The sequence below is a fragment of the Phytophthora cinnamomi genome, assembly GCF_018691715.1.
Source record: "Phytophthora cinnamomi strain GKB4 chromosome Unknown Contig10, whole genome shotgun sequence".
Lineage (NCBI taxonomy): Eukaryota > Oomycota > Peronosporomycetes > Peronosporales > Peronosporaceae > Phytophthora > Phytophthora cinnamomi.
In genome coordinates, this window is record NW_027150943.1 from 469,417 (window position 1) to 574,998 (window position 105,582).

A 105,582-nucleotide genomic window follows, 5' to 3' on the forward strand; every position below is an offset into this window, starting at 1 on the left:
CGTGCCAGATGTCACGTCGCTGTTTCGGCAAAATCTCAAGATGGACCTTTCTATGGACGATTGTGTTCTGACAGAACTTCCACTACCTGCGACAGTCGCCGATCTACAGTACTTCGTGTGCGCCACGAATTGGCTACACGACTCACTTCCTGACTACTCGAGAATTACTGCCCCGCTACAACACAAACAGAATGCGGAGCGCAACCGAATTGGTCGCGCAGTCGCAATGCGTTGAATGTGCCTACTACTTGGACTGCTGATGAAGAAGCCGCGTGCCAAGCTGTTGTGTCATTGGTGAAGTCCTCCGCGTTGATGGTTTTTCCCTATCTGGATGCCCAGTTGCTGCACTTCACGGACACTTCTGCTACAGGCTACTCGATCATTGTCACGCAGGTCCGACACTGGGATGTGTCCCGGCCTGTCGACGAACAGAACCATGAGATGATCGTGTGCAAGGGCGGTATGTTCAAACACTCCGAGTTAAACTGGACCGTAGTGGAGAAGGAGGCTTACCGATTGTTAAAGCCTGCCACGATCTCGACTATCTCCTACTACGACCTCGTGGGCTCCGCCTCTTCTGCGATCATGCAAACCTGGCTTACATTTTTGCGCCCAATGTTGAGCTAAAAAAACACGTTCGGGATCGCTTACAACGTTGGGCGATGCAACTATGTGGTCTTCACTTCATTGTCGAACACATTCCTGGCGACAAGAACATTTGAGCGGATATTGTTTCCCGGTGGCACGCCCGCGATATCGTGGCTGTGGCCGCTGTTCAGACACGCAGTTACCACATTGTCCCCGTGGAGGACCTATCTCCGCTCCGCCCCCTAGCAGACGACCAATTTGTTTTTCCCAAGCGCGCTGATATCCACGCTGCCCAACTTGCTGCCTCCCGTGAGCGCTCGCGGCTGCAGCACGCTTCGGAGGAGGAAGAGGATGGTGTGGTGACAGTGGACAGCCGCCTTTGGGTCCCCACTAGTGCCAAAGATCTGCTCGCCCGAATTACGGTCGTCGCCCATTGCGGCTTGCAAGGCCATCTGCGCCAGGATGCTATGGCGTTGGTGCTGAAGGAACGATTTTACGTCGTGAATGTGGACGATAATGTGGACAAGTTCGGTCGGCAGTGTCTACTCTGTAAACACTTCAAGGGCCCACGTCAAATTCCGCGACCATATGGCCCTCTGCTGACGTCGACGCAGAGGAATGAGGTGGTGCATTGGGATTTCCTGTCCCTTGGTGAAAGTTATGGTGACTCGAAGTACTTGTTGGTAGTGAAGGATGGTTTGTCTCACTTCTGCGAGTTGTCTCCATGTGCCACACCAACCGCCTACGTTGCTGCAGAGTCGCTGACACTCTGGTATGCGCGGTATGGTTTGCCACAGACTCTCCTTTCCGACCAAGTGACCCATTTCCGGAACGAAATGGTGAAACATCTTGCAGCGCGGCTGCAGCTGGAGCTACATTTCACACCTGTATACTCACCTTGGCTGAATGGAACGGTGGAAAGGTTAAACAAGGATGTCCTGCAAGTCCTCCGGGCATTGCTGAAGGAATATGGCCTGGACCAACATGAGTGGTCTTACCTGTTGCCTGCTATTCAAGCCAACCTATACCACACTCCAGTCCCATCTCTCGCTGGACACGCCCCCGTGGAGGTGTTCACGGGACTGCCAGCGTCCTCAGCACTGGACGCTATCGCAGTGCATGCTGGCAGTGAACGAGCTGAACGCATTGTCGACCTTCGCGATATTGGCGGTTTTGTGGATCAGCTTCGCTCTTCGCTGCACGAGCCCCAGTCCACTAGCTTACCATGCCATAATCTTGGCGCGCGTCCTGCCGTCCGAAGACGAGCTGATTGGGCACCAGCGAGAACCCGTGCTGCAACGCAGCCCAAGCTTGAACTTTGACCGTCATCACAGCGACAGTGCCCTCCAAAGCTTGGATGCGGCAGCAGCATCGTGCTACTAGTCAAGCTGAGCGCTGAGCCCGTCGTCTTGAGCAGCGCCGACGTCATGCATCAACGTGGTTAGCTTTTCCCATGAATTTCCGACAGCCTGGAGACCGACCCACGAGACAAAAGCTCCCAACGATCCAAGTCGTGGTTGTAGCGGTGGTCAATAAACTGCTCGACTCCTAGAAGCATGCCTTGGTTCGAGACCAGTTCCAAAAGCTCTGTAGTCATGCTCAGCCCGGCGTCTGCGTAAAACTTCAGACGAGAGGCATGCACATCGTATTTTCGTCCGGTGACCAGGTGCTCAACTTCAAAGGAGTGGACGAGAGCAGTGACCACTCTGAATGGGCCGACCCAATGACCCAATAGCTTGTTGTTCGGCAAGCGTTTATCGATTCTCGACCACAACACAAAATCGCCAACATCGAAGTTGACGGGAGTGCCCTGCGCCGCCATATCTCGGCGTTGCTGGCGCTCCTTCGCGTCTGCCACGCTGGCACGCGGTTCTCACCGTTAGTGGGCGATGGCATGCCCTCACTTCAGCTTCATGTAGGAGTGCGCTCTCGCGGAAGCGCTCGATTTGCTTTGCTTCGCTTTTGCTCATTAATAAATTTCCTTCTTCGGAAACCTAGCTCTCGCGTTTGTTGATCCCGGACGCCACTGTCCGATACTTCGCCTCTTCGGTGCGCGCGTCGACCGGAGGAGACTCCTGCAGGTCGTTGTGTCGTGGACACTACGGACTATTGTCGACTAAGTGTGAGTTGGAAGTTCGCACCCGTCTTACGTAAGTTCGGTAACTTCAGCTTCAACGTCAACCATGCCGTGGCCACACTACATGGTGGACTCCGACGGCGACGTGGACATGTCGATCCCCCAGCCGATCTTCGAGGTCATCCGTGGTCCAGAATTGTCAAGCTGGGAGCACGCTGCTCTTATTGAGTGGCTCCGCGAATGAAAACGTTACGTGGAGAAGATGCAGCACCGTTGCACGACTACTGGCGAGACGTTTGAGAACGTAGTGGCTACAGTGAAAGGTTGTCTGAAGCCAGCGACGCTGAAGAACCTAGCCACGTACGTGCTGAAGAAGCCGCTCGACTCCGTGACGGATGAGGACATCATGAACGCTGTCAAGGCACGCTGCCACACGCTCAAGAACGAGTTCGTGCCAGATGTCACGTCGCTGTTCCGGCAAAATCTCAAGATGGACCTTTCTATGGACGATTCTGACAGGCGACAGTCGCCGATCTACAGTACTTCGTGTGCGCCACGAATTGGCTACACGACTCACTTCCTGACTACTCGAGAATTACTGCCCCGCTACAACACAAACAGAATGCGGAGCGCAACCGAATTGGTCGGCGCTGTCGCAATGCGTTGAATGTGCCTACTACTTGGACTGCTGATGAAGAAGCCGCGTACCAAGCTGTTGTGTCATCGGTGAAATCCTCCGCGTTGATGGTTTTTCCCGATCTGGATGCCCAGTTGCTGCTCTTCACGGACACTTCTGCTACAGGCTACTCGATCATTGTCACGCAGGTCCGACACTGGGATGTGTCCCGGCCTGTCGACGAACAGAACCATGAGATGATCGTGTGCAAGGGCGGTATGTTCAAACACTTCGAGTTAAACTGGACCGTAGTGGAGAAGGAGGCTTACCGATTGTTAAAGCCTGCCACGATCTCGACTATCTCCTACTACGACCTCGTGGGCTCCGCCTCTTCTGCGATCATGCAAACCTGGCTTACATTTTTGCGCCCAATGTTGAGCTAAAAAAACACGTTCGGGATCGCTTACAACGTTGGGCGATGCAACTATGTGGTCTTCACTTCATTGTCGAACACATTCCTGGCGACAAGAACATTTGAGGCACGCCCGCGATATCGTGGCTGTGGCCGCTGTTCAGACACGCAGTTACCACATTGTCCCCGTGGAGGACCTATCTCCAGCAGACGACCAATTTGTTTTTCCCAAGCGCGCTGATATCCACGCTGCCCAACTTGCTGCCTCCCGTGAGCGCTCGCGGCTGCAGCACGCTTCGGAGGAGGAAGAGGATGGTGTGGTGACAGTGGACAGCCAAAGATCTGCTCGCCCGAATTACGGTCGTCGCCCATTGCGGCTTGCAAGGCCATCTGCGCCAGGATGCTATGGCGTTGGTGCTGAAGGAACGATTTTACGTCGTGAATGTGGACGATAATGTGGACAAGTTCGGTCGGCAGTGTCTACTCTGTAAACACTTCAAGGGCCCACGTCAAATTCCGCGACCATGTGGCCCTCTGCTGACGTCGACGCAGAGGAATGAGGTGGTGCATTGGGATTTCCTGTCCCTTGGTGAAAGTTATGGCGACTCGAAGTACTTGTTGGTAGTGAAGGATGGTTTGTCTCACTTCTGCGAGTTGTCTCCATGTGCCACACCAACCGCCTACGTTGCTGCAGAGTCGCTGACACTCTGGTATGCGCGGTATGGTTTGCCACAGACTCTCCTTTCCGACCAAGTGACCCATTTCCGGAACGAAATGGTGAAACATCTTGCAGCGTGGCTGAAGCTGGAGCTACATTTCACACCTGTATACTCACCTTGGCTGAATGGAACGGTGGAAATGTTAAACAAGGATGTCCTGCAAGTCCTCCGGGCATTGCTGATGGAATATGGCCTGGACCAACATGAGTGGTCTTACCAGTTGCCTGCTATTCAAGCCAACCTATACCACACTCCAGTCCCATCTCTCGCTGGACACGCCCCCGTGGAGGTGTTCACGGGACTGCCAGCGTCCTCAGCACTGGACGCTATCGCAGTGCATGCTGGCAGTGAACGAGCTGAACGCATTGTCGACCTTCGCGATATTGGCGGTTTTGTGGATCAGCTTCGCTCTTCGCTGCACGAGCCCCAGTCCACTAGCTTACCATGCCATAATCTTGGCGCGCGTCCTGCCGTCCGAAGACGAGCTGATTGGGCACCAGCGAGAACTCGTGCTGCAACGCAGCCCAAGCTTGAACTTTGACCGTCATCACGGCGACAGTGCCCTCCAAAGCTTGGATGCGGCAGCAGCATCGTGCTACTAGTCAAGCTGAGCGCTGAGCCCGTCGTCTTGAGCAGCGCCGACGTACCCGCGCACCTTTTCGGGGACGTCATGCATCAACGTGGTTAGCTTTTCCCATGAATTTCCGACAGCCTGGAGACCGACCCACGAGACAAAAGCTCCCAACGATCCAAGTCGTGGTTGTAGCGGTGGTCAATAAACGGCTCGACTCCTAGAAGCATGCCTTGGTTCGAGACCAGTTCCAAAAGCTCTGTAGTCATGTTCAGCTCGGCGTCTGCGTAAAACTTCAGACGAGAGGCATGCACATCGTATTTTCGTCCGGTGACCAGGTGCTCAACTTCAAAGGAGTGGACGAGAGCAGTGACCACTCTGAATGGGCCGACCCAATGACCCAATAGCTTGTTGTTCGGCAAGCGTTTATCGATTCTCGACCACAACACAAAATCGCCAACATCGAAGTTGACGGGAGTGCCCTGCGCCGCCATATCTCGGCGTTGCTGGCGCTCCTTCGCGTCTGCCACGCTGGCACGCGGTTCTCACCGTTAGTGGGCGATGGCATGCTCTCACTTCAGCTTCATGTAGGAGTGCGCTCTCGCGGAAGCGCTCGATTTGCTTTGCTTTGCTTTTGCTCATTAATAAATTTCCTTCTTCGGAAACATCCCGGGTTCCGCGACACCAGCGTGGGTTTCTCAGAGGGCCCTCAGCAGTTAAGATATCATAGTCACGCTTGCCCCTCCAATAGCTTCTTCGCCACACGTTGAAGCCAGTAAATGTAACGGGGTCAGGTGTGTGCATGTCACTAGCTTACACGTAGCGTGAGGAAGCTTAGGTTCCGACTCGGAATTAAGAAAACCAAGTAGTTAGTCTTGGTGAAAATCAACTCTGTTTTATTTTAGATCCAGGGCGGCTGCCCCTGGTCTCTTGTGAACCACTCAAATACAGGTCAGCACCTAATTGGGTGAATGGGGTCTGACTCCCCCTATTTCAACCAATCAGGCGATGCGGTATCAGCACACGGCTAGCATGTGCTGACTCACCTACTTATGTAAATTCAACCTACCTACTGATGTAACTGGGCACCATTACAGTAAACACTTCTGCAGCAAGATGAAGCTCTTTCCAAAACCAATGACTGGCATAACACAGCTCGAGCAACACGGTGCTCTAGGGGGGTCATAGTGTTACGCAGTTCTTGCTTGTCAATAACTGATTCTGATTCGATCGAAGATAAAAAGGGATACATCTGGTTCGGAGTAACGAGCCAGAGCACATATACCTGAAGCTAAGCGTGCGCACCATCCTCGCCACAAAGTGATTCAGCAATGCACGTTAGCAGTGTCATATACAGGTTTGTGATGACTGTGCGCACCGATGTCTCTTTGAAGGTCGGCTCCAGTTTGTCGCAGAACATTGACGAAGAACGAGCCTTGGCGGAGTCAATATTTTTTCCAACGTAAGCGATCCGGTCACTTGACTTTCCAAAAAAAACTCCATGATAGCCTTATATCCAGGTATTTGGCGCTGTGAAGGTGTGGGGATAAGCGGAGGAGGGCTCATGAACCAACTTTTCTCCTGACGAGGCCGACGTTGTCTCTGCACTGGCGTAATAGGTGCTTTCGGGACGGGCGATATCGCTTTCGGTCTACCCCTTCCACGTGCCAATTTGGCTTCAACGGACAGACCGTCGTGGCCACAGCCGCACCGAGAACACTGAAGGCACTCCGGGACAGGGCACACTTTCACGTTACAGGAACAGCGAGTATTTTCCTTCTCCATGATTGCAGGCCGCATGGATCTCTTTGTGGCCTATCGAAAGGATGCTTTAGAGTGGGTAAGCTAATGGGTAACAACCTGGCCGTTTGGGTCGCACGAAGAGCAAGGTTGGTGAGCGAGATGTTCACGCGTGAAGGAGTCGGCACAGATCAACCAATCTTCGTCAAGAGACTTTGTAGATGCTAATGGCAAACTTCACCAAGTTTGATGAGAGTCAGAGCATTTGCGAATTTAATTTTTTAAATGCAGCTAAGTTTCATATGACCACGGAACAAAGAAATGGTGTTAAAACACTCTTATTGACACCGATGTTAATATTATGTAGTACCGCAAACCAACACGTAACTCACCGAGAAATTTTGTAAGATTACCAGGTAATTTTGCAAAACCTGTATTGCATCAATTTTAATTTAAAAAGAAAAACAACGAACTGCGATTTCAAGCGGGCCTGCGTTCTCGCGTTTTGCTGTGTTTGTCAGCAAATGTTGTGAACGAAGCAAGTTTTTTTAACGATTAAGATTGGGTTCTAAATGTGGTCCACGCAATTGCATAGCCCAAAACAAGAAAAATCTTATTTTGGGCTTCGGAGTGATAAAACCCAAGCAGCTCCGATCCAACCACCCATTTCACCTCTTGCACTGCAACAGTCATGACGTCGGACCCGCGCGCCGTGGAGACGGCCCTGGCGCGCAACCTGCTGTCGTCCGTGCTGGCGCTGGCGCTGCCCAGCGACCTGGAGCGCGACGCCGCCGCGCTGGCCTCTTTCCTGGCGCAGCACGTGGCGCTGCGCGAGGCGCTGGAGCGCCACAACGTGTTCGGCCTTGTGACGGATGGCAAGGCGCTGGCCAAGTGGGACGCGCGCCTGCTGCAGCTCGCGGAGGGCTCCGTGCCGGCGCGCCGCGTCGGCTGGGAGCTGCTGCTGACCACGGCGCGTCAGAGCCCGCTCGCGCGCCTCGAGGCGCTGGCCTCCAGGCTGCTGGAGCGCGTCGTGAAGCTGCTCAAGCAGCTGCAGGCGGCCAAGACGCAGGACGACGACGCCGAGCTCGCCGCGGCCGCTGCGTGCGGCGTGGCTCTGGCCCTGCTGCGCCACGTTGACAGCTACAGCCCCGACGCGCGCCGCGAGGCGCTGGAGCTGCTAGCCAAGCTGCTGCAGCCGCTGGTGGCGCTGCTGTCGAGGAAGAGCAGCGCGGCGCTGACGCTGGCGCAGCTGGAGCTGGTGAACAAGCTGCTACGCGCGTCGCCCAACTCTCTCAGGAGCTTCGCCGTGAAGATCGAGACCGCGTGCGTGGGCACGCTCTTCCCGTCGGCGGAGGAGGACGATGATGCCGTGGCGCAGAAGGCGGCGACCTGCTTGGCGCTGCTGTGCAACGCGTCGGACAAGCCGCAGCAGGTCTGGACGCAGATGGCGCAGAAGGCGCTCGAGGCCGCGCACCAGCAGCTGGACTTGCTGGCCGGCAAGCGCGCCGTGGTGCCCTCGACGGAAGGCGTGACGGGCAAGAAGCTCTGGGTGCAGGGTGCTGCCAGCGCGCAGCTGCCAGTCTACCAGCGTGCTGAAGTTACGCTAGCCAGGATGACGCGCGCGCTGAGCGCGCTGCACGAGCTGCTGAGCGCTCGGACGGCTACGCAGAGCCGCGGACAGATCTCGGAGAGAGAGGCCCAACAGGTGCTGCCCGAAGTGGTGACGTTTGCGCGACGCGCGATGGGGGTGCGCGCGCACGAGGTGGGCAAGCACACTGGTGTCTCGGACGACGGTGTGCGACTGCCGATTAGTGTTGTGTACGCTGTGCTGCCTCGCGTTCACGCACAGGCACTGCGCGCGTTGAGCGCGGTTGTGGAACGTACGGGAATTTGTGCCCTGCGTCACGCGAGCAAGATCACCCGTGTCCTTCTGCTTGCTTCGGAAAGCGTGGGTGACGGTGAGGACCTCCAGGCGCTGGCTGACGCTACGGCGGTGTGCGCGCGTCGTCTTGGTGCCAGTACGGTTGAAAAGCTTGGTGTGCCTCTTCTGAATGAGTTGGTTTCGCGCTGCAAGCGCAGCCTCGATGAGAAGTCCAACACTGCTGGCACTTCAAACAGCGTGGCGAAGGCTCTGGCGGCTCAGCAGAATGACGCGAAGAACGGTGGCGGCAAGAGTAAGAAGCGCAAGCGTCAGGCGGCTGCCGCTGCAACGCTCGCTGCCCTCAACGGAGGCAACGCGGCTGCTGGGCAGGCCAGTTTTGTATCTCTGCGCGACGAATCGGTTGTTGCACTGACGCTCGAAGCCGTGTTGACGGCCATCGCTGGCTGCGTCAATGTCTACGGGAGTTTGTTGCCCGAAGAAACCCGTTCGTTGACTAGCGAAATCGCGCTGAAGGCTGTTCAGCGTCGGCATGTGGTCGGGACCGGTCAGGTTGGTGCCATTGACCCGGTAGCCCTGGCTCTTCTCTCGGGTGCTGTGACGGCTGATGCCTCAGGCTCGCACGCGGCCAACCTGCTTCATGGACTCCAGTACTGGCAGCGCCGCAGCATTGGCAGTGGTGGTGCTTCCTCGGCTCTCCAGCTTGTCGCACTCAACGCTGGAGAGGCTATGCTGCACCCGCGTGCTCCCCCAATGGCGATCAACTTCCAGCAGAATCCCAACAAGGAGCAGGAAACTTATCGGTTTGGAAACGCTTCGCGGGCCACGTCGAAGGAGTCTGCTGTCCTGGGCGATGCCATGGACTGGGATGACAACGAACGCGATGAAAGTGATGACGAGGATGCGAAGCCTGAGCAGGAAGATAAACCAGCAGAGGCGAAAAAGAAGGAGGCCCCTGCTGTTACCGAGGAAGAGGAGGAAGAAGATGATGATGATGATGAAGAGGAGGACTACGATGACGTCCGGCCTCAGGCTACTGCCGAGACATCCGCTGACGCTAAGAAAACCGAGACGGAAGAAAATGAAGATGATGACGAAGAAGGCAATGACGAGCCTGCCGCGAAGCGTGTCAAGGACAGTGATGACGAGAAGGAGGCCCCTCTCACCACCGTTGAGGCTGACGACGACGATGATGATGACTTCCCGGACATTATCGTCGATGATGATTAGAGTATCCGTAACTCGGTCTAGAGTTGTGTTTTGCACTACTACATTGAAATTGAAATCTTTTCGATGCATTTCAATAGAATTTTGATTGACTTTCCACTTTATAGAAACAACGACGTAAGTTTTTGGATAATGCACCTACGCACTGAGGTGCAAGTAGCCCTCGTCTTCCCGCGAGCCCGCCGGTAACAGAGGCGAGCTCATGGAAGCATCGGCACTGAGAAGAATGTCATCCTCGTCGTCCTTATCGTCAAAACCAACGGCACGACCTCCCGTTCGTGTCTTCGCACCTAGTTTGCCTCCTCCACTTGTCTTGGCATCACTCGAGCTCGAAGAGTTGTGCTGTACGAGCAGTCCGACACCCGTGGCGATCGACAGCAACGCGATTGGATAGAACACTTTGTCGGTCGTAGGAAACGGTTCATCGTCGTTCTGGTAGAAGATGGCACCGCCAACAACGCTGAAGGTGATCCAGCAAGCCTGGAAAATAGGGAACACGGTCATGATGTCCCCCAGAGCCGTGGCCATGTTGAGGAAGTGCGTCTGCACGAGGATGCACACGAACATGCCGCCCAGGAAAATGTAGGTCAAGCCGTATCTGAACTGGTTGTCGCCCTTGAGCGTAAGAGCTATCATGATGGCGGAGCACTTGGCCAACAGCACTGTCATAGCGCCCACGATACCCGAGCAGATGGCATAGTAGTACGGCACTCGTGACTCCCTGGCTGCAGCCTCTTCGTCTGCATCGACGTCTTCTGCATTGGTCGAGTCGATCAATTCTCGGAGCTCCTTGCTCATGGCCGGTGGGTTGATGAGCCCCGTCGGGAGCGGCGAAGGTGAAGTAGTGACTTGAAGCAGCTTCACCTCCATGTCCAGAAGCCTCTGCTCCAGCCGCTGGACCCGAATCTCAAATTGCTACAGCAAAAAAAAAAATGTTAGACGCCAAGTTATTGAAAAAGAGAATAGCTTGCTGGTCGAACCTTCATGAGTTTCTTCTGGCGCTTGTTTGACCAGTAGACCTGGTTCTTGAGCCGATTCGCAACTGAGCCTTTGATGGTGGCCAGCATACTCACGGAGCAAACCCCCACACAAGTGATGTACACCACGAATGCTGCAACAACAAAGCAGAAAAAATAATCAGCAAATTAACACTCTAACCAAGGTTCCCACAGCACCACTCACGCGTCCGGACGAATCTCTGCTCCAGTTCCGGCAGCGGGTACTCGACGTTCGGCTCGGCGATCCACGCGATGATCACCACGCCCAGGATGACGAAAAACACTCCCCCCATATCCGTCTGAACAGAAAAGTCGAATGCAACAAATCACTTACGGTTAGAGAAACAATAGCAGCATGCAAATGCAACTCCGTTTAGGCTACACTTAACCGCCCACCTTGTACAGTCTCTCTCCGTTCAGACACTGCGCCGTGATGACGTTGGCGACCAGCGTGGCGCCCCCTCCCAGCGCCGCCACCAGCGACTGCGTGGCGAAGCCGAAGGCCGCGAAGTCGCCCAGACTGCCCAGCGCCACGAGCGCCAGGCCCACCCACCACACGGGCCGCCGCACGTACGGCCGACGCTCGCGCGCGGGCCTGGCCGCCTCGCTGAGGTGCGAGTACTTCTGGATGTTCACGCCAAGGTTCGAGACGATGGAGGCCACCACGGCCAGGCCGGCGCCGAAGGCCTCCCACGTCTTCATGGCGGCGGATACTGTGGATACTCCACTCCCCGTGTGACTGTTTGAAGAGAACGCACCGATATGCCGTTGGATAGGATTTGTGTCTTGCCACTTCAACTTGCAGGATGAACGAAACGGTCGAGCGACTATTTATAGCCATGGGTTGCTCGGGTCGCGTCCTCTCGTCTGCAGTCTAAACAGGGCGCCTCTTTGGTCTTGTCTGGTGGCAACCCGCCGTGAAAAGTGCAACAGCAACAGGAGACGCAGCCGCAGCGCGACGAGGCTGCAGCGCGCGCCGCAACATGAATCGGTACAAGGTCACCAAGCAGCTGGGCGACGGCACCTACGGGTCCGTGCTCAAGGCCGTGAACCGCCAGTCCGGGGAGGTGGTGGCCATCAAGCGCATGAAGAAGAAGTTCTACTCCTGGGAGGAGTGCATGCAGCTGCGCGAAGTCAATGTACGCTCGGGTTAGCACTCCCTTATCCTGCAACTCCGATAGTTTAGTGACAATATTTTTTGTTGGTGTAATTTGCAGTCGCTCAAGAAGCTCAACCACCCCAACATCATCAAGCTCAAGGAGGTGATCCGCGAGAACGACGAGCTGTACTTCGTCTTCGAGTACATGGAGTGCAACCTGTACGACACCATGAAGAAGCGCGACCGACACTTCCCCGAGTCCAAGATCCGCAACCTCATGTACCAGATGCTGCAGGGCCTGGCCTTCATGCACAAGCACAGCTTCTTTCACCGGGACATCAAGCCGGAGAACATGCTGGTTAAGGGCGATACCGTCAAGGTCGCCGACTTTGGGCTGGCGCGGGAGATCCGCTCACGCCCGCCGTTCACGGACTACGTGTCCACTCGCTGGTACCGAGCCCCGGAAGTGTTGCTGCGGTCCACGACGTACAACTCGCCAATAGACGCGTGGGCCATGGGCTGTATCATGGCCGAAATGTTCACCCTGCGACCGCTGTTTCCAGGAAGCAGTGAAGGCGACCAGCTATATAAAATCTGCTCTGTGCTGGGCAATCCGACGCACAGCACGTGGCCGGAAGGCATGAAGCTCGCGGCGCAGATGAACTACCGCTTCCCGCAGTTTGTGCCCACGTCGTTAGCGCAGTTGATCCCGCACGCGAGTCCAGAGGCGCTTCAGCTCATGACCGACCTGCTCAAATTCGACCCGAACCAGCGACCGACATCAAGTCAGGCGCTGCAGTACCCGTTTTTCCAGGTGAACGTGAACGTGACCATGCCGCTGACGGTATCAACACCCGGTGGCAGCACTCAGCAGCAGCAGTACGAACGCACCGACTCGACAGAAAAGGTGGCGTCATTCACACCGCCGCAGAAATCCTCAGGAAGTCAACGCAGCGGAAGCGGACAGTTCAGCCGGAACCAGCAACCTGTAGTCGACGTCGGAGGATACAGCAGCTTACGACAGCAAGCCACCGTCGCATCAGCGTCATCGTACGGCATGCCGCGAGTACCTCAGCGGAACGCGATGGCAGCAGCAGGAAGCAGCGTGCTCTCAGGCGGAACACCGACAGGAGCTGGTCGGGGCTTGGACAGCGGCAACATGGGCGACACTCAAGGCAGTCGCTACACGCGCCAAGCTCGGTACGCACCTGGCATGCTGTACCGTGGCGAAGGCGACGGCGCGACGTATTCAGGTGGCAGGCAACCGTACGTGCCCCCAGGCGTCGGCGGCGGTCTCCCGCTCGGCTCCACCGCAGCCGTAGGAGGTGGCGTGGGTGGAGCAGGCCTGGGCGGCTACAGCAGACACAACTTCTGACTCCCACGGCGGAAACGCAGGTGCATCGATGTGAACGAGCACCACCCGGCGGCCCGCGAGCGAAGAGGAGGCCGCCACCTCCAGACGTGTCGTGCTAGAAGGCGTAGATAGAGCGGGGTTGTCCTATGAGTGAGCGACCGGATTCAAGCCACAAGCTGCGTCGTCCGTGCCCCCGAAAGAGCAGCAGGCAGGCCAAGTCGACTCGCCGAATCTACCAGCAACGTAAGCCACTACAGACAGTATTTAGATCTCCAGCAGCAGCCTCCCTGTTGACTTTATCTCTTGTGTCTCCTCCTGTTTACTGCTGCCCCACGCCGGCGCCCGCGGCCGCCTGGTCCATGATCTCCTTCTCCACCTGCGCCATCTTGACGCCCAGCGAGCTGTAGGCCTGCATGTACTTGCCGGCGCAGCGGTCGATGCAGCTCATCTCGCCCACGTTCAGCTGGCCGTCGTTGTACTTGAACTTGCACTTCTGGAAGCACACGCGCGACATGCGCTCGAACAGGTCCGCGTAGGAGGCCATCTCCACCTTGGCCATCATGAGCTGCGACTGCTGCGACGGCTGCTGCGGCGTCGCGGCCGCGCCGCCGCCCATCATTCCGCCGAAGTTCATGCTGCTACTTCGTCGCCTACGGTCTCTAAAATGATAGGTGGGGCCAGGGCCGCGTGTATGCGCTTGAATGGGTTCCCGAAAACTCGCGGGTAGAATACTCGGGAAGTGAAGGGACACTTCAATTATGCGGATCGAGAATGCACTCGAGCGCCAGCTCATTGTGGCGGACGAGCAGCTGGCAAGTCTGGAGGATGTAGCGAGGGTGATGCCCGATGCGCAGTACCTGAATGTGGCGGTTAGGCCGGATGGAAGGAAAGCTAAAAATTGGGAATAATGCTGACTTTTCTGTTGGATTTGTTTTTTTTTAAGTTTAACGACATCACCAGTTTGAGCGGGCTAAAGCAGGTAGGTGCCCAAGCAACAACGATCCATTGTATCATTACATTACTCGAGGTATGTTGTGATATTGTGGCTGACACATTCGTGTGTGTCGCTTTCAGTTGAGAGAGTTGCGCTGTTTGGACATCTCCCACAACTCTGTGGAAAGTCTGCAGGAACTGGTGGCGCTGTCGAACCTGCTGGTGCTCAAGTGTTCGAGCAACCAAATCGCTGATTTGAGCTGGATTGCAGGATTGACTCATCTCGACGAACTGTGGGTGAGAGATAACCGAGTTGAGAGTGCACAGTTCGCGCATCTGGTGCAGCTTACTGCACTTCAAACTCTTGTGATCCACCCGAACCCGTGCACGGAGCGAGACGACTATGTGTACGCCAAAACTGTACATTATCTCATTGCTTTTGCGCGAATTATGACATGGCACAATGGATGTTCCAGTTTGCCGGTTCTTAAGGTTCTCCCGTGGCTGCGGCGAGTCGATACCGTCGTTGTCACGGAAGAGCTCAGAGAGGAGGCGAGGCATGCGGAAGAACGAGGAGCATTAGACTCGGGGGCCACCGATTGCTCCCTTTTCTCTCTGTCTGGCAGGGCCGAAGGTAAGGGTGCTCGTTTAGCTATACTAGCTGCACTTCATTATTAACGAAACAGTTTATCGGTAGAGCCAACGCCCAACGAAGCATCTGAAGTTTCAGTTGACACGACACCTCCAATTCCGACAAAGCCTCCGAAATCGAAGAAACAGGTCTTTTTCTCTCCGCGATTCGATAGACTCCCAGCCTTTTAATTGTGTCACATTTTTTCTGTATCTTTAGATAACGGCGGAGGAAATTATGCGAGCATTTCCTGTTCAAGATTTTATTCCCGTGGATGGCAATGTGGAACCGGTGGAAACTCACTTGTCGGATTTTGAAGACGAAGGTGTTCAGATGCAAAAACCATATTATACTGCTGCTGCCAATGCTGAGACTGCCGACAATCAAAACGAAATATCAACACCCTCGAACATGGTAGAAGCTATGCTGCAGCCGATAACGGACGATGAACCGATTTCCCCAGCTAAGCCTGACACCAAAGATGGTGGGATTTCAGCCTTATTGAGCTCGGTGCTTACACTTCCGACTTTCGACAATGGCAGCTTTCTTCAGAAGAAGAAACCCCAGCATCATTTACCTGGCAACGGAAAATCGAAAGTCCGTGCCAAATCAAAGCCAGCCGCTGCATCACCGAGTGGACAAAGCTCAGGTGCAATGCTGCCCTTTTATCAAGAAGAAGAATATTCAATCGTTTATCCAAACAGCTCGGTGACTGCTATTCAAGTGCGGCATGACGGCTCAGCTATTGCTAGATGGCCCTCGGGTAGTGTAGCGGTGAGTGTCGACTTCGAGGGCACCGCAGAACGAAGCGGATTTCGGGTGTATGCAGCTCACAAGGATGGAGAGCTAGCTTTGAGCTTCGACCCCGCCGGTGTGGGCTTTCTAAACGCATACCCGAGCGGAAAAACGCTGCTATCAACGACATCTGATGGAGACGGATTGGTATTCGACACGAGTAGTGGCGCAATTCTTCGTCAATGGAACGCTCAGGGCAACCTACGCGATGGTTCATGTCTGTCAGTCGACTGTCTCGGTAATGAGCTCGATGGATCGCTACTTTGTCGCATGGGCGAGCACCTTGCTGTTCGCGTTCAGTTGACCCGCCCCACACCAGCTCAATTTGAATCCGGAAGCAACCCAGAACAAGAAGATCACCGTTGGAGAAACCCGATTTCATTGCATATTTACTTCTCAGGACCAGTGGGAGTTCGTCACGTGTTTGTTAATTCGGCTAACCGTGCTAATTCTTCCGATAACGATGCATGTGATCAAATATTCGGCAAGGCGTCATCAAGTGGAGGTCTTGCTAGAGCTACTAAGGCGAAACCACCTCCAATTGAGCACGTGGACTTGTTAAGTAGCATTCGCGCTGCAGTTGCTGGTCTTTGAGTATTTTCATTAACCGCAGAGGCCCCACCATAATGCCTTCAATATCACTCAATATCCCCAACCTCACCTCCCACGCCCACATGGATCTTCATCTGCATGTCCCCCGCAATCTTGATCTCCACAGACGCATGTTGCGTGTAGAGTACTAGTTTATCACCATTGTTGCCCTGGACAATGGCTTGATCTTGCGGCTGCGTCTGTTCCAGTACCGCGCTCGACTTTCTGTGTTGTGTTTAACACGATAGGTTCGTTGCTTCTCCCGTTTAACTTGAACTGACGCGCTCCTGCTCCAGCCGCTCCTCCTTCGTCATCTTCGTAGTTAAAGTCGTACACGGCAAAGGCGGATGTAGCGCTTTTTCTTGGGCGGCATCTTTCTTTTTAACGGGATTCTGGCAGCAACTGTTGATTTTTAAACCAAACTCAACAGGAGTTGTGCACGCTCAAATAAAGAATCCGAAGTTGTCTGCACCAACGATGCTTGTCATGCTGGCTGTCGAGATCCTGTTCTCACTAGAGTTCGACGTGGTGTTCGATGTAGCGTAAAAGGACGGAACCTCTTGATCTGCTGTGTTTTTTGTTGCACTCGCTTGTGCGCGCCACCGAGTCTTGACCAATGCCAACATAAACACAATGATCGAAATCGATACTATGGCGATGCCAACACCAGCAACGATTGCCGTGGATCCCGAAGCAGTTGCCACAGTTTGCTCTGATTGAGGGACTGACAAAGTCACTGCTTCACTGCGAAGGGATGTTGCCTTGGTAGTAGTTGTATCCATTACGGCAGACTGCGATCCCCATCCCTCCACGTCGCCAGTCCTCAGAGTGTCGTCGCTGGTTGGAAGCTTGAGCTCTCTCTCGCCGACTGTTTCCCATAGTACTCCCGCCCCCTTGGTCATTTCGTGGGTTATGAAGAAGTCCAGATTGCTCCCCTCCTCCCGGAGTTCTGACCCACGGTCTTGTAGACCAACCGCACGATGAACTCACTGCTCCTGGGAGACTTCTCAGCCAAATGCAAACCGAACCTGAAGGGCCGACAATATCGCAGCGACCGGTGGGCTGCGTCCGCAACAATCTACTGGGTGGCGAACCAAGTCACTCCACCTCCGGAGTTAGCGTAATTGGCCTCGTAGCCTACGAGTCGTAGCGGCAATGGTGGTACGATTGCCCCCGATCCATTCGCCGCCACGGTTGGGCTTGGTTTTGCCGACCTAGGAATTGAGTCGGGATTAATGCTGGAATCTCGGTAAAGACCTGCGCCGCACCAACGGGGTTGCTAAAATTGCTCGAGTTGCTCGCAGTACAACGTGTATTCAAGGAAAATATGGCAAGTGCTAGACGAGCTTACGGGTAGTGCTACGAAGCTCACAAGTAGAGGATCGCAACTGTTAAAGTGATGCACAATTCTCGCCACTTGGCTCAGTATCATCCGCACTGTCGTCCTCATGTTTCATGGAAATCATGACATCGGCAGTATTGGGAGCGCCGCGCAGCGGTGCCTTCTCCGGGTTCAACGAGCGTCTGGCAGTGTTTGCTCGCGCACGAGACCGAACCACGGCCAGAGCCAACACCGCAACGATCGCTATTGACACGGCGGCTACTCCGGCGATAGAAGCAATAGCAGGGATTCCCGATGCAAAAGCGCTGGTTTGCCCCACGGTATCCGCACGAAGCGAGATCGGCTGGGGAGGGGTCCATTCCTCCGGCATGGGCGCCTCCTCCGTCGTCTCGGGCTGCGCGTCCCGCCACATATCGTTTGCCGCCCAATCGACAGCTTCTTCGTCATCGCCGGACCGGGACCATTCCTCTCCATACTCGGTGTCTTCAGGCACCAGTTCGGGGCTAGGTACGATAACTGGGGTTTCCGGCATGAATAATGGGCTCTCCCATTGGATTGGGCTCGCCGTTACGACGACTGGGTTCTCTTGCGCCGGCACGAATTCTGTGCTTTGGTATGTGCTCTGGTATTGGTTCTGGTATGGGCTCGCCGTCGTGATGACATGATTTTCTTGTCCTTGTCCAGAGACTTGGTTCTGGTTTTCCGGTGCGATGACGGGGGTTTCCTGCCCAACGACCGGGAAGTCCTGGCCGACGTATGACCCCTCGGGCACGAAGATTGGGATTTCTGGCTCGAGGTAGGGAATCTCCGGTGGGGCTTCTCCTACTGAGGGTGGTGGGACTTCTTCCTCCGGGGCCGGCACCTCTGCGGGTATCTCTGGCATTACGTTGCTCCATTCGCTTCTGATGTCGTCCGCGGACTTTGGTTGGTCCACCGTCTTGCAGACGGACGTCACGCCGAACTCGTAACTTCCAGCAGCTTTCTGGGCCAGTTGCAACTCGTACTTGTACGGCTTGCAGTAGTAGATATCGCAGACGCCCCCCTCCACGACTTGCGAGGATTCACAGCCGTCAACCGAGATAAGATAATTGACAAGCCCACTGTCCACTCGCGAGCTGATGCTGTTGATGTAGTACAGACAGAACTTGTTGGTGACAACGCGGTTATAATTCTTCTTGTAGCTCACTGCATCCAGAGCCGCTTGGAGAACGTCCGGAGACAACGTGATGGTCTTCCAAGATGCATCCGCGGCCATCACATTCAACTGCATGTTGGCAACTTCCGCATCCTTCCTGGGCACAACCATGGCAATCGGGAATCAGTCGATTCACTTTTGCCGCAGGGTGCAACTGCACGAACGAGCTCGACTTCCCGATTAGTCGATGGCTTGAAATCTTTGTCTTGGGATCTTTGCAGCGGACGGCGGAGAACTCACGCAGGGAGTCTGCGGCCTTTGAACTCACCGAGATCTCCAGCGGCATGAGGTCGCCAGCGTTGGCTGTTTGGGTTGGCGAGAGGGAAATGCTAAAGGTGCTACATGTACTCAATGGAGTCAATCAAGTGCAGGACAAGCTTACGGATTCTGCTACGCAACCCAAATGAAATACCTAGTCTCAAGTCGAGACTCAACTGAAGTACTCCACCTTCTCCGCGACCGGCTTGGCGTCTACAGCGATGCTGTCACGGCTGGTCATAGAGATTGTGTTCTCGGCAGTGTTGAGCGTGCTGCGCAGCGGTGAGTACTCCCGATTCATAGTGCTCTTAGCTGCATTCGCTCTCGCACGGAACCGAGCAATAGCCAACGCCAGCACGAAAGCGATTGTCGAGACCGCTACCACTGCGATCCCAACGACGGCTACCAGCTCAGCACCTGGGTCGGATCCAGTAGCTTGATCTGCTGCAGACGGTTCAGCTCGAAGGGATATCGTTTGGGCGGTGACGTGTTCCGCTACAGCGGGCTGGGACTCCCAGAAATTGTTCACATCGTCAGCCCACGCAATGGGCTCCTCGTCGCCAAAGAACTCGGAGCCACCGCTGTCGCCTTGCCATGCTAAGGGCTGGTCGTTCTGGGGCGGCACGTCGTCCTGTTGAATCACCGCATCTGCGTCGGTTCCTGTATCTGTGGTGACAGCGTCCGCGAGCATGTAAAAGTCCAAGTTGCTCTCCTCCGAGCGCATTTCGTCCAGAGACTTCTGGTCGATTGTCTGGTAGATCGACTGAACCATGAACACGGTGCTCCCGATGGCCTTCTGTGTTATTTGCACCTCATACACGTGCGGCTGGCAGTAGTAGATATCGCAGCGACCGGTGTCCTCAACGTCCGAGCTCGTACACCCGTCGACGGAGAGGAGATATCCGATAAGGTTGCTGCTCACCCGCGTGCGGATGCTGTTGATGTAGTGGAGGCAGATTCGAGTCGTGACCGTGCGAGCGTAGTTGCTGTTGTAGCGCACAGCGTCCAGAAGGAGTTGCACCACTTGCTCGGTCAGCGGCAGTAGCGTCCAGGACGCCATCGTGTCGAAGACCAACGCGTCGCTGCCTTCGTTCGGGAAGGAGTCGTCACTTAATGACCATTGCGCGGTGTCGATCGGCGTAGCGTCTCCCTTGACAACTGCATTGACGGAGGTGGAATCCTTCCCGCCGCAGCGGTCGTGGTCTCTTGATTCCGACGCTAGTGTCGCGTCAACCAGTACCAGTTGATCAGCCATCCTGGGTGGCCTAATTGATAGCGACTGTCGAATTGATCGATCCACTTGGGCTGCAGCGACCAAACTTGCTTGTGACGGGCTGGTCTGCTCTCCGGTCTCGTTCGTAATGCAACTGGGATCTTCCACGCTGTGAGGCGAGAAGAAGGCAGCGGACGGTGGAGAGCGCTCTGCAGCAGGAGGATAGCGTCTCTTCGACCGCTAACCGACAGGCGCCGATATATGGAGCTCCCTGACGGGATCCAGCACTCTCTGCCGACCACATTTCGCGCGCTGGCCTCCGTTTCTCACTGCTCAGCTCACACTAACTGTGCGCGCTGCAATGTGCACGTAGAGCCATTAGTTCCCCGCGTGCTGCGACCTTGTTCTCACCTCTTGCGCCGTTCGCCTTTCGTCGATGGCATTTGCACATCTTCTCCATTCCTCGTTCGTCACGAACTTCGTGAGGATGAAATTTACCCGATGGACGAACTCTTCATGAACGTAAATGTGCAGCAATCGATACCTTTGTTGAGTGTCGTGCATTGCAGCCATTTGTCGCTGCCAGCGAGTCGCTCGATGGGCCTCCCTGAACTTGTCAAAGCCATCACTTCCACTGGCCCGATAAGGAGGATAGCAGTCCGCTCAAGTCGACAACTTGTAAGTGCGTCTCACTAGCACGGCACGGAAAAAATGCACGAACCCAGCGGCATAAAGAAATGACAACCAACCGCTCATATTTTGAGCAACTCGTGCACGCCGCTGCTGCTGCTTCCCTCAGTGCGCCTTACTTACTGCTCGCGGCTGTGAATGGGGTTGTAGCGGAAGCGTTCGCGACGTCCTTGGTGCATCTTGAGCACCGCGACGCCTGCCAGCACCACCGTGAATAGCCCCAGCATCGCGAACACTCCGGCAACGGAACCCTGTCCTTGAGTCTCCTCCACCTTCGTCTCCGTCGCAAATAGCGTGGTCGTCTGGGCGGATTCCGCGAGCCACGGGCGGTCCGGGTGGTGGCTCAGGATGTACTCGTAGCGGTCGCGACTCGTGCCCGTGTTCTCGTCAAACAGCGGCGTGCCTCCCGTGTACATCCTGGTGGCGTCGTCGCCGTACTGGTTGAGCCCGTTGGCTTGGATCCAGGCGTCCACAGCCTTTTTCTCGTCCTCCGCCATGCCCGCCGCCTTCAACTGCACCACCATCTCCTCAGGAACTGCAGCAACACACACACAAACAATAAAACGTTAATCAACACGTGCATACATACGAAGGAAGTTGAATTGTTTTGTGTGTCTTTAAAAATGCTCCTTCCTATCACCACACAAGCCACAGAGAGAGAACGCGCTTTACGTACTCTGCACTGCGCCCTTCTGCACGCCGCTGTCACTGCTGCGGCTGCTCTCGACCTCGGTGATGGCCGTGACCTTGAGCGTCTGCGTCCACGTCTGCTCGAAGACCTTGACCACGAACTCCGCCGGCTTACAGGCCTTCAGCGTCGACTTGGAGCACGCGCCGTCCGAGTCCGTGACGTCGCAGCCGCTGATGTGGAAGCGGTAGTTGGTGCCGGCCACCACCTGCGTCTCCAGCGCCGTCACCTCCGAGTAGCACACGCGCGTGGTCACCGACTCGGCGTAGCTGTCGCCGCTCAGTGCGTTGCCCAGCAGCTTCGTGTTCGCCTCCGTCACGTTGGCCGTCTTCCAGCCGCCGGTCATGCCGATGGTCACCACGTTGCGCGCCGTCGCCAGCGCCGGGATCGCCGCCAAGAAGAGGGACAGAGCTACGCGCATTGTTGGCTGGCTGGTAGGTGTGCTTGACTTTCTTTGACTGGCCTTGAGTATGCCGCTTTGAGGTTTAGCTGGCTTTTTCAAGAGTGACCAGAGATTTGGAACTGCTACGGGAACCCAATCTAAGCCCAGCTGGGATCGGGCAAAAGATGGGACGAGGCAGACCTGATTGAGACCAAGTATTTGGGGAGAAGGTGAACACGAATCAGCCCGATTTAAGGTAGTTTTGGGCGCGATCAGAAAATTGATTTGGGTGATATTGCAGTGAAGGCTTGTTCAGAGTGTCAAATGGACTGGGGCCAGATAATAATGATCCAGGTGGCCTGAGCTGCGCTCTTCCTGACCATGATGGATTCCAACACATGCGACTGCGGAAGCTGCGTGCCATCCACTCGCTACTAGACTCCCTCAGGTAATACTTATTTTGGTGGCTTTAGATCTATCGTTGATTCGGAGAAGTACTTGCTTGAGATAACTACGCTGGTTGCATCAATTCACCCACGGAGGCGCTGTATTAGTTACCTGTTTACTCGCCTTAATTTGATCTTTGACTTGGTACTGTGCAACACTCTAGTACGAGTTGGCATTTATTTTCTTGTTACATGTGCGATGATCTCGAGAAGAGCCCAGTGATATCAAACAAGTTGGTTGGTGGTGCGCGGAGACATAAACACTGAGGCCTGATGTGTGCTGAATCGATCTAATATGCTGGGGTCGACGTACTGAAATAACCAAGATAGCGAAGAAGTCGGACTTGTGGTACAGGAGTAAGAGATCGGAAGTACCAGGTAGGCTCCAAGCGCAGGGTAAACTGCTTCGAGAGAGAATTGACCGTCAAACTTAAGCGTTCTCTAGATCACGTGCGGAACGATGCTTCAAGTGATTGTTCGGTATTATAAATCCTCAGCCAACTCAGACCCTGAAGAGTACAGACGTGGTCACTAGAATAGTCATTTCTTCAGACCAAAAACATAGGGGAGAGGGGAGGGCAAAGGTGGTTTTTAGTTCGCATGCCTACCTCCTCACGAGATTAACAACAACATCTAATACTGTCACAGGACCGATCTTCTACACCTCTCCTTCATTTCATTTCAAGGTTGAGGTTGTATTGAGTACATTTAACCCTTGTAAGGTAACGAACACCTCTCCTTCAGCACCTTCACGTCCGTTGGAGGGTGCCACCTCCGAGACATTGGTACGGTAGCTAGGTTTTGAAGTTTTCTTCCGTTTGGTAACAGTGACATGTCGGCCATTCGCTGGAGTGAACCTTTAATCTTGCCTGCGGCACGCAGAGGTCCCGTACTGGCTATTGGCTTCAACTTCGGCGGGTAGTTGCTGGCACCAGTAATTAGGACCGAAGTACCATATGAGCCTCCTGTAAAAGTACGAGTGGCACATTCAGATGACCTCAACTAAGATTGTGCTTTGAGGTCTGAAATTGGGTGGAAGGCCCTCGGAGAGTCTTTTTAGCCTTGCCATTATCGCTGGTTTTGATGCGTCTGGAGCAAGTACTCTAAACGATGTGTCTGGTGGAACTTACTCTAAATTCTGCCCAACGTCAAAGAAGATAACGTAGCGAGAACAGAGAGCCAGCAAGGTGATTTTTCTTAGTATTTTACGCTGCAACATGCAGAACCAGCATGGTGGCATCTCTATTATAGCATTTGAACATCGTACAGAGCTAGCATGCACCGTGGTGTGCAGCATTCTGCTGGTATTTAGTATCATGGTATGTACGTTGCTCAATTGAGGAGCCAACTGACGCCAAAAAACAGTCTTCCCTCACCAGGCACTGTCGACCGTGAAAAAATCAACAGATGCTTGCTCCAGCCGCTGGGTGTTTATCGTTCAAACGTTATAATTGTTTAATAAAATCAATTAATCAAAGAGCCGGAAGGATGCCATTCGGGATAGGCTGTAGTTTTTATACAGTGATACAGCTCCTGGCCAACATACCAGCCACTGTAATCATTTGCAGTTTTGCCGCCGACGTGTTGCAGCTAAGAACAAAGCGCGGTGCACCATAATTTAGTGGTACAAGACAACAACAGCCACACTTCGCTCGGTGCCGCCATGCTAACCAAAAAAGTTCTTATCACCGGAGTGGTGGTGGTTCTCGCTGTCATCGGCGTAATTGTCGGTGTGATCGTGGGCCGCCAGTCGAGCAGTAGCTCGGCGAGTGAATCGTCGGGAACCGCGAGCTCTGGCACTGGCACCACTGCGTCTGACGCCACAAGTGATAGCTCGACCAATGCGTCATCCGGCGGAACAGGCAAGGTGTCCAAGAAAAACAACAGCACAAGCAGCTCAAGTGCTAGCTCCATCACTTCCGACCCGACTTCAGGTACGAGCTCTATCCTCTTGCATTGACAACCGTCGAATCCGTTGCTTACTACGACAGTCGTACACTATTTTCTGTTTCGGATTATTCAGCAAAGTACTCCCTGGCCGCTTTTGCCGTCGGTGACTGGGGTACAACTATTTACCAGGACTCATGCTGCACGCGCGCGGACACGTACACCAACTTCGATATCGTCGCCGAAGATGTCGTGGCCAGCCTGATGAACACGCAAGCTGCCAACGCGGACATCAAACCCAAGGCCATCCTTGGTCACGGTGACAATTTCTACTGGACGGGAATTAACAGTGAAAAGGGACGCGATTCCCGCTTTACTACAACATTTGAGAAGAAGTTTGACGGTGAAAGTCTGGCAGGAATTCCATTTGTGAACGTTGTGGGCAATCACGACTACGGTGGCGGCAGCTTTATTTGCTCGAAGGGAGATGAAAGTGCCAAGTGCAGCAGTGCCGACGAGCTTGTTACTGCCCTGGAGAACAAGTTCAAGTGGCAACAGGAGTACACGAGCCCTAACGATGATCGCTGGGTGCTGAAGGACCACTTCTACGTGCACTCGATTGAAGACAAGGACTCTGGTGTTAGCATTGACATCTTTAACGTCGACTCCGGTGACGCTGATGTTCACGCTGCCCTGCAGGTGTGTTGCCAGTGCTTTGCCTACTCGAAGGGCGACGACAAGAAATGCGATGGCGTTGCACGTGGGCACAAATTCTGCGCTGGAGGTAACACTGATTTTTACGATGCTTGCTTCAGTAAGTTTAAAGAGTGGAGTGATGACTCGCGCAAGCAGCTCGCCGAGAAGGTGAAGACATCTACCGCGACGTGGAAGATTGTCAACAGCCACTACAGTCCGAGTGTGCACTACGACGAAAACGGCATGAAAGAGTGGTTCGACATCCTGGAAGGTTCGGGTATCCACGCGTGGGTGTACGGCCACACGCACGGCGAGAAGCACGACTACTCGGAGTCGCTGGGCGTGCACTTCGTGGAGAACGGCGCCGGCGGTGGTATCCAGAAGGAGTCTGCCAGTGGTCTCACTACGTACGCTGCCGAGTATGTCAGCAACGTGTGGACGTACACGGGAGACGAGTATGGTTTCTTCTCGCTGGAGGCCTCGGACGAATGGCTGAAGCTGCAATACCACACGGCTGATAAGTCATGGTCATTCGGCTCAAATATGAAGGACACAACCGTCGGTGGTGTGCAAACGAAGCACTGCTGGTACATTCCTGCCGACGGCGCGGAAGGCAAGGAGTGCACGACGTAAGTTGGCCATTCACCGCGACTGAATGCCATTCTTTCTTTTGGGGCAAGAACTGTGAAGAGCAAACTGCATCAGGAATCAAATAAAACGCAAAGCTTGATATCGCTCCCAAGTCTATTCAGATAACCCTGTTCTTGGGGCTAGTGACGATAATCTCTGGAACCTAACGACACGCAGTCGTACTCCAGTGGTCAATAGCAAGCGTGCTGCCTAGTACACTCGGCACATCCTTCACACTGCCTAGCGCTGCCATCAACGATGTCAGCATGTCTACTTTATAGTGTGTGCTGACCACTTTGTTCGTCGAGGGATCCCAGTCAAAGCGCAAAGTGCCTGGAACTACGAGCTGCTGGCCGATTAGCTTCAACGCGACTGGGTCCCATCCGTTTTCGTCGTCGCCCGTGATGAGGTTTGGCAAAGCTTGACGTAGCATATTTGCCGTGACAGTGGTGGTTGCGTTCTGGTATGCAACCACCGAGTTTCCCTCCCCCCGTTCTAGCCGCACGAGCTCAACTTCCAGGCTTTCGTGGTGAAGCGATATCAATCGCCAATTTTCCAGCCCGGCCTGCACTCCGTATCCAACATTGCACTGCACATTCGGTGCCATTACGGCTAGGCAAAATTGTGCCTGCGCGTAAGCAATGTCGGAGCCTCTGTGCGTTGAGCCGCTGCAAAGCTCTGATACGGGTACGGATGGCCTGAATCCGTAGCGAAACAGGCGACACTTCTCCACCATCACCTTCCACGGCGTCATCACGAATAAACTGCGTGGAAGTCGGCTTTTCATCTCTTGCAGCCGCTGAATCTCAGCTTCGAGCTGAGCGACAGAATTCTCAAGAGTAAGTGCCTTGTCCTGAAGTTTCTTCCTGTACCGGCGTTGAATATTTCGACGAACCAGTCGGTGCCGCGCCAGTACTTGCTCCGCGTTCAACCGATTATTGTTTGCTTGCTCAGCTTCCGTTGGTGCCAATGCAAATGCATAATGTCGTGCCGTTGAGTCGAGTTTACCATCAGCGGGTTCTGGTTCAATGGTGAGGGGTCTCTCTCTTGGCTGCCTTTTCTTGGTGGGCCGCACCACCACCGTGCCGATAACGTTGTCACTCAACTGCTGGCTGTTGGGCGGGTTCAGCACAGTGTCGTGCATTGCGCTTGGACTGTCTTGTGTGGCTTGACGTGCGCAATGCTGATTGTAGAATGAGAAGGGAGAAGAGGTGAAGTGAGGTGGTATTACACCGCCGTGGTAGAGTCTGTCGGACAAGAGCAGTCATCTCTCGAGGCTACCATTAACCGTATGACGGATCGAGTCATCACAGAAACGTTATGCAAATCAATATCTGACCTATCTGTAAAATCTTGGTTGTTGAAAGCAATCGCGCCCGATAAACATGCTGCCACTGCCACGGCACGATAGGGAGCAAGAGCCAGTCAGCATTTTCTCGTTTCACCGCTTGGGCTAGATCATTAAAAATCTTGGTACTGAAGGGGTTAAAACCCAGGGCTGTTGTGACAGAGATACTAAGTGCAACTAAAATCTGTCGTAACATAAGTACGTGCCAACTTCTGATGCATCAATCATTTGGGTTGAACGCGCCAGTACACACACACAAATAACGCAAAAATTAGAGGTTGGTGAAGTACTAATACATAGCAAATGTATAAAGTTTCATGATGACGGCACACATGAAAATTGTTGTATATTCGCGACGAGTCTTATCACCTATGATCGTTCCTGGGTTCTGACGGCCACTCAATCTAAGATACAGCACGATGCCAACATGGATTGCGTTATTGCGACAGATTCTTCACCACACTTCACCTGGGAGACGCGAAGCATGAAGGCCAAACGTTAGCAGACAGTGATTTTCACTTCAACGCCATACCCAGTGGCAGCTATAATAATAAAGACGGGAAAATAGAGTGTGGATCCTCATATAGCTTTGGCCTTGACATAATCTGGTTGCCCCCACGACAAGGACACTGCGCGACCAAGTAAAGGAAGAAATGCTGCACTAGCTCAAATATAGCAAGCGGGGGCGATCGTGAGTACAAAGGCAATTGAGATGGTCGCCAACACCGCCCAACGCATGTTATTCGTATCGAATACAACTACGACTAAAAGGGTTCGAAAATGGTGCCATAGGCGTTTGGAGGCTTGGACATCACGGAACTTCAGGGTTGCTACTCTGCACATAGGCTTCTGCAGCTACAGGCCTACAACCTCAGCAGGACCCGGATGGTACTGGTTTGCTTGACAGCACCATTACCAATCCTTTTCCTGTCATTGCTCAGCGATGTGGTCCCGCTACCGCCGATGGAAGCCGGTGTTTCCCGTAACTGGTTCGTGTTCGTTCGGTCGTGGGCACTCATTGGAGTGATCGCGGCAAGCGTCCTCGTTCAGATCGGTGAAGGAGTGACTCAGCTAAAAATGAGTGTACGGCAGGTGATTTTCGTTTCAACTCTCGCGGCAACTTTTTCTATCGCATTTGTGGTGTTGCTTTGCAGTCTGATCGTGTTTCCGCTACCGTTTGGAACCCTCGTTGCTGGACCACCATGCGTCTTCGTCATTGTAGCGGGTGTCATTTACATATCTCGATCTCGATTGCGAGCTGATACTTCGTTATGGACTGAACTCAAACGACAACTCGCTGTCAGACACCAATGACGTTCTTCTACCCACAGTATATCTTTGCCTACGTTTCTCTTACTGGTATCGGGCAAGCAGCTTTTGCTCTTGTTTCGCCAGTTATCCAACTCATCGCCAAAAACTGGATTAGCCGCAATCTCACCGACCACAACGACATCAAACCCGTGACGATCATATTCTATGCGGAGGTATTTGATGCGCTGTACGCTTCAAGTGTTCTGCAAGGCAGATCATCGTGGAAAACAGCTTTGGTAATCGTTGGCACAGACATTGTGCAGTTTGGTCTTGCTGCGTTCGATGTTCTGAAGCTTATGAACGATGTAAATGTGTTAAAGAGAAAAAATCCGCGGAATCACCATGCTGCACGTGAAAATTTTATTCAAATAGCAGAACGTCTAGTAAACATCATACCGACGCCACAGGCAAAAGCCAACTATGCATCGTGCTTCACTTCAGCATGGAAAAAAAACGAGTGAAGGCTACTAGATATCCGTCGCAACGTAATGCGAGCGCGAAGGTAGCGAGATTGTCTAACGTGGAACCAACGTGGTCTAGTTCTCATCATGCGCGAGTTTTTCCTAATCAGATACAGCATCACACCCGTCATAGTTTCCCCCCAGTCCAATCTCGAAAGCTGTTCGAATATCGCGGTGGCCGATATCACAGGCATAAGCAACCGATCACTTGAAACTATTTTTTCACGCGAGGAACGTGCTCTGTTTATTGAAAAGGTCTCGCAAATACTTTTTGTCACAGAGTATATTATGCTCGAGGAGTACATTGAAGTGGCAATGCCTATCATTTTCAGTAAGTGATGGTTGTACATGTATTAGCATTAGAATTGCACGGCTAACAGGATGTTTTTGTTCTGTAGACCTGCATCAATTGGCTTTGTTTCACTTGACAAACAGCGCATATTACCCCTCTTTGGCAGGGCTCACGAGTGCCCAATTCTATTCACGTTTTTATTACAGGACAATCTACGCTATGGTCGAGTTCATTTCGCTGGTTATGGTCGCTCAAGTGCTAAAGCGGATATTAGGTTATCCAACACTGCACCAGTTGGTGTTCGTACTGGAAAAACATGCAGGTACAATTCAGTTGACCCTCATCGCTATGTTCGTCTATATCATGCAGCTTTCCTTGAAACACGTCGGTAAGTGGGCTCGAGACGTTTGCACCGCACTCGTCACGCCATTCTAATACCAATTCCAGGGGCCGACTTCAGCTTTAAGTTCTCGTGGTTGCACACTGGACCATGACAGTCCGATCAATGTCATACAGTCCTGTGAGAGGCTTGTGGTCGCTTGTCAAGTCGGAGGTGATTAAACTAAACAAACTCCAACCCATGTAAGCCCGCTGACGCTCGGTTGTCCCTTTCCAGTACAGGACATCACGATATAGTGGATCCCGAATCCACACACGATGCAGTATTTCAGCGCCCACTACTTTCGTTTCCTGTTTAGTCTCGCGGCCCTTCAACCCGATTTCGCCGAGGACTGGTAGCTCGAGCTACCATGCAGAAGCTGACCAATGTCGAGTCACAGCGGATGATGGCGGTCATGGGTGACCTGCTTGACCGCCTCAACTACCTCACCTACGTTCCGTTAGAACCTCAGACCCCGCTGCTGGATGACCTGCGTGAAAGTCGGTGTCTCAATTCGGCCGAGCTACTGCGGGAGCATTGGCGCTGGGAGCAACTCTATCTACAGGCGACACAGGCCATGGACAGTCGCCAAGACGATATCGCCGACCAAGTTCGCGTGACTGTACGTGCGCTATGTCGAGATCTCCGAGAGAACCCAGTTGCTGTGGAAGTGCTGTACCATAAAGGCACAACAGCTCATGATCGGTCTGAGGACCTGCAGATGCTGGTGAAAGCTCTGTCGGAGCTGACCGATCTCACCCACGCCCAGTTAGACAAAACGCTGGAAGATGCCAAGTCCAAGAAGGAGCTCATGGCTGTGGCTGAGAGCCGCATGAAGCAGGCGGAAGACGAACGGTTGGCGATTCGTGAAAAACTAACGGAGATGCGGAAAACCAAGGAAGAAGAGGTAGCTCTGCTGGACGCGCAGGTTCAAAAGCTTCGCACCGAACTCCACACGATGAACCAGGTAGGTAAAGTTGTAGAAAATGGCGCTTGTTGACTGGGGTGTTGAGATTCCGAGGTGTTTTGTGTCGGAGCAGACTGCTTCGCATGAGCTCATGATGATTGAGACGGATCTCAAGGAGGCGCAGGCCAAGGCGCACGACCAACACTCGGAGGAAATGAAGGTGTTGTTGGACCAAGCTTCTGCGTTGGAGTTAAGGGCAGCCAAGATGGCCCAGGAGCACCAGGAAGAGGAAGACGGGCTCCGCAAAAAGAAGTGCAAAATGGCTGCTGAGGTCGCTGCGGTGGTAGAAAAATTCGACAGCGAGATGGAGGCCATGGAGACGGAGTTGCGGGGACTGGACGAAACGTTCAAGAAAGAACGCGAGCAATGTGATCAGTTCAACGAGCATTTCCTCAAGGTTCGTGTCCTCCATTTCACCGTCATCCACGACACTAGGACTCATGTTTTGCGTTTCCGAACAGATTGACGAGGAGCAGTCCCGTATCGATGCTGAGGAGCGCGTGCTGGAAGAGATCAGAGCACGCGAGCGCGAGAAGCAAATGGTTCGTTGTGCGCTCTGTGAATATACCAGCTCTCCTTCTTACCACTTGAAAATCTCCCTTTGCAGATGATCTACAACGCCGCTACGAGGATCCAGAAGGTTTACCGTGGATTACTTTGCCGTCGCGAGTACGCCAAAATGGTAGCCAAGAACAAGAAAGGAGGCGGCAAGAAAGGCAAGAAAGGCAAGAAGAAGTAAACCGATGCGACCGAACAAGAGCTACTGTAGGACTGCGATTCGAGGTGCTTTCACAGAAACTCTGTTGTACACGATAGTTGCTGCCATAGCCAATCTGCAACGCAAATTCCCACTTTTCCTACTTCTGCTGTTGCTGAGGCTGCTGCTGCTGTCCCGGGTTCTGCTGGAAGTTGATGCTGTACGAGCCCGTGGCGGGGTCCTGCACCATCTGGAAGTTGTCGGTGCTGAGTCCGAACTTGCCGAGGATCGTGTTGCCGAAGCCCTTGAGCTTGTCCAGCATCTCGGCCTTCATCTTCTCCTGCCGCTCGTGCACGATCTTCTGCAGCCGTTCGTGGCCCTTGGCCGCCGTGCGCACCGTCGGGTCGATCTTGAGCACGGCGTCGTAGTCGGCCAGCGCCTCCTCCAGTTTGTCCAGCTTCTCGAGCGCCTCCGCGCGCCGCAGCAGCGCCTTCACGTAGGTGGGCGACAGCGTCACCGCCTGCGTGCAGTCGTCCACCGACTCCTCCGTGCGTCCGAGCCGCAGCAGACACGCAGCGCGGTTGCTGAAGTAGACTGCCTGCAGCGCCAACAACAAAAACCAACGTCAACCAGCCCACCCCCACCACTACCATAGCAGTAGAGTAACTATCCCGTACTCTATTGTACGCATACTCGTCCTCCGCGGGGCAGAGCTTCAACGCCGTCGTGTAGCACTCGATGGCGTCCAGGAAGCTGCCGCGAGAGAAGAACCTGCAGGACAGTGCACGGATCCAATGGTTACTATGGCTTTTCAGTCTGTCAAAGGTTGGTACTGTTGCCGCCCACTTGTTGCCGAGCTCCTTGGCCTGCGACGCCCGCTTGACATCGTCGCTCTTGTCCCTGGCGGCGTCTTGTGCCTCTTTGTCCTCGCTCTCGTCCCCCTCGCCTTCGTCCTTCTTGAGGCTGAGCACGAGACGTTCCAGCTGCTGCTCCAGCGTCTCCTCCTGCTGCTGCTTCTCTTCTTCTTCCGGCTGCTGGCTGGCCGCCTGCTTCTCCACGCGCTTCGGGTGCGTCGACGGGTAGTGCGTCTCCTCCTCCAGCACCTCGAACCGCTCGGACATTTTGCTGTGGCAGAAGTATCAAAAGTGACGTTCTCGCAGCGAAGCTCTCTGTATAAGAGCCATGCTAGCGTACACAAGAAGGGGCCGTAGATTATTGTTTCGCATACTTCCACCGACATACAAGTTTGTGCGTAGTAAAAAAGTACAAAAACGGGTGGGTTATTTGAGAGTGAGAAAAGTTTCTGGGTGACACCCAGGATGGGTTATTCGGGAGTTCCGGATTGTACCCCACCCACTCACTGGGTGGTACAATATTTTATGAAGGAATTGCAACATTTTTATTTGTCATTGCCGATGACGCCAGCGTCACCTCCCGCAGCATGGCGGGCCCGCCAGACGCTGTCAGCGCACGCCAAGCCCATCTCGAGCCTCAGCTTCTCGCCCGACGAGCAGCTCCTCGCCTCCTCCTGTGCGTACCCGCTCCAGTTCCGCCTGCATCGCAGCCCACCTAACGCCTCTCACCCGCCTCCTGCCTGCAGCCGCCGACTCCTCCGTCAAGATATGGCGCCTGACGCCCCATAGCGAGCTGGAGACGGCGCCCACGGCCTCTCTGTACGGCCACGAGGCCGGCGTGTCGGCCGCCTGCTGGTCGCCGGACTCGCAGCACCTGGCGTCGGCCTCGGACGACCGCACGGCGCGCCTCTGGGACGTGGAGACGGCCAAGACGCTCGCCACGCTGGGCGCCACGCACCGCAGCCTGGACGCGGCGCTCACCACGCCTCTGTCGCTACTGGAGGGCTCCTCGGCCGCGCTGGGGCTGGACCAGGACCGGCAGAACGGGGCCGTGGTGGCGGCGGATCCGCCCGTGGAGTCGCACACGGGCTTCGTGAGCTGCGTGGCCTTCAACCCGCAGGGCTCCCTGGTGGCCACGGGCTCGCACGACGAGACCGTGCGGCTCTGGGACGTGCGCAGCGGCAGGAGCGTGGCTGTTATCGGCGCCCACCAGGAGCCCGTGGTGAGCGTGCAGTTCCACCCGACGGACGGCTCGCTGCTGGTCACGGGCGGCTACGACGGCCTGGTGCGCGTGTGGGATGTGGCCTCGCGCCAGTGTCTGCGCACCATTATCACGGAGCCGGCCGCGCCGGTGGGCAGCGCGCGGTTTACCCCGAACGGGAGATACGTGCTCAGCTCGACGCTTGACGGCACCGTGCGGCTGTGGGACTACATGCGCGAAATCTGCGTGCGGTCGTACAGCGGCCATGTGAACCGCAAGTTCAGCATGGAGTGCGCGTTCCTGGAGCAGCGATGGAACAAGCAGCCGATCGTCGCCTGCGGGTCCGAGGACAACCGGATCTTCATGTGGGACGTGGGGACGCAGGATGTGTCGTCGGTGCTGACCGGTCATGATCACCCCGTGCTCGCTCTGGCAGCTCACCCGAGCCGAGCGCTGATGGTGTCGGGATCAAACCGCGACATCAAGTTGTGGGTCCCAAGCGATGATGCAGATAGTATTAATGGCAAGGGCTCTGAGAGCAACGGCACAAGTCAAATGACCGAGTGAAGCTGTCGGAAGTTCAGCGATGTCCGATCATTAGAGTGTACGTAGGAGCTCGGGAAGACCGTCAAGAAGCACACAATGAGTCTATTTATTACTATGATCCCATGCCATGCCAACACCGGGTTGCTCTATTGCCACAGATTGGTTTTCAACCCGGCAGGAATGACCAGCGATCCTCTGGCGCACTGCCATCACGCTCGCTCTATTGGGTCTGCTGCATTTTGCTGAGGTTCTTGAGGTAGCTGAGCGTAAACTGGTTATCATCGCAACTGTCAAATACCAACAACGAAGATGTTAGTCCAAAGAATACGGGTAACAAACATTAGCAGAGGCACACCAACGTACATCTTGGCAAGGTCCTGGAGGTGGCGAGCAATGCTCTTCTGCAGTGAACGAAGTGTCGGTAGGCACGTAGCGCTGCTAGAGGGGTCATCGCGGAGTGTCTGGCCGTGCGTGTTAAGAACAGCAAGACTCCACTGAAGGTAGAACTCGAGATGCGGGCTGCGATCCATCCGCTTCGCCAGCAGCTGCAGCAGCCGCTGCAAGTACATTTCACCGCGCAGAGTCTGTGCAACGAGCGGAATACTTGCAAGTGGCACGCCTTCCACACAACGAGCAATGATCGGCTCCTCGTTCAGGTGCAGCGCCATCACCAAGGCACGGGCGTACTCGCGACGAGCCAGAGTCTTTGAAATGGATTCGGGTGTGATATCCTCGTCCAGCTCGAACGGGTCAAATGCCAGACTCTCGTCCAGCCCGTAGATCAGCAGACCTTCCGTAGTAGCAGCAGCCCATGCACGTCCGGTGGGGGAGAAAAGAACGGCCTTGGACAGCACCTCCATGTTCTTGCGACGAGTACCAGGGTCCACGGCGCGCTTGGCACCAACCAGGGTACTGCCAGGGTTGCGGCCAGACGCCTCAGAGTCATCCAAGTGGGCGTCCAGCTCTATCTTGCTCATTCCACTCTCTGTGATGTTCTTGCTGTTGAGCTTGTCCAGAATACCATCAAGCGACAGGTTGTGCGAGATCTGGAACTTCTTCAGCAAGATCTGTGGGCCGGCAGCGTAGATGCACACGAACTTGGAGCGTCCACCGGCAAGGAGAAGGGATCCATCGGCCGAGTAGCAGACACTCGTGAAGTGTTTGGATAGCTGGTTGTTAGCCGCCGTGATGTGGTCACCTTCCTTGCGACCGCCGGCAATGTCCCGCTTTCCGTCAATCGTACCAACTTGCTCTCCCTCCTTGACGTCCCAAATGTTAATCGCGCCGTTGAGCGTCGTGGAGGCAAGCTGCTTGCCATCAGGACGGAAGGTCACAGCGAGCACATCCGTAGGGTGGGCAAGAGGTTCAATGAAGCTCTTCTTACTGGCGAAAAGATTCCACAGGCGCACCGTGTGGTCCCATGAAGCAGAGGCCAGAATGGGCTCGGCAGAAGATGAAGGTGAAAATGACAGCGACGTCACAGGTCCAGTGTGACCACTGAGGACGTCCGTAAGTCTTCCAGTCTGCAGCGACCAGACGTACACGTTGAAAGGGTCCATTGAACCAGCGCACACGACCTGACCACTCGGGTCCAGCGCCAAAGAGAGGAACTGCGTAGGCTCGGGTGTGGTAAGGACGCGGAAGTTCTTGTATCGGTTCAAGTCAAACGCGCGCACGGTACCATCCAGAGAAGCACTCACAACAGCCTGGCCGGAAGGAGCGAACTGCACCGCCGTGACGGGGGCGGAGTGCTCAGTGAAGGTAACGTAGCAGAAGCCGCTGTTTGTGTCCCAAAGCTTTAGCTTGGCATCATCGGCACCTGTAGCAAGCAGTCGTCCATCTGGCGAGTAGCTGGCAGCGTTAAGGTCAAAGTAATGACCCTGCTGCTTGAGGACATACGTCTCCGATCGCCACTCCCACACCAGCAGCTGTCCAAGCTTGCGCGAAGCGAAGGCCAACCACTCGCCGGTGGCATTCACCGCAACAGTCTCCAACTCGTTCTGCGTGACACTCAGAGTGTGGATGTTCACAAAAGAGGGCAGCTCGTACAGACCGAAAGTGCCGTTGCCAAAACCCACGACAAGCATGCCTGTGGAGGGGTGGAAGGTGCAGCAGAGCACCTTGGCGAAGTCCATTTTGAGCACGTGCTTCTGGCACGTGTACCACTTCAGCGCACGCGCGATGTCCGGGATCGGCTCTGCCTGCTCCTCCGACAATTTACGCTTGCGCTTCTTGCCAGCAGCTTCATCCTCGCTTTCGCTCTCCTCGTCATCGCTGGCCTCCTTGTCCTCCTTTTTGTCCTCCTCCTGCTCGTCCTTCTCTTCCTCCTCATCTTCGCTTTCCTCTTCGTCGCTCTCATCGGACGTCCGCTCGATCATCTCTACGTCCGGCAGCTTGTATTTCCACTCGTAGGCACCACCGTCGCGTCCGACCGTGAAAATCGACTCGTCGTTTTCGGCGAAGAACGCCCCAACCACCACGTCACGGTGTCCCGAGAGCGTCAGGGGCTTGAATCCGGGGTACGGGTCCACGGAGAACACGCGTGCGGAGAGGTCCTCGGAGCCCGTGACGAAGAACTTGCCGTCGTGCGACCAGGACACGCTCACGACGTCCGCGTAGTGGCCCGTGTACGTGCGGTGCAGCACGAAGGGTGCGAACTCGCGCACGAGGCCCGGCGTGCGCCAGAGCTGCACCTTGTTGCCCACGGCCACGGCAATGAGCTTGTCGTCCGGACTGAAGGTGAGCGCGCGCACGGGCTGCTTGAAGTGGAAGCGGTAGAGCACGGCGCCGCGCTTCAAGTTGACCAGCAGACAGCGGCCCTCCTCGTCCACGGCCAGCAGCAGCCGCGAGTCGTGCGAGACAGCCACACGCTCCACATTCTTGCGCGCCTCGAAGGCAAAGGTCCGCGACGTGTTGCTGCAATGAATGGGGGCAACGGCCAAAGGTTAGTGTGTCAATCGAAGCATTGGCATTGACAGTGACATTGAGCTGTCAATCCATTGGGGCGACGTACTTGACCAGGTCGAACTGGGTGATGCGGTTGCCCACGGGGCTGAGCACGGAGTTCCCGTCGGGCGTGAAGACCACGTTGCCCTGCGAGTAGACGCTGCCGCACAGGTGCTGGAACTGGTAGGCGAACTTCATGGCGGCCGGGCGAGTGGCGACGGAATGGCTCAATGCAATACGGACTGGTTGGCGAGCAAGAGAGCCGCCTTTTCCGCCAATCCGCGTGGACTATTTTCAGTTCGCACCAATCACAGCGCGTGTCTCTTTGGTCCATTATTGTCTGCCAGTCCTTGCATTCCTCCAGGTGCTGCAGCGAGATGGCGACCGCTTCGACGCCCAAGGGCGGCGCGCCCAGCGTCATGACCAAGTTCCTGGGGCTGCTGCGCAACTACCGCGAGCCCGTGACGGACGCCGAGGTGCGCGACTACTTCAAGTCGGAGGGCGGCGGCGGCTACGAGCAGCTGCCCGACGTCATCAACGCGCTGCTGGGCGAGGGCAAGATCAAGATTTTCAAGAAGGGCAGCGTGCTGTCCTACGGCATCGTGGACGCCGAGGAGGCCGAGCGCATCCGCGGACTCACGTGCGTCCAGCGTTGGCTTGGGGTTGGCTGGCTGGGAGTTACTGAGCTGTCGGGTTGATGCACGCGCAGGTTGGAGCAGCGCCTGGTGCTGCAGGAGATCGAGCGCGCCGGCAACAAGGGCATCTGGACCAGGGACATTAAGTCGCACACCAACATCCCGCAGGTGGGTTGCTCTAGTGGGTAGGTTGGTGAGTGCGTGGGGGAGGCTGACGGTGGGTTTCTGGTGTGGTTGCAGCAAATTGTGACCAAGACGCTGCGGCTGCTGGAGACGCGCCGCCTGGTCAAGTCGGTCAAGTCCATCAGCAGCAAGAACAAGAAGCTGTACATGCTGTTCGACCTGGGTGAGAATGAGCTAGTGCCATGCTTGGGGTGAAGTACTGCTGCTAATGTCTGTGGATTGGTGCAGTGCCGTCGACGGAGATTACGGGCGGCCCGTGGTACAATGAGCAGGAGTTCGACCACGTATTTATTGACACGCTCAGCACCTTCGTGTACGAAGTGATCAAGGCCTCGGGAATGAGCACGCTGAACGCGATCACAGACAAGGTGCACGCCTCGGGCATTTCCAAGGTGGCGCTCGGCCCGGAGGAGATCCGCTCCATCATCCAGACGCTCATGTACGACGGTCGCGTCGAGGAAGTCCGCTCCGTGCGGCTCACTCCCGGTGTACGTGCCTACTCGCCTGTCGACGGCATTTTCCGTCTCGTCTCGCACTAATCCGCCGACTTCTCTCGCTCTTGCAGGCGTCTCACGAGGTCAAGTACAAGGTCTCGCAGCAGATCACGACCTTCAACTACCTGTCCGAGACTCCGTGCGGCGTGTGTCCAGTGCGTCAATTTTCACGAAAAAACTTACCGATGATTCCCTGTCGTTTTCTGACTGGAACTTGATCGTTTTTTCCGGTGTTTTTATTTTTTCAGGTGTTCGACCAGTGCCAGGAGGGTAACGTCATCTCGCCGCGCTCGTGCCTGTACATGACCAAGTGGCTGGGCCTCAAGGAGCTCGACTTCTAGTCCGACATTGCCGTGCTACGTAAACCCCATACATAGATTCACTTCAACGCTGCATTTCGTCCAATCATCTCGCCTTTCACCGCGTCTTGAGACACCACGGGTACTTGTTCCCATGGAGAGGCCGCTGCTCGACGCTCGCCACGCCGCCCACGCGGCCCCGGAGGCCCCGGCGCCTTCCTCGGCGTCCTCTTCCTCGTCTCTAGTCGCTGTGAGCCTCTTCCCAGCGCCAGGGGCCCGCGAGAGAGCGCTCCCGGCCAATCCCAGCCTGGCATCTTTTCCCCATGAAGGTGGCGCCTCAACCCCGTTTTGTATTATAATACTAGTAATTGAAGGAAGCTAATAGTGTAAAACTATGGTGTGGTGCATTGTGAAGAGGTGGAGCCGATGAGAGGCTACCCGCCGCCGTCGAACGCGCCAAACTCCGCTGCGGGGGCGACGTCTGCGTCCTCGTCGGCTGCTGGAGCGGCGGGCTACAGGTCGGTGGCGTTGCCGCTGTGGTCTCCGTCTCCCTTAACGCCGAGATTTCTGGCGGCGACGACGCACCAACCGCCACCGCCGTTGGGGGCTCTGCTCACAAGCTCGGCGGCTGGATCGGGAAGTACCGGCGGTTCGAGTGCTGACGACGCCGAAGAGAAGGGGCCCCAGTACCCCCACTATGTTGAAGAGCACAGAATTGATGTGTCGACTAGCGAAACGACGCACGAAGTGAATCAAGGCTCTAATGGGCTGGGTGGGCTGAGTGCTGCTGCAGCGGTGGAAAGCGGAAACGTCAGCGCTGGTGCTTCCATGGCGGCACTGGCAGCGTTGCCACTGCCGCGTACCTTAGTGGTCCCAACGCCGCCTGTTGTGCTAACCAGTACGTCGACAGCGCTGCAAACTCGCAAGCGCAAAAGAATTCCAGGTCCTATGCGGATGCGCAACTTTCTCTGCATGCATCCTGGATGCGGCAAGTCGTTCACGGACAGCGCTCACTTGAGAGACCACACGGTTGTGCACACGGGTGAGAAGAAGTTGAGCTGTCCAACTTGCAACAAACTATTTGCGCGAGCATCTACGCTGCAAGAGCACATTCGTGTGCACACCGGTGAGAAGCCTTACGTTTGCGGCGTTCCTGGGTGCAGCAAACGTTACGCGTCTCGCGCAGCGATGCGCTTTCATCGATCCACACACGTTCCACTGACGGCTTACGCTCCAGGTCAAGGCTCAGCTGCAGGAATTGACGCTAATGTGAACCCCTCGCCGCTAGTGCTGACTGCACCACTCACACCATTTGCGTGCCAAGAATGCGGGAAGCATTTTCGTGTACGTGAACTCTTGATGGCTCACCTGAAGGTCCACGCTGCACATCGCACAGCTGCAGCCGTGTCAGCGCTTACATCCCTTTCGCCTCGAGGCTTGGCTAGACCCTCAATCAGTGGGTCTAACGCGGAACCTGGCGGGGCCGGTGGACATGGAGTGATAAATGAAGGGGGCGGTGCTCAAAGCGGCATAATTTCCCAGACAGATGACAGCAAACATCTTCACGATACAATCCGAGCACAGCAGGACGAAATTGAGCGGTTGCAAGCTGAAGTATCACGGTTGCGTGGGGAAGCATCTCTGCAGCCTGCTCCTACGCGTCCAAGAGTTGAAAAAGCTGTTAGCACTGTGCCAGCCTCCACCGCGCCAGTCGAAATGCTTCGTGATGGCTATAAGCCGTTTGAGTGCTGCATCTGCCGCAACCGCTTTGCAAACTTTTATCAGCTCACATTTCACGGCAAACAGCACCCTGAGGCACTGATGACGGAAGTGACTGGAGAACAAGCACCCCTCCCTGTAGGCCCGAAGTATTGCCCCGAGGAGGAGTGTGAATATGCCGAGTCGACTGGTAAAAGTTTGCGGAATTTGCAAACATTGAAACGTCACTGGCAACGGCGCCATCAGAACGAGCGTCCGTATGCGTGTTCGTATTGCCCGTCCAGTCGCCAAAAGAGGTTCAAGACACGGGAAAACCTCAAAGCTCATGAAAAGGACTGCACGAAGAATGTTCCTGTGCGGTGAGTTCGTGAAGATGTATGATACACATGTGTTGTACCGACCTGGACACTGGCGTTGATGAGTCCTCAAGTACTTATGAACACGTGATACATGGGAGGCAACGTCATACTGAGTTGCATTTACTCCTGCTGCGTGTTACTTGGAAACGTCGAAGACTTGCTCAATGATCCGGTGCAGGTTGATGCTCTCCAAGTAGCCCTGATAAAACCACGCGTTAGAGAACGGGAAAAGTGCAGCGGCACGCCTCCGCGGCAAAGAGATCACTTACCGCTTTCATCTTTTTCACCGCGTGAAGATACACGACGATAGCGTGGAAGCAGTTTTCCTCTCCCTGCAACCAACACGCGAGGAAAGCTACAGTTAGTATCGCTGATCGGGGACAACCTCGGGAGTGACCGCCTGCCAACACCACTTCAGAGAGGTAGTAAAGAATCGTACCGGGACGATCTCGCGCACCGCACCCTTCACCAGCGCCTTGAAATGAGGTGGACGCCCGACAGTCTGAACGAGGAAGAGGCGACTGCGCACACGTGGCGTGAATGGCCGGTTGGGACCCTTACTAAAGTAGTAGGACTTCCAGAATGGCCGGTCACGTTCGTTATCCGCGGGTAGCATGTTATCCATCATGCAGCAGAACGTGTTCATCAGAATCTCAGCGTCCGTAGGTAGGCTCTCCGTCCACTCTTTTCCCTTCCAGGCTGAGCCCTTGTTCCACCGGAACCGATCAAGACTTCGGTCCTTCGACAGCATAATTAGTCGTTCCAAGACGTACTGCTGGCGTTCTAGCGACGAATAGTCGGTGCTACTAGGATCACCAACGTTCAGGTATTTCTCAAACTACATGTGCACACAAATTATTGGGAAGCACATAAATTATCAAATGCAGGGAAAAATAGATAGTGCCACGTACACTTTGGTGCTCCTCGAAGAGATACACGCCTCGTTCCTTGCTGAAAAACAGGGGGCTCTTCGCGAGGTTGTGCAGCATATCCGACAGCGACACGTTGGTCATCTGGTTGGTTTGTCCTGGCGGGCACAAGAGTGCCTGCGACGGAACGCGACGCAGCAGCACGTCCGCCATAACACCGCACTCATTCAGAGCGTTGGCGTTCTCCAGGAACGCCTCAACGACATCCTTCACGTGATATGCTAAGAGACGGCGAATGTTGCGGCAGTACAGGTGCATGAACATGGCCAGCCCCCATTCCTCCAGCTGCTGCCACGCAATGTGCGGAAGCGACGACGTGCGAAGCGGGTCCTCCTCCTCATCGCCAATGCTGACATCACGAAGGTGAGGGTCAAAGCCTGACGCCTGGTAAACGCGCGGAACCATGGACGCGTTGCCATAAATGCCGAAGGCATCGCTCTGATACGAGTTCTCCATGCCGTACGCCGACGCCGACTGCATTGACTCCTCCGCCTCCTTCTGTTTCTGTGCCTTTTGGAGACGACGAAGGTACGCCTTGCCGTCCTCCACGGTCTTCACAGGGGCTGGGTCGAAGAACGAGCGCTTCTCCTGCACCTGTGCCTTCCCACCTGACGAAGCCTTCTTGCTCAACCGTCCGCGCAGCGAGTTGAGCTTCATCACCTCGTCCACTACAGTCCCCAAGCACCAGGTATCCTCCAGTTTAGTCCACAAAGCCCGGCATCAAATCCTAATTAACAAGGCACCGAACGCACATTGAGCAGCGCGATCCAGCGGAGCCGGGGCAGCTTCCGGCTTGCTCACTCGCGCCAAGTACTGTCACCATGCAGCAAAACCAAAACGGTCAGCAACGTTCTCCCTTCCCCCTGCAACAGCCGAGCCCACCTTGGCATTGAACTGGATGAGAAGCTCCTCCCCCTGCACCTGCGCCACCCGCAGCACCAGCAGCACCGACAGCACGAAAAGTCCGTGGCCTGCAGCGTGCAACATATTGCATCAGTTAGACGCACACTCGCAGCAGCCATACAGAGCGCTATACAATCGCGCGCACCGGCAATGGCCAGAAGGCTCGGCAGGATGGCGGCGCTCCACTCGCCGTTGACGACGCTCCACAGCGGCGGGAGCGTCAGCCACAGCAGCGCCGCCAGCACCAGCGCCACCGACCCTAGGTTGCTCGTGTACGTCTCCAGCTGCGCCTCGCGGATCGCGCGCGTCTCCATGGCGCGCAGCGCCTCCGCGCCGCCGTCCCCCATGCTCCCAAGCTCGGGTTCCCACTCTAATCGCCACCAAAAAAACTCACGGCGTATTTCGACCAATGGTATGTATTCTCGATCCGGATTGGTCCACGAATCGATACGCATTTTCATCCAATAGAGACGCCTCAAGCGACTCGGATCAGCATTGAAACGTTGCGCACGTCTGACGCGCAGTGGGGCAGTTGGCACTTCCGATCGGACCGATGAGCGGCTTCTTCCCGAGCAACTCGGCGCCGCGCAACCCGTACTACCGCCACTCGCAGGCGCGGCGGCCGCGCGCGTCCGCCATGGACCGCGTGTTCGTGACGGTGGGCACCGTCGTGGTGTTCCTGCTCTTCCTGGGCTACCAGAGCTTCCGCGACGTGGCGCCCGTGGGCGGCGCGCCGACGTCCATCGACCAGCAGGCGGCGGCCGCGGCGGCGCTGTCGGGCAACGAGAACAGGCCGCGGCTACGTGCAGCGGCGGCGGAGCAGGAGCCAGAGCAGGAGCAGGAGCAGCCAGGGCTGGAGCGGCAGAAGCTGCAGACGCTGAGCTCGTCGCCGCTGAGCCTCAAGGTCATGACCTTCAACCTGCGCTTCGCTGGCACCGGCGACGGCCTCAATAGCTGGCGCTTCCGCAAGGACCACGTGGCCGACATCATCGACCGCTACCACCCGGCCATCATGGGCACGCAGGAGGGGCTCAAGACGCAGCTCGCGGAGCTGGAGGTGAGCTGAGCTGGAGCAGGGAGGAGACACTGGGTCAAAGTTACACCGTGCTGACTGCTGTTACTGTTGATGTTGTCGTTGTTGTCGGACGTTAGGGGCTGCTGAAACACCCGTACGAACGCTTCGGTGTCGAGCGCGAGGAGAACGGCGAGTTCGAGCAGATCTTCTACGACGGAGCCGTGCTGGAGCGCCTCGACAACGGAGACTTTTGGCTCTCGGAGCAGCCGGACACGCCGGGCACGCAGGGCTGGGATGCGGCCTGTGTGCGCATGGTGACGTGGGGCAAGTTCCGTCTGCGCGCGACTCAACAGGAGCTCTTCGTCTTCAACACGCAGCTGGACCATGTCGGTCCGAGGTCGCGCGAGGAGGGCTCCAAGCTGCTGTGGGAACGCATTCAGCAGATCGCGGGTGATGCCCCGCTCTTCCTCATGGGCGATTTCAACACCTACCGCCACACTAGCACGTACAGCTACTTCACCAAGCAAGAGGGAGGGCCGCTGATGCGCGAAGCCTGGCCTGAAGCGGCAAAGCAGATCGGCGATGTTTCGTACACGTACCACGGCTGGGCTGGCGTTAAGAACGACGGTGAGAAGACTGCCGTCCGCGCGGCCAACCACATTGACTGGATCTTCTACCGTCCGGAGATGACCGTGCTCACGACGGAGGTCATCACGGAGGATCGTAATGGCCGCTACCCATCGGATCACTACCCCATTCAGGCTGAAGTGCTCTTCCCAAGCCCTGCACAACTGCCTCCCCCGCGAACTTATTAGACATAAGAATCAAAAGAAATACGTCAACGTGACTAAAGCGAGCTGCGTGATTGACGCTATCGTTACGGGGACAAGTTGGTGGTGCGTTAAAACTCCCGAGGGGGTCTCACTTGTTTAGGTATGCTAGTAGCATTTAACGGGCTGTCCCGGACCATGTCGTAGAGTGACTGTGTCCAGCGCAACACTTTCGTAGCCGCGCGTGAAGTCTCCTAAAATTCGTACTGCCGAGAGACCCGAAAGCACGTTCACAACCTCGCACTGCAGTGGTGCTGTCCACGACAAAATGATGTTTTTCGGGTCCTTCACCCAACCAGCAAGCTCGTTCAGCGGTAGCGAGAACTGTGTGGTAGTCCCGTCGTACGAAAACACCGGGCTAAGCGGCATCGCCAGCGTTATACCTGCGAATTGTGCACAAGTCGCACACTCCAGCTCAACCAGGTGGCCGGAGCCCGCAAGATTCAGGTTCGCCGGGTCGAAACTACCCTCCGCCGATGACAGCACAAAGTCCAGCGAGCCACCGTATGCTGCCCACTGATTTCCGAGGAATTTGGGCGGGGCGGTGAAATACCAAAGCATGGAGTCGTCGCCCGTATCCTCCCGACGGTGGATGACTGCATCAAGTCCGTAGATGTAGTAGCTTAGCTGCACTCCGCGCGAAATAGGCTGAAAATGCGGCTGTGAATCGGCTCCTGCCCCGTTCGCCAAGATTCCCCAATTGTCTACGTCAAGGTCGAAAGTGCTGGATACCAACGCATCGCTTGTGGAGATCACGACGATGCCTTCATTCGAGGTGGTGACACCATCCGTGGCAGTGTACCTGAACTCTGCGTACTACACGACCACGAAAAGCATCAGACACTTAGTCCACTACTGCAATAAGCGGTTTTGCTATCTCCATTTTACCTTATTGTCCCTTCGTGGGCCACCGAAAGGAGGACGAAGGAAAACTATTCGGTTGTTAGAACCAGTGACCACCGTGGGCACGGTAGTGATTGGTGAGGCTGCACGCTTTGGATCGTAGCTGAATTCGCAACATGACCCGAGTAAAGCACGTTAGCTGAGTCAGCTCGATCAAGTAGGAGGGGTAGGCATTACCCGTATTCACTGAAGATGTTTGAGAGCTGGTAGATTTCTCCGTTCAGCGGGAGTGATGTGATTGTGTATGACAACTACATTCAGCAGAATGGTTAGCAGCGAAGTGAAAATGTTTCTACGCACCAGCGGTCAATACCTTGGCTCCGTCCAGATTGAAGCCTTTAAGATACAGCACTAGCTCCGTTCCAGGGTCGACGTGGTATACCAGGTTCCGTGCGATTGGGCTTTGACGGAATCGATAACGAGCGCAAACCAATAAGTAAGAGCTTTCCTCCACCGCGGTTTGTGAGCGATATTTACCTGACTGCGTAGGCTGACGACACCCATAGCACTAGTACTAGCACGTGAAGCAGCGGCGCCAAGCTCATATTCGTTGCGTCGTTTCAGGGTTTGATAGTGAGACCAAAGTGCCGTGTCCTTTCAGCCGAACAGTTCCGCTGATGCTGGTGTTGCGATTGAAGTCTCTATTATTTGCAGGCCAAACACCCTTGCTAGAAGCTAGGTCTTCTACCATTTGCCCGCGCATGTTACTTCTCCGCAGCCTGGGCCTTCTTGAGCATTTTGATGATCGCGTTGGCGGTGGCCTCGTTGCGAGGCACTCCACGGCCGATGGTGTACATCTCCGCAAGGTTCTTCCACGCCTCCATGGAATCCCGGTCGGCTGCCTCCTGGTAGTACAGGAAGGCCTTCTTGAAGTCTTGCTTCACACCAATTCCGTTGTAGTACAGCGCACCGAGACAGCAGAACGCGTCGGCATGCCCCTGCTCAGCTGCCGCCATGTAGAACCCACGCGCCTGCTCGTAGTCCTGCTCGAATCCATCGCTGCCGTGGAAGTAAATATCCGCCATGCAGAAGTACGCGTCCGCCTCGCCAGCCTGCATTGCCTTATCCAGGTTCTCCAGGAACTTGTCGTGGTTAGCAGGGAATTTGCTGGCTTCATCACCCGAGCGGTAGAGCTGCGCCAGGTAGAACAGCGCACCCGGATGGCTCTTGTTAGCTGCCGTCTCAATAAGCATAAGTCCGCTCTGGAAGTTCGGTTCAATCTCGAGGTCCTTGTCGCCCTGGTGTAGCAGCATTCCCATGAAAAACTGCGCCGAAATATCGCCCACTTCGGCAGCACGGGTGAAGAACGGAATGGAGGCACCCTTGTTACCAGGGAAAGGCGGCTCCGCGTGCTGCACGCCTTCGAAAAGCATCACACCGAGGTTGTACAGCGCGTCCGGGTGCGGATTCTCGTCCTTCGTCACGCGGGTGTACCAGGCGCTGGCCTCGAGGGCCATCGGCGGGTCGTGGCTCAGACACAGATTGCCCAGTTGCACATGCGCGTCGCGGTTGCTGTTGTCAGCGGCGCGACGCAGCCACTCCACCGCCTTGGTCGTGTCCAGCTGCGTCTTCTCGGCGTGGTCGTCGTCGCCGTTTTCGATCAAAGGCTCCAGCTTGGACTGCGGGTCCAGCAGCAGCTCCACTGCCTTGCCAAACGCGCGGTCCAGCTCGCCCGTCGTCGCATGCTGCACCACCGACGCTGCGCGGGCTGCCTTGGCCTGCTTCTTGCGTCTCTGCTCTATCAGGTACTGCTTGTAGGCTGCGCGCGCGCTCTTGCGGATCTCCTTGATGTTCTGGGGGTCGTCCGAGCGGCCGGAGCGCTGGCGACTGGCCTCCGCGTCCCTGACCAACTCCCTGTTCTTGCGCTGGGCCTCGTCCTGCTCCTCCTCGCCCTCCTCCTCCTCTTCGTTCAGCAACAGCGAGCCCAGCAGGTACTGGGCGTCGGCGATGTTGGCGTGCGCCGCCACCCCGAGGTATCCCATCGCCTGCTGCAGGTCGTCCCCATCCAGGAGCTGTCTGGCCTTCTCGAACGCCTCGTACGCCTGGGATCAATCACAATCGACGGTCAGCAAGACGCCAATAGCGCTCAGAAGAGCAAAGCAGACGCACCTCCTTCTCGCTGATGGCGGAGCTGAAGGCGCGTGCACCGACGGCCTGTCGTCTCTGAGCTGCCAGCAGCGTTCGGCCGTTGGTGGCCACGTGGGCGCGCGCCGCCTCCGCCGCTCGCCTTCCCAGTCGCTGCATCATGATGGCCGGAATGTGATGTGTGGTGACAAGCGAGGTGTGCGCCACACAGATTTGGTGGCTGATCTTGAAGAGACGTTGAAGGCACCTTGAGCAGCGATGAATCGCGCTGGAATCGTTGCGGTCATGTGTATAGTGCTGTTTGGGTGGGAAAGCGTGCATGCAGATTGCCCCAACACTTGCAGTAGCCGTGGCACGTGCACGACCAAGGGCAACGGCTACTTCTGCTCGTGCTACGAAGGCTTCACTGGCGGCGACTGCTCTCGACGTACGTGCGACTTGCTGTGGCTCAATGCTGCAGCGGGGACGTGAAAGCTGGTTTTTCATTTTTTGTTGTTGCTACATTGTTTGCGGTGTAGGCACGTGTCCGATGGGCCCGGCGTGGAATGACCTCGCAATTGGCACCGACCGCGCCCACCAACTGGTGGTGTGCTCCAATCGCGGGACCTGCGACTACACCACAGGCGTTTGCACCTGCGACGTCGGATTCTCGGGGCTTGCTTGCAACCGAAGTACGTTTAGGGTACTAGTATTTCATGGTTATTGTTGCTGAATTCAAGCGGGCTGTGGCTGCGATAGTGAGTTGTCCAAACGATTGTGGCAAGCATGGAGAGTGCCGGTCAATGAAGCTCAACGCTCAGCGCAAGGACAAAGGACTGCCTCCTCCGGTAATCTATGATTCGGTCTGGGATAGCGATATGGTGCATGGCTGTGTATGTGAAGACGGCTATGGTGGTGGTGATTGTTCTCAACGTAAGGGTGATGCCTTATTGAGCAAAGTTGCGACTGTTGCTGCTCACATTGCAATTTATTTGAAAAGGTCTTTGTGCGACCGGCGACGACCCGCTCACGGGAGCATCCACAGACGCACTGTTTGGATTTCAAAAGAATGAGAAGCAAACCGTTTACTGTGCCGCAACGGTACGCAGTCGTACTTCATACTTTTTTCCCTCTAATTCGTCGTGGGGTAACGAGTTATTGATGATCTTGGCAGAGCGGGACACTAACTCTATCATACCGGGGGCAAACGACAGTCCGAATTGATGCTTTAGACACTGCTGATGTTGTGAGCAACAAACTTAACGTACGTGTCATCGTTGTTGTTTTTTTAATCCATTTTACTGATCAGTTGCTGCAGGCGCTATATACGTTGCAACAAGTAAATGTACTTTTCGGTGGTACCAGCACAACCATGTGTACTGCTGACGGGAACATGGTTACTGTCGAGTTCACACAAAACTTTGGGCCGTACGTTTTTGCAAATGTTGGAGTGATTTTTAGTACTAGATAAAAATGCTGTTTTTTTATCTTCTCCATTCTATTAGGTTACCGCTGCTCGTGGGGGATTCGACTCTACTGGTACACGCTGGAATTGGCATGACGCCCGAACTGATAATTTCAACGGCTGAGATTGGCTCAAAGGAAAACGAGGCTTGTTCTAACCGTGGTCACTGCGATTTGACTTCCGGCGTTTGCACTTGCTACGTCGGCTACACAACCAGTGATGGAGCAGGTAACCCGGGTGACCGCGGTGATTGCGGAGCTGCCGATTCAACCATTATCGCCTGCCCGGTACGAAGGAACTGCGACTTTTGTACACCTATGTTGAGATTTCATTGCATCTGTGTTCTGTTGTTTTTTAATGATGTGCGCAGGGTGACACTGCCTGCAGTGGTCACGGATATTGCTCTGGCGCTCCTCAGTTCCGCTGCTTCTGCGTGGCTGGGTGGACCTCAGGAGATTGTTCTGTCCGGACGTGCCCCGAAGGGATTGCCTGGTTCGACACACCGATAGCAGACAATCGCGCCCACTCGATGGCAGTATGTTCAGGGATCGGCGTTTGCGATGTTGCACTTGGCGAATGCACATGTCCGCTGCCGTTTGAGGGTGGCGCCTGTGAACGGCTCTTGTGTCCTCCAGGCGGCGACACACCCTGCAACGGCCATGGGCGGTGCCTCACGATGACCGAGTTGGCGCTAGAAGCCCGCAACTATCTTGGCGATCCATTAAGCGTCACGTACGGCAACACTCCCAACAATCCACTTACCTGGGATTTTAACAAGATTCAGGGCTGCATCTGCGATGACGGGTTCGAGGGACACGATTGTTCACGACGTTCATGCCCACGCGGCGATGACCCACGAACCACTGGCCAAACGCGCGAGGTGCAAACCATTACCTGCGTATACACAGCACTTGCCACTTTCACGCTCAGCTTCCGTGGGCAAGTTTCGCCAGTTTTGTCGTCGAGTATGCTAGCGTCCGACTTACAGACCGCTCTTGCCTCCGTTTCAACAATCGGCACTGTGGAAGTATCGTACTCGGCAGGCCCAAGCAGCGGCGCCTGCACGCTCAGCAGCCAACCAGCGAACATCATCTCCATCACGTTCATAGATGCTCTAGGAGATCTTCCCCCTCTGAAAGTGAACGCCGATCGCAACACCGTATTGCTTCCTGTATTCACGATTAACAGTGACGGGCTTAGCGGATCCGTTCGAGGCACCAACGAGAACGCGGAATGCTCCAACAAGTACGTACTCGCGATGGTGGTACCAACCTCCGTTCAAAAGCTTACTACTGCTTTATTGCGTCTGCTTTTCCAACTGCAGTGGTGTTTGCGACTACTCCACTGGAACTTGCCAGTGCTTCGATGGCATGGCAAGCAGCAATGGTCTTGGCGGTCTGGGGCTACGAGCAGACTGCGGCTTCCTCGTCCCGGAGGTCGACAGGCTGGCGGATGTGACAGAAATCTAGCAACAGGTTTACTTGGAAGGCTGAGCGAGCAAAGCTATACATACGGGCTATGAAGCGCAAATGGATGATGTATTTCTTTCGCGCTACTCGCAATTATTACAGCTAGATAGATAGGTAATGGAAGACATATACATGCCTGCGGTGCCCCGGTCGATTGCAGTGATCTGAGCTCGCCGATCGAGCGCGATGACATCGTCAGGGACTTCCCTTCTACTCGCTAGTGCTCTCTGTACGGGGTCGTGCTCAATTAGGAGCAGTTACCTCGTCCCATTCGTACCCGAGCACGCGCGCCATGAAGCCCGACTTGGACTCCTTCTGAGCCGACCGCATTTTGAACACGGCGTGGCACGTGCGGCACACGCGCTGTGGGTCCTTAACCTGCTTGCCACCGTTGGTCATTCGACCAGGGAACTCCTTCGGGAACCGATGCATCTCCACCGTGAATGCCGAGCAATCTGAACAGCATACACGTCCACAGTGACGGCAGTGGTGACGACGGTTACCAAACTTGAAGTTTGATCCACACAACATACACGACTTGCGCTCCTTCTCGTCAATCCAAGTAGGGGGCTGTGTGATCGCGCTAAACAGCTTCTTCAAAAACTTCTTGTTCGCTACCTCAATCACCATGCGTCCCTTGGCGTCGGGCGCGTTCAGAGACGCCCCGTGTTTGATTAGTGCGCAGCCAATGTCAATCAGTTCACGTTCGACTGCTACGTGCAACAGCGTAGATCCGTCAGCAAGCTGAATGTTCGGGTCAGCTCCTCGTGTGAGGAACAGCTCCGTGATTGCCGGGTCGGTCTGGCGTGTCGTCATAATGTGCACAACCAAAGGACTCTGGAATCGTGCATTTACCTTGTCGACTTCAGCACCGTGCTTAATCAAGTAATCCACAAGGCGGTATCCGTTCTTGCGATCGCGGGACACAGCAAAGTGGAGGGCGTTGTTCTCGTTTCGGTCAGTCAGGAGAATCAAATCTTGAATATCCTCAGACTTGCACAGCTCCATCACAATCTGGTAGTGGCCCTTGCGAACCGCCAAGTGAAGCGCCGTCTGGTGGTGCTTAAGCTCACGGAATAGCACGTCGGCTTTGAAGTGCAGGAGCAGCTTTACCGTCTTGGCGTCACCACGGTCCACAGCATCGATCAAAGCAGTGCGGCCGTCGGCGTTAACAATGTTAGGAGTGCAACCAGCTTCCAGCAGCATCCGGGCAATGCGTGGGTCCTTAGCCAAGTGTAGCGGCGTGTTGCCGTCGTCATCTTGGACAAGGACGTCAGCCTCCCAGTCGAGAAGGATGCCCACAACCTCAACATTTTGGTACAGTGAGGCAGTGTGCAGCGGCGTGCGACCGCGGCGGTTACGAGCGTTAATGTCGGAGCCGTTTTGAAGCAGCTTCAGCACGTCTTGCTCATTGCAGCAGTTTGCAGCAACGTGAAGCACAGTGTCACCCGGATCCATCGCAACCTGGCGAGACGTGTTCGGCATTGAGTAGTCATCGTCACCGTACTCCTTGGTAAAGCGGAAGCGAGACACTGCACGACTTCCACGTTCGTCTTCTGTGTCCCTCGACGATCTGCGAAACTTCATTGACGAACCGCGGTCGCCATCCGAGGAGTCATCCGATACAGGGTCTGATGACGCAGATTGAGCAGTAAGGCGGTTCTGCTCCTCCAGCTCAGCAGCTTTCCGCTTCTCGTCCATGATACGCTTCTCCTCAGCGGCGCGGCGTTCCTCTTCGCGCTGCTTCTTCTCAGCAAGCTCCTTTTGACGCAACAGCTCAGCTTGTTTCTTACGGTGACGCTCACGCAGTACGTAGAATCGGCAACGCGTGTTGAAACCGCGAATCACCTTCTGAAGCACTACTGCAGAAGATTGCATACGAGCGTAGTGACGACGCGCAATCAGACCGCGGACAGCAGCCTGAATAAGCACCACAAATTCACCGTAGCGCTTCGCTAGCTGAGCTTCCACGAACTGAATTGCTGAGCGACGGAAGAAGACTCGCGTCAGACCCACTTGAATGCCTGCGACGGCAGTTTCTTGGTTGTCTGCCGATACACCTGCCAACTCGGGGTACCTCTCCGCATGTGCCTTCAGCAAGAACTGCACCAAGAGGCTGGCAGCCTCCTTGCGTTCGGCGCTGTCGAAGTTTTCTTCAGCTGCCTCTGCGGGAATGCGTTGCAGGTACTCGCCGTTTGCGAGGGGGCGGTAACGCTTTATGAACTGCTGGTGGGCCATACGAACAGGGTAACCTGCGCGGTTAACACGCACAGCTTCCAGAACACCGCCTGCCTTCAACTGGTCACACACACGCTTCGATACTAGCAAGTTGGCCTTGGCTTTGTCGTTAGGCTTCAAACAGCGCACGTAGTGGCAGTCGGTGACGTTAATCGTTTCAAGCAGTGTCTTCAGCTGCGTACGGAACTGCAAACCCAGACTCACGCGCGCAGCCACACTTGACGCACGCCCCTTAGTCTTTCGGGACGGCGTCTTTTTCTCTGGCGAGATATCAAGCAGTCCACGCACAAATGGCTTTGACGAGCGCTTGATGATAGCAGTGATCTCCGGATACAAAATATCCTTGTTCTTCTCACAGAACCCAAACGTGTCGTACGTAACTTGACCAGCGTAGTGGTGGACAACAAACAGGTGGTTGGCCATCTCGGTCTTGCTCGCGCTGAAGTGCACATTTGACTCGTGCTGGCGATACAACTTGCGCGCGAAGTTCTGGTCGTTACCCTGCGGAACAATGCACTCCTCGTCAAGAGCCGGGAGAATACCGTACGGCTTGCCCTGAATCAGCTCAATGCACGGACCGTTGTCAGGGAAGTTGATGAAACTCCACTGAATTTCTTCCTTTTCGTACGTCTCCTGCTCCATGCGTAGGACCGTGAGGTTGAAGTGCTGCTGCAAGGTTTCGTTTGCGTAGTTGATGCATAGCTGTTCGAAAGAGTTGTGCTCCAGGTCCTCAAAGCCAAAGATATCCAGCAGGCCAATAAAGGGGACGTCGCGGTCATCATTCTCCACAATCTCGTTAATGCGGCTGACCAGCCAGTCGAACAGTTTTCCATAGATGAAACGTGCGAGAGCATCACGTGCGTTTTCAGCGGCATCCGGCAACAGTCCAATCGAGTAGTGCTCGTCCTTAGTTTGAATGTTGCGGTTGCAAATAGCCTGCTCCAAACCTGCCTTGTCCACCTCCAGAAAATCGAGCACCGTCTTCATCGAGTCCTTGCAAGAATTCGAGATCTCCGATCCCTCCGTACCAGAGGCTTGATGGGTCTCGTCAAACTCCAGATTACCGATGTGCAGCAAGGACGAAATCGTGACAAAAATGCTCTCCATGTCGTCCTCGCTGAAGCCCATGGTCTGCATGGCGTTCTTCAGGACGCCAAACTGCTCGGCGTCGTTAACGCCGTCCTTTCGCTTCACGCACGTACTCTGGTTCAGGTAGTGGAACTTGGTCGGCGCCTTGAGGTTCCAGCGTTTCTTCTCCTCGGGGGTGGCGCCCGCGATAATTTCGTAGAAAATGTGGTAGTTGCGCTCCGACTCGGCCTGGTAGGCGAGGCGGACCTTCTCGAGCAGATACGTCTGGATCGAGGCACCAATGAGGCTTCCCTGCGACGAGAACTCCATCTTGATGAACTTGCCGAACCGACTGCTGTTGTCGTTGCGAATCGTGCGCGCGTTACCAAAGGACTCGAGGATCGGGTTGGACGACAGCACCTGCTTCATGACGTTGCTGTCGGCGGTGGCGTTCTTGTGCTGCGAGATGGTGGCCAGGTAGTTCATGACGAACTTGGTGCTTTCCGTCTTGCCGGCGCCACTCTCTCCGCTCACCAGGATGGACTGGTTGGCGGCGCCGCCGTGGGAGCTGTGGCCGATGGGGTTCATGAGGGATCGATAGGCCTTGTCGGCGATGCTGAAGACGTGCGGGGGCATGTCGGGCACCTCGTGGCCCGTGGCGCGCTTGTCGCCGTTGCGGATGTACTTGCGCGTGATCTTGTCCGTGTAGATGCCGAGGTTCTGGAAGGGGTTGATGGCCAGCAGGATCTCGCCCGTGAGCGTGTAGATCTCGTTGATCTTGAAGCGCTCGTTCAGCGTGTGGCAGATGCCGGGCTCGTGCAGGTGCGGCAGCTGGATCAGGTCCTCCACGACGTCCTACAACAACAACAACAGTCAGAGGTCAGTGCCTGCGTACGACCATCACTCTGCGCTGTCCAGCGCGACGCACCATGTCGCTGCTATTGGCCAGCAGCACGCCGTCGACCTGCTCCTCCTCGAGCGCCTTCACGTCCACCTGCAGCGTCTTCTCCGAGCGCGCGTGCGGGCCCTCGGTCAGGCGCAGCGTCACCTCGCGCTCGTCGGCGCCGTCGCGCGGCTCGCCCAGCCGGACGACCGTGGCGCGGTGCCACTCGTCCGTGTCCGCGTCGCGGAGCCAAACGCCCACGCCCTTCTCCATGGCGGCCGAGAGTCAGTCGAGGCTTCAGAGACCGAGTGCGTACGCTGCGGAGACCCCGAGCGTGAGAGTGTGAGCGGGCAGTGCGGAATCGAGAGTGCGATGCCTGTGGCGGGTGGTTTCCTGTTGCGCACTCGGTTTCTACCCGCGTATCGAATTTAGGCGCCGAATTAGGTGGGTTGCCGGTAAATCCGCGTGATTTCGTACTTTGTCGGAGCCGCGGCCGCACGAAGCATACTGAAATCAACTCCGTTCTGACCACTTACTGGCTCTTTCTAACGCGCCTAATTCTTTGGATTCCAGCGCGTAAAGCGTATCGCTTTGCGCGGGGTTTGGTTGATTCGCTCGAAAAATATTAGCAAAAGGGCTCGGGCCGGAGGCTCATCCGGATGGCTTGGAGCGGAATAGGACTGCCGCCGCCATCGTGTGGGCCACCGCGGCGCACCGCCCGCCATCCGGCGGTGCTGGCTGGCGGAGCCTAGGGCACCAGAGCTGCGAGGAGCATCGCTTCTTCTGGCTGCCCACGCTCGCGGTGCTCGTCCTTCGCCGACCGCGGGATGCAGCTCTTCTCTTTTTTCTGCATGGCCCGCGACTCAGAGAGTATCCATCTCGAGCGCGGGTGTGTAAACAAACAATCCGGCTGTGGCCGTCGCAGGCTGATCCCCGCAACTGCTTTGGCGCACAAGAATTCCGGCACATTTTTCCAGGGCGATGCTGCTATGGATTCAGTCGCCGGCGGCGGCCAGGACTGCCTTCCTGCCTTTCACCGCCGGGCAAAGGAGCGGCGACCGGGATCGTGGGGTCGATGGCGCTGAGAAGAAGCCTCGCTCGGCCAGCGAGCGAGCTTCAAGGGCGCGTGGAAAGTGTAGGCTGGAGGGTTAAACGAGTCGACTGCGACAACTGCACGACGATCAGCAGAGGCGGGCCGCATGTGGTCCGCCACCTTTATTATTGTATGGTCCATAGTCTCTGGTAGGTGCCGCCGCCGTATGCGTTCTGCTCGCCACGCGGTTCCTGAGAATGGCGTCAGAGCGAGAGGCGGAGTGTCGCGGTCAGTCTATCTGGTGGGCTCTATCGCTCTTGTCAGGTCTTGTCTTGGCAAGGGCGGCGGTCAGCTCCGCGCGCAGTTCGCCCCCACGGCGGCCTGCAGCATGGAGCCCACGAAGCAGGTGGAAAAGTCGCGGATGCTCGCCTCGCGCGTGAATTTCTGGCTGGTCTTACGGTCTTCCTCCTGCGCGAGCTGGAGCCGCTTCCGCGGCGTGCATGGTCTGCGTTGGGACGGCCGAAAGAGACTTATTAGCTCGGTGCCACTGTTCGCCGCGCAGAGAGCAGGGGGGGAAAGTACCTTTCGGGGAGCGTGTCGTCTTGCATGGCTCGGGCTGGAATCGTGAGCAGTTGGGAAATGCAGCCACACCACTCGCGCGCGGCTCAACGTATAAGATCGCAGGGCTACGTGCGTTACCGCAAGAAGCTTGTTGCCTCGGGTGAGATCAGCAGCCATGGCGAGATGACTACCATCTTTGCTGGTCCAGCGTTATCGTTATCTATATCCGCCGTATGGCACTCCCCCTCAGAACCAGAAGCTCCGAAAGCAGCGCGGATTAATAGCGCGGATCGCACGTAACAGCTTTGCAGTCTGGGCTCCGCCCACCTGCAGTCCTACATCCACGGCCTCGAAGATCCGAGGGAACCATGCTTGAACGCACAGGCTAGAATGGTTGGGCAACTGACCGACCTCACTCGGTTGTTTCGCTAAAGTGCATGTTGTAAAATGGCACCAACGGCCGCGTCGTCAATAGACGCCAAACCGTCGCTGCTCGGTGAGTGCGTCGTGTACCTGGGCGTGCTCAACTACTTCTTCACCGCGGACGAGGTGACGACGGTCGTGTCGAGGATCGGCACAGTCATTGGCCGCCTGCAGCTCCGCATCACGCCGTACGTGGCGGTGGCGCAGCGCGCCAGCAGCAAGCGGGCAAGTTGAAGTGGTTTTGTTACCCTGTTACATGTACAGCCACTGGCCATCCATCTCACGAAGGCGTTTCTGAAGCAGTTGGAGGACGAGTTCGTGCCCTACGAGCGCGTCGATGTAGATAGCTCCGAAGAGCAGGTGCACGAGTACATGGATCGACCGCTGCAGTACCGCGTAGAGCTCCTCCGGCTCAGTCAGGTCGCGCCGCAGCGGTTCTCGCATCTGTCACTGCGTTACACGTTCTTCCGCGAGACAAGCACCCAGACGCCGAGGTTCCAGGTCGATGCGAATGGCGACTCGGGCCCGCTCGGCCTGGAGTTTCGACACGTGGTGGACGTCAGTGACGCGCTCGTCAAGTACGTGACCGACAGTAACCTCTCGATAGAGGTGCGTGCGCATGCCCGAGGGTTCCGATCACCGTGGGTCTCGCACTGATGCCGCCGCCGTCGTCTGTATGCACAGGTTCTGGGTCACACGAGCGCCGAGTGATGCGGAAAACTCTGCCTCGCCGGATTGCCGAGCGACGACTGTGGTGTTGTTGCCGTGGACGTATCTCTCGCGCATACGTCGCCTGCAAGCCAAACGAAAATGCGATCATATTTCGACGAGGATGTCAACGCTTCAGACAGGCTAGCGTTGTCCACGTCTTTCGGCGTCACGGCATCGTTCACTGCAACCTCGCCCTCAAGATAGGCATCAACCGTATTCGTGATAGCTGATGTGAACGCCAGAGCGATGGTGTCGTTCTCTCCGCAGTTGCCTTGTAATCGATTCTCGATCTCGACGGCAGCTAGAACAGCATCGCTGTCAGCCCAAGAGTTGTCATCCCACCACCACCATGGCGCATATCGACTGCGACGACAATATCGTTGAGTTCACACCATGAAATCTTGCCCAGAAGGTTGAAAACTTCTCATGCTCAGCTCCGTCTTCGATCACGAACCAACTAGCAGTTTCATAGAGAGCCCTGCTGTCTGCAGTAGCGTCAAGCCATTCTCCTGCGGCTGACGTATTACCCAGCAGCACAAAATCACTAAGTTCTTCATTTTGATCCGACGACGAAGAGGAACTTTCTTGTTCGCGAAGGCTAGACCCGCTGGAGATGACAGTCGCGATGTTGATAGTGGCTGTTGCACCGTCGGACTCATTGAGGCTTGCCTCTGCGGGAGCGTAGCGGCCCCTGGCATTCGAGATGTCATAGCTCAACTCGCACGAATACTACCGTAGTATTTACTGTTAGACTCGACACTTTCTGATCCTAGCACCGTCTTGAATTCAACTGTATCTTTACTTTACTGCTACTATGCATTCATACCATCGCTACAAGCATTCTCGTTACACTACTGAGTGCATTGTCAGCACGTATGGAAGGCTGGACGCTTCATCTTTCTCCACCTCCTTGGGGGTCTCCTGTGCGGAGAATTTCTTTTTTGCTGTCAATAGAGGTAAATCAATCCCGCGCACCCCAGCAAGAAGATGAACACACCAACTGGGATGATAAACTTGAGATCGTCTTTCCAATCGGATTCGTTGCTGCTGGCACTGCCTTCACTCGTGATCCGAGACGGCCCGAATCCTCCACTAGGTTTGCACACGGTTCCTCTGAAAAGGCTTGCCAAAGAGTTTAATCCGTTGGCGGACTCATCTCGGGGGCAAAGACCATTAGCTAGACGAACGAACATGCGGTCTGTGGCATTCGGAACCATCGAGCTGTCCACATCGTGCATCTTCAGCGCAGCCACGACGTCATTCACCGCGATTTCCCCCTTCAGATAACTAGCCGCGGTCTTTGACACGGACGGCGTAAATGCCACCGCGATCGTATCGTTTTCTCCGCACTTGGGTCGCCATTCGGTCCTCTAGGTCGACCGCGAACAGCGCCGATTTCGAGTCCGGCCACGACGTATTCCACTCCGCCACCATAGCGCACACCGACAATCGCGCCGACGAATGAAGCGCACGCTTCACAGCTTGGAATCTCGCCCAGTACGATTCGAGCGTAATAACCGAGTCGTACTTAGCAGTTCGCGACCTTTCAGGCTTGGCTGTCACTTCTAGATCCGCCGACAGCCATGGGGACGCGCGACGTCGATGCGCTCTGGCAGGAGCTGGCGCTGGAGAACGAGTTCCGGGGCGTCGAGGTCTCGCGGCTGCTGAAGAAATCCATGGCGACGGGGGGCCCCTCCAGGAAATCCGCCAAGAGCGCCGGCAGCCGACGAGCTGCGCGCGTGTCGGCGACGCACTCGGATCCGGGCGCTTCCGACTGCAAGCCCAGCAAGCACGAGGAGCCCTTCAGCCTGCCGAAGGTGATCAACCGGCTGGCCTCGGAGCAGCGCAGCGTGCGCAAGAAGGCGGCGCTGGCGCTGGAATCGCAGTTCCTGAGGGACGACTCCAAAGAGGAGGCGACGCCGGAGGCAGCGGACACCATGACAGCGCCCGAAGTGTTCGCAGAGATGGCCAAGCCGCTGTTTAAGCGCTTCAACGACCCGGTGGAGAAGGTGCGCGATATCTGCATCCGCATCACGACCAAGTGCATTGCCAAGGAGGAGGATCTGCTTCGCTACCTTCCGTACCTGATGCCAGCGATCACCAACCGCATCAACAGTCAGTACGGCTACGACGAGGAGAACCAGGTCTTCTCTCGTGACCAGTTTCTGCATGACGCCTTCAAGCGAGGGAGGGTCTACGTGGCAGAGAACCAAGTCGCCCGGATTAAACCTGACGAGCCGTCCGAGGAAATCCGTTTACTGCTGCTTGGGCTCGTGGACGCTGTCCTGCAGAACGCGTTCGAGCGCCGAGCATCGTCCATCCTTCATGCGTATATTTTTGACATTCTGTTGCTACTGATAAGCGGTGCGCACGACGACTTCCACGAAATCAACATCGCGAGCTGCCGGATCTTGGCGGCCATTAGCAACCACATGGTGTCGGTCATGAAGCACTTCAGCGTAGCAGCCGTGCGCACACTCATGCCACTGCTACTTCACCGACTTGCACGAGTGAGAGTCGCTGTGGTGGAGGGCATTCGCGCGTTGGTGACCTGTCCGAACGTCGAGAAGTGCAAAGGCAGCGGCACTGAGGCCATTGTAGATCTAATTGGCCACCGTGATGAGAATGTCATTCCTGTGGCGTCTTTCTACACTACCGAAGTGCGGTTAAACTACTTCGCCAAGCTGGACCAAGACCGGAACCCCATGGTCCGCCGAGCCTTCTTCGCCATGATCAGTGACTGGATGGTCAACCTTCCAGATCGTTACGATCACGAATCCCGGTTGCTGCCATACTTGCTCAGCGCTGTGAGTGATGAAGATGCCGCGATCTCTCAGGATGCTCTGAAAACTCTCGAAGTTCTTGGCGAGCGATACGAGCGAGAGCATGGGGAGGAAGTGATTGAGATCAAGCAGTATGGAGTCGACGGGAAAAATCCCACATACAACTACCGGGCCCAGTTGCCCGCGCCGTTTATCGCCGGTCGACCAGCGCTGGGCACGAGGCTGTTTGTTCGCGGGCGAGCAAGAAGGTTCTTGAATCCAATCTTGCGTGAGCTTGCCAATTGGCAAGATGCTACGCGCGCGCACGCCGTGCGTCTTCTTAAGTGCGTGCTAGTTTACTGCGAGGAGACCATTACGGTGGACGTTCATCTGTTAGTGAACACACTTTTGCGGACATGGGGTGGTGATAACGACTTACTCCCAGAGCTGCGGCAGTGCGCAGACCTTACTGGACGGTTTGCGGCTCCACGAACATATCTCCCCCTCCTGCTCACACGTATCCGAGGAGACTCTGATGTTGTTGTGCCTATAGCTGCAACGGTGGGAGGTAGCGCCTCCGCAGCTTCACAGACAGCCATTGCGTTAGAAATCCTTCACTGCCTGCTGCAAGGTTCACTGGACAAAATGGTCCTACCCCACGTGCCTGAAATCCTGAACACGATTGTGCTCCCTTCGATTCTCGACCTAGAGAGCAAGACCATGAAGCTGGCACTGAGTCAAGTACTTTTGCAGATCACGAAGCTACTAGAGCGTACGTTGCTTTTCTCATGCATCTAGTCTACGCCACTGATCCGACTTGTGGTATTCGCTGCTTTCATGTACAGGAAGTGGAAGCGATTCAGTCACATCATTTTTCTTGGAGCGCGGGCGCTTGACATCGATGGAGCAGAGCTACTCGAGGATTTTCGACATCGGAATCGTGGTGGTTGCCAGTTCGTACTGCTCTGCTGCCGCTGCAAAGTAAGTTTCTACCACTAACATTTTAATGGCGAGTTTAACGCTCTCCTGTGTTCACCAACCAGGGCCGCGAGTGCGCTAAGGAGTCTAGTGTCCCTTGAGATGCTCACGACCATGGATCAGCTGTACGCCAAGCACAGCTCACCCCTGTTGCAACGCGTACTCCAGGATCTCCAGAACACATTGGCCGTCCAATGGTCACCGCACAGCGCCTCGCAGCTCGCGTTTGAGCAAATTCTCACCTCAGCGCCAGTTCCTCTCCTGCTGGCGCATGCTTCCGAGCTGAACAACCTCTTCCAATGTACCTTACAGCCCGAGCAGCCACCGGTGGAGCCTTCTTGCGCGAAGATCAGCAGCCCGGTCAACGCGAAAGCAGCAGAGGAAAACGCCAAAAAGTCGCAGTGCGCGCGGGCGCAGAGCTATGAGCGGGCGCTCACGGGTTTTGTGGGACGAGTGCAGGCAGAACTGGAAAAGCAGGAGAGTTCTCCCACCGGTGCGTCGTACGTAGAGTGCTGGGAGCGCTTGCTGTCCGCAACGAAGGCAGCAGCTGCGTGAGTGAGGCAAAGTGTCATAGGGTGCTGGCCGAAATCGTCTATATAACTATCCCAGTGAAGCGGTTAAGTGTCTTCGGTCTCCTCTGTATTGGCCCCGTCTCGTGAGCTGAGCTACTTGTCTTTCTTGGACTCGTCCGCGTTCTCGTCCGCCTGAGGCTGCTGCAGCCAGCGGTGGCGCACCACCAGGCTCCAGAGGAAGCAGGGCACGAATGGCACCAGCACGATGTAGAAGCCCTCCAACTGCGGCGTGTAGAAGTGCAGCACCGACAGCAGAGCGCACAGCGCGGTGAAGAAGGCGTACACGCCCGCGACGAAGTTGTAGTTGATGGTCGGAGACGGCGTGAAGACCCCCATGCTGACGCAGCGAAACACCTTATTGAGTTCCCAACCTTTCTGTGTCTCAAAATTTGAAACACAAAGGCTAAAATTAGAATCGCAAACTTTTCCCAATTATGTTGGACGGTGAAATTTAACTAATAAGTTGCCATACAAATTTGAGGTGAAAATGTGAACGTATTGATTGGGACTAAGCCCCCTATAATCATGTAGCTCTGATTTATCACTCCTATTTATCACTCATATGTTCTTTTTACCGAGTGGATAGATTTGTTTTGAGAAAGGGTTAGGGTGATAATTTATCACATGAGGGCCACAAATGGCGAAAGCAAACTGGGTTTAACGACATTTTGGTGATGCAACCAATGGAACGTCTGGATACTATTGAAGGGATGTTCTTCAAAGCGACGTCATTAAATGGCTGTCCCTTTTTAGGAATAGGGATTTCCGGCTAAGTATGGCGTCCCTCCGATCAGGGATAAACCGCGATTTTTGCTGTAGGCGCGTCGGGTCTCTTGCATGTCAAGACCCCTAAACTAAAACGGCCCTTAATCAGGGGGAAACTTGTAAGAATTTGTAGTCTCGTACAAAGCCCGCGCTATAAAAAGTGTGAGTAAGAACGCTAGGTCGGTGAATCAGGCGCTCGAGCGCACACCAGGCAAGCAGACGCCGTGATGACCAGGCGATCAAGTGCATGCCGGACATGAAGACGTCATGGTGCTGCGGCTGGCGCTCGCTGTCGTGTTCCCCGGTAGAAAACGCGTCGGATGTCGATTTGGGCGGTATTGGCACTTTAGATTGAAGTGCACAAGCAGTGGCAGCTGCAACAACGTGGTGCTGTTCAACAGACTGATAGGGGCGTTGCGGTGCAATTGCAGTGATTTGACGGATGTTGTCGTGGCGGTCTACGTGGCACACGACAGTGTTCGAGCCTTTTATGAGCATAATCAATCACCATGGTGCTCTGGGAGCTGCTGGGCTAGCAGCTCGTGGTGGTGGGACATCCGAACTGACCGCAGTGTCCCATCAGGTACCAGACCAACGCAATGTGCACAGGTTTCGGTACGTTCGCACTCCTGCTGCAGAATAAGACGCGTGCATGTTGTGCGAATTCGCACCGTGCTGTTGTTCGCTATCTTGCAATAGGGCATGGTTTCGTAAAGTCACAGCTAACTTGGTGTGAAAGTTCTCATTCGCCTCTTTAGTGTTGGAATCGCGGAGTGACATTGAACCCGTCTGCCTGACGACAGCGCAAGTTTCGCTTGCTGCTGCGACACATGTGCTGGGCTTGGTTAGTTCAATGCCAGGATCGACGCGAGAGGTTGGCGTAGTCCCACTTACCCATTTTGTGTGGGGACCTGGATTCTGTATCCTTAGGAAACTGGGAGCAGAGTTTGGTTCGGGCGAGGACAGTGCTAGAGGCAGCCTTCACAACGCAAGTTGCCGCCCGGTGCATAAGTCAACACTTCAATTTAAGCTCAATCGTGCCATGCCAAGAGGATACATCGGCAACGGCAACGATGCCGCGGCGCTCCTAGCTGAAGTTGACGCCGAGCTGCTCGAGCAGGCAGCAGAAGAGACTGCGAACGTATTCGCGGGTGTCAAGGAGCTGCGAGAATTTGTGCAGACAGTTGATACCATGCCAGACGCGCTGGTTACGGTGATCATGTGCATGCTGGCAGCGGATCAGCTAGCTAACAACTGAGAGACGCGTCTCACATTCGTTTATGGCTTCAATCAATCGCATTGGAAGTCGTGCAGCAAGAAGGCGGCGGTACGGATATTTTCCGTAAGGATGCTCGAGTGTTGAGGATTCCTGTGTGGTATCCTAGAGCTCATAGATGGTCGCAACGTGGAAACGCCGTCTGGCCACCAAAGGAGATGAAGAACATGCACGCACTCCAGTTTTACCACGATGTTCTACAGGGCAGCATACATGCTGTCGGCATGACGGATCCGGCTGTTATCAGGGAGCACGGTAACTTTGAGGCAGTCAAGCGCGGCCAAAATGAGACCGCGTCTCCTCGCTCAGCCGCAAGGGAGGCTCGGGATCGGACGCTCAGACACCGGTCAACGGCATGTCGGAGGCGAAAACAGCAGTGGCGATCACCAGCAGCACAGTAGCAGGCATGGTGGCAACGGAGAGCATGCGGGAGCGCGTGTGCGGCAGGTGTGCGGCGCAGCAACAACGGGGGCGTGGTGGTGCCGGTAGGAGCAGTGCAAAACGAGGTCCTACCGGGATTTGAACCCGGATCGCTGGATTCAGAGTCCAGAGTGCTAACCATTACACCATAAGACCAGCACTAACTTGCCTACCCCCAAACAAATTTTCAAACGCCATTTACCAACGCTACACGCACCGCAGCGCCTCCAACACGCCACACGCTTGCAACCGCGCACAAAAACGAGCTCCTACCGGGATTTGAACCCGGATCGCTGGATTCAAAGTCCAGAGTGCTAACCATTACACCATAAGAGCGCCTAACCCAGCCCTTGCGCGCCCACTCCGGAACCCCCTCGAGTCACGCCACATACTGCTCCTCACAAACCGCCACCCACCTCTCCACCGACTCGCACCCACACCACGGACCGACACCACCCCGTATCGAGGCCCACACACCCGTGTTGCCGGTCGGCCGGCTTCGATCCCCGCCTCTGTCTATCGAGTCGTCGCCCGTTTGCGGCACTGCATTTCGCCGCGAATCACGGCGCGATGCGACTGGGAAGGTCTGCGGCATGCTCGGAGACTGTCAGTCACGATGAATGGCACTGCCAGTGAAGCCGCAAGGGAGGCTCGGGATCGGACGCTCAGACACCGGTCAACGGCATGTCGGAGGCGAAAACAGCAGTGGCGATCACCAGCAGCACAGTAGCAGGCATGATGGCAACGGAGAGCATGCGGGAGCGCGTGTGCGGCAGGTGCGGCGCAGCAACAACGGGGCGTGGTGGTGCCGGTAGGAGCAGTGCAAAACGAGGTCCTACCGGGATTTGAACCCGGATCGCTGGATTCAGAGTCCAGAGTGCTAACCATTACACCATAAGACCAGCACTAACTTGCCTACCCCAAACAAATTTTCAAACGCCATTTACCAACGCTACACGCACCGCAGCGCCTCCAACACGCCACACGCTTGCAACCGCGCACAAAACGAGCTCCTACCGGGATTTGAACCCGGATCGCTGGATTCAAAGTCCAGAGTGCTAACCATTACACCATAAGAGCGCCTAACCCAGCCCTTGCGCGCCCACTCCGGAACCCTCGAGTCACGCCACATACTGCTCCTCACAAACCGCCACCCACCTCTCCACCGACTCGCACCCACACCACGGACCGACACCACCCCGTATCGAGGCCCACACACCTGTGTTGCCGGTCGGCCGGCTTCGATCCCCGCCTCTGTCTATCGAGTCGTCGCCCGTTTGCGGCACTGCATTTCGCCGCGAATCACGGCGCGATGCGACTGGGAAGGTCTGCGGCATGCTCGGAGACTGTCAGTCACGATGAATGGCACTGCCAGTGAAGCCGCAAGGGAGGCTCGGGATCGGACGCTCAGACACCGGTCAACGGCATGTCGGAGGCGAAAACAGCAGTGGCGATCACCAGCAGCACAGTAGCAGGCATGATGGCAACGGAGAGCATGCGGGAGCGCGTGTGCGGCAGGTGTGCGGCGCAGCAACAACGGGGCGTGGTGGTGCCGGTAGGAGCAGTGCAAACGAGGTCCTACCGGGATTTGAACCCGGATCGCTGGATTCAGAGTCCAGAGTGCTAACCATTACACCATAAGACCAGCACTAACTTGCCTACCCCAAACAAATTTTCAAACGCCATTTACCAACGCTACACGCACCGCAGCGCCTCCAACACGGGAGGTCCACACGCTCTGCAACGGCGCTGGTCACCAGCAGCAAAAGTAATGTGCGAGCTCCTACCGTTTGCGGAACCCGGATCGCTTTGCACGATTCACAGTCCATGCCCCTGGAGTGGCTAACGTGGCGATGTACATCCATAAAAGCGTAACCCAGTAGGCCCTTGCGGGCGCCCACTGGTAATCGCAGTCACGCCCGACATTGGGCACGCGACACTGAGACTGCAGCCCCAGTGCGACAGGCCGAACCTAGTCATCTTGAAGGTTTACTCGAAGAGAGCGAGTGACTCTCTTCGAGCTTTGGTAGATTCAGGCGCGTCGAACAACTTTGTTCGACTTCGAAGCCTGTCGAGACTTGACTTCGAGGAGGTAGATACACCTCGAAGTCTTCTGGAGGTACGACTGGCAACAGGTGCCATCGTGAAGACCGAGAAGCGCGTCGTGAACGTGCGCTTCTCGTACAAACAACGAGTGTTTGTCGAACACTTTATCGTCCTGGACCTGGACGATAAGTTCGACGTAGTAATGGGCATGCCGTGGCTTGCACGGCATGATCCGGTGATAGACTGAAAGAAGCTCACGCTCGTGCGCTTCGGACGCGACAGCGGAACAGAGAGCGATGGCCCTGTTACCGCAGCGCGCGCAGGTGCGCGCGGCTCTCAGTCGAGACAGCGCTTTATGCTGCTGTCCCGGAGTGCTAAGAAGTGCGCGAGGGCGCGCACAGTGAGACCCACGTCGGCTATGCTGCCGACGTCGGAAGAAAAAAGATGTGTTGGTTCCGGGAACCAACACCCACATTCAAGCGTGTAGTCCCTGACCCGAAGCGGTCAGGTCGACAACGACGCGTCGGCTCCGGGAGCCGACGCACCCTCGTCATGAGGGGCTCCGCCAATGAATGGCGTCGAGGTGACGAAGGCGTGTCAACTCCGGGAGTTGACGCTGCAAACAGTGCGGACGGTTGCAAACGTACCGCACTGACGCAATTACATGCTGTCGTGCAGCAGGGCTGCACGACGAAGCGCCATGCGATCAAGCCGGGCTTGATATCGCGCGCCCGCAGACAGGGTCTGCCGGCGAAGGACACATTACCGTGCAGCCGGGCTGCACGAAGGAAAATGGTCAAGCCGGGCTTGATACCGCGCGCCCGCGGACAGGGTCCGCCGGCGAACAACTGTCCACGGCCGGGCCTGGACCAGAAGAACAACTGTGCGGAGCCGGGCTCCGCACAACAAGACGCGCAAGCGGAACGCTGCGCAGTCTCCAACACGCCACACGCGGACCGAGCACAAAAACGAGCAGTCTGCTGGGCAGACCCGGCGCTGACGCCAGAATGTCAATAAGACGCTAAGCGTCTTGACGCGCACCGATACTGGATTCCAGTATCGCGAAATACCGCTAGTCCTCCGACGACGGCGTCGGAGTTGACTTCGCTTCCAGCCATGAGCTGCCCAAGCGCTTCACGCGCGACTTGCACGATGGACGCATCGAGCAAGTCTGCGTTCTCGGACAGCGAAAGAACGAAGAGCGAGCGAAAGAGTTGAGGCAGCTCGGAAGTACCACGAGAGTGAAGACACTGCCAGTGAAGCCGCAAGGAGGCTCGAGGATCGGACGCTCAGACACGAGTCAACGATGTCGGAGGCGAAAAAGCAGTGGCGTACTCACCAGGAGCTTCCGCAGGATAAGGCATGATCAGCACGGAGATTGATCTCGTGCCGGGCAGCGAAGTACGTGTCACGCGGCAGTGGCCACTGCCGCGCAGCAACAACGACGACTGAAAGTCGGTAGGAGCAAGTGCAAAACGAGGTCCCCGGGATTTGAACCCGATCGTTCTGTGTCAAGTCCAGAGTGCGGATGGCGCACTCGGTTGCCTACAAACAAGCTGAACGATGCGACGGTACCGGCGCAGACGCCGATACCGCGAAAAGATGTTATCATCGATTCGATGGCCGGGAGCACCGTTTACAGTGCTCTCGGCTTGCGAGATGGATTCTACCAAATCCTAATGCGTGAGAGCGATACCCCTCTCACGGCAGTGAGCACGCCAAGCGGCATGCTCTGGGAATGGCTAGTAATGCCACAGGGGCTTAAGAACGCCCCTGCGACTTTCAACAGGTGCGTGACGCACTTGTTGCGCTCGGTGCGCGACTTCGCGCCGAGCTACTTCGATGATGTATTCACCCACAGCCGGGCTGTGGACGGGAAGACCGACGTAGAGATGCACAGGGTGCATCTCCGGAAGCTACTTGAGCTTATGCGAAAGCATAAGCTCTACGCGAATCTGAAGAAGTGTATCTTCGGGGCGAGCGAGATACCCGTCCTCGGGTGTCTCGTAGGGAAAAATGGCGTTCGCCCTGACCCAGAAAAGGTCAGAGTGATCATTGAATGGCCAACGCCTTCAAGTGTGAAGGAACTGAGGCAGTTCCTTGGCTTGGCCACGTACTTGTGCAAGTACGTGGAGGATTATGCGGGCAAGATCCGCCCGCTGTCACAGCTTCTTAAGAAAGAAGCCGTGTGGAATTAGACATCCGATTGCCAAAAGGCATTCGATGCAGTCAAGCGGGACTTGACTGAGGCGCCGATCTTGGCAGTGGCTGACCAAGATCGTCCATTTCACGTAGTGTGTGACGCATCCGATTTCGCGATCGGATTCGCGTTGATGCAGCACGATCACGAGGGCCGTGATCGTGTCATCTACTACCAATCGCGTCAGCTGAAGCCAGCTGAGGGCAACTATCCGGTGCATGACAAGGAACTCCTTGCCATGAAGTACGCACTCGCAAAGTTCCGAGTGTATTTGCTTGGGAGTAGACCATTTGTGGTCTACACCGACCATGCATCACTGCGCACCGCAGTGAAGTCGCCACACATATCACAAAGAATGGCGAGATGGCTCTCATTCTTTGCGGAGTATAACTTCCGGGTCGAATACAAACCCGGAAGATTGAATGTAGTGACCGACGCATTATCACGTCGGCCGGACTATGCAGAAGCTGTTGACGTCAATGCCATTGACGCCATGCGATCGAGCAAACCCACATCATCTCTGTTGGATGATGTGAAGGTCGCGTACGCGCACGACGCGGACGCGAAGCTCTTGCTGACCTATGGCACAACGCCTTCTGACAGGTCCCGTCAGAAGCTGCCCAAGCACCTTCATGCGCGTGCACACCGATATCGGGTGCACGACGGACTGCTTCTTTACAATGCAGTCGACGACAACGCGGATCGCGTTGTCGTGCCAAATGACCATGACCTGCGACTCAGGATCATGTACGAATACCATGATGCCCCGACTGCGGGACATCTCGGACGTGAGAAGACATACGTCCTTCTCACGCGCGACTTCTATTGGCATCACCAGTATAAGTGGGTGCGCAAGTACATCCGTGCTTGCGAGGTATGCCAACGCGTGAAGCCTGCGCCATTCGCGCAGGCTCCACTGCAATCACTACCGACTCCGTCGGAGTGTTGGAAGTCCATGTCTTTGGACTTCATCTTTGGTCTTCCCCCGGATAGCGGAGGGAACACCGGTGTTGTGGTCTTTGTAGACCGTTTCAGCAAGATGGTACATCTTGCTGCGGTGCCAGCAGAGGTGACCGCGAAGCAGACGGCCCGTCTGCTCGTCGACATGGTGTTCAAACACCATGGCATGCCGTCCGACATCGTGTCGGACAGAGACCCGCGCTTCACAGCGCACCTGTGGCAAGAAGTGTTCACACTTCTTGGGAGCCAGCTTTCCATGTCGACTGCGGATCATCCGCAGACGGACGGTCAAACCGAGCGCGTGAATCGCGTGCTCGTCGATATGTTGAAGAGCTACGCTCACTCGTTCCAATGCTGGAGCGAGTGCTTATCGATGGCAGAGTTTGCCATCAACAACTCAGTGCATGCCTCGACCGGGCATACACCGTTCTACGTGAATGCCATGCGGCATCCACGCCTACCGAGTTTACTCGGAGTGATGGCTCCCACTTTAAGTGGGGGAGGATCTACGACTGCAATACAGCAGCCGCAGAAAACCGCTGACACTTGCACAGTGTCAGCTGCAACAATAGACAAACCACATGAGTGTGCGCAGGGCGCAGACTCTCCCAACAACAAGGTCAACGACCACGGGTCTGCGCAGGGCGCAGACACCGCAAAGAACCACGCAGAGGCCGGGCCTCTAGCGGAGAGCGAACTGAATGACTTCAGCCCGGATACAATCAGGTTCATCACCAAAAGACAAGCCGTAATTGTCCAAGACACAATAGCAGCTTCTGTTGATCAACAGAAGCTGAACGCAGACAATGCGGGCAGAGGCAACACAAATGAATTTAAAGTTGGTTCATTAGTTTTGTTAGCTACACAAAACCTGCCCAGACATGCAGTTTCGGATTTCGGAGCAAGCAAGCTTGCTCCGCGCTTCATCGGACCGTTCACTGTGTTGGCACGGCACGGCAACGCATACACGCTAGACATACCGTCTAGCATGGGCCTCCATCCGACCTTTTACGTCGGACGGCTGAAGCCATACCTGCAGCACGAGCCATCTAGCTCGGCTGACCCGAAGCGGAGGACTTGGCCTCGGCGACGAGCAGCCTCTCCTCCAGCGCGCGGACGCGCTGGAGCAACCCCTTCATCTGGGTCCCCAGCTCGACCTGGATATTCGAGGCGGTCTGCGAGACCGCCGCGACTTGGGCCTTCTGGTTCGCCAGCTCCTGTTTCAGGGCGGCGAACTCAGCGCCCGGCAGACGCTCCACGACGGTCACCCGGTCGTGGAGAGGCGCATACTGATCAGCCCGGGGCTGATCATACCTGGGCGTGTTCCCACCCCCGCCACCGCCGATCCGTGACGCCCGCGGCTCAACCCGCTGGATTGTTGAGCGGATTGTTGACCATAGTATCCCAAAACGAACCCTCAAGGGGCTCGTTTTCGTATTCGTTGGAGAGGATTTCCTCCCCATCGAGATACATGGGAGCCGCGGAACGTCTTGCTGGAGGACGTTCCGGAAATGGTGAGGGCGTACGAAGAGCAGTACGCGCTGGCGCAGCGGAAGTAACACGAGCGCTGCGATCATCGCTAGCACCCGAACCCTCACGTGCTAAGAACTTAGCACGGAGCTCTTTGAGACTCTCGGGCACACGGAACGACGTGTACCCGTTCAGGTCGCGGTCGCTCAAGCGGACCGCGCCTGGGAAGCACTTCGTGCACTGAAAGCCCTCGGGCACAGCGCACGGCACATTTGCCTCCTCAGCAGCAACATGAAGTTGCTCCAGCTTTCCACGCTTCGAGTACGTCTCGAAGCGATCACGCGCTTGCTTAATCCGATCACGGTAAGCACTTGGCCTCTTGTTGAAGTTCTCAACAAAGGCGTTCCAGCTTTGACAAAGTGCCTGCCATTCGGGCACTTTGCTGCGAGAAGATGGCTTCTTGCTTTGAAACCATCGGAGCTCATGAAAGAGTCCGATGTAGTAATCGCGCCTTTGATGCGTTTCCGCATCAAAGTGCAGCTCGGCAGCCACAGCATCATCTTTGATGGCGCTGCATACGTACAGCGGCACCTCATTCGGAGGTACCGAGTTCCCATACCGGTCCGAGATCTCGGACGCGGGCGGCATCCACGGATCGCGCGCTGCAGGCCCAGCGCGCGGAGAGCATTGAGCTCTGGAATCGCGCGCTGCAGTTGCAGCGCGCGGAGTACTGAGAGCCCCAGCAGAAGCGAGTGGGGTATCACTCTCAGTTCGCGAACGCTTCGAGCTCGAAGCGTCCGATTCGTCCCCTTCACGCGAGCGAATGTTCTTCGCATGAGGGTCGAGCGATTCGCTCGACACTGAGTCTTTACGCTTTGAGGGCGAGTCCTCCTCGCCCTCCATATCTTCATCGTCGTCGTCGAAGTCGACGACGTCACCGTACTTCGCCTTCTGGCGTTCGAAGTAGTCGTCGATGGAGAGATGACTCCCCATCGACTTAGCGGACTTCTTCTGAGGCGCGCTCATCGTTGAATGAGCGCGGATTTCTTCTCCAAACGCGGAGAATTGACGAATGGTCAATTCCAAAAGATTGACGTGCGGGGACCCCGCGCGTCTAACCTTAAGGGGGGGGATGGTATAACGGGGTTACACGTACAAGTGGCTGCAAGCCACTTGTGGATTTAACAGATAGGTTATCTGTTAAACGTTTTGGATACTTCCTCACATTGGTGTAAGACACACCGATGGATACAGTGAAGTGGACCACCACAGTGAGTGGTCCACACATACCCAAAAGATCCTATTGGTAGAAAGCAGCATCTTTCTACCAATCAGAGACATGCATATTAGCGGGGCTCTGACAGCCAGCCGCTGCCAACCCCTTTCATAGATGATAGAGAGTTTTTAGCAGATTTTAGAGGAAGATCAATTTACAAACAATACAGTTCTCATTCTACCTAATCTAAGTCACTTGGAATCCTATCTTACTCAACTTCTATTTGTGTATTCAAATATAATTAACCTAAGTAATTACAAAGTACTTACACTTCCTCATACACGTTACGCAACGTGTAAGCTAAAGTAGTGAGTCAAGTTAGACGCACTACAGCTAGCCATTACACCATAAGAGCGCCTAACCCAGCCCTTGCGCGCCCACTCCGGAACCCCCTCGAGTCACGCCACATACTGCTCCTCACAAACCGCCACCCACCTCTCCACCGACTCGCACCCACACCACGGACCGACGACACCACCCCGTATCGAGGCCCACACACCCGTGTTGCCGGTCGGCCGGCTTCGATCCCCGCCTCTGTCTATCGAGTCGTCGCCCGTTTGCGGCACTGCATTTCGCCGCGAATCACGGCGCGATGCGACTGGGAAGGTCTGCGGCATGCTCGGAGACTGTCAGTCACGATGAATGGCACTGCCAGTGAAGCCGCAAGGGAGGCCCGGGATCGGACGCTCAGACACCGGTCAACCGTATGTCGGAGGCGAAAACAGCAGTGGCAATCATCAGCAGCACAGTAGCAGGCATGATGGCAACGGAGAGCATGCGGGAGCGCGTGTGCGGCAGGTGTGCGGCGCAGCAACAACGGGGGCGTGGTGGTGCCGGTAGGAGCAGTGCAAAACGAGGTCCTACCGGGATTTGAACCCGGATCGCTGGATTCAGAGTCCAGAGTGCTAACCATTACACCATAAGACCAGCACTAACTTGCCTACCCACAAACAAATTTTCAAACGCCATTTACCAACGCTACACGCACCGCAGCGCCTCCAACACGCCACACGCTTGCAACCGCGCACAAAAACGAGCTCCTACCGGGATTTGAACCCGGATCGCTGGATTCAAAGTCCAGAGTGCTAACCATTACACCATAAGAGCGCCTAACCCAGCCCTTGCGCGCCCACTCCGGAACCCCCTCGAGTCACGCCACATACTGCTCCTCACAAACCGCCACCCACCTCTCCACCGACTCGCACCCACACCACGGACCGACACCACCCCGTATCGAGGCCCACACACCCGTGTTGCCGGTCGGCCGGCTTCGATCCCCGCCTCTGTCTATCGAGTCGTCGCCCGTTTGCGGCACTGCATTTCGCCGCGAATCACGGCGCGATGCGACTGGGAAGGTCTGCGGCATGCTCGGAGACTGTCAGTCACGATGAATGGCACTGCCAGTGAAGCCGCAAGGGAGGCCCGGGATCGGACGCTCAGACACCGGTCAACGGTATGTCGGAGGCGAAAACAGCAGTGGCGATCACCAGCAGCACAGTAGCAGGCATGATGGCAACGGAGAGCATGCGGGAGCGCGTGTGCGGCAGGTGTGCGGCGCAGTAACAACGGGGCCGTGGTGGTGCCGGTAGGAGCAGTGCAAAACGAGGTCCTACCGGGATTTGAACCCGGATCGCTGGATTCAGAGTCCAGAGTGCTAACCATTACACCATAAGACCAGCACTAACTTGCCTACCCCCAAACAAATTTTCAAACGCCATTTACCAACGCTACACGCACCGCAGCGCCTCCAACACGCCACACGCTTGCAACCGCGCACAAAAACGAGCTCCTACCGGGATTTGAACCCGGATCGCTGGATTCAAAGTCCAGAGTGCTAACCATTACACCATAAGAGCGCCTAACCCAGCCCTTGCGCGCCCACTCCGGAACCCCCTCGAGTCACGCCACATACTGCTCCTCACAAACCGCCACCCACCTCTCCACCGACTCGCACCCACACCACGGACCGACACCACCCCGTATCGAGGCCCACACACCCGTGTTGCCGGTCGGCCGGCTTCGATCCCCGCCTCTGTCTATCGAGTCGTCGCCCGTTTGCGGCACTGCATTTCGCCGCGAATCACGGCGCGATGCGACTGGGAAGGTCTGCGGCATGCTCGGAGACTGTCAGTCACGATGAATGGCACTGCCAGTGAAGCCGCAAGGGAGGCTCGGGATCGGACGCTCAGACACCGGTCAACGGCATGTCGGAGGCGAAAACAGCAGTGGCGATCACCAGCAGCACAGTAGCAGGCATGATGGCAACGGAGAGCATGCGGGAGCGCGTGTGCGGCAGGTGTGCGGCGCAGCAACAACGGGGGCGTGGTGGTGCCGGTAGGAGCAGTGCAAAACGAGGTCCTACCGGGATTTGAACCCGGATCGCTGGATTCAGAGTCCAGAGTGCTAACCATTACACCATAAGACCAGCACTAACTTGCCTACCCACAAACAAATTTTCAAACGCCATTTACCAACGCTACACGCACCGCAGCGCCTCCAACACGCCACACGCTTGCAACCGCGCACAAAAACGAGCTCCTACCGGGATTTGAACCCGGATCGCTGGATTCAAAGTCCAGAGTGCTAACCATTACACCATAAGAGCGCCTAACCCAGCCCTTGCGCGCCCACTCCGGAACCCCCTCGAGTCACGCCACATACTGCTCCTCACAAACCGCCACCCACCTCTCCACCGACTCGCACCCACACCACGGACCGACGACACCACCCCGTATCGAGGCCCACACACCCGTGTTGCCGGTCGGCCGGCTTCGATCCCCGCCTCTGTCTATCGAGTCGTCGCCCGTTTGCGGCACTGCATTTCGCCGCGAATCACGGCGCGATGCGACTGGGAAGGTCTGCGGCATGCTCGGAGACTGTCAGTCACGATGAATGGCACTGCCAGTGAAGCCGCAAGGGAGGCTCGGGATCGGACGCTCAGACACCGGTCAACGGCATGTCGGAGGCGAAAACAGCAGTGGCGATCACCAGCAGCACAGTAGCAGGCATGATGGCAACGGAGAGCATGCGGGAGCGCGTGTGCGGCAGGTGTGCGGCGCAGCAACAACGGGGGCGTGGTGGTGCCGGTAGGAGCAGTGCAAAACGAGGTCCTACCGGGATTTGAACCCGGATCGCTGGATTCAGAGTCCAGAGTGCTAACCATTACACCATAAGACCAGCACTAACTTGCCTACCACAAACAAATTTTCAAACGCCATTTACCGACGCTACACGCACCGCAGCGCCTCCAACACGCCACACGCTTGCAACCGCGCACAAAAACGAGCTCCTACCGGGATTTGAACCCGGATCGCTGGATTCAAAGTCCAGAGTGCTAACCATTACACCATAAGAGCGCCTAACCCAGCCCTTGCGCGCCCACTCCGGAACCCCCTCGAGTCACGCCACATACTGCTCCTCACAAACCGCCACCCACCTCTCCACCGACTCGCACCCACACCACGGACCGACACCACCCCGTATCGAGGCCCACACACCCGTGTTGCCGGTCGGCCGGCTTCGATCCCCGCCTCTGTCTATCGAGTCGTCGCCCGTTTGCGGCACTGCATTTCGCCGCGAATCACGGCGCGATGCGACTGGGAAGGTCTGCGGCATGCTCGGAGACTGTCAGTCACGATGAATGGCACTGCCAGTGAAGCCGCAAGGGAGGCTCGGGATCGGACGCTCAGACACCGGTCAACGGCATGTCGGAGGCGAAAACAGCAGTGGCGATCACCAGCAGCACAGTAGCAGGCATGATGGCAACGGAGAGCATGCGGGAGCGCGTGTGCGGCAGGTGTGCGGCGCAGCAACAACGGGGGCGTGGTGGTGCCGGTAGGAGCAGTGCAAAACGAGGTCCTACCGGGATTTGAACCCGGATCGCTGGATTCAGAGTCCAGAGTGCTAACCATTACACCATAAGAGCGCCTAACCCAGCCCTTGCGCGCCCACTCCGGAACCCCCTCGAGTCACGCCACATACTGCTCCTCACAAACCGCCACCCACCTCTCCACCGACTCGCACCCACACCACGGACCGACACCACCCCGTATCGAGGCCCACACACCCGTGTTGCCGGTCGGCCGGCTTCGATCCCCGCCTCTGTCTATCGAGTCGTCGCCCGTTTGCGGCACTGCATTTCGCCGCGAATCACGGCGCGATGCGACTGGGAAGGTCTGCGGCATGCTCGGAGACTGTCAGTCACGATGAATGGCACTGCCAGTGAAGCCGCAAGGGAGGCTCGGGATCGGACGCTCAGACACCGGTCAACGGCATGTCGGAGGCGAAAACAGCAGTGGCGATCACCAGCAGCACAGTAGCAGGCATGATGGCAACGGAGAGCATGCGGGAGCGCGTGTGCGGCAGGTGTGCGGCGCAGCAACAACGGGGCCGTGGTGGTGCCGGTAGGAGCAGTGCAAAACGAGGTCCTACCGGGATTTGAACCCGGATCGCTGGATTCAGAGTCCAGAGTGCTAACCATTACACCATAAGACCAGCACTAACTTGCCTACCCCCAAACAAATTTTCAAACGCCATTTACCAACGCTACACGCACCGCAGCGCCTCCAACACGCCACACGCTTGCAACCGCGCACAAAAACGAGCTCCTACCGGGATTTGAACCCGGATCGCTGGATTCAAAGTCCAGAGTGCTAACCATTACACCATAAGAGCGCCTAACCCAGCCCTTGCGCGCCCACTCCGGAACCCCCTCGAGTCACGCCACATACTGCTCCTCACAAACCGCCACCCACCTCTCCACCGACTCGCACCCACACCACGGACCGACACCACCCCGTATCGAGGCCCACACACCCGTGTTGCCGGTCGGCCGGCTTCGATCCCCGCCTCTGTCTATCGAGTCGTCGCCCGTTTGCGGCACTGCATTTCGCCGCGAATCACGGCGCGATGCGACTGGGAAGGTCTGCGGCATGCTCGGAGACTGTCAGTCACGATGAATGGCACTGCCAGTGAAGCCGCAAGGGAGGCTCGGGATCGGACGCTCAGACACCGGTCAACGGCATGTCGGAGGCGAAAACAGCAGTGGCGATCACCAGCAGCACAGTAGCAGGCATGATGGCAACGGAGAGCATGCGGGAGCGCGTGTGCGGCAGGTGTGGTGGTGCCGGCAGCATGGGCCTTGTGGTGCTTTTCTTAATGAGGTCCTACCGGGATTTGAACCCGGATCGCTGGATTCAGAGTCCAGAGTGCTAACCATTACACCATAAGACCAGCACTAACTTGCCTACCCACAAACAAATTTTCAAACGCCATTTACCAACGCTACACGCACCGCAGCGCCTCCAACACGCCACACGCTTGCAACCGCGCACAAAACGAGCTCCTACCGGGATTTGAACCCGGATCGCTGGATTCAAAGTCCAGAGTGCTAACCATTACACCATAAGAGCGCCTAACCCAGCCCTTGCGCGCCCACTCCGGAACCCCCTCGAGTCACGCCACATACTGCTCCTCACAAACCGCCACCCACCTCTCCACCGACTCGCACCCACACCACGGACCGACACCACCCCGTATCGAGGCCCACACACCCGTGTTGCCGGTCGGCCGGCTTCGATCCCCGCCTCTGTCTATCGAGTCGTCGCCCGTTTGCGGCACTGCATTTCGCCGCGAATCACGGCGCGATGCGACTGGGAAGGTCTGCGGCATGCTCGGAGACTGTCAGTCACGATGAATGGCACTGCCAGTGAAGCCGCAAGGGAGGCTCGGGATCGGACGCTCAGACACCGGTCAACGGCATGTCGGAGGCGAAAACAGCAGTGGCGATCACCAGCAGCACAGTAGCAGGCATGATGGCAACGGAGAGCATGCGGGAGCGCGTGTGCGGCAGGTGTGCGGCGCAGCAACAACGGGGGCGTGGTGGTGCCGGTAGGAGCAGTGCAAAACGAGGTCCTACCGGGATTTGAACCCGGATCGCTGGATTCAGAGTCCAGAGTGCTAACCATTACACCATAAGACCAGCACTAACTTGCCTACCCCAAACAAATTTTCAAACGCCATTTACCAACGCTACACGCACCGCAGCGCCTCCAACACGCCACACGCTTGCAACCGCGCACAAAAACGAGCTCCTACCGGGATTTGAACCCGGATCGCTGGATTCAAAGTCCAGAGTGCTAACCATTACACCATAAGAGCGCCTAACCCAGCCCTTGCGCGCCCACTCCGGAACCCCCTCGAGTCACGCCACATACTGCTCCTCACAAACCGCCACCCACCTCTCCACCGACCCGCACCCACACCACGGACCGACACCACCCCGTATCGAGGCCCACACACCCGTGTTGCCGGTCGGCCGGCTTCGATCCCCGCCTCTGTCTATCGAGTCGTCGCCCGTTTGCGGCACTGCATTTCGCCGCGAATCACGGCGCGATGCGACTGGGAAGGTCTGCGGCATGCTCGGAGACTGTCAGTCACGATGAATGGCACTGCCAGTGAAGCCGCAAGGGAGGCTCGGGATCGGACGCTCAGACACCGGTCAACGGCATGTCGGAGGCGAAAACAGCAGTGGCGATCACCAGCAGCACAGTAGCAGGCATGATGGCAACGGAGAGCATGCGGGAGCGCGTGTGCGGCAGGTGTGCGGCGCAGCAACAACGGGGCGTGGTGGTGCCGGTAGGAGCAGTGCAAAACGAGGTCCTACCGGGATTTGAACCCGGATCGCTGGATTCAGAGTCCAGAGTGCTAACCATTACACCATAAGACCAGCACTAACTTGCCTACCCCAAACAAATTTTCAAACGCCATTTACCAACGCTACACGCACCGCAGCGCCTCCAACACGCCACACGCTTGCAACCGCGCACAAAACGAGCTCCTACCGGGATTTGAACCCGGATCGCTGGATTCAAAGTCCAGAGTGCTAACCATTACACCATAAGAGCGCCTAACCCAGCCCTTGCGCGCCCACTCCGGAACCCCCTCGAGTCACGCCACATACTGCTCCTCACAAACCGCCACCCACCTCTCCACCGACCCGCACCCACACCACGGACCGACACCACCCCGTATCGAGGCCCACACACCCGTGTTGCCGGTCGGCCGGCTTCGATCCCCGCCTCTGTCTATCGAGTCGTCGCCCGTTTGCGGCACTGCATTTCGCCGCGAATCACGGCGCGATGCGACTGGGAAGGTCTGCGGCATGCTCGGAGACTGTCAGTCACGATGAATGGCACTGCCAGTGAAGCCGCAAGGGAGGCTCGGGATCGGACGCTCAGACACCGGTCAACGGCATGTCGGAGGCGAAAACAGCAGTGGCGATCACCAGCAGCACAGTAGCAGGCATGATGGCAACGGAGAGCATGCGGGAGCGCGTGTGCGGCAGGTGTGCGGCGCAGCAACAACGGGGCGTGGTGGTGCCGGTAGGAGCAGTGCAAAACGAGGTCCTACCGGGATTTGAACCCGGATCGCTGGATTCAGAGTCCAGAGTGCTAACCATTACACCATAAGACCAGCACTAACTTGCCTACCCACAAACAAATTTTCAAACGCCATTTACCAACGCTACACGCACCGCAGCGCCTCCAACACGCCACACGCTTGCAACCGCGCACAAAACGAGCTCCTACCGGGATTTGAACCCGGATCGCTGGATTCAAAGTCCAGAGTGCTAACCATTACACCATAAGAGCGCCTAACCCAGCCCTTGCGCGCCCACTCCGGAACCCCCTCGAGTCACGCCACATACTGCTCCTCACAAACCGCCACCCACCTCTCCACCGACCCGCACCCACACCACGGACCGACACCACCCCGTATCGAGGCCCACACCCGTGTTGCCGGTCGGCCGGCTTCGATCCCCGCCTCTGTCTATCGAGTCGTCGCCCGTTTGCGGCACTGCATTTCGCCGCGAATCACGGCGCGATGCGACTGGGAAGGTCTGCGGCATGCTCGGAGACTGTCAGTCACGATGAATGGCACTGCCAGTGAAGCCGCAAGGGAGGCTCGGGATCGGACGCTCAGACACCGGTCAACGGCATGTCGGAGGCGAAAACAGCAGTGGCGATCACCAGCAGCACAGTAGCAGGCATGATGGCAACGGAGAGCATGCGGGAGCGCGTGTGCGGCAGGTGTGCGGCGCAGCAACAACGGGGCGTGGTGGTGCCGGTAGGAGCAGTGCAAAACGAGGTCCTACCGGGATTTGAACCCGGATCGCTGGATTCAGAGTCCAGAGTGCTAACCATTACACCATAAGACCAGCACTAACTTGCCTACCCACAAACAAATTTTCAAACGCCATTTACCAACGCTACACGCACCGCAGCGCCTCCAACACGCCACACGCTTGCAACCGCGCACAAAAACGAGCTCCTACCGGGATTTGAACCCGGATCGCTGGATTCAAAGTCCAGAGTGCTAACCATTACACCATAAGAGCGCCTAACCCAGCCCTTGCGCGCCCACTCCGGAACCCCCTCGAGTCACGCCACATACTGCTCCTCACAAACCGCCACCCACCTCTCCACCGACCCGCACCCACACCACGGACCGACACCACCCCGTATCGAGGCCCACACACCCGTGTTGCCGGTCGGCCGGCTTCGATCCCCGCCTCTGTCTATCGAGTCGTCGCCCGTTTGCGGCACTGCATTTCGCCGCGAATCACGGCGCGATGCGACTGGGAAGGTCTGCGGCATGCTCGGAGACTGTCAGTCACGATGAATGGCACTGCCAGTGAAGCCGCAAGGGAGGCTCGGGATCGGACGCTCAGACACCGGTCAACGGCATGTCGGAGGCGAAAACAGCAGTGGCGATCACCAGCAGCACAGTAGCAGGCATGATGGCAACGGAGAGCATGCGGGAGCGCGTGTGCGGCAGGTGTGCGGCGCAGCAACAACGGGGGCGTGGTGGTGCCGGTAGGAGCAGTGCAAAACGAGGTCCTACCGGGATTTGAACCCGGATCGCTGGATTCAGAGTCCAGAGTGCTAACCATTACACCATAAGACCAGCACTAACTTGCCTACCCCCAAACAAATTTTCAAACGCCATTTACCAACGCTACACGCACCGCAGCGCCTCCAACACGCCACACGCTTGCAACCGCGCACAAAAACGAGCTCCTACCGGGATTTGAACCCGGATCGCTGGATTCAAAGTCCAGAGTGCTAACCATTACACCATAAGAGCGCCTAACCCAGCCCTTGCGCGCCCACTCCGGAACCCCCTCGAGTCACGCCACATACTGCTCCTCACAAACCGCCACCCACCTCTCCACCGACCGCACCCACACCACGGACCGACACCACCCCGTATCGAGGCCCACACACCGTGTTGCCGGTCGGCCGGCTTCGATCCCCGCCTCTGTCTATCGAGTCGTCGCCCGTTTGCGGCACTGCATTTCGCCGCGAATCACGGCGCGATGCGACTGGGAAGGTCTGCGGCATGCTCGGAGACTGTCAGTCACGATGAATGGCACTGCCAGTGAAGCCGCAAGGGAGGCTCGGGATCGGACGCTCAGACACCGGTCAACGGCATGTCGGAGGCGAAAACAGCAGTGGCGATCACCAGCAGCACAGTAGCAGGCATGATGGCAACGGAGAGCATGCGGGAGCGCGTGTGCGGCAGGTGTGCGGCGCAGCAACAACGGGGGCGTGGTGGTGCCGGTAGGAGCAGTGCAAAACGAGGTCCTACCGGGATTTGAACCCGGATCGCTGGATTCAGAGTCCAGAGTGCTAACCATTACACCATAAGACCAGCACTAACTTGCCTACCCCAAACAAATTTTCAAACGCCATTTACCAACGCTACACGCACCGCAGCGCCTCCAACACGCCACACGCTTGCAACCGCGCACAAAACGAGCTCCTACCGGGATTTGAACCCGGATCGCTGGATTCAAAGTCCAGAGTGCTAACCATTACACCATAAGAGCGCCTAACCCAGCCCTTGCGCGCCCACTCCGGAACCCCCTCGAGTCACGCCACATACTGCTCCTCACAAACCGCCACCCACCTCTCCACCGACCCGCACCCACACCACGGACCGACACCACCCCGTATCGAGGCCCACACACCCGTGTTGCCGGTCGGCCGGCTTCGATCCCCGCCTCTGTCTATCGAGTCGTCGCCCGTTTGCGGCACTGCATTTCGCCGCGAATCACGGCGCGATGCGACTGGGAAGGTCTGCGGCATGCTCGGAGACTGTCAGTCACGATGAATGGCACTGCCAGTGAAGCCGCAAGGGAGGCTCGGGATCGGACGCTCAGACACCGGTCAACGGCATGTCGGAGGCGAAAACAGCAGTGGCGATCACCAGCAGCACAGTAGCAGGCATGATGGCAACGGAGAGCATGCGGGAGCGCGTGTGCGGCAGGTGTGCGGCGCAGCAACAACGGGGGCGTGGTGGTGCCGGTAGGAGCAGTGCAAAACGAGGTCCTACCGGGATTTGAACCCGGATCGCTGGATTCAGAGTCCAGAGTGCTAACCATTACACCATAAGACCAGCACTAACTTGCCTACCCCCAAACAAATTTTCAAACGCCATTTACCAACGCTACACGCACCGCAGCGCCTCCAACACGCCACACGCTTGCAACCGCGCACAAAACGAGCTCCTACCGGGATTTGAACCCGGATCGCTGGATTCAAAGTCCAGAGTGCTAACCATTACACCATAAGAGCGCCTAACCCAGCCCTTGCGCGCCCACTCCGGAACCCCCTCGAGTCACGCCACATACTGCTCCTCACAAACCGCCACCCACCTCTCCACCGACCCGCACCCACACCACGGACCGACACCACCCCGTATCGAGGCCCACACACCCGTGTTGCCGGTCGGCCGGCTTCGATCCCCGCCTCTGTCTATCGAGTCGTCGCCCGTTTGCGGCACTGCATTTCGCCGCGAATCACGGCGCGATGCGACTGGGAAGGTCTGCGGCATGCTCGGAGACTGTCAGTCACGATGAATGGCACTGCCAGTGAAGCCGCAAGGGAGGCTCGGGATCGGACGCTCAGACACCGGTCAACGGCATGTCGGAGGCGAAAACAGCAGTGGCGATCACCAGCAGCACAGTAGCAGGCATGATGGCAACGGAGAGCATGCGGGAGCGCGTGTGCGGCAGGTGTGCGGCGCAGCAACAACGGGGGCGTGGTGGTGCCGGTAGGAGCAGTGCAAAACGAGGTCCTACCGGGATTTGAACCCGGATCGCTGGATTCAGAGTCCAGAGTGCTAACCATTACACCATAAGACCAGCACTAACTTGCCTACCCCCAAACAAATTTTCAAACGCCATTTACCAACGCTACACGTACCGCAGTGCCTCCCGAGTTGGTGGTGGTCGGTAAGCTGGCGGTGGGCGTGCTGGAGGTGACGGCGGCTACAGCCACGGGAGTCGTAAGCGATGACGCGACGGAGACGGAGTCGACGCAGAGAGCTGGCTCAAGAACGAAGACGTTATGATGGCGAACGAAGGGGCTTCGAACGAGGGCATGAGCTCGTCCGACGACGACGGGTGCGTGAACAGCGAAGTGGAGCAAGGACGACTCGCACGGAAGAAGACCAGCAAAACTGGGAAGCGACTGCGGATCAAAGCACTGCTAGTCAAGCGTCGTATGGCGAAGCGGGAGTCCGAAAATAAGCGGCGACGTGCCGAGGTGTTGCTGCGAGAGGAGCGAAGACGAGTGGCGGCGGAAGTAATGCACTTGACGAACAGAGACAACGACGACTGCGTGAGGGCGACGACGGACGTGCAGCGCGACCGACGGATTTGGCACGCGTGAGTCTGGTCAAGCACTGGCGTGAGACGAAGAACGCGCCGCCGCGGTCAGTGAAGGACGACGACGTCGAGTACGTGGGCGCGGATGACGGGCTGCCGACAGCGACGGTAGGGGTGAACGGTACCCAGAGGCGTGACACTCGGTAGCTGCGCACGGTTGCCGTGTACGAATTCACAAACTTACGAGTCCTCGTCCCCTCGGCCTCGACAAATGGGACGAGTCCTACCAACAACACACGCTTCCCTCGATAGGTAGGCGAACATCGTTGAGGTTAAACCTGAAGACCAGGTCCGATCCCTTACATCGGGGTGAATATGTGCCGGTGTCAAAGTCTCGGTCAGATAGGTAGATCCCACACAAAAGCACCGCCAGCCACGAGCAATGGCTGGTGTGCGTAATATACACGATTTCGTGCTAAACCCACTGTAGTCCCTCAGAAAGGAAGGGTACCGGGCCGATCAAGTGCCACACTCGTCGACTGCTCCGCCTCCATGCCCGTCACCAGCACCGTTCGAGCTGGTGTTCAAGCGAAAGCCGCACTTGGACCACATGCGAGTGTTCGGAGCGGAGTGCTACGCCCATGTACATAAGCAGAAGCGCAAGAAGCTTAACGACACAGGTGTGAAGTGTGTTTTTCTCGGCTACGCGAAGCAGCGCAAGGCGTATCGACTTCTCAACGTAAGCGACGGATCGATCGCCATTTCAAGAAGTGTGACGTTTGCTGAGGCACCAGTGCTGAAGATTCCGAAGGACGTTACTGAGGGAGTGTTTGATGTCATTGATGACGACAAGACTGAAGATACCAGTGAGGACGCGCGTGCTGAAGAAGGATTTCGCACGCCACCTACTCGAACACGCGAGGAACCGGCGCAGGAGGAGCATGGTGGACCTACGCACTCCATGCCGACGCGTGGATTGAGCACACCACGGAGAGATGGTGAGGAGTAGCGGGTGGTGCACCCGGAACGCAAACGGAGACCAGCTTAAGACCATAGAGCCCTTTGAGTAGCCGACACACACGATCTGTGCCATCACGGTAGCCCTCGGGCTGCTCCATGTAGATGTCCACGTCCACAAGCTCTCCATTCAAATTCACCGTCACAAAATCGACGTGCCACCGCAGAATACGTCTGCAGATAATCGATCCCGAACTTTTGTGGAAAACCTCGTATGGCTAGCCGTGCCTTGAACCTGTCGACCTCACCTTTTTCGCTGCGCTTGACAGTCAGTACCCAGGTAGAGGTGAGAATGTTGACGCGCTTCTGCCTTGTTGACTTTGGGCGAGGTACGAGTTCCCACAGCAGGTTTTTCATCAGGCTGTTATACTCCACATCCATAGCTTCGCGCCACTGGGATGCGTGCTCCGATGCAAGTGCCTGGCGTACTGTTGTAGGATTTAACAGCTCGCTGACGACCCCAATGAGGATACACGACATTAGAGTGCAGGTCATCACCCGTGATGGATCATACCGTGTAGGTTTCCGGCGCTGGCGAGTTGAACGGCGCGTTGGCTGTAATGAAGTGGAGGTTGTAGCTGCTGCACCAGCTGTACCAGTCGGAGGAGAGGGGCTGAATGCCGATGGTGAAGACGTTGTTGATCCACTCGTGCTAGTAGGAGGGGAGAGTAGCGATGAGTCGCTCGTACTGCTAGCAGCACCAGAATCATGACTCGCTGAGCGCGTAGATCCGCCCGCTGAGGTACTACCACTTGAACTGCGACTGCTGCTGCTTGACGAAGACACCGAAGATGAACTTGCTCTGTTGCTAGACGGAGAATCCGGCGATGAGCTAGCAGGGGATCCACTTATAGGACTTGTCGATGAACTCGAACTCGGATTCTCGCTGTCAGCGCCACTGAAGTCAATGTCCTCTGATTCACCACTGCTGCTGTCACGTGAGGCGAGACGTCGTCGCTTCCTGGGCGGTACCTCGCCATCTGACTGTCTAGCGTCCACTCCAGACAATTATTCGTTTGCAGAGGGCTTCTCTGGAAGGTGAGCCGTATCGAGAACGGCATTTACAGGCAGCCGAACAAAAGGAACGATGTCAGGTAGAGCGACTATACTCCCATAATAACGACGCGCCAACATATTCTCCATGTACTCCCTGTCCACCGTGATATCATCACAAAGTGAAACACCACGCCTCTCAACTAAGTCACCAGTAAGCAGATTAAGAAGCCGATACCCAGCGAGCTCTGTGAATACCCGAGAAAGAGGTTGGGACTGCCTTCGGGCAGAGATTACTGGCTCGTTTCTTCTTCGGAACGTGAGCGAATGCAACACCGCCACACATGTAGAGCTTTCTCACGTCAGGTTTCATTCCTGTGAGCTTCTGGTACGGAGTCACGCCTGGGTGGGCCTTTGGTGGAGCTCATGTTGCCAACTGTTCCGCGCCACGAAAAAGTAGAAGTGAATAGATTCAGTGTTAGCTGTGCGCGGGGGGCTTACTGCGATCCAAAACGGATGCCTCTTGCTAGTAGTTGTAGTTTCGCAACCGCTGGAACCCACGCGACGCCTCCGGCGGTGCCTTGGGCGGTTGCATCTACACGTCGCGTGTAACACTTCCCCCTCCCGGTGATCTGCCAATTAATCGATCGAAAGTCCGTGAGCGTCAGCTAGCTGGCACACGGTGCTTTCGCTGACATGCTCTGCGATAAATGCCTTGACCTCGGCGGGCACGTCCTCCAGCATTACTTGCACTGGTTCCCAAGAGGATTCGTGCTCGCTCAGTCCCCTCCATCGCACTAGCAATTTGTAGCACTTCTCTGCGGCGTCGTACGAAGCGCGCAGGAATTTCGCCACTACGTGGCCTTCTCTATTATGCGCAACGTGTTGCAGAAATTTCTCCGACGCCTTCAATGAACTATCACTGTAGAATTTCAGACGACTGGTGTGGGCTTCACGTCCATCGCCCGTCACAAGATTCTTGATCCTGAAAATCCAATTGGAAGTCGCCGCTGTGACTTGAGCGGGACCACACCACTGCACTCTTAGCTTAGAGCGCGAATGTGCCCACACATCCGCGTACAAGACAAAGCCCCCCACCTCGAACTGAGCCATCCGGGTACCTTGCTTCTGCCCTCTAACTTGCCGCCCACGAGCTCGAACTTTGTTGTTGGCCACTACTATGCGCTTATGGATCTGTCCAGCGCAACCTGCAATTTCTCGAGCTCGATACGCCGATTTTGCTGGATATCTTCAAGAGTGGCTGGCGTTGCGGACTGAGGAACGGCGACTGGGTCAGAAGGTGACATTGCTGTGATACCGGTCATAGCGGCGACAGGGGCTACTCCGCCGAGGGAGTATGGCGGCGAGTGGTTTAGCACCATTTCTACCAGCTTAATGGTTCTCGGCCATTCTGTTGTGGCCATCCGCCATTCAGCGAGCAGTGCCTAGCGCACCTGAGAACTTCGCGCATCGCTACTTCCACTGTTCCATTGGCCCACGGACATCGGGCTGTCGCGAAGCGGTGATGCGCTCCTAATAGATGCTCCAGCGCTTCGATCACACGGTTTTTAAAGTGCGTGCCTTGATCACTCACCCAGGTGTGACAGATTCCAAAACTGGCAAACCAGTCTATCAAAGCAACGTAAGTAGTGTCTGCTGTAGCCACTGCACAGGGCAAAATGAGAAGCATCATCCTTCAACACGAGAACATATTCCTCGCCAGTGGACGCCTTGCCCAAGTGCAAGTAGTCCCAGTGGAGAACTTCATTAGGTTTTTCCGCGTGGATCGCTTCGCCGAGTGGCCTGGGATTTGGTGGGCCACCCGATACACTTGCGCAGTGTAAGCAGCGAGCCACAAACATGCGCACATCCTTCTCGAGGGAATTCCAGACAAAGTTCTCACGAATAGTGTCCAGGGTTGCACTGATCGGTGCCCGGCTGCCCCAAAGTGCCCGATGATGTAAACTCGAGCTGGAGATCAGATGCAGAGTCGGGTAACCACAACCTGCCACTAATATCGCGGCAAACCGGCGCACTGTCCTTGCGTACGCCCGGTGGGGGACGTTTTCCTCGCTGACTTGCCTTGATTAGCTCGATCGTTGGCCATTCAAAGGGTGAGTCGAGCTGCGGTATTACTGGGAAAACCGTGTGGCGTATCGCGCACACTGTAGTAAAAGACGAACCCCAGCGACTGAGAAGATCAGCCCACACATTGCATCTCCCGCGATATCATGGGTTTCGTACCGAAATCCCATCAAAAGTATGGCCCAACGATGCAGTTTGTCGGCGGTGCAATTCGGAACAGAGGCCATTACAGTAGTTGGAGCAAAAATGAATCTCAAATTCCTGTGACCGGTAAAAAGTAAGAAACCATCCGCGCGCTGTATAAGATAATCAGCTCTCTTGCACGTCTCCACTATTGCGTAGGATTCTTTCTCTACGATAGCCCATCGTTTGGCTGCTCCAGAAAATGAACCACTTAGCGTCATCAATGGTTCATGGTGCTGCTCACTAAATTCGCAAATCAAATGCTCTCTAGGAACTTGGGTGATGGCAGCTCCCCAATGCAGATCGCTTGTATCTGTAAAAACACAAATACGTTTCTCGGGGTGGGGATGAGCAAGTTGTAGAGCGTTTTGCAACGCACTGCGGCATGCCTCCAAGCATTTTTCTTCGTCGGCTCCCCATCCAATTGCAGACAACTGAACGCCTCGCACATTGGTCTTCTTTCTACCACCTCCGGTGACATACACCTTATCCATAAAATTAGTTAGAGGCTCGACCAGTTTGTTGTACGCCGGAATCGACATCCTCATCAGGTTCAGCGCGCAAACGAATTGCTGCAGCTGCTGACCGGTGACGGGGGATGGCAGAGCATGTAAACACGCTATTCGCTCTGGGTCGTGCTTCACACCATCATCTGACACAACGCATGCACACCATTTTTGCTTCACGCATGAAAAATTTGCACCTGCGAGGATTCAGCTTTAACCCCCGCTTCACGCAAATTTCCGCGGTAGCGCGAGCAACCCCTCTGCTGTAGAAGAGTAGCCTAAAAGATCATCGGTGTAGATGAGTAATCCTTTGTTGTGGACTCCTTCAAACATGGCCTGCACTGTTGACTGTACATGTGCCACGCTATTAGTTCCCCCCATGAGACCCTGGTGGGTGTAATGACACCTTCTTTGGTTAGAATCGAGTAGATTTCTTGGCACGAAGGAGCAGCACCGAACTGCCAGAAACTCTGCAAAAAATCAAGGCTGAAGTAGTATTTAGCACCACGGAGCCTGTCAAACTCCACTTCGAGGATCGGCATCGGCCACACGGTGGGCTCAACTTGTTCATTAGGGCCCCGAACATCGACAGTCATTCGGAAGTTGACGATATCTGGCTTGTTAATTACCAACAGCGGAGAGCACCAGCGACTCGACGGATTTCTGTAGCACAGCCCAGTGTCAAAAAGATGCTTGACATGCTTTGCCAGAAATTCCCGATGTTCTAGAGAATAGCGTCGCGCTCGAAATCGAAATGGCTTGGCTCCAGGCTTCAGTTTTATCTCCATCGGGGGCATGTCAACTGCCGGATCATTACCCAGTTCTAATGCAAATGCACGCACCAACTCTGCCAATAAAATCTCTAGCCCGTCAATGTAAGTGAAGGAGTATCCACAAGCTTGATTTCTTTCACTTGCTCTCCCAGCACCGCTGTCACCGTAGGACCAGAAGGATCTTTTGCTTCCGCCGAAGTCGGAAAGTATGCCTTGCTCTCAAGATCTTGCAAAGCCTTTTCTTCTGGTGAAGGATCCACTTCTTTCACCATGCCTACTGGGGTGCACGATTCTTGCTCAACTGCATCAGCAAAATCATAAACAGGCTGGCTGCACTGGGCGTGCGCGTGTAGCTGAACCGGATCATATCCAAGTCGGGCCAGTATTTCGTCTGCCAGCAGCACCTCGCGTACTCCAGAAGGCAGTGCACCGACCCAACCCTTCACGCGCCGCAACACTAATGGTCCTCCAGGTGCATCAAACTTAAAATCAAGCTCAAGTTCTTCGTGAACAAGGGAAGTTGCTACACCTACACCTTCAAATAAAGCTGGGTTCTTCATTTTTCGCGTATGCAATTTACAATCGGTATCGCGAAGCTTTCTCCATAGATCGGGTGAAATAATAGTGACTCCAGCTCCACTGTCCAGCGTGACGGCGGTTTCCACCAGCCCATTTATTTGAGCAGGTATCGGTGAGCGGTTCAACTTCGACTCTACGGTAGACAGCCGGGAATTTGCATCATTCAGCCCCACATCCATCGCCAGCGACCACACCGCCTGTTGTGATTTCTTGTATGCCGTGAAGTCAGGTATTCGGGCCTCCAAAAAGTAACCCTTCCAGTCATCTTCCGTGACCTCACTCGGGTTCTTGAACAACTCAAATCGACACACTCGAATCAATGCTCCCTGGTCAATGCAGGCCCCAAGCGGCATGGTAAATACACGCGTCTGGGTCCCTTGATTCAGCACATCAACACGACGTTTGTATACCATATAGCTATCCATAAATTCCCGTTTTTCTTTCTTCGTGCTCCCCCGATACATGGGAGGCACTGGCATGTTGGCACCAGTTGCTAACACCACAGTGGACTCCGCTGCCGTCCGTGCTCCACGAAACTCTGTCTCCGGACTTCCCGACGCCTCAGCAAACAGACCCCACCTCGCTTCAATATGCGGGCGGACGGCTTCAGTCAGGTCTTCAATCTGGTTCTCTTGACAGACCATGGCATCCTCAGCGGCTTTCGAAATTGTTCCTGGAGATGCTGACGTTGCCCTTCCATCTGCCTGTGAATGCCCTCCTGCTGTCCAACTGCTGGCCGTACTGCTGCAGCAAGTATCCGGACGTCTTCGCAGCGATTTCGCCCTGCTGCCGACGGACCTGGTCGATCTGCTCGACCGCAGTGTGATGAGCGGCCGCCGACGTGCGGGCGAGCTCATTAAGCTGCTTCTTGGTCTCTTCTTCTGCCTGCCCACGGTGGACTGACATTCGTCGTGTGGTTTCCTGCGTAACCATGACTCCTTCTCCTCCTTGACTCGGCACCATCGCGGCAGTCGCGGCGGCAGCCAAGCGGGGATTAGCTCCCCCTTCTTCTTCGAAGTCGAGCTCCATGGCCAAAGGAGCTAAAGAATTCTTTTTTCCGCGCCACGAAAAAGGGGAAGTGAATAGATTCAGTATTAGCTGTACCCGGGGGGCCTATTGCGATCCAAAACGGATGTCTCTTGCTAGTAGTTGTAGTTTCGCAACCGCTGGAACCCACACGACGCCCCCGACGGTGCCTTGGGCGGTTGGAGCTACACGTCGCGTGTAACACCAACCTTAACAACGTACATGAGGATTTCTCCCCAAAGAAACTCTGGTAGACCGGTTCTCTCACGAATGGCCCGCACCTTGTTCATCAAATTGCCGATCTGCTTCTCAACCGAGCTGTTCTCCTCCGGCGTGTAAAGGTTGGTAGGCCGCAACACGATGCCGTGGTCAGCCAACAAGCTGTGCATCCTCTTGATCACGAAGTCACCACCCTGGTCGAACGCGACCCTGTTCACCACGTGTTCCTTCTCCAATCGTAAGATCAGGTTCATCACGTTCCTAGTCGCCTCGCTCTTGTGTTCCAGCAAGTAGCACCACTTATACCTCAAGGCCTCATCCTGAATCAACTGAAAGTATCGTTTGCCGCCAACAGTCTCTAAGCCAATGCTGCAAACATTCGACATCAAGCGATCGTAGCAAACCTTGCTGCGCTTATTATGGTGCTTTTATGCTGCTTGCCATCGAGCAAGCAATGCAAACCAACGGTTCCTTGAAGTCGTCCAGCTTCAGCGGCTGCATGCCGTCAACCATCTCCTTCAAAACCACTTGCTTGAGGGCCTGCATATTCAGGTGAGAAAATTTCACATGCCACTTCATCAGCGGGGACTGCTGCTTAGTTGTTGTAACCATCCACATACTCGCGTCTGCGCCTGCCCACTTGGTCTGGAGCCAATAATGTCCGTTGCGTTTAGGGAGTTTCAGCCGAACGTCACCACGATCCAGGAACATGAAGCGATAATCAGGACGTACAGCGTCCAAGTAAGAGGGTACCCACCCACACTGCTCCAGGCACCCCAGACTCAATAGGTTAGTGGTGCCGCCGCTGGTGTAGCGCGCGTCCTCAAGCTCCAGCAGCACCTCGCTGCTACTAATAGCGTCGGTTGCGCATATGGTGACCTGTCCACACGCATCACTTCTGCTGACGTCACCTTTCCAGCCCACAAATGTTATCTCGTCTTCCCTCATGCTTGTTTCTGGGCGGCGCGGAACCTAGACCAAAGACCACGCCACCCCTTGATAAAGCGGACTAGTTTCTTAGCCTTCTCGAGTGCATACCTGCCAAACTTCAGCTTCAAAATGTTCTACACCAACAAGTCCATTCCATGCGCTGTGCAGCCAGTACAAACAATGCCCTGGCGCTCCTTCCGAACCAACTTCCATTCTTTCATCATGTTGACGGCGTTATCGGTTACTACGACGTTGAAAACCTGTTACAAATGTTGTCCTTAACCTCGTGTATTGTAGCAAGAATTGTATCCGCTATGTAGCGCTTCAGCCATCGTATTGATTGATTTCCAGAATATGGATGGAAACTTCGGATTCACGAAGACAAAATTAATGATGCTACCTCCGTTCACATTTGACAACCCATCCGTCACAAGGGTCCACTCCGTAGCTCCACACATAATCACAATAATTCTGACCATTTCGCGCTGACAAACATATTCAGCAGCCGGCACGAAATCTGGTGACAAGAAGGTGGCACGAAATCAAAAATGACTTGAAAATGAGGGCCATCAATTGCTCGGAATGGATACCTGTTGCAATAAATCCCATCGCAACTCTCAGGAATTTTCTTCTTATTATTGCTTGAGAGACTTGAGAGAAGAAGTAAGTGCCCTACTGGTAAAGTAGTCACACGTTCCGACATCGGGCATGCGACACTGAGGACCGCAACCCCCCCCGTGGGGTTAGTTATCGCAACAATAAGCAAGGTGGCTGGCCAAACCTGGTCATCTTGAACGACGCATGGATTCAAACGCCTTGGACTATGTACCAAGGGCGGAGTCGCACCCATCAAGAACCAGGACATGTGCGACTCCTGCTGGGCCTTCTTCACCAAGGGCACGGTGGAAGGCTCCTCGTTCGTGTCGAGAGGCAAGCCGCCGAGTCTCTCGAAGCAGCAGCTCGAGGACTGTGGCTACAACGGAGGTCTCATGGCCACACCTTCTAGCGGAATAAGGAGCACAACGGCATGTGCAGGGAAGGGAACTACGACTACAAGACTAAAAGAGCTGGTCTTGCTACAAGTGCTCAAGGCCATGTTTTTCCAGGACGATACCTCGCAGAGCAACTAGACGCTTAGGATGGTCGTGGTGCTGTATCCCATGTCGATAATTATCGACGCTGACCAGAAGGTGTTCCAGTTCTACAAGTCGAAAGTACTCAACTTCATGTGCGACAAGTTTAAGGCATATAACACCTGTATTTGCCAGCGCGCTTTTTTACCGGTGACCGACATGCCCTACGTGGGCTGATGAAGTTGCCCTGGAAGCGTAGAACGGGTTGCAGAACGTGAAGAAGCGGCAGCCTTATCAAGCGAGAATCGAGGCAGAATCGAAGTTCTGTTGGAGCTCGCAAATGACGAGATGAAAGCGTTTCTGAATGTCACAATTGCGGGCCTGCGTCGCAACGATATGAGTGCAATGCGGAAAAGTGTGTAGTATTTCCGTACGTTGGCAGTTTACTTCCGCAGGTCTCCGAAAGGAAACAACGGATTAGGGAAAATTCAGGTTCAACGCAAACTGTTGTCGACGTTCCCACTCGTCTTCAACTTCTTGACAGGAGCACCTGCAAGTACGAGACGTAGACGGTGCGCAATACATGCCATGTGCTTGATGCCAAGCTGGACATCGGCAAAAAAGCTAGATCCGCTGTCTCGAAGAAGCATCGCACACAAACGCTTCAACAATGCCCAATTCGCTAGGATACAAGTGATAGCAACTGCAATCGTACACCCAGATTGGATACCAGGAAACTCGAGGACTTCCAGTGTCCAATTCTTGGGAGTAAAGTTTGATCAACGTAATGGACGGTTAGTGAAATGTAGCTCTTCGCATTCCTTGCTGTCCAGATGTCGACAGTGATCGAATAATACTCGCAACTTGTAGCAATGTCTTTCCAAACGTGCTTGCCGGATTTCTCCGTCAACACGATGATCTCCTGCCTCAACTTGCTAGCTTTGGGAGCGTCAACTTGCCTCCACCCAATCTTCAGTAATGAACCAAATAAACGCCACGAAACCAGCGTCATCCACGATGATCAACGGCCTGAAGTGACGAATAGCCCACTCAGCAAGAAGGTCGTTCACTCACTTCTGCTCCTTCGCTGATATTACACGAAGCTTGCGATTTTTCCGTGGCTTCTCCACTGCGGTTGCCGTGACTCAACGTGCTGTGGCATTTCGCATTTCCAACTCGAATGCTCATAGTGAGATTACACAACAGACAGTAAGCCTGCTCCGAATGTTCGTTGGCAAAGCCCCTTTGTGACATTTGCCAGCACTCCTCCTTGCGCACTAGACGAGCACAGTGTCATACTACTTTTCGCTTTTGGCGTTTCATGATGTAGAAAAGTAACCCGGTTTGATCCTCGGCTTGTCTGCGCAAGGCATCCGAGTGACGGCTGTCAACGTGCTTTCAATAATGAAAACTCGGCCTCTGACACTGAAAGGCTAGGTGGGTCGAACTCACTGGTAGAACAACCTTCAACGTTGACAAACACCGAGCCATTTATAAGACGGTCAGGGAGGCACGAGAGTAGTAGTTTCGTTGGAGCAGGTAAGCTATTCCCGGAGTCCATTTTGCCATCCTCCGGAAGACCCCGCCATTCTACTCTGCTTCTATTCCGAGAAATGCGCTGCAACCTTAGTGCTCGCTTTGATGTCGACGCCACCTTCCCCCACAAACACCTCCGACTCGAGCGGTCAATCAGAATCGAATGCATCATCAAGCTCGTCATCATCAGCTCATTCTACAGGCTCTGATGTACGAGCTTGATTCTACAGCGAACTCTATTTTCCCTGATAAACACCGTATTGCTATAGCTGAGCGATTTTGACGACGAATCGCTCCATACGGCCCCCCAGTATCGACCTCAATGGAAGCATTTCTGGCATTCCATGAACAACACGAGTGTGACTTACGACGAAATGAAGCGGATGCTTCCCAGGCATATCACAGCTAAGAACGACACATACATGTACCAGTGTACGATGAAGCACGCGCATGTAGAACAGCTTGAACTCACGAGTACTCCTCACCAAATGCGCACGATCCTTACGGAATGCACATCAAATCGATGGGATTCGAGTGACCAGTACTGTGCATGTAGATATAAAACTAATTACTGCCAGTCCAGTGACTTCGTCACCGTCGCCCAAGAGGGTTTGCATATAATGATGGACGGCGCAGGAGACACTCCCAGGGTGAGCAGAGGTCTGACCACAGAGGCAAAGGCGCTGGTGTACGAGATGCTAGCAAAATACCTTTGTAGCACCTCACGTGGAATTACCGTCGCTTTGCCGGACGATGAAGCGTTAGACTCTCAAGTGCAATGTATTTGAAGAGATGGCGCGCGAAGAACAAGATGAAACTATGAGGTCTGCCATTGACATTTGTGCGAACTCAATGTACGAAATAGTAGAGAACGTGGTCCAAGCTGGCGAGTCACTGCTTATCTTCTGTGACTCGAGAATTGAGGAAGGTCGTCTCGTACCCGATTTTTGGAGATGTATCCGATGAGATACCATTTAACTCTGCTGGAGAATTATATCGATGTACAGCAGGACCCACGTTGTACCTACTTACGAATGCCAAGCAATGGATCGCAAGATGGTCCTACCGAATTGCGATCCAATCCGAGAAGCGTATTTTGGCTACCATGCAGTCACGCAACAGTATTAAAATACGGTAGTTCTAGAGCTATTGCAGATGTGTGGGTTCCTTCGACTCGGGCGACCACTGAATAATAGCGACACGGGCGAGTTACCGTGTTATGGTAACACGTTAGTTTTGTGGTAATACAGTAAAGCATACATAGCATTCTTCGTAGGCTTTAGGGCCCACCTGAGGATACGAAGCTGTACGTTGTCGTGTATCATCAGTGTACATGTCGTGCGGTGGGTTCTTTCCTCCCATTTCCAGATGAGGCCTGCAGCCTTACTCATACCTAGAAGTTGCGAGTCGTCTAAACACATACATGCGTACACTTTGCCTGGTTTTCACCAAGGTGACAACGGTGCACTGCATTGTTCATCTCGCAACTATTCCTACACAAAACACTTAGTGTTTCGAATGGTCCATCTTTTCAATCTTTCAGTGTTGAGAGCTGTTCTATCAGTGAATTGGGGCCGCTTCCGTGACAACGGTATTTATCAGTGATTCAAAGTCGATTTGACAGTGCTGAAGAAGGTACATTCAAGGCATCCACATCAATGAACGGACGTTCATTCTCGATTGCGCGAGCGTATCGAGATCTCATAGGATGCGGCGAACGTGGTTGCGTCAAGCGGTGCGACTCTCGTTGTTGCTGCTGAAGCTGTTGTTGCTGAATTTGCTGTTGCAGAGTAAAATCGCGAGGATGGAATCAGATGCAAAATCTGGCTGCGGCGACATTCAGGGGCGGGAGCCGCTCAGTTGGGCTTGGTGGGGAGCGTCCATATTCGGATTTGACACCACGTTTGCCGCGGAGCGAACATCCTTGAAGTGCTAACACTTCAAATTTGTATTGATGAAGTTTTGACCATCAAGGTCGTCAAGAGGCAAGGAGGGAATACAGAGGGAGTACCGCTGAACCCCCGAGAGTAAAACAGAAGGGAGTTCATGTACGTTCAGAAGCTGTACGCCCCCAGTACTATTTAGTAAGAATAAAACTACTAACGCGTTTTATAAAAGTGTTTTTGTGTTAACATAACTGTCGTTTATAGTGCGTGTCAATATTATAGGACCTCCCCTATGCAGCCTCATAACTCGAACATTTTTTATCATTTTGAGGTGGGAGTTTGACAGTAATTGTAAAAGACGCTGGAAAAGACCTCTAACATCTAACACTCGCGTTTTTGCACTTTACCGGGCGGCTTGCATACAAGAAACTGTTTGTGCATGGTCGACACAAATTAGGACCATCCCAATACAAAATTCTATATTAACCAAAACCCCGTACGAGTGGATATGGCTAGAGAATTGTGTAGAACATGTTTTCGGCAGTTTGTTAGACGTACTCGCTTATGCAGAACCATCAACAGGTAGAAAGCGCGTTGGTTGTTATTGGTTGTCAACAAGTCAAGCACCGCGACTTTGACGAGATTTTTGCACCTGTAGTGCGGTTGGAATCACTCTGAGTTCTGCTCGCCACTGCCTGCATCGATGATCTCGAGGTGCACCAAAAGAACATTGAAACGGCGTTCCTGAACGGCACTCTAAATAAAGAAGTCTATATGACGCAACAAAAAGGGATGGTGAAAGCGGACAAGGAAAAGTCGGTCTGCAAACTGCACAAGAACTTGTTATGGCTTAAAACAAGCTCCGCGTGCATGGCCTCAGGCGCTCACTAGCTATCATACTCGGGAGGGGTTTAAGAAGTTAAACCGCGAATCTTGCATCTATATCCGAGGTGAGCTGAAGGTTGTGGCCATTTATGTTGACGACTTGTTGTTACTGAGTAAATCTGCGGGTATGATGGATGCGCTCAAGAATTCCATTGGGAGTGTGTTCACGGCGGAGATCCCCGGCGAAGTCAGCTTTATTCTCGTCCTCACGATCACGTGAGACCGCAGTGCACGAAAGCTTCGGATTAATCAGCAGTCAATCGCTGAAGCCATCCTGAAGAAGTTCAACACGGAGCATGGTGCGGGTATTGCAGCGCCCACAGCGGCTGGCGAGAAGCTGTAACGGGGTTACACGTACAAGTGGCTGCAAGCCACTTGTGAATTTAACAGATAGGTTATCTGTTAAAAGTTTTGAATACTTCCTCACCTTGGTGTAAGACACACCAATGGATACATTGAAGTGGACCACCACAATGAGTGGTCCACACATACCCAAAGATCCTATTGGTAGAAAGCAGCATCTTTCTACCAATCAGAGTCATGCATATTAGCGGGGCTCTGACAGCCAGCCGCTGTCAACCCTTTCATAGATGATAAACAGTTTTTAGCAGATTTTAGAGGAAGATCAATTTACAAGCAATGCAGTTCTCATTTTACCTTAAACTAGCTACTTGGAGTCTTGTCTAAGTTAACTTATATTTGTGTATTCAAATATAATTAACCTAAGTAATTACTAAGTACTTACACTTCCTCATACACGTTGCGCAACGTGTAAGCTAAAGTAGTGAGTCAAGTTAGACCCACTACACCTGGTAGCACTTTGTAGTCCGTCCAACGACCGACTACTTGACGTTCGTACGAGGTGTACGAACGCGGAGCCGAGAACCACATGAGCACGGAGGTGCCCATGGAGAGCTCCAACACGCCTGCAACGCATGTTGCACGCGCTGACTGCCCCCACCTGTCTGACCCAGAGTGGGAGGCCCTCCAACGACTGTCAACAGTCATTGGAGAAGCGGCGATAGCTACAATGCTGCGTACGCTATCGCCGACGGAGCAACATGGTGTTGCTCTGGGGTTCATCATGAAGGAGCAGCGTGACGCTGCTTCCTCAGTGACGGCGTCGTCAGGGACGACACCACGTGCTCAACCATTAAAGTTGAGCGTAAGCAATTACGTGGGAAGAGAGGGCGAGCCTCTCCTCCGATGGCTTGTCGAACTCGACACAGCCATAGCGGCTCGACGCATCGTCGACCCGCTGTCGAAGGTCGCGTTCGCCATGTCCTGCCTTGGCGGACGCGCAAGGAGTTGGGCGTATGGACGCCGACTCTCCGATCCTACGTGCTTCAGCACGTACGAAGTGTTCAAAGAGGAGCTCAAACAAGCGTTTGAGCCCCCGCAAACGAGTTCCGGTCGAGGGCGGAGTTCCTCGACCTTCAGCAGGGTAAGCATGACGTCCATGCTTACGCGCAGCGCGCACGATATTTGGTATCAAATATCGTGACTAACCCGATTGACGAGGCGACCAAGGTCGTCACGTTCATGAAGGGCTTAGAGATGGGCCTGTGAAGACCTATCTCTTCCGAGAGTACCCGAGTACTCTCGAAGCTGCGATACTCTCACAATGCAAGAAGAGTTTAGCCTGCGGCAGGCTAAACTGCATGTGAACGTGCCGAGGCCGCAACCGCGCCCGGTAGCGAGGCCGGGAGGTCCAGAACCAATGGACCTCTCGAATGCAACAACTGCTGGTTACCAGCAGCAGGGAGGTAACGTGCGATGCTTCCGTTGCGGAAGGATCGGTCACTTGCACGGGAGTGCACAGCTCCCATGCCCCCTGGAGGTGGCCGTCGTGGCGATGTTAGGCATCGCCGCGGACCAACAAAAACGCGAACATCCAGTAGGCGCGGGGCGCCCTACTGGTAATACAGTCGCGCGTGCCGACATCGGGCACGCGACACTGAGACTGCAGCCCCCAGTGAGACCAGCTCTCACTGCAAGAAACAAGATGACAGGCCGAACCTAGTCATCTTGAAGGTTTACTCGAAGAGAGCGAGTGACTCTCTTCGAGCTTTGGTAGATTCAGGCGCGTCGAACAACTTTGTTCGACTACGAAGCCTGTCGAGACTTGACTTCGAGGAGGTAGATACACCTCGAAGTCTTCTGGAGGTACGACTGGCAACAGGTGCCATCGTGAAGACCGAGAATCGCGTCGTGAACGTGCGCTTCTCGTACAAACAACGAGTGTTTGTCGAGCACTTTATCGTCCTGGACCTGGACGATAAGTTCGACGTAGTAATGGGCATGCCATGGCTTGCACGGCATGATCCGGTGATAGACTGGAAGAAGCGCACGCTCGTGCGCTTCGGACGCGACAGCGGAACAGAAAGTGATGGCCCTGTTACCGCGGCTCACCAGTCGAGACAGCGCTTAATGCTGCTGTCCCGGAGTGCCCAAGAAGTGCGCGAGGGCGCGCACAAGTGAGACCCACGTCGGCAATGCGGCCGACGTCGGAAGAAAAAGATGTGTTGGTTCCGGGAACCAACACCCACGTTCAAGCGTGTAAGGGACAGTCCCTGACCAGAAGCGGTCAGGTCGACAACGACGCGTCGGCTCCGGGAGCCGACGCACCCTCGGTCATGAGGGGCTCCGCCAATGAATGGCGTCGAGGTGACGAAGGCGTGTCAACTCCGGGAGTTGACGCTGCAAACAGTGCGGACGGTTGCAAACGTACCGCACTGACGCAATTACATGCTGTCGTGCAGCCGGGCTGCACGACGAAGCGCTCATGCGATCAAGCCGGGCTTGATATCGCGCGCCCGCAGACAGGGTCTGCCGGCGAAGGACACATTACCGTGCAGCCGGGCTGCACGGTCAAGCCGGGCTTGATACCGCGCCCGCCGGCGAACAACAACTGTCCACGGCCGGGCCTGGACCAGAAGAACAACTGTGCGGAGCCGGGCTCCGCACAACAAGAAGACGGCGCAAGCGGAAAACGCTGCGCAAGTCTCGGTCCGGGACCGAGACGCAACAAGAGCAGTCTGCTGGGCAGACTGCGGCGGTGACGCCGAATGTCAAGACGCTAAGCGTCTTGACGCGCACCGATACTGGATTCCAGTATCGTGACATGGAACTCGCTAGTCCTCCGACGACGGCGTCGGAGTTGACTTCGCTTCCAGCCATGAGCTGGAAGCGCTTCACGCGACTTGCACGATGGACGCATCGAGCAAGTCTGCGTTCTTCGGACAGCGAAAGAACGGCGAGCGAGAGCGAAGAGCTGAGGCAGCTCTTCATGGGAAGTACCACTGAGAGTGAAGACACTCTCAGTGCGAAGACGAAGCGAGAGCGCTTCGAGGAACAAGGTTGGGACTCGCTGAAGTCGAGTCCCTATTACGAATTGTTGAGGGAGTACAAAGACGTACTCCCGGAAGACATTCTGCGGAGCTTCCGCAGGATAAGGGCATTCAGCACGAGATTGATCTCGTGCCGGGCACGAAGTACTGTGTCACGCGGCAGTGGCCACTGCCGCGAGAGCAAGTGAAAGCGATCGACGACTTCTTTGAAAGTCGTCGTAAGAGACAAGTGCGGGAATCAAAGTCCCCGCACAGTGCTCCGACGTTCTGTGTCAAGAAGCCACAGGGCGGATGGCGCATCGTTCATGCCTACAACAAGTTGAACGATGCGACGGTACCGGCGCAGACACCGATACCGCGAAAAGATGTTATCATCGATTCGATGGCCGGGAGCACCGTTTACAGTGCTCTCGACTTGCGAGATGGATTTATCAAATCCTAATGCGTGAGAGCGATATCCCTCTCACGGCAGTGAGCACGCCAAGCGGCATGCTCTGGGAATGGCTAGTAATGCCACAGGGGCTTAAAAATGCCCCTGCGACTTTCAACAGGTGCGTGACGCACTTGTTGCGCTCGGTGCGCGACTTCGCACCGAGCTACTTCGATGATGTATTCATCCACAGCCGGGCTGTGGACGGGAAGACCGACGTAGAGATGCACAGGGTGCATCTCCGGAAGCTACTTGAGCTTATGAGAACACATAAGCTCTACGCGAACCTGAAGAAGTGTATCTTCGGGGCGAGCGAGATACCCGTCCTCGGGTGTCTCGTAGGGAAGAATGGTGTTCGCCCTGACCCGGAAAAGGTCAGAGTGATCAATGAATGGCCAGCGCCTTCAAGTGTCAAGGAACTGAGGCAGTTCCTTGGCTTAGCCACGTACTTGTGCAAGTACGTGGAGGACTATGCGGGCAAGATCCGTCCGCTGTCACAGCTTCTTAAGAAAGAAGCTGTGTGGAATTGGACACCCGATTGCCAAAAGGCATTCGATGCAGTCAAGCGGGGCTTGACTGAGGCGCCGATCTTGGCAGTGGCTGACCAAGATCGCCCATTTCACGTCGTATGTGACGCATCCAATTTCGCGATCGGATGCGCGTTGATGCAGCACGATCACGAGGGCCGTGATCGTGTCGTCTACTACCAATCGCGTCAGCTGAAGCCAGTTGAGCGCAACTATCCGGTACATGACAAGGAACTCCTCGCCATGAAATACGCACTCGCAAAGTTCCGAGTGTATTTGCTTGGAAGTAGACCGTTTGTGGTCTACACCGACCATGCATCACTGCGCACTGCAGTGAAGTCACCACACATATCACAAAGAATGGCGAGATGGCTCTCATTCTTTGCGGAGTATAACTTCCGGGTCGAATACAAACCCGGAAGATTGAACGTGGTGGCCGACGCGTTATCACGTCGGCCGGACTATGCGGAAGCTGTTGACGTCAATGCCATTGACGCCATGCGATCGAGCAAACCCACATCATCTCTGTTGGATGATGTGAAGGCCGCGTACGCGCACGACGCGGACGCGAAGCTCTTGCTGGCCTATGGCACAGCGCCTTCTGACAAGTCCCGTCAGAAGCTGCCCAAGCACCTTCGAGCGCGTGCACACCGCTTTCGTGTGCACGAAGGACTACTGCTTTACAACGCAGTCGACGACAACGCGGATCGCGTTGTCGTGCCAAATGACCATGACCTGCGACTCAGGATCATGTACGAGTATCACGATGCCCCGACTGCGGGACATCTCGGACGTGAGAAAACTTACGTCCTTCTCACGCGCGACTTCTACTGGCACCACCAGTATAAGTGGGTGCGCAAGTACATCCGTGCTTGCGAGGTATGCCAACGCGTAAAGCCTGCGCCATTCGCGCAGGCTCCGTTACAATCACTACCGACTCCGTCGGAGTGTTGGAAGTCCATGTCTTTGGACTTCATCTTTGGTCTTCCCCCGGATAGCGGAGGGAACACCGGTGTTGTGGTCTTTGTAGACCGTTTCAGCAAGATGGTACATCTTGCTGCGGTGCCAGCAGAGGTGACCGCGAAGCAGACGGCCCGTCTGCTCGTCGACATGGTGTTCAAACACCATGGCATGCCGTCCGACATCGTGTCAGACGGAGACCCGCGCTTCACAGCGCACCTGTGGCAAGAAGTGTTTACACTTCTTGGGAGCCAGCTTTCCATGTCGACTGCGGATCATCCGCAGACGGACGGTCAAACCGAGCGCGTGAATCGCGTGCTCGTCGATATGTTGAAGAGCTACGCTCACTCGTTCCAATACTGGAGCGAGTGCTTATCGATGGCAGAGTTTGCCATCAATAACTCAGTGCATGCCTCGACCGGGCATACACCGTTCTACGTGAATGCCATGCGGCATCCACGTCTACCGAGTTTACTCGGAGTGGTGGCTCCCACTTTAAGTGGGGGAGGATCTACGACTGCAATACAGCAGCCGCAGAAAACCGCTGACACTTGCACAGTGTCAGCTGCAACAATGGACAAACCACATGAGTCTGCGCAGGGCGCAGACTCCCCACCAACAAGGGCAACGACCACGGGTCTGCGCAGGGCGCAGACACCGCGAAGAACCACGCAGAGGCCGGGCCTCTAGCGGAGAGCGAGCTGAATGACTTCAGCTCGGATGCAATCAGTTTCATCACCAAAGACAAGCCGCAATTCGGTTTGTCCAAGACACAATAGCAGCTTCTGTTGATCAACAGAAGCTGAACGCAGACAATGCGGGCAGAGGCAACACAAATGAATTTAAAGTTGGTTCATTAGTTTTGTTAGCTACACAAAACCTGCCTAGACATGCAGTTTCGGATTTCGGAGCAAGCCAGCTTGCTCCGCGCTTCATCGGGCCGTTCACTGTGTTGGCACGGCACGGCAACGCATACACGCTAGACATACCGTCTAGCATGCGCCTCCATCCGACCTTTTACGTCGGACGGCTGAAACCATACCTGCAGCACGAGCCATCTAGCTCGGCTGACCCGAAGCTCTGGCAGGAGCCGAGGCAGAAGCGGAGGACTTGGCCTCGGCGACGAGCAGCCTCTCCTCCAGCGCGCGGACGCGCTGGAGCAACCCCTTCATCTGGGTCCCCAACTCGACCTGGATATTCGAGGCGGTCTGCGAGACCGCCGCGACTTGGGCCTTCTGGTTCGCCAACTCCTGTTTCAGGGCGGCGAACTCAGCGCCCTACAGACGCTCCACGACGGCCACCCGGTCGTGGAGAGTCGCATACTGATCAGCCCGGGGCTGATCATACCCGGGGCGTGTTCCCACCCCGCCACCGCCGATCCGTGACGCCCGCGGCTCAACCCGCTGGATTGTTGAGCGGATTGTTGACCATAGTATCCCGAAAACGAACCCTCAAGGGGCTCGTTTTCGTATTCGTTGGAGAGGATTTCCTCCCCATCGAGATACATGGGAGCCGCGGAACGTCTTGCTGGAGGACGTTCCGGAAATGGTGAGGGCGTACGAAGAGCAGTACGCGCTGGCGCAGTGGAAGTAACACGAGCGCTGCGATCATCGCTAGCGCCCGAACCCTCACGTGCTAAGAACTTAGCACGGAGCTCTTTGAGACTCTCGGGCACACGGAACGACGTGTACCCGTTCAGGTCGCGGTCGCTCAAGCGGACCGCGCCTGGGAAGCCCTTCGTGCACTGAAAGCCCTCGGGCACAGCGCACGGCACATTTGCCTCCTCAGCAGCAACATGAAGTTGCTCCAACATTCCACGCTTCGCGTACGTCTCGAAGCGATCACGCGCTTGCTTAATCCGATCACGGTAAGCACTCGGCCTCTTGTTGAAGTTCTCAACAAAGGCGTTCCAGCTTTGACAAAGTGCCTGCCATTCGGGCACTTTGCTGTGAGAAGATGTCTTCTTGCTTTGAAACCATCGGAGCTCATGAAAGAGTCCGATGTAGTAATCGCGCCTTTGATGCGTTTCCGCATCAAAGTGCAGCTCGGCAGCCACAGCGTCATCTTTGATGGCGCTGCATACGTACAGCGGCACCTCATTCGGAGGTACCGAGTTCCCAAACCGGTCCGCGATCTCGGACGCGGACGGCATCCATGGATCGCGCGCTGCAGGCGCAGCGCGCGGAGAGCCTTGAGCTTTAACATCACGCGCTGCAGCAGCAGCGCGCGGAGTACTGAGAGCCCCAGCGGAAGCGAGTGGGGTATCACTCTCAGTACGCGAACGCTTCGAACTCGAAGCGTCCGATTCGTCCCCTTCACGCGGGCGAACGTTCTTGGCGTGAGGGTCGAGCGATTCGCTCGACACTGAGTCTTTACGCTTTGAGGGCGAGTCCTCCTCGCCCTCCATGTCTTCATCGTCGTCGTCGAAGTCGACGACGTCGCCGTACTTCGCCTTCTGACGCTCGAAGTAGTCGTCGATGGAGAGATGACTCCCCACCGACTTCGAGGTCTTCTTCTGTGGCGCGCTCATCGTTGTATGAGCGCGGGTTTCTTCTCCAAACGCGGAGAATTGACGAATGGTCAATTCCAAAAGATTGACGTGCGGGGACCCCGCGCGTCTAACCTTAAGGGGGGGATGGTGTAACGGGGTTACACGTACAAGTGGCTGCAAGCCACTTGTGAATTTAACAGATAGGTTATCTGTTAAAAGTTTTGAATACTTCCTCACCTTGGTGTAAGACACACCAATGGATACATTGAAGTGGACCACCACAATGAGTGGTCCACACATACCCAAAGATCCTATTGGTAGAAAGCAGCATCTTTCTACCAATCAGAGTCATGCATATTAGCGGGGCTCTGACAGCCAGCCGCTGTCAACCCTTTCATAGATGATAAACAGTTTTTAGCAGATTTTAGAGGAAGATCAATTTACAAGCAATACAGTTCTCATTTTACCTTAAACTAGCTACTTGGAGTCTTGTCTAAGTTAACTTATATTTGTGTATTCAAATATAATTAACCTAAGTAATTACTAAGTACTTACACTTCCTCATACACGTTGCGCAACGTGTAAGCTAAAGTAGTGAGTCAAGTTAGACCCACTACAGAAGCTGGCAAAGCAGTAGGCACCGACGACTGAGGAGGCCACAGATCGTATGCTCAAGAACCCCTTCCGCCAGACTGTGGGTAGCTAACGGATCAATTGAACGCAAGCCACCCTCGTTATCAAGATACAAGCCGGTTTCTAAGCAACTATGGTGAAGCGAACTGGCAGGCGGTGAAGCGCAGTATCCGGTATTTGAATACAACGCAAAACTACGGAGTCGAATTTGGTGGAGATGCAGTCGGTTTGCGAGCTTTCACCGACATGGACTACGCC

At 55.6% G+C, this 105,582-nt stretch overlaps 26 protein-coding genes across 28 annotated transcripts; 13 read left to right on the plus strand and 13 right to left on the minus strand.

Annotated features, from left to right (window-relative positions):
• Window positions 1–7,414: 7,414 nt before the first annotated feature.
• Window positions 7,415–9,832, plus strand: IUM83_05636 (the record flags this gene model as incomplete). 2 transcript variants are annotated; one of them, XM_067929783.1, is made up of 1 exon in its annotated part: window positions 7,415–9,832. In XM_067929783.1, one exon carries the CDS (start codon window positions 7,415–7,417, stop codon window positions 9,830–9,832), a length of 2,418 nt encoding a protein of 805 aa, XP_067798083.1. The 2 variants fall into 2 exon arrangements, with proteins under 2 accessions (XP_067798083.1, XP_067798082.1); XM_067929784.1 differs by having other exon boundaries at window positions 8,465–9,832.
• Window positions 9,833–9,967: 135 nt separating this feature from the next.
• IUM83_05637 (NIPA protein 3) lies at window positions 9,968–11,529 on the minus strand (the record flags this gene model as incomplete). The annotated part of the gene is made up of 4 exons (XM_067929785.1): window positions 9,968–10,744; window positions 10,810–10,940; window positions 11,012–11,126; window positions 11,224–11,529. The coding sequence occupies 4 exons, from the start codon at window positions 11,527–11,529 to the stop codon at window positions 9,968–9,970; spliced, it is 1,329 nt and encodes a 442-aa protein (XP_067798084.1).
• Window positions 11,530–11,810: 281 nt separating this feature from the next.
• Window positions 11,811–13,301, plus strand: IUM83_05638 (CMGC/RCK/MAK protein kinase; the record flags this gene model as incomplete). Its single annotated transcript, XM_067929786.1, has 2 exons — window positions 11,811–11,966; window positions 12,045–13,301. The coding sequence occupies 2 exons, from the start codon at window positions 11,811–11,813 to the stop codon at window positions 13,299–13,301; spliced, it is 1,413 nt and encodes a 470-aa protein (XP_067798080.1).
• A 298-nt stretch (window positions 13,302–13,599) lies between these two features.
• IUM83_05639 (Mitochondrial Protein Translocase (MPT) Family) lies at window positions 13,600–13,914 on the minus strand (the record flags this gene model as incomplete). Its single annotated transcript, XM_067929787.1, has 1 exon — window positions 13,600–13,914. One exon carries the CDS (start codon window positions 13,912–13,914, stop codon window positions 13,600–13,602), a length of 315 nt encoding a protein of 104 aa, XP_067798081.1.
• Window positions 13,915–14,038: 124 nt separating this feature from the next.
• Window positions 14,039–15,349, plus strand: IUM83_05640 (L domain-like protein; the record flags this gene model as incomplete). The annotated part of the gene is made up of 7 exons (XM_067929788.1): window positions 14,039–14,149; window positions 14,224–14,259; window positions 14,355–14,620; window positions 14,690–14,847; window positions 14,911–14,993; window positions 15,064–15,258; window positions 15,341–15,349. The coding sequence occupies 7 exons, from the start codon at window positions 14,039–14,041 to the stop codon at window positions 15,347–15,349; spliced, it is 858 nt and encodes a 285-aa protein (XP_067798360.1).
• Window positions 15,350–17,621: 2,272 nt separating this feature from the next.
• IUM83_05641 lies at window positions 17,622–18,878 on the minus strand (the record flags this gene model as incomplete). 2 transcript variants are annotated; one of them, XM_067929790.1, is made up of 1 exon in its annotated part: window positions 17,622–18,878. In XM_067929790.1, one exon carries the CDS (start codon window positions 18,876–18,878, stop codon window positions 17,622–17,624), a length of 1,257 nt encoding a protein of 418 aa, XP_067798306.1. The 2 variants fall into 2 exon arrangements, with proteins under 2 accessions (XP_067798306.1, XP_067798305.1); XM_067929789.1 differs by having other exon boundaries at window positions 17,622–18,455.
• Window positions 18,879–19,197: 319 nt separating this feature from the next.
• IUM83_05642 (SAP domain-containing ribonucleoprotein) lies at window positions 19,198–20,280 on the minus strand (the record flags this gene model as incomplete). Its single annotated transcript, XM_067929791.1, has 1 exon — window positions 19,198–20,280. The coding sequence occupies one exon, from the start codon at window positions 20,278–20,280 to the stop codon at window positions 19,198–19,200; it is 1,083 nt and encodes a 360-aa protein (XP_067798107.1).
• A 767-nt stretch (window positions 20,281–21,047) lies between these two features.
• Window positions 21,048–22,037, minus strand: IUM83_05643 (Protease inhibitor EpiC4; the record flags this gene model as incomplete). The annotated part of the gene is made up of 2 exons (XM_067929792.1): window positions 21,048–21,463; window positions 21,605–22,037. 2 exons carry the CDS (start codon window positions 22,035–22,037, stop codon window positions 21,048–21,050), a joined length of 849 nt encoding a protein of 282 aa, XP_067798304.1.
• A 7,781-nt stretch (window positions 22,038–29,818) lies between these two features.
• On the plus strand, window positions 29,819–31,154 carry IUM83_05644 (IQ motif, EF-hand binding site; the record flags this gene model as incomplete). The annotated part of the gene is made up of 4 exons (XM_067929793.1): window positions 29,819–30,415; window positions 30,489–30,812; window positions 30,877–30,957; window positions 31,023–31,154. 4 exons carry the CDS (start codon window positions 29,819–29,821, stop codon window positions 31,152–31,154), a joined length of 1,134 nt encoding a protein of 377 aa, XP_067798216.1.
• Window positions 31,155–31,272: 118 nt separating this feature from the next.
• On the minus strand, window positions 31,273–32,233 carry IUM83_05645 (Mitochondrial Protein Translocase (MPT) Family; the record flags this gene model as incomplete). Its single annotated transcript, XM_067929794.1, has 3 exons — window positions 31,273–31,710; window positions 31,790–31,883; window positions 31,959–32,233. 3 exons carry the CDS (start codon window positions 32,231–32,233, stop codon window positions 31,273–31,275), a joined length of 807 nt encoding a protein of 268 aa, XP_067798215.1.
• Window positions 32,234–32,527: 294 nt separating this feature from the next.
• Window positions 32,528–33,734, plus strand: IUM83_05646 (wd repeat-containing protein 5; the record flags this gene model as incomplete). Its single annotated transcript, XM_067929795.1, has 2 exons — window positions 32,528–32,642; window positions 32,713–33,734. 2 exons carry the CDS (start codon window positions 32,528–32,530, stop codon window positions 33,732–33,734), a joined length of 1,137 nt encoding a protein of 378 aa, XP_067798117.1.
• Window positions 33,735–33,933: 199 nt separating this feature from the next.
• Window positions 33,934–36,857, minus strand: IUM83_05647 (Periodic tryptophan protein 2; the record flags this gene model as incomplete). Its single annotated transcript, XM_067929796.1, has 3 exons — window positions 33,934–34,000; window positions 34,077–36,629; window positions 36,727–36,857. 3 exons carry the CDS (start codon window positions 36,855–36,857, stop codon window positions 33,934–33,936), a joined length of 2,751 nt encoding a protein of 916 aa, XP_067798361.1.
• Window positions 36,858–37,036: 179 nt separating this feature from the next.
• Window positions 37,037–38,312, plus strand: IUM83_05648 (DNA-directed RNA polymerase III subunit RPC6; the record flags this gene model as incomplete). Its single annotated transcript, XM_067929797.1, has 6 exons — window positions 37,037–37,299; window positions 37,369–37,462; window positions 37,535–37,640; window positions 37,706–37,965; window positions 38,043–38,126; window positions 38,220–38,312. 6 exons carry the CDS (start codon window positions 37,037–37,039, stop codon window positions 38,310–38,312), a joined length of 900 nt encoding a protein of 299 aa, XP_067798214.1.
• Window positions 38,313–38,424: 112 nt separating this feature from the next.
• Window positions 38,425–39,771, plus strand: IUM83_05649 (DNA-directed RNA polymerase III subunit rpc6; the record flags this gene model as incomplete). Its single annotated transcript, XM_067929798.1, has 5 exons — window positions 38,425–38,599; window positions 38,686–38,788; window positions 39,170–39,312; window positions 39,508–39,614; window positions 39,682–39,771. The coding sequence occupies 5 exons, from the start codon at window positions 38,425–38,427 to the stop codon at window positions 39,769–39,771; spliced, it is 618 nt and encodes a 205-aa protein (XP_067798213.1).
• A 713-nt stretch (window positions 39,772–40,484) lies between these two features.
• Window positions 40,485–42,527, minus strand: IUM83_05650 (putative conserved membrane protein; the record flags this gene model as incomplete). Its single annotated transcript, XM_067929799.1, has 7 exons — window positions 40,485–40,547; window positions 40,618–40,680; window positions 40,788–41,186; window positions 41,260–41,945; window positions 42,030–42,090; window positions 42,160–42,248; window positions 42,326–42,527. 7 exons carry the CDS (start codon window positions 42,525–42,527, stop codon window positions 40,485–40,487), a joined length of 1,563 nt encoding a protein of 520 aa, XP_067798370.1.
• Window positions 42,528–42,733: 206 nt separating this feature from the next.
• Window positions 42,734–44,010, plus strand: IUM83_05651 (Metal-dependent hydrolase, endonuclease/exonuclease/phosphatase family; the record flags this gene model as incomplete). Its single annotated transcript, XM_067929800.1, has 2 exons — window positions 42,734–43,237; window positions 43,333–44,010. The coding sequence occupies 2 exons, from the start codon at window positions 42,734–42,736 to the stop codon at window positions 44,008–44,010; spliced, it is 1,182 nt and encodes a 393-aa protein (XP_067798196.1).
• A 123-nt stretch (window positions 44,011–44,133) lies between these two features.
• IUM83_05652 (Laminin B type IV) lies at window positions 44,134–45,473 on the minus strand (the record flags this gene model as incomplete). The annotated part of the gene is made up of 5 exons (XM_067929801.1): window positions 44,134–44,841; window positions 44,914–45,031; window positions 45,106–45,179; window positions 45,242–45,329; window positions 45,406–45,473. 5 exons carry the CDS (start codon window positions 45,471–45,473, stop codon window positions 44,134–44,136), a joined length of 1,056 nt encoding a protein of 351 aa, XP_067798197.1.
• A 159-nt stretch (window positions 45,474–45,632) lies between these two features.
• Window positions 45,633–47,175, minus strand: IUM83_05653 (Extracellular protein SEL-1; the record flags this gene model as incomplete). Its single annotated transcript, XM_067929802.1, has 2 exons — window positions 45,633–46,970; window positions 47,038–47,175. 2 exons carry the CDS (start codon window positions 47,173–47,175, stop codon window positions 45,633–45,635), a joined length of 1,476 nt encoding a protein of 491 aa, XP_067798371.1.
• A 96-nt stretch (window positions 47,176–47,271) lies between these two features.
• Window positions 47,272–48,966, plus strand: IUM83_05654 (uncharacterized protein; the record flags this gene model as incomplete). Its single annotated transcript, XM_067929803.1, has 9 exons — window positions 47,272–47,440; window positions 47,532–47,684; window positions 47,752–47,925; window positions 47,993–48,093; window positions 48,167–48,256; window positions 48,311–48,420; window positions 48,498–48,607; window positions 48,675–48,744; window positions 48,828–48,966. 9 exons carry the CDS (start codon window positions 47,272–47,274, stop codon window positions 48,964–48,966), a joined length of 1,116 nt encoding a protein of 371 aa, XP_067798372.1.
• Window positions 48,967–49,424: 458 nt separating this feature from the next.
• IUM83_05655 (Multiple epidermal growth factor-like domains protein 10) lies at window positions 49,425–49,926 on the plus strand (the record flags this gene model as incomplete). Its single annotated transcript, XM_067929804.1, has 2 exons — window positions 49,425–49,702; window positions 49,782–49,926. 2 exons carry the CDS (start codon window positions 49,425–49,427, stop codon window positions 49,924–49,926), a joined length of 423 nt encoding a protein of 140 aa, XP_067798198.1.
• Window positions 49,927–50,169: 243 nt separating this feature from the next.
• Window positions 50,170–54,388, minus strand: IUM83_05656 (myosin-like protein; the record flags this gene model as incomplete). The annotated part of the gene is made up of 3 exons (XM_067929805.1): window positions 50,170–50,381; window positions 50,460–54,087; window positions 54,161–54,388. The coding sequence occupies 3 exons, from the start codon at window positions 54,386–54,388 to the stop codon at window positions 50,170–50,172; spliced, it is 4,068 nt and encodes a 1,355-aa protein (XP_067798373.1).
• Window positions 54,389–56,156: 1,768 nt separating this feature from the next.
• IUM83_05657 (kinesin-like protein KIF13A) lies at window positions 56,157–56,843 on the plus strand (the record flags this gene model as incomplete). The annotated part of the gene is made up of 3 exons (XM_067929806.1): window positions 56,157–56,357; window positions 56,436–56,741; window positions 56,817–56,843. The coding sequence occupies 3 exons, from the start codon at window positions 56,157–56,159 to the stop codon at window positions 56,841–56,843; spliced, it is 534 nt and encodes a 177-aa protein (XP_067798199.1).
• Window positions 56,844–58,426: 1,583 nt separating this feature from the next.
• Window positions 58,427–61,138, plus strand: IUM83_05658 (HEAT, type 2; the record flags this gene model as incomplete). Its single annotated transcript, XM_067929807.1, has 3 exons — window positions 58,427–60,377; window positions 60,451–60,586; window positions 60,649–61,138. The coding sequence occupies 3 exons, from the start codon at window positions 58,427–58,429 to the stop codon at window positions 61,136–61,138; spliced, it is 2,577 nt and encodes an 858-aa protein (XP_067798368.1).
• A 110-nt stretch (window positions 61,139–61,248) lies between these two features.
• On the minus strand, window positions 61,249–61,491 carry IUM83_05659 (uncharacterized protein; the record flags this gene model as incomplete). Its single annotated transcript, XM_067929808.1, has 1 exon — window positions 61,249–61,491. One exon carries the CDS (start codon window positions 61,489–61,491, stop codon window positions 61,249–61,251), a length of 243 nt encoding a protein of 80 aa, XP_067798369.1.
• Window positions 61,492–90,589: 29,098 nt separating this feature from the next.
• Window positions 90,590–91,571, minus strand: IUM83_05660 (Integrase, catalytic core protein; the record flags this gene model as incomplete). Its single annotated transcript, XM_067929809.1, has 2 exons — window positions 90,590–90,992; window positions 91,090–91,571. The coding sequence occupies 2 exons, from the start codon at window positions 91,569–91,571 to the stop codon at window positions 90,590–90,592; spliced, it is 885 nt and encodes a 294-aa protein (XP_067798228.1).
• Window positions 91,572–92,416: 845 nt separating this feature from the next.
• Window positions 92,417–92,683, plus strand: IUM83_05661 (putative cysteine protease; the record flags this gene model as incomplete). Its single annotated transcript, XM_067929810.1, has 1 exon — window positions 92,417–92,683. One exon carries the CDS (start codon window positions 92,417–92,419, stop codon window positions 92,681–92,683), a length of 267 nt encoding a protein of 88 aa, XP_067798227.1.
• Between the last annotated feature and the right edge of the window lie 12,899 nt (window positions 92,684–105,582).